The 141,107-nt window shown below is 42.1% G+C and overlaps 9 protein-coding genes and 1 non-coding gene across 14 annotated transcripts in view; 5 read left to right on the top strand and 5 right to left on the bottom strand.

The window, feature by feature from the left end:
* Positions 1 to 45,939, top strand: part of slc12a5a (solute carrier family 12 member 5a) — a 183,170-nt gene extending 137,231 nt beyond the window's left edge. Inside the window, exons 2-26 of the mRNA XM_036530844.1 lie at positions 1,314 to 1,408; positions 3,285 to 3,416; positions 15,747 to 15,893; positions 23,906 to 23,960; positions 27,000 to 27,130; positions 29,592 to 29,839; positions 30,368 to 30,579; positions 30,937 to 31,104; positions 32,142 to 32,240; positions 32,652 to 32,709; positions 32,984 to 33,158; positions 33,965 to 34,083; positions 34,405 to 34,503; positions 35,888 to 36,007; positions 36,384 to 36,488; positions 36,955 to 37,123; positions 37,271 to 37,466; positions 37,675 to 37,844; positions 39,562 to 39,693; positions 40,795 to 40,902; positions 41,312 to 41,437; positions 42,245 to 42,432; positions 44,317 to 44,331; positions 44,826 to 44,959; positions 45,812 to 45,939. Of these exons, the coding sequence (XP_036386737.1) occupies positions 1,314 to 1,408; positions 3,285 to 3,416; positions 15,747 to 15,893; positions 23,906 to 23,960; positions 27,000 to 27,130; positions 29,592 to 29,839; positions 30,368 to 30,579; positions 30,937 to 31,104; positions 32,142 to 32,240; positions 32,652 to 32,709; positions 32,984 to 33,158; positions 33,965 to 34,083; positions 34,405 to 34,503; positions 35,888 to 36,007; positions 36,384 to 36,488; positions 36,955 to 37,123; positions 37,271 to 37,466; positions 37,675 to 37,844; positions 39,562 to 39,693; positions 40,795 to 40,902; positions 41,312 to 41,437; positions 42,245 to 42,432; positions 44,317 to 44,331; positions 44,826 to 44,959; positions 45,812 to 45,903 (3,293 nt within the window). The 3' untranslated portion in view covers positions 45,904 to 45,939. The remainder of the gene's footprint in view (positions 1 to 1,313; positions 1,409 to 3,284; positions 3,417 to 15,746; positions 15,894 to 23,905; positions 23,961 to 26,999; positions 27,131 to 29,591; positions 29,840 to 30,367; positions 30,580 to 30,936; positions 31,105 to 32,141; positions 32,241 to 32,651; positions 32,710 to 32,983; positions 33,159 to 33,964; positions 34,084 to 34,404; positions 34,504 to 35,887; positions 36,008 to 36,383; positions 36,489 to 36,954; positions 37,124 to 37,270; positions 37,467 to 37,674; positions 37,845 to 39,561; positions 39,694 to 40,794; positions 40,903 to 41,311; positions 41,438 to 42,244; positions 42,433 to 44,316; positions 44,332 to 44,825; positions 44,960 to 45,811) is intronic.
* A 7,619-nt stretch (positions 45,940 to 53,558) lies between these two features.
* ncoa5 (nuclear receptor coactivator 5) lies at positions 53,559 to 66,560 on the bottom strand. The gene is made up of 11 exons (XM_036530350.1): positions 65,617 to 66,560; positions 64,060 to 64,167; positions 61,170 to 61,233; positions 59,425 to 59,655; positions 59,052 to 59,161; positions 58,835 to 58,964; positions 57,801 to 58,000; positions 57,179 to 57,383; positions 56,970 to 57,061; positions 56,195 to 56,294; positions 53,559 to 55,951 (listed from the first exon to the last, which is right to left on the bottom strand). Exons 1-11 carry the CDS (start codon positions 65,777 to 65,779, stop codon positions 55,450 to 55,452), a joined length of 1,905 nt encoding a protein of 634 aa, XP_036386243.1. The 5' UTR covers positions 65,780 to 66,560; the 3' UTR covers positions 53,559 to 55,449.
* A 1,850-nt stretch (positions 66,561 to 68,410) lies between these two features.
* Positions 68,411 to 78,900, top strand: ctsa (cathepsin A). Its single transcript, XM_036531227.1, has 15 exons — positions 68,411 to 68,486; positions 69,217 to 69,377; positions 70,837 to 70,948; positions 71,542 to 71,592; positions 72,880 to 72,966; positions 73,271 to 73,426; positions 73,960 to 74,051; positions 74,288 to 74,372; positions 74,678 to 74,769; positions 75,437 to 75,515; positions 75,999 to 76,147; positions 76,655 to 76,730; positions 76,932 to 77,021; positions 77,329 to 77,430; positions 78,212 to 78,900. The coding sequence occupies exons 2-15, from the start codon at positions 69,217 to 69,219 to the stop codon at positions 78,293 to 78,295; spliced, it is 1,416 nt and encodes a 471-aa protein (XP_036387120.1). The 5' UTR covers positions 68,411 to 68,486; the 3' UTR covers positions 78,296 to 78,900.
* Positions 78,901 to 80,582: 1,682 nt separating this feature from the next.
* LOC118779440 (phospholipid transfer protein) lies at positions 80,583 to 91,557 on the bottom strand. 5 transcript variants are annotated; one of them, XM_036531560.1, is made up of 16 exons: positions 91,428 to 91,557; positions 87,351 to 87,474; positions 87,036 to 87,135; positions 86,640 to 86,768; positions 85,982 to 86,137; positions 85,227 to 85,290; positions 84,975 to 85,038; positions 84,586 to 84,677; positions 83,861 to 84,037; positions 82,450 to 82,509; positions 82,140 to 82,304; positions 81,804 to 81,871; positions 81,661 to 81,703; positions 81,489 to 81,552; positions 80,979 to 81,055; positions 80,583 to 80,803 (listed from the first exon to the last, which is right to left on the bottom strand). In XM_036531560.1, the coding sequence occupies exons 2-16, from the start codon at positions 87,457 to 87,459 to the stop codon at positions 80,702 to 80,704; spliced, it is 1,470 nt and encodes a 489-aa protein (XP_036387453.1). In that variant the 5' UTR covers positions 87,460 to 87,474; positions 91,428 to 91,557; the 3' UTR covers positions 80,583 to 80,701. The 5 variants fall into 5 exon arrangements, with proteins under 5 accessions (XP_036387453.1, XP_036387454.1, XP_036387452.1 ...); XM_036531561.1 differs by lacking the exon at positions 91,428 to 91,557 and adding an exon at positions 91,261 to 91,332; XM_036531559.1 differs by lacking the exon at positions 91,428 to 91,557 and adding an exon at positions 88,751 to 88,878.
* Positions 91,558 to 99,424: 7,867 nt separating this feature from the next.
* Positions 99,425 to 111,559, top strand: pcif1 (phosphorylated CTD interacting factor 1). The gene is made up of 16 exons (XM_036531311.1): positions 99,425 to 100,111; positions 101,508 to 101,646; positions 102,316 to 102,440; positions 102,754 to 102,885; positions 104,130 to 104,275; positions 104,779 to 104,933; positions 106,169 to 106,316; positions 106,943 to 107,026; positions 107,267 to 107,366; positions 107,510 to 107,672; positions 108,738 to 108,910; positions 109,524 to 109,610; positions 109,759 to 109,943; positions 110,255 to 110,348; positions 110,773 to 110,948; positions 111,229 to 111,559. The coding sequence occupies exons 2-16, from the start codon at positions 101,523 to 101,525 to the stop codon at positions 111,518 to 111,520; spliced, it is 2,184 nt and encodes a 727-aa protein (XP_036387204.1). The 5' UTR covers positions 99,425 to 100,111; positions 101,508 to 101,522; the 3' UTR covers positions 111,521 to 111,559.
* Positions 111,560 to 115,426: 3,867 nt separating this feature from the next.
* On the bottom strand, positions 115,427 to 115,499 carry trnat-ugu. Its single transcript has one exon. It is a non-coding gene; the product is annotated as a tRNA-Thr (tRNA).
* An 817-nt stretch (positions 115,500 to 116,316) lies between these two features.
* Positions 116,317 to 124,845, top strand: LOC118779435 (deoxynucleotidyltransferase terminal-interacting protein 1). Its single transcript, XM_036531553.1, has 13 exons — positions 116,317 to 116,728; positions 117,954 to 118,024; positions 118,187 to 118,283; positions 118,592 to 118,690; positions 120,114 to 120,176; positions 120,369 to 120,422; positions 120,531 to 120,592; positions 120,961 to 121,006; positions 121,195 to 121,253; positions 122,096 to 122,156; positions 123,302 to 123,373; positions 123,487 to 123,542; positions 123,727 to 124,845. Exons 1-13 carry the CDS (start codon positions 116,657 to 116,659, stop codon positions 123,833 to 123,835), a joined length of 921 nt encoding a protein of 306 aa, XP_036387446.1. The 5' UTR covers positions 116,317 to 116,656; the 3' UTR covers positions 123,836 to 124,845.
* A 1,320-nt stretch (positions 124,846 to 126,165) lies between these two features.
* Positions 126,166 to 130,798, top strand: ube2c (ubiquitin-conjugating enzyme E2C). Its single transcript, XM_036531961.1, has 7 exons — positions 126,166 to 126,222; positions 126,669 to 126,780; positions 128,252 to 128,279; positions 128,376 to 128,462; positions 129,826 to 130,030; positions 130,128 to 130,187; positions 130,724 to 130,798. Exons 2-7 carry the CDS (start codon positions 126,680 to 126,682, stop codon positions 130,759 to 130,761), a joined length of 519 nt encoding a protein of 172 aa, XP_036387854.1. The 5' UTR covers positions 126,166 to 126,222; positions 126,669 to 126,679; the 3' UTR covers positions 130,762 to 130,798.
* A 271-nt stretch (positions 130,799 to 131,069) lies between these two features.
* Positions 131,070 to 132,009, bottom strand: zgc:109913 (regulator of G-protein signaling 9-binding protein). The gene is made up of 2 exons (XM_036530348.1): positions 131,808 to 132,009; positions 131,070 to 131,602 (listed from the first exon to the last, which is right to left on the bottom strand). Exons 1-2 carry the CDS (start codon positions 132,007 to 132,009, stop codon positions 131,070 to 131,072), a joined length of 735 nt encoding a protein of 244 aa, XP_036386241.1.
* Positions 132,010 to 137,238: 5,229 nt separating this feature from the next.
* On the bottom strand, positions 137,239 to 139,632 carry LOC118779706 (E3 ubiquitin-protein ligase RNF182). Its single transcript, XM_036531909.1, has one exon. The coding sequence runs from the start codon at positions 138,802 to 138,804 to the stop codon at positions 138,046 to 138,048; it is 759 nt and encodes a 252-aa protein (XP_036387802.1). The 5' UTR covers positions 138,805 to 139,632; the 3' UTR covers positions 137,239 to 138,045.
* Between the last annotated feature and the right edge of the window lie 1,475 nt (positions 139,633 to 141,107).

Genomic DNA, 141,107 nt, shown 5'->3' with positions numbered 1-141,107 from the left:
ACCTCGAGCGCGTGCGTGAGTGTACGATATGAGTCAGACCTTTTTCCCTCTTGTGCAAGGCACGAGGACAGCTGCCCTGTACTCTGGCCGAAAATATCCGAATTAATGTGTGGTAACGGTCAGGAATCTGGGTTTGTAACCTGCGGCGCTGCCAATAAACCCTCAAGCAAGGCACCTGAGTCCGGTAAATATTCAGCTGGATTAAAAAGGATATGTATTTTTTGGAGGGGTGTGACCCGAGCTGAAACACTGCAGAGCCTCTTAAAATTCTCCTGCAGGCAGAGAAGGGTTTTCTCCCCATGGGGGGGGGGTGTTGGGGGGTGCAGGCGGGGCAGCTGGGAGCACGCAGCCATCAGAGTACACTGCTGCCCCAGACCTGCTAAAAATAGACCCGCACCAGTCCAAGACACAACCCCGGGAGCAGATAGAGGAATCAGGTGCCTCGGGCCTGGCTGGAGGCTGAGAGCTCTCAGAGATCGCTGCCCGCACCACGCTATTTCACAGTTTGCAACTGAAGTGGGGGGGTGGGGTGGTGGTGAGAGACCTGAGAGCAGCCCGCTTTGCTGTGTTAAACTGCATGGGAAAGCAGGACTCTGACCCAAATTAGGTGGCCTGTATAAAGAGAACTGTGCACGGAGTGAAGCCTTTCGAAACTGTGTCATGTGAAATGCGTAAAAAGTCTAGGCGCTGTAAAAATGTGGGTTCAGCCGAAACAGATGAGCAGCAGCATTTTGCAGTTGCCTGTGATTATGAAATAGAACAGTTTTTTGTATTTGTGTGTTTTTGTGTTAGAGGACTGCAGTCAAACGTTAGTGTGGTGTCAGCGTGACCAAGGGCTTTGCAGTGAGAGATACAGCACTGAGGAGAATGAAAAGGGGAGAGGTGTCTCTGTTACAGATTCCTACTATACACAGTTCGCTGTGCTGTGAACACTCTTGTAAAATAGCGACAGTGGTAAGCTACAGTATATAAGAAGTGACTGAGCTGACCCGTTGCAATGCAGTCTATTTCGGTCACAGCTCAAGGGAACCGCCTGCATGTTAACAACTGTCCCTTCCGTGTTTGCACCCTTAAATTAGGACGCATGAATAACTACCATAGAAAACTACGCATAAGAAAGGGAAAAGCTTAAACCTGAAGAAAAATCTTTAAGCTGATGGTGGCAGGAATTTGAGCTAAGGGGTGAACTTTGTATGTTTTGACCTCGTTTTAACAGCAAAAAAAAAACTACCTGAATCTGTTTTACTGGCTAACAGGATGTCCAGGGCTTTCTCAGCAGCTGTGTGGGTGACACTGTTGTGTGTTTCCTGCAGGTGATGGTAACCCCAAGGAGAGTAGTCCTTTCATCAACAGCAGTGATGTTGAGAAAAGCCAGCAGTACGACGGCAAGAATATGGCCCTCTTCGAGGTAACCAGCAAGCACACACCAACACACACAGACAGATACTGACATACACACACATGCACTCGCACGCGCACGCACACGCACACACACGCACACACACACACTCAAGCACACACGCACACATTAGGGGCAAAAAAACACACACTCAAGCACACACACACACACACGCACACACACGCAAACACACACACTCACTCATTCCCTCACACACCCTCCCTCCCCCTCTCTTTCTCTATAACACACACTCACACGCAAGTAATTGAATAAAAGACCTGACACAGATTAATGAGGGTAATTACAGCTTGAAGTACAGGTAGATGGCAAGGACTCTGACAGGAGGACAGGCCCATGAGTAAGCATATTTTCGGCAGTGTGGACTGATGTGGAACGTTCTCCCCCTTACAAGAAAATGCATTTTAAATGCTAAAATGTTTACCAGATTAATGTCACTTCACCATACCACTTGTACCTTTATTTACACCAAGGGAAAAACCTGCCCTTTTAAAGATCACTGATAAATCAGCTCTTTTCATATTGTCTCGAAGCCTCTTATTTCCACCTTTTTCCTTGCAGGTTAAACCTGCATGTCTGGAATTTATTGCTGTAATTTCATGATACATTAAATTCCTAATACTGTGCTTTAATAAAGTGACATTGTGGACAGCTTATAAAGTCCTGTAGACGGGATCCAACATCTCTACCGTATGAAAAAATCTTTCATCATACTTTCATCACACTTTCAAAAGCTGCGTTACCCATCTCTGCAAATAAACATTAAAGCTTTTGTTTGTAAACAAGCAATTCTTTGATGTAACAACTCGTATTCATGAAATATTAATGTGCCAGTGTTAATATTCAAAAATGAAAGAATAACAAAGTTAAAAAAAACAAAAATTAATTGCAGCATACTTTGACCGGAAAAAGAAAGACTTTTTCTATACCGATATATAATTTTGTGAATCATTACAGTAAGAACATAAATTAGATAAGTATAATTATTAGGACTACTTGATTGCATTAGAGTCAAAGTCAAGTCTATGTTTGGTATTCACTTATTAATTTACAAATTATCCTACTATAGCAGAGCTTAAATTAGCAGCTTGTGTGAGTCCTGCGTAAAGCCGATAGGGTAGGGTAGCCGGTAGCAGAGAGGGTTTCAGCATTATCGTCACTCCCTGAGACCTCACTAGCTAGCATTGTTGCTGAAGGAGTTTAGGGCGTTTAGCTCAGCTCTTAGAGTTGTGTGACAAGAACATGGGTTCAGAGCTCACCTGCAGAGTTGCAGGTGAACTCTCTTCCATAGACGTTAAACTACCGGTTTAGAAGATGTGCTGTCATGCGGTTTTTTTATTTACACGTAGTGCGTCACAGCTTGGGTTACTTTTCACTATGATAATGATTTAAATGACTGGGTGAATTATAACTTGACCCATTCAGAAGCATGTAAAAATATATCAGTACATTTGTTTAGCTTCTTCTTGCAGTTGCTATATCAATGTAACAAATGTCTCAAATATGTTATTATAGCAAAGTTGAAAACTTTCTCTTTGGACCATAAATACATAAAGAATCACAAAAATGGCCAGTTGCTCCCTGTGCAATTATTATGACAGGAGTAGGCATTTCTATTTGAATTGATATTTTTTGCTTCCTGCAAAAAGTCCATTCATTTTTTTAAAGCAAACCCACAGGGAAAGTTTATAGTTGGATGAACTTTGCAAGCAAATGGCCCCTACAAGGACATTTATAAATTCTTTGTACATGCAACAAACCATTGACATTTCATGGGGTTTATTTTCGTATCCCAGTTGGGTGTTTTAACAGTAATAGAATGTGTGCATGCTCTAATGTCCGTTCCATGTGCCTCTGCGTTCCACAGGAGGAAATGGACACCAGCCCCATGGTCTCCTCCTTGCTCAGCAGCCTGGCCAACTACTCCAACCTCCCGCAGGGCAGCAAGGAGCACGAGGAGGCCGAGAACAACGAGGAGGCACGCAAGAAGCCCGTCAAGGTAACCCCGCATTGCCGCCGCCACCTAGGCCTGAACAGCAAAGCACGGCCTGGCCCTTAAGTACCCTTAAATACCTCTCCTTCTCTTTAATGTGGGGCAGCAGTGTAGCACACTGGCAAGGAGCAGGGCTCAGAACTGAAAGGGTGCCGGTTCGATGCCCCACCAGGGGAGCTGCTGCTGTACCCTTGGGCAGGGTACCCAGAAAATATCCAGCCTCAGTAAATATCCAGCTGTATAAATGGCAAAACATAAAAATTGTAGCCTACATAAGTCGCTCTGGACAAGAGTGTCTGCTAAATGACAATAATGTAATGTAAAGTCTGTGGTTGTCATTTAAGCTCTTCTACTAACAGTAGCATACCCCCTGCACCTCTTCATCCCCTCCTTCCTCTCAGAGCCATTCCGTTTGCACTCAGCAACGTAATGAGTGGACATTAATAAATAATGACAGAAAGTGCCATGACTTAAAATTAAGTAAGTAAATCACCTGCTCAGCTAACATCATAGCAGTAGTAATTGTTGTCAGTCTGCTAAAGCTTGCTGTTGGCATACACAGGCATAAGTTATGGGAGGACCTGCTGGCTGATTTGAAGGGCTGTAAGGTCTATGGTTAGCAGTTGACAGCCCCTTGGTTTTTCCATGACTGCTGACGTGCATGACGCCTGGATGCTGTCACTCACTGGGGCCCTCCCTATCAGTCCTGACGTTGTCCCTGGCTAGCTACACACTTCATGCTAATTTCATTCTATTTATCTGAAGCATTCTGCATTTCCTCATTCTGTTTTTTTTTCCTCCCATTCTTCCTCGTCCTTTTTTTTTTGATCTGCATTAATCTTTTTTTTTTTTTGTCCACACTTTGTTTTCATTTTGTTAACACGACACCCCACCCCACCCCCGCCAACAACAACGCACACCAACCTCTGATCTCCCTGTTACATTTCCACCTTCAGATTCTCGCTGATGTTCTAATTAGCAACAGAAAAGAAAACGAGTCAAAGGAAAAAAAAATTAAAAGATGTAATTCAAAACCACCCTTAATCCCAGCGATGATACAGCCACACACAACCTCGCAGGATCCTCCATTCTGCTGCAGAAATGGAGAAAAACACGGGCAGAATACGGGATTTGTTTTTTCAACAAGAGCGCGCCGCCGAGGATAATCTTCTTCATCTGTCCCTGGCTCCGCGCTTAATTAGCTCCCTATGCAAAGCAGCTGCTCTCCAATCAGCCGCCTTTTCAAAGACAATCTCCACATCAGAACGAGAGGCGTTTCATTAGGAATAGATCACATTTTATCATTCAGGTCCAAAGGCTTCTTTTCTGTTTCGGCTTACTTGGGTTGAACTCCTCGCTGCCCGTAGAAGTGCTTACAACTTGTCTGTGAAAGCGAAATGTGTTTTGTTTTGTGTCTTTTTTTAGAGGAGAATAATATTGTAACCCAAGGACAAGTTGCAGATTTTGAAAGAACATCTCCATGAATAGTCCTTTCATTTTCTACAGTGTTCATGTGTACAGTGATTGCATAAAACGCTCTATCCTTCCATCGTGAGTTCCTTATTGTTCAGAGTGTTGTATGGGACTTGTTATTATGCTCTGCTTCTCATTGTAATTCCATTTTTCTGCATGTTCAATCTACATGACCAGAAGATTTCGTATTAATATTGATTTCTCATTAATGATACCGTGGGTGATCCGAACAAATCATTTACAGCTGGTATGGTATTCAAAATCAATACAATGAAAATAGCAAAAACCACAATATCAGTATGATATAATACATTTTTTAATAAAACAATAATTATACATGGAATACTTTTCCATACCTGACTATAAGAAAAAATGTAATTACAACTCCCATGCAATTGTATGCATGCATAAAATGGTCACCTATGTAAGTTGCTCTGGATAAGAGTGTCTGCAAAATGCCAATAAAGTAATTTATGTAATATATTTCACAATAGATGAGACTATGTCTTGTAATAAACATTCACATGTTTGTGAAGAAACACCATACCACGTTAGTTTTACTAAGGGTTTAGCTAGGGTTTAGATTTACATTGGGTTTGTCAGACCTGTTGGGATGAAGGTTGATCCCGTGGAAGTGGCGACGTTCGGTCTGTCCTTTCCACATCAGTGCGCCGCCAGATTACCCTGCCACGGCCCGGGCCTCCGCAGATACGGTTAACTCAAGAAGCCATTGACCAGCACCCCCTCTGCCCTTTCCCGTCCCTGCCGCTACACCGCTATTTAATAATTCATCAAACCTGAGCAGAAACACATTAGCGCTGTCAGCTTGTGTATGTGCACCGGTGCATGAAGATGAAGTTACAAGCCTCCCCCGCCCACCCCCTGCAAACCCCCCCCCCAAGCCCCCCCCGCTACATTTTTATTCTATTATAACTCAAGGTACTGCATCTGGGCCCTCTCACTCCCGCTCTCTCTCTCTCTCTCTCTCTCTCTCTCTCTCTCTCTCTCTCTCTCTTTCTGCTTCCGTCTCGGTCTGTCAGTCTTTTACTTCTGCGTCCCGATGGGAAGGGAAAAATATATCAAGACAGGTTACATGGATGAACATGAGTTTTTAACTGGTTTGAATTGAGTCATTGTCAAATTCAAGGTGAGGAAAAAAGCATTTGTGTTTTCTTCACATGACAGTATCAGTCAGGATTTGTAGTGCAGTAAAAAAAAAAAAAAAAAACTACAGGCTAACTAGACAGGTTAGGGGTGTCACACGATCAGGAATCGGTGGATGAATGTGCTTATCTACATGGGTTTTGCAAAAATCACTAGTTTCATTGCCAGTGGGATGCTGCGTTTGGACCGGTGTTCTAAAATCACATTGAAACAGTGAATTTTCTGCTTTGGTTGGCAGCACTGCAGCATCCTTTTTTCATTCTTTTTTATCACATTTTATTATCTCTAGAGCCTCTTCTGTTTGTAGCTTTTCCTGTTCCTATCTCTGTTGCTTATTGTCTGCCAACCATTTGTGATACAGCTCAGATGAATGAAAACACTGTCATGAGTATAATGCACTCTGAAAAACACATGTTTGCAACTGCATATTTTGTACGTGAGAGATAACTGTTATGGTTCATTCATATGACAGTGTTTTCATGGTATGCATATTTACTCTTACCCGCATAGGCATGATTATATCTCATAAATAACACTATTTATTATTCTCTTCCTCTCCAAGGTCTACCAAGCAAAGTCATGACCTTTATTTTTCATTCTTAGTTCACTAATATATGTGTAGTGATTAGCAGTGTAACTCTATCTTCCTGTCAAGAGGATTTGATTCCAATTTCAATGTTCTGAATGGATGGCAAAGAGCAGTTCTTTGTCTATTCATTTAAACACCATATGAGACCATATATGTTAGTAGTTCTATAATGTGATGTACTATGTCTACTAAATGACAAATTACAATGACAATATACAATATGGTATACATTATTGAATGTCTGAGTAAAAACCTCCAGGATCATACTCCTGGTGGGGTCTTCAGGCTCGAGAGGTGCATAGAGGTTGTAAAAAATCAACTGACAAAACAACAGGTTAGATCTTGTTATGATTATTTTATGATTTATGATTAAAGCCAGCATTTGTATGTTTACATCTGGGGGCAAGTCACATTAGGGTGATCTGAGCAGCTAGATATGGTAGCTAGGTAGCTAGATGTGAGAGCTCAAAAGTACCTAGAAATTATATTTTAAAAGAAAAGACCACTTAATTTGACTCTGCTTGTAAGCAAAATTATTTTAAAATAAAGTGTAGTGCAGGATATGAAATGCTTAACCTGCTTGCCCCGAGTGCACATCTCTGATTACATCTTAATTTGCCCATTGAATTTCTACCAGCTCATTAGATAAATTAGCCTTTTTTAACTTCTTAACTAATGCAGATTATCAATAGATGTGTTACTCTGAAAGCATGCTTATGATCATAAAATATGTATTTGCTTCCTTGCATTGAGCAAATGTGGTTGTTTTTCTCACTCTGTGACCTCTGTTAATTCCAACTGCAATGTTAACTCTCAGTAATAAATTTAAGCAATTTTACACAACTTATTTTACACAACATGGTGAGGTTGGTGGTCACTGAAAATAAAGAAAAAAATGTTTCAAGGGAATCAGTCAAATCCAGAGTTGGACTATGGTACCAGTTAAAAGTTTGGACACAACTTTTATTCTTTTCCTGTTTTCCATATTTTAGAATAACAGTAAAGACATGACAAGACTATGAAATAACACAAATGGAATTATGTTTTGATTTGTTAAACAAATCAAAACTATCTTATATTTTAGATTCTTCAAAGTACCCATAAAATATTTTTTAGAATTTTTTTTTCATTTCCTGAAATTCATACATCAGCATCAACGTCACTATTTATATTTGTCTTAGAAACAAATTTCAGGCATTTAAGGATAAGTCTTCAAAGATAGAAATGTCTTTGAAACGTTTTGACTGGCACTGTAGGTTAGTCAGCTGAAGTTAAAGGCAAAGCGCGTCTGTGAATGGGGCAGTCCTTTTGCCTGCGCATTGCGTAAGTGAGGTGAATAAGTCAGCGTTGTTCATTGAGCTCGTTTAGGAGGACAAGCAAACCGGAGCCACTGCATCTGCACCTCCAGCTGGCAAGGGGGGTGGGGGATGGGGGGGGTGGGCACGGATGGGGAGTTGGGGGGGGGGGAGGGGGGGGGAGCGAGAGCAGGGTGCGGGGAGGGAGAGGCCGGGTGGCACCGCCCGGTCCGGCAGCAGCTGGAGAGTCCTGTAGCGGGACGCCGGCACCTGAGCCGTGAGGCCCGCCTGTCACGGCGGTTCCCAGGGGGCCCCGCCCAGGCATCTGTCCCCGCCCCGTACACCTGGGGCTGGCCGCAGCCGCAGCAGCAGAGGCAGGCGTTCTCCTGTCTCCTCGGGGAGCAACGCTCATTTCCGCTGGTACACTCACAGCCAGCCGCGTCCCTGCTCTCACCCTCCGAGCTGCCCGGGACCGCAGAGATTAACAGCCCCACTGCGCTTCCCAGGTCCGAGGACAGCTGTGTCAGAGTGACCTCCTTCAGAGAATAGGCTGTGTGTTTGTAGTAACGTGATGCTGCATTTCGGATTTAGAGACACTGTTGGTGCCTATTAACTCTTAAATGTTACTTCAGCATTATGTATTACTCATTGTCCTCAAAATGGCAGACGTCTGTTTGGTAATATTATCACAATTATGCCATTTTTTAGTCAAATCTCCTTTATTTTCTCCTTATTATCAAAATATAAGAAAACCTCAGCACAGAAATGTGTAAAGTAATGAGTCAAATGCCAAACACTACAAATTAACAATGCAGTGTGTCAGAATAATGTTTATTAAGATTCAGGCATTAATTTTGAATGAGCTCAGCCATAAAATGTTCTACAGATGTTTCCCTAACATTGGGGATAATGACTCTTCCCAACAGACACCCGTTGCAGTTATTTTATTTAACTATGCTAAACGACCACGGAACGCCTGCATTAGGCTTACATGGAGGATCAATTGGATTGAACAGTTACTGACAGCGTACCGCATATTTTAACATTGCTTGTGCTCTGTAAAACAATGTGCCATTTATGGAAGAGAGGGGGGTTGGGTTTGCATCCTGTTTTCAAAATTGTGAAAACGGTCCAGAGTCATTCTGAGCTGAACTGCTGCGCCGAGACATGATTGAGATGCAAAATTGTCTAAATTGTCTAAATTGTTCAATTTATAATCTATTTTCCCCTGAAGCGCTGTCATTTCACATGCACCTGAGTGAATGTGCCTTTCCTCTGACTCAAATCTATTTCAGGTAGTATTTCAATGTCACATAGACAGCACACTGAGTATTTTAGCAGTGATGTATTCTATTTTGTCACAACCCTTTTTTTAAAACGCCAAACGAGAAATACTTTAAATGCATGTAAAAGTCAAAGGGAATCTGTGCCTGTCACCAAGAACAGCTATAATGTGTGCTTTGCCAAAACAGCTTCTATTTGCTTTAATTACCCTTTTAATAAGGGTTTATGATGTACTGACACTGAGTTCACTGGCCAGATGCAGATATGTCAGATTACTGGGATATGCGCTGCTGATCACTATGATGTCTCATTAATGGTATTAATGTAATTATAGTACACACTGTTTTGCCAGTGCTATTTATTTCAGATATGCGGCCTGATCCACAAGGGTGCAGCACATCAGGCCTGGGTTCATTTGTTTGGCAAGACCTGCAGTGCTGTTTCTGCTTTGACACAACTGTGCGTGTCAGTTTGGAGATAGATACCAAGCAGTACCAAGAACAGAACCCTCATGCTTACTGTCTATCACCAAGCCCTACACTCCTGTCTGTGTACTTCACTCCTCTACTTCTGATCACCTAGTCTTCCCTTCCTGGAAGGGTTGTTCATCTCTCCTCTCTACTCTCATTACATTACATTACATTGGCATTTAGCAGATGCTCTTATCCAGAACAACTTACATAGGTTACAGATTTTTCCATTTATACGATTGGGGGTACAGCAGCAGCGCCCCAGTGGGGAATCGAACCGGCAACCTTTCGGTTACAAGTCCTGCTCCTTAACCACTATGCTACACACTTCGCTACTCTGGCCTCGAAGTGGTGGAATGAGCTCTCCATAACAGTAGAGACAGTAGAGTCACTGTCCGTTTTGTAGTGCAGACTGAAAAATTGACTACAGACAGCCTACATATTGGTTTCCCAAACTTTTTTTCCCCATCCCTAAATTTGTAAAGTGTAAGAAAGCAAGGTGTTCAGGTAAAATTCCGGTGGCAGTATAAGCCTTTGCTACGGCAAAAAAAGTTGTTCGGTGGACAAAACTGTGAGGCAAGTGAAAGTTGTGGCGGTACAAGCTTGGTGGTTGAAAGTAAAACATTAAACCAAATAAAACCGAAAGGTTGCCGGTTTGATCCCCACTGGGACACTGCTGCTGTACCCCCAATCGTATAAATGGAAAAATCTGTAACCTATGTAAGTTGTTCTGGATAAGAGCATCTGCTAAATGCCAATGTAATGTAATGGTACTTAACCCACAGTTGCCTCAGTAAATATATCCAGCTGTATAAATGGATAACATTGTAAAGAACTGTAACCTATGTAAGTCGCTTTGGATAAAAGCGTCTGCCAAATGAATAAATGTAAATGTAAGTAAAAGCAAGGAGGCTGAGATTTTGCTAGGGCATTGCTACAGGCATCCAGAGCAAGTTGCCAGCATGCTTGTTCTGTGGGTCCCAACACACATGGACAAAGAGCCAGGAGAAGGCCCACACACAGCCGGGAAAAGGCCACCAGAGTTAAGCAGCCTGTCAGAAGATTGGTATCATTGTGGCAGAGCTCTTCACTGCCATGGATGACAAGGACCTGTAACGAGCATACAAACTGTATCCGGCTCTATGTGCCAACAGAAGGAAGTAAGCAAGCAAGAAAATGTACATAACGGCACCTCTGCACTGGTCTTAAAGCAGCTTGAGAGATCTAGGGTTCATAAATTGAAATTGAGCTTACAGAAGGGTCTTAAATAGTAGAATTGATAATGTACCTGTATGACTTTTGGCAGCAATAACAGAGCAGCTATATAAAGTATATAACCTTAAAAGGCATCCCTCTGGCAAAATTTGTACTGCAAGCAAGAGTTGCCTCTTTAAGGCCTGATCGCATCCTCCCTTATCTTATCTAATATCTCGTATGTCATTGTATTGGTGGGAGAGAAGTAGGCCACAGTAGAGGTAGATGGAGTTAAAACTGGCTCTCACACTCACTTGAATCATGTTTCCGCTCTGACAGTGTTTCTCCATTAGACGCCGAAGTGCTTGATACGGATGTCCACTGTCTAAAGCCAGACAGATAGCTCCACGCTATACTCCACGCTCTCCAAACCAGTCAATCACAGAGACACTAATGGAAATGCTATGTTTCAAAGTACGCTTGTTTAACAGAAAGAATAACACACAAAGTTCCAATAGCGTGAGATTTATGGAAGAGAAAAAAAAAATCACCATTTTATTCATGCGTTCCCAGCTTTTGTGTAGAGAAGCATATCAGCTTCAGTGTATTTTTTTGTTCTATTCTAGCAGGGATGCCCTCTACCCAGACACCCACCCAACTCCCCACCTTTTGCAGCTATAGGAAGCAAATTAATTTTGAGAGGCTGAGCGATCACAATCAGCAATCACGTTAATGCCCCTCAATAGTCTTTGTTGCTTTCACAGCACATTCCATTACCTGCTGCTATCAGCTGTTGCACTGTAGTCCTGGGCCACACTGTAATTTCCACAGGGACGGTGATTGATGTGTGCAGAGGACAAAAAAAAACAAAAAAAAAACAGCCTAGCCTACTTTTAATCAAGTAGAAAAATCACACTATGTAAAGATGACAAGCTGTGCCGGTATGCAATAAAACAGCAGGAGCGCAATGCAACGTGTTGCCCCAGTGAAAGAGTAGACTGGAGGGCATGAACAATGACATATCAGAAATGGCACACAGAGTAACAAATGTAGTTATGGCTGCACCTCTCGCTTATGAAGAAAACCTGAAATGCATGCACCGTAGTCTTAAAGTACACGCTGGGTATGTCAGTGTAGGAAACAAAAGCAGATTCCTTTGTATGTGAAGGTCATCCGCTCAGGCTCCAGCAACCTTATCACCTAACAGTAGCCACTGCAGCTTGAAGAGATAGCGGCCATGTCTGACTGGGCCGTACGTGTGACACATTATTGCTTTTCAGGAGCACAATGTCATGAAGGTAATAGCGAAAGCCAGAGTGGTTGCCTAATTATGTCGAAAGCTGGGACCTGTTCAGAGAAGGCGACAAATGTCTGACAGCGGTATCTTAATCACTGGTGCTGACAGACACTCTAGAGGTATAAAAAAAGAAAAGCTACCAGGAGCTGTGCTGGCTAGGCTGACATTGAAGCGACAGACACCCTTTCCCTCACACACTGAAGGACACACACACCGGACCCAATTAGCATAGCTCTCTACCTGACAACAGGAGAACTGCGTGAGCGTGGAGGGAGGTTTCAGGGGGGGCTTTGCTCGGCCTTCTAGTGTCACTGTCCAGCAGTTAGCCCGTGCACACTCGAGACATCAACCAAGCTATTTCATCAGAGACAAGCATAATAAATTTTATTCAGAGGGGCTGGCAGGGTTTTTAACCTTTTACCCTCAAGGGCTCTCTTTTTGACTGAGGCTGCCAGCTTCTCGGCTTTCCTTCAGCACCAGCCTGTTTGTTTAGAGCAGGCTTCCAGCTGATGTGTTCACAAAGTACAAGCGGAATGAGTTTGTTTAAAGAGTGAAATTGGTTTCAGGTGGATTATGACAGTTAGTGAGTAAATATGAACAAATCCACATACAGAAAAGGGATTAAATATCATCTGAAAAAAAACTTTATTGTTAAAGGAACCTACTCTCACAGTTTTACTGTGTACTGTGGTCTGAGTCTTTGTAATTTAAGAGAATTTTTATGTAGCTGTTGGTTCTCATGACATGGACACTGCAAGCTGATAATCTGTACAGAGAGCACAGCCCTTTCCCTATGCTGAAATTTTTTTCACATCATGCCTGCTCAGTTTTTCCCCACTGTCATTCCAGCCCATTAATCTGGAATTCATCTTTCGGGTTAATTAAATTAAAAATCATCTTTTTCAACCAGCATCTGGTGCCACTCGCCAGCTCTATCTTATTAATCTGCATATCCACTCTCGTTCTGAACGTCCTAATGGCAGGCTATTGTCAAGGTTAAGCGCAGTCAGGGGAAATTGCATTTATTCCCTTCCATTAAGCCTCGTCGGACCCCCCTCACATGCCGCTGAGTTATTTCCAAAGCAATTTTTCTTTTTTTTTTTTTCCCCCCTAGATTCAGTCTTCTTCAAGATCCCAGCCATAGCTTTGCAGCCAACTACAATTCATGGATATCGCCCTGATAAAAGCCACACTAATTGCAGTGCACTGATATGAAAGGAGGAAAAAAAGAAGATACTTTAACCTCATTTACGGAGCCGTGTGACAGGGCTCTGAAATTCCACATGAACGCTTCTGCAGGAATGAACTGTTGTGATCCGGGGCGCGTTTCCATGGCAATGCTTCGTCGCCGAGATAAAAGTGGCCGCTTAGCGTCAAGAGGATGACCAAGGAAATTATTCAATTGTCTGCTGCAAAAGGAGTCATTTTTGCCTGCTTATCCCTGATAGATTTAGACCCCCCCCCCCCCCCTTCCTCATGGACCTTTTCAGTCAACAAAGGCAGAACCTCTCTGATTCATCCATGTTGATAGCTGTTGGGCAGACTAGGACTGTGTTGGTGCACTCTAGACAATGGGTCACTGCAGAATACCTGCACAAGGACATGTCATCTTCCAAGACAGCCTTGGCGAGAGGATGGCCATGTTTCCATCTCGCACAAGGGCCATTATCTTCCCATCGTGCAACCGGGGATCCTCCTCATGGCCCACTCAGACAGCCTGTTTAGATGTGGGAAAATAAAAAACCCAGTCCTGAAAGCTTTGATGAAGGAGAACCCCCCCCCCCCCCCCCACTACCCATTCATCAAGCTGGCGTACAGCACTTCACCCACTGAGTATCAGTAATTACTGGAGATAGCAGCCAAGTCTGGCCCTGAAAGACTGGCATTACTCTGCTTTTGCAGAAGTGCAGGGCTTCTCTCCAATGCGTCCTTGCAAGTTCCCTGCTCCAAATCAACCTCTCAATGGTGTGATCAGTGTTAACGGCAGCTTCAAAACAAGACCCTAAAGAGCATTACATATGTGGACATATGTGATTTTATTGTATACACTAAGGAGATTGGACCATGTAAGTGTCATTACAGAGCACAGAATTCAAGCAATCCTTATATATTGCTTGAATATATTAGAATGCAAAAAGAGAAAGCATTGCTTAAGAACCAAAAAATGTTGTGACTTTTTCTACATATTTAAGTTGGAATGCAAAGTACAGAGCACTGAGGTGGATTTGAGAACGCCCCTTCATCGAGTTCTTGATCGCTCAAAGTGCAGAGATACCTGGTGCACGTACGTTTCTGTTCAGTTGCAGTACATATTTCTTTAGCCTCCCATCAAGGTTGTTGGGTCTGATTGGACATAGTTGTTTGAAGTATTATGTCTCGGACATGGCATTCCCCAGTGCCCTGTTTGCATCACTGAGGACAGTGCTAGGAGTCTATTAATTCAAAATAACTGCTTGCGTTTGTCAGGTCCCATCTGTAGAAATTACCCACAAGAGTCCCTCAGCAGCCTTGCTTAATAACCATTTGCACTTCTTATTAATATTCAGATGTTGCAGAGTGCCTTTCAAAGCTCTTTCCTCCTATATCGAGCTTCAGTGCACCACTGCTTTGACATTGCAAGTGTTTTGTGGCCTCTGTGCAAGTGGAAGCCTCGAAACTGCCAATTTTTTTATTGGAATTCAGACGTTAACTGGAGAGACTTGTCTAGATTTGAGAAAAGTGCTGGTACGTCAGTAGACATTCAATAGATGGAGAACTATTATGGAAATGGCCTCTGCGTTGTCACACTGTATCATATCAAACTGGTTGCTAACTTTTAACGTAGCAGAATAACTTTTTCACACGCTCATTCACTACCATTTTGCATCAACTGGTTTTTCGATGATCTTAGGTTTGGTAGAAAGTGCAGAAATCTACAGTAGAGTAGAAAAGAAGTGATGAGATAATGTGTTTGTGAAGAAGCTGTGGAGAGACACTGTGTTGGCATCTGGTATAAAGACCTCCTCCCATATGAATAAGAGCATAAATTATATTTTTTGCCGTGGAATGACAAAACGTCTTTATTAATAACACCGAAAGAACAGACAACAAAGAATCCTCAAAAAGGCTAGAAATGGAACATCACTATAAATTCTATTTTGCTGCATGAATTGTAAAAGGCTGGCCACATCTTGCGATAATTAGATAGCAGGACTGAAATCTTCCATCTGGCTGTCTGTATGTTGTTTTTCTGAAGCCAGTAATCCTTTCTGCCACCAGTGTGTATAAAAAGGAATGCTTCCTTATTAAAAATGCACCACATTATACAGAGAAGATCGATTTCACCCTTTTTTCCCTAATTAAGAAGCAGACAGAGAAACCAGGGATGTTTTATGTTTTCTGTTATGCAGCTGAAAACAATCTCAAGCATTCCATGTACTTCTTGATAAATCTCAAATAGGCAGAAAAGAGAACCTGTGCACATATACATGTCTAGGTTCCTCTGGGTGACGCATGCACAATTTTGTCAGCATTGTCCGGAACAGCTCATCCAAAAAAAGACTGACCACTTTGTATGTTCTCACTCCGCAGGCTCCACGAATGGGCACCCTGATGGGCGTCTACCTGCCCTGCCTGCAGAACATCTTCGGGGTGATCCTCTTCCTGCGAATGACCTGGGTGGTGGGCATCGGCGGGGTGATGGGCTCCTTCATCATCGTCTTCATGTGCTGTTCCACCGTGAGTACTACCTTCGCCCACCCCGCCCCGCCCAAGCTCACATGCAGTGCTCTGCGCTGTTCATGCGCTGGCAGTGATGTTGTGTTGCCACGACGTCGCTCCAACATGGATGGCACCTCGTGTGATTTGCTTGGTAGACTGTAGACTGACTTGGTAGACTGGATCGCCTACTGTCTATGCAGCCTTTATGGAATGATGTAATATCAAACCGACTGTGTCAGTAACACTGTAAAAAATATGTAAGAGAAATATGTAAGAGGGGAGATAGCACCTCAGACATCAATAAGCTATAAGCTAGCAATAAGCAATAAGCTAGCCTCGTGTGATGGCTTGGTAGATCTCACCACTGTATGTCTACACTGAGATGCAGCCGTTATGGGTTGTGGCATCAAACCAACTATGTCAGTAAAGCTGTAAAAATATGTAAGAGATCTGCTTTCAGCACACCCAGGGGCTATGGACAGAGTTATACGTCATACTCCGTTGGTTTTATATTTGTGTACACACTGAATTAGCCATGGTGATGTGCATCCTTCTATTCCCAGAGGAGGATCAGGATGATGCAATTTGTCGCTCCAGTGAGGAGTGAGTGATGTTTCTGTGTGTTACAGGAAAATTTGTGTATGAAAGTGTGTTATTTTTAATAGCAGAAAAATAGAGAGCATTACAGAATTAATTTATTGTTATGGTCTTTTTCATTCACTAAAACACATTTCTTTTTAAAAAACTTTCTTACCAAACACACACAAACATGGTTACCAAAATACAATATGATACAATATGATTCTTTAAATACATTTTCACATTAAAAAACTGAAATGCAAATGTATTCTCATTTGCAAGCAAAATAAATTTAAACTAAACTCTTTGCAATGTTGACATTGCAAATGAAATCTGTAAATAGCACAGTACTTTAAAATGACCATTAAGTAAGTGAAGATAAAATACAAAAAGTTAAATCTGTAAATAGCACAGTACATTCGAATGCTCATTAAATAAGTAACATTTCTGTTCTACCTGTGCGCTACCTGTATATCACTACCTGTACTGTTATGTCAGAATGAGTTTCCGTTTGGTCCTGCCAGCTGTGTCACTCATTATCTGTAATGTCTCCACTGACTTGACATGGATGAGAGTCACCCACTAATGGGAGATGGTGATTGTATACTTTGCATGTTTTTTTACTTGTAACCCCCATGCACAAAACAATTTCAAAATGTAGGAGATACACTGCAAAGGCTGAAATCAGCATAGAAGTGTCTTGGAGCTATAAACGAAATAAGTAAATGAAGAAATATGAAGTCTCATTTCAAGTTTTGCCACACCAAAATAATAACTAAAAGAAAGAAGGTGTGTGTGTGCACGCGTGTGTGTGTGCGCGGGCACGCGTTTTGCATGCAGGCTAACAAATAGATTTCTCTGCAGGAGAATGAAGGTGGTTCTATTAATAGCGCAGGTCCTGCTGCCTGTCTAAAGACAGCACTCCTGGCTTGTTGCTTCACTCTGTCTCTACCGCACTGGTATTTCTTCTGCTCTGGAATTGGCGATAGGCTCCAGAGAGCCGGATCAGGGACCGATGCTGGGTTTCGATAAAGGCAGGCTTTGATGCCAATTTCATATCGACAGCAGTGCCGAAAATGTGATGTCAAGAGGCTTCTCTACAGTATAATCCAGGTTAATGCCTGGTGACTTGTGGAGCCCCATCAAATTCATATGGAGCTGCAATCTGTCCCCTCACAATCTCGGCCATGATTACATACGGAGGGCTTTCGCACAATCAACACACGCGTGTATTTACCTCTGGAAAATAGTGGGGGGAAAAAAATGATCATTTTAAACATCTGAGTCATTCAGGGAGGTAGTTAGTTCTGTCTGAAAATCTGCTGCTCTATTTGACGGTAATGGCTTATCTTCTGCGTGTTATTGTGTTACAAAAAAAAGGAAGAGCGACAAGGCGACAATGAAAGGTCTGCCATTTCCCCGTGGTCAGTCCTGGCAACCCTACTGCCCCGCGCCCCCACCCATCGAGTCTCTGCCAGCCTGTCTCCCACGCCACACGGCTCAAACCTGACCCTGGGGGCACCTAGCTCTGCGATCGGCCTGGCAGTGCCCCCTCCGTCCCCCCCCCCCCCCCCCCCCCCGTCCCCCCCCAGGGCTCCTTACATAACTCAGCTCAGCCTGAGAGGGCCAGCAGTAGACTGATAAGAGGGATAAAAATAAACTGTCTCTGGAAAAGAAAGAGCAGGGCTATACTAGAGGAGCTGGCAGATATTTGGGGTTGGTAGTATGCATGAGAAAGGGGTTTTTTACTTCGGTGCTTTTTTTTGCTGTAAGCGAGGTCGCCATGGAGAAGCTTAAGGCCGCCGCTTTCGGTAAAGACCGGAGCAATCTCTGCAGTGCCTCTGTCTGCTCCCTCAGATGAATGTGTTACAGCAACTGAAGGAAAAAAAGCATTATGCAGTTACATATCATTAAAGTATTACCAGCTAGGCACTACTAGGAGTGATGGTCACGTGAATTTGTTATCGCTAATAACATAGTGAAACATCGGGATTTGTTTTTGGAACTGTTGTAGAACGCCGACATGTTATCCTTACCGAAACGGTTCAGTTTGGCAGGCCGACGGGAAGTCATATGGCATCCCCATATTTATTCCACCCAAGTTCTGACTCACAACACAGCATTTTCTTTCCTGGCCTTCCTTTCCCATTGAAATACTGTCAGCAGCTGAATACGGAGAGGACAAGCGAGTCAGGCCTGAAGCTGTTTTTTTTTTTTCCCCTTTCCTGCGTGGGGATTATTAGGGAGTCTGAGCGTGTGGCGAGGTGCGATGCTAGGGAGCCCCACTGCCAAGATCAAGGCCCTAACAAAAAACGGCCAGCTCCCGGGAGACACGGTGGAGTAGGTAAACAGATCGCGTAGCGTCTGCTCGATTTATGCAGTCTGTACCATTTTTTTGTCAGCCTTTCTCTCACTCTCTCTCTCTCTGGACTGTTACTCTGCCCCCCAGTTGAAACACAATTTGGCATTCCTGCTACGGCGCCGACTCCACTCGAGAGTCTTTTCATAAAGCAGGCGAGTGGAAGGCCGGCGGAAAACAAAAAGCCATCCGAACAGTACCCTGCAATTACGTAATAGAATCCTCACCACCACCCCCCCGTCCTGAGAAGAGCCGGGTTTGGAAAGGCAGAGTTTCACGCACCCGCCTCACCGCATTAATTATTCATTCTAATCACCCTGTTTGATTAGACGGTGACAAAATATGTGCCGCTCCATTAAAAATGTATAGCTTATTGATGTCTGGGTCTTTTCAAAATAAAAGCCAGTAAATTGCAACCCGTACAACAAGCTCAGATCAATAATCAGACGGACGCGCTTGTTGATCTCAGTTTACCTGTTTCACAGTCAGATTTTGGGTTTAAGTCCCCTGCTTTGTGTGAAACCCCAAGTCCTCCCAGTCCTTTGTTGAGGCATGAAGAAGCATTTGCCCATACAGATGCTTCAACAGTAACAATAAAATCCCTCCTAAATGATTTACCGTGTGACTAAAGGCGGGATGCATTTTGTGGATTGTGTGCTTGTCTTCCCCCATGTCTCTCAGACAGGAAATGCCAGGACAGGGGAGGGATTAAATTATGAATGTGACACAAGCCACACAGGCACGAAAGATAAACAGACAGAACACCTCTGGTGGGGAATCCTCTGTCCTTCGGGACTATAGGAGACATGCCAGACCTGTCCATCGTTCACTGTGAAGAGAATCTGTCGTTAAACTGCTACACGTTGCTCACTGTGAAGTAACATGACAGAAAGTGACAGATACAGAGAGGAAGAGGGACAGAGAGCGGCAGAGAGGGAAAGTAAAGAGCTATAAGAGGGGAAGACATGGAGTACTGGAGATGCACAAAGAGGGAGCAGCGAATGATGAGCTTCATGGAAAAAATAGACAACTGTAATAAATTAGAGCAAAAAAAAAAAAAAAAAAACAGGATGTCGTGAGATGGAGAGAAGGAAATAAAAGAAAAGAAATTTTTCAAGCGGGAGAAGGACATGCTCCAGACTATGATGTCACATCACCTTCAAGGCTTTCTTTTTCACAATGCAGACCTGTTTCAAGGAGAAACAATTGTTAGAGCTTTACAGTGCATAACACAGTCTATGTCTCTTATGTCCTATGTGTAAATATACATTCATACTGTATGAGACCAAGTGTGCACCCAGGAGGGCTCAGAATGGACAAATTGTCTCAGAGCATCTACTTTCATAATTAAAAGACCCTGAAATTTGTGTTTTATTTATATATAACTTCATATTTCATGATGACTAGTCCCGCAGCAATAGGCCTACACCAAGATAAACTGATTAACTTACGCTTTAGTTCAGGCTAAGTTTCTGACACAGGAAGCTCTTATATATTTAGGGAATATAGAGCTTTCAGACGCTAATCCCTTGAGCTCTACAGTTATACTTTTTTGACTGTGTAGCCAAGTACTAATCTGTATAGAGGACCACATCTGCCAGATATTTAAATGAAATAGATATGTAAGTCAATTAATGTATTGAAAAATGTCAAATCAAAGAAATTGGCTCAAATCAGGTGTTGTGTGGAATAATCATTTTACTTTGTAATCAATTCAGAGCATTTGCAGCAGAGGCCAGAGGGAAAATTTTGCATAGAGGGGAAGCTGTTTTAAAGTATAGCTAACTGAACCCTCTTATACACGATGCACACTGTTATGCATATAGAAGTAATGCTCCAAACCTTAAAGCCTTTCGATTTATATCTTTCTTTTCTTTTCTTTAGACCCTCACAAATAAATTTCATGGTATGCAGTGTTCAGTGAGTAGGTAAGCAGATAGCTAGTTAATGAACATTGCAATCTAGCTAGTTATTTGTTTAGCTTGTTAGCAGATCTTTAGGTAATTGTTTGACAGATTCACTCATTATTGGCATGCCCTATTTATAACAGTTCTTCCCAGGCTAGGATTTGATCTAAATTTACCAAAGTAATTATTTATTTACTTATTTATTTTGCAGACACCAAGTTAGATGTGCAAAGCAGTACATTTGCTACTGTGCAGGATACAATTAGTAATTAAGCAAGTATAGCTTATAGCATATAACTGTAAATGATATCTTCTTTGACCTCAATAAATAATTACTGTAATCCATGCAAGTCCAGGAAGAATGTTACATCTGTTAAAAAAGCAGTTGATTAGTTGTTCTGAAAGAAGATTATTTTTAAAGGTTGTTCACAGTATGTGTGTCTTGTTTAATGAATCACTGATAACAAGTCATAGGCAAGTAACACTGTGGATGTTGTGTGCATGCTCAGGCTATCTCTGCTTTTTCTCTCATTTAAAGGACTTAACCCTCACAACCCTTCTCATAGGTAGAAACTTTCCCGAGAGCATGAGTCCATAACGCAGTCAGTCATGCCAAATCATCCTCAAAACCAAAAAAATAAAAATAAAATCAAAACATTGCTTAGCTCTGAAGGGGAGGAAACGCATAATGTTTCGCATATTTACCATACAAAAGGTCCCTCATTTTTAAGCATATTTCAACATTGGTTCCCAAGAAAAATAGCTAACAAACTGACTTCTTATGCATCTAATGCAACTTCTAAACATTATATTTTAACTAGCTACATTCAAGCTATGCATTAGGGTACATCAGAGTTGTGTGATGGCCTCAAGAGAATTAGATGCAAAAAGTAACTAGCTCTTATTTACCTTTTAAACCAAATATTATACACAACAACACTATGCTTTGGTGATATCTTATATGTTTGCTGCTAGCCAGTGAAGTACTCCCAGACATAGGTCATCACAATATTTGGCTTTTCTGATTAATGGCTTTTAGGACTCAAGAGGGCTGAGGGCAATCTTGTTTCTCTCTTGCTTTTTCCTTAAATGCAAGCATTTAGTCCAGCTGCACATTATACTCCACAAATAACAGTATTAAAAATTTCCCATTAAAATTGCACGGAAACACCCATTTTGAAGTAATTTTTCATGGTGTAACATCATTCAAGATGCAGCAATTAGTTTGATAGGATTCCAAAAGTGCAAATGGAGTTTAAAGGAATTTTTAAGGAGGCATTTCATGTCATGTCATAACAGGCATGAAATAAAATGTGCTCTCTAGTTTTTTTTTTTTTAAAAAACTCATTTCAAAAAGTGTTTATATTCAATCATCCAAGGTTTGATTTTTTTTGTGGTCTCAGATTTTTTAAAAAATCATAATTCTGTTTATCTGCCCTGAGACTTGACGATAAGCCTTGGAGAACCAGATCAAAGGGTGATAGCGATCTCTGATACAGATCAACAGCAGTTCTGTACTGACGGTAGGGCTGAGAATGTGAAGGCGCTGAAAGAGCCATCCGCGGTATAATCCGGGTTAATGCCTTTTGATTTGTGGAGACCCAATGGCTTCATGTGGAGCTGCAGTCTGTCAGCCATGCAATCTCAGACATGATGGAAATGCAGTATATGCCAAATGCATAGTTTGCATGGAACTTTCTGTTATTTATTTATTTTTTCCATCTGTGTGTCATTATGTTTTTTTGCACCTGTTTTTATTTTTCCGCAATTTCGTGTTTTTAAATCTATATTAACTTTTATGCGCTTTTTATGCGTTCAGTTCATTTCCTTACTTTTTTAGTTTTCTACATTTTTTTCTTTCCATCAGTTACTTTAGGTTTTCTTATGGTGACTATATTATGAAAATAACAGCGTATGTTAAACAGACTTAGATATACTAGATAATAGATAATACTCTTAAATGTGAATATATGCTATGCATTAATCTTGCGCTGTTGCAATCGGATTGCCAATCAGAAACACATTAAAATGGTAAATTATGAAATTTTGTGAATAGTTCACTGAAATTTTTTTAAAATCCTTCTTAGGGGCAGCATGCTTGTGTAGTGGTGTCTCCACATTGTTGCATCGGCCTTGGCACACTGAATCAGCACCTCCTTGAATTTAAGCCTCCTAAAATCAGATAGAAACACTAAAACAATTACCGTCTTATCTCTCCTCTTCAGAAAGCTGGGCTTACTTCATTATAACCTGATTAGTAAGTAATTCAGCACCAGCACTGTGACAGTGGAGTGTGGAGAGCTGTGTCCGGAGGTAACATTACCCAGATTACTGACACACCAGGTTTTTTTTTTTCTTCAGAAAGAGCCATTTTGGTTGTGGGGAAAGGTGGAAGAGATCTCCCCCATCTGAGTGTGCCCAGATCCTATCCCCCTCAGCTTCTCTCTCTGTTTTGGTGTTCCCTTTCCGTCTGTTGCTCTGTGCCTTCTCTCCCTCCAGTGGTGTCCTCTCCCTCCCTCCTCTGTCACCCTGTCCGACTGTTGCACCCCCCGCAGCCACCCCATTCCTTTTACCTGCTAGGCTTTGAGGAGCTTTACTCGCATTGATGACTTTCGGCAGGGCACTGCATGGTGTCACCGTTCACCTCAGAGTCAGGGAGTAAGCCTGTCACGCATGGCCGAAGGTCTGCCTTAAAGTTCAGCTCCGAGGCACAGCTTTTACCTGCAGCCATGAATGTTTTTATGCCTATGTATTTATAGATATAAGAGTTTTTAATTTATACCTTTCTAAACCTCAACACAGTAATAGATCAGCAATGTATGGATATCCCTGTTCAAAAAAGAGATGAGAAAACATTTTCCAGTGTCATTATGGGAATATGTGAATTTGTTTTTACATTTTACCCAAATTCCAAAATAAAAGAGCAACACACTGCTTACAAAAGAAATTTTACTGTGGTATTAACCATCAATTATCTATCATATCTATTAATTATCCCTAAAATGATACACATCCCACCACATGTTTTCATGAACGGACATACGTTTCATATATAAGTCACAGAAAAGTGATTCAGCCACGTGAAGAATAACGGCTGACTTTGCCTGCACAGGTGCCATGGTGATTAGCGAACCTTGTTACTTCAAAAGCACTGATTCCTCTCCCCTCTCTTTCTCCCCTCTCAGACCATGCTGACTGCAATTTCCATGAGTGCCATCGCCACCAATGGAGTTGTGCCAGGTGAGTGGGCATGCTCTGAGTGTGGATAAGGCGTGTTCTGCATGTGGGGGAAGTGGGTACTGAGGAGCTGGCATCCTACGTCTGCAGGGGTTTTTATTATTACATCATGTGTTTGCTGAACAGACACTTTTTTTTCTCATGAATTACACTTTGACAGTCACGTCCAACATTTTCCAAGGCAATTCAGGTTTAGAACCCTCGCCACCAACACCAGTCTCCTCTCTTTCAGCCTGTGATCCTCAGGTGACATCTTGTTACTTTACACTATTGTCATTTAGCAGACGGTCTTATCCAGAGACACTTATATAAGTTACATTTTTTATCCATTTGTTACATCTGTTATTCATTTATACAGCTGGATATTTACTAGACAATTCTAGGTTAAGTACCTTACTGAAGGGTGCAGTGGCAGTGCCCCAGCGGGGAATCGAACCTGCAACTATTCAGTTATGAGCCCTTCTCCTTACCACCATGCTACACTGCTGCCCCCATTAACATAACATCATTGTCATTTAGCAGCCACTCTTATCCAACTTAGTGTTTCTGTCCATTTACACAGTTGGATGTCTCCTAGCCTTTAACCACCCTGCACCACCATAGCTGCCCGTTTCTTTGTTCTGGAACATGGTGCATAGTCCCCGCTCAGGAATCAGGTCCTCGGCAGAAGCCCTAGTGATGTAATCCCTGTGACCTCCAGGCTCTAACCCACAAACCTCTCTCAGACCGGCCAGCAGCAGCAGCAGCGGCAGCTCTTCCTTAAGCCTCACTTTCCCCCTTCATCCAGTGTCACTTAATCCACAGTGACTCTCATCCCTATCTGCCTCAGCCACTTTAAATCCCTCGACCTTTCACGCGGCGCTGCCCTTAGTTGCTGTAATGAGCTTTGTCACCTCGCCACTTCGCAAAGAACGATTTATCAATCGCTCGCACCGCTGTGGCTCGGTGTGAGTTAAGAGTGTTACCATATCCCCTTGTCATCAGGTTTCCAATTATGAGGCGTTGCCATGATTTCCCTTGACTTTCGTACAGGTGTTATATGTATTATTGGCATTTAGCAGACGTTCTTATCCAGAGCGACTTACATAGGTTACAGTTTTATTCATTTATACAGCTGGATATTAACTGAGGAAATTGTGGGTTAAGTTCTTTGCCCAAGAGTACAGCAGCGGTGCCCCAGTGGGGACTCGAAGCAGCAACCTTGCAGTTACTAGCCCTGCTCCTTACCACTATGCTACACTGCCGGTCCACACGTTAATTCCCCTTTCAGGGAAAATGCATTCAGAGACCAGACTTGTTCACCATGGAAGACTGTAAAATCAGCCACACTTACATGAAGCTATAACCAAATGCATTCATCATTGTTGCAGCTTGGCTTCGATCCTTCTTTCAATTTTTCAGCAAATTCACCTGACAGGTGTCAAATATGTTTAGAGTTCATTGACAGAAAAAATACACCTTTTTATGCTCGCTGGTAAAAGGCATTTTGAAAAAACAGTTGATAGCAAGATACATTTATAAGCTCCTAATACTTCAGAAAAGTGTCAATATTTTCTTTTCTGATATTAGCGCGATGGCTGGAAAACGTTCCTTTCAGGAACACAATGCTCCCATTGTTCTCTCCATCACCACCCCCTTGACAAAGCGGTTAAGGAGTTTTCCGCAACATAAAATGAGGGTAACAAAGCAGAAGGCCTCCCTTATATTCATAATTACCGGCTTGCAAACACTGACGATATAATTACTGCGCGTTATTAGAATCCAAATGACTTGTTTAGCCTTAAGAGCTTCTGATAGGGTTTTCTCTGTGAAGTGTGCACCATCACCACAAGTCACCGCTGCCACCGCTGCCACCCCATCCCGGGCTGCCACCGTCACACATCTCCAGTATTGAATCTTTGGAGGTCACAGTTTACCTATTAACGGAGTAATCCTCCGGCGCTAAATTGATTGTGGAGCACAATTAGGAGAGCCCGTTTGCTAATGAGCCTGCCTGAGTGGTTAATTAACAGCGAGATGAGAGCTGATAAGTAGATATTCTTGGCTTTCTCGAAGGGGTTAAAGGGAAACGCTGTTAGGAACTGGTAACAAATGTGCGTGAAGCTAGACAGATTGACTGGCTGGAAGGGGGGGGGGGGGGGGGGATCAGAGTGGCGCTTGTAATTGCATCACGGCATTGAAGACTTTGTGATGGATATATCGCAATTTTACACATTGTACTGTGCCAAGAACTCCTAGTATTGTGTAGCTTCATGAAGATAATTGCCCTCAGTAGTGTCATTCTTCCGTAATGAGACAGGAAAGAGCATGTACTGTATGACAGATTCATGATTTATCAACGTGTGTCATCAAAGCAGGAGAAAAAAAAAACATTTGAACAGTCTTAGAAGCTGGAAAAACCAAGTAACAGAACTGGCAACCTAAGACCTCCCTCTAATCTAATCGCCATGTCTTGAAAGGGTTGTTTTTTTGTTGCTTGCATAGCATTATGAGTTCAGTGCTTGCTCAGATGTATGAAAACGTGTCTAATGTAAGATGGAATGCTTTCATCTCGTCATCGGCACTTGCATTAGATTTACATTTTGCCATTTAGCAGGCGCTCTTATCAGGAAACTGCCATCCACACACAAACAAGAGCCAATGCCAAACACACATGGCCGAGACCACAAATGCGCACCTGGCTCAACACGCCAGTGTAGCGCAACATATCCAACAGGAGTGTACCACACAAACGCAATACCAACACACACCCAGGCACCCACCCCCCCTCAGTGGCCCCCCTCCATGGACTCACGTAGATAGACCCCCTTCTCTTTGTACAACCAAGTCTTCATACGGGGCAGTGAAATAATGCTGCCACTTCCACTGTACCGTAGTTAAAGTAAAGCACAAAGCGCACTGCACTGTGATGGTATTTTGCTATGTAAATGAAGGGAAATATTGAGTATTCCTGTTTTGATGAAGTAAGTGGTATATAGACAGACGTGTCAGTCGGGCAGGCTGGCTTGTGCAATCTAACTGTGTCCCAACCGTGATTGGCAGCTGGGGGCTCCTACTACATGATCTCACGTTCCCTCGGGCCTGAATTTGGGGGTGCTGTCGGCATCTGCTTCTACCTGGGGACCACTTTCGCCGGAGCCATGTATATCCTGGGGTGCATCGAGATCCTGCTGGTAAGGAGCTGCGGACACACTTTCCCTTCCCCTCTCTTTCCCTCTCTTTCTCTTTCCCTCTCGTTCCCTCTCTTTCTCTCTCTTTCTCTTTCCCTCTCTTCTCCTCTCTTTCCTGTCCCCTCCCTTTCCCTCTTTCTCTCTCTTTCTCTCTTTCCTGTCCCCTCTCTTTCTCTCTCTTTCCCTCTCTTTCTCTCTCTTTCCTGTCCCCTCTCTTTCTCTCTCTTTCCCTCTCTTTTTCTCTCTTTCGCTCTTTCCTTTCCCTCTCTTTCTCTCTTTTTCTCTTCCCCTCTCTTTCCCCTCTCCTTCCCTTCCCCTCCCTTCTCTTCCTTTCCCTCTCCTTCCATTGCCTTCTATTTCCCTCTCTTTCCTTCACTTTTCATCCTCCCTTCTCATTTGCCCATCCTCAAGTCTCTCATCTCTACATCTTCTGCTCCTTCTCTATCATTTTTCCCAGCCCCTTCCATCTTTTTCAGCCTTGTTTTCCTCTTTCTCTTTCTCTTTCATTTTTTTGCTGCATGAGGAAGAGTAATTATGCAAATGGGGCATTAGAAAAAGAGCCAGAGACACGGAGGGGCCCGGCCGCGTTTGGCTGGGTAATGAGATGAAACCAGCTATCGGTGTCACCGGGCTTCTATATTATGAAAAATGTTATTGAATAAAATAACTGTGTTTTTAGAAAGGGCACTTTGTAACCAGGTTACAACAATCATTGCAGCCGGTATTGAAGGTCCTTCAGCTCTGCTCGATCTGGCTTCAAATAATCATTTCCAACCACGTACAGCAGGTGTAAAAACATGACCCTCAATCCAAGATTGATTTTAATTAGTTTAACACTTGTTCTTCAAATAATATTTCAAATGCCTTTATCAAACCCCTGTGTGGAATTTCTGCAGAAACACAGGGGAGTGTTTCAAAAGCCTGTTCGATTAATCTTGAAAAGACCACGTTTAACTGTGCTGAAAAAATTCGGTTTTATCTTGTTAATTTCTCTATTATAACACGGCCATTACGGTATTGACCGGGTTGAAAATGGCTGTGTGAAATGGCCCTCATATTGACTCGGCCCTCATGGATCAGATATTGTGGATTGCTCTTCCCCACGGTTCCTGGTGGTACAGCACAGCAGGGAGTTTGTTTTCCGTTGAAACATGTCCCGAAAACAATTTGCAGAATTTACTTAAACTGAAACTGAATTTACATTTTTTTTCCAACATTGTGAAAGGTTCACATTTTGAAATAAGTCTTTTTATCTGTTGATATTTTGTAGATCTGATTTCCGTAATCATGATTGATTTGTTTATTGTTTGAATTATTTAATTAAAATAAATAAAATACAGCATAACCACAAGGTGGATATGCTGCATCTAAAAACAAATCCAGGACAATAACTTTTATTTCCATTGTGACCCTCACGTCGGCAGGCAGAACAGGTTTACACATGTACACATGAAAGGAATTGCAAATATATACAGAGGAAAAACAAAATCATTCATCTATTCACATTAGCAAATTGTGCTATCATAAATAAAGTTAACAGACCCTGACACTTGTCAGCCTATGAAAGAGCTGTAACTGCTTTGACTGGGATTTGGGTTATAAGTCACCCTTTGTTTTATTCACTACCCAACCAAATACATTGTGGCACAGCAGAATACACACAAATAATTCTCTTTATTTAGATATGATCTGATATAAAACACCTTATACCAGTGGGGAAAGGCAAAGGAGCAATGCGGTGTGTTTTAATAGCATGTTATGCTTCTGTCTTTAGTCCCATTGATGACACCTATGAAATGTACAGTGGTCAGGATCCACTGGATGGTGGGGGTGGGTGGGGGTCACTGCGACTTTACTGGCAGAATTCTAATTAAAAGGGATGTTTATTGCTTGACTGTAGAAGATGGATAAGAAAGGTTTATGGTCTCAGTTTTAGCGGAATTATTTTCAGATGTAGTAGTATTGTGTGCTAGTAAAAAAAGGAGTAGTCTTATTAATTCCAGGCCTGCATGGATTAATTAATCAAGATAAAAAGTGAATCTTTTAAGGGCAGCCATTGTGACCTTGTTGTCCTCCATGGAGTGTTCCAACATAGCTGTCTGTGACAGAATCTTTTGTCTCCCTGTGACAAGGAGCAGGGTGAATCCAAGAGCAGGGATGACTCAGGACACAAGAGGTTTGGTTCAAAGAAAATAAAGTTACCTTTACTGGATACTCAAGAGAAACAAAACCGGCTTGGTACAAGAGTTCACACACCCTAGGCATGGCAGTCAAAGACTGAGCAAATATGTATAAAAAGGGCAGGGCTTAAACAACAGAAAACACGTGAAACAAATAAGTAATGAACACAGGTGAAAGATATTATCTAAATGAGACAGAACACAGGAAGTTATTAAGCCCTCTAGTGGCCATCCCGGGAAGCAGCAGCCATAACACTCCCGCTCTCTCTCTCCCTCGTACGCAGATCTACATTGTTCCCCAGGCGGCCATCTTTAAGCTGGAGGGTCTGGAGGGGCCGGAGGCGGAGGCGGCGCTGCTCAACAACATGCGCGTGTACGGCACCTGCGTGCTCACGCTCATGGCCATCGTGGTGTTCGTCGGCGTCAAGTACGTCAACAAGCTGGCCCTCCTCTTCCTCGCCTGCGTCATATGCTCCATCCTGGCCGTCTACGCCGGCGTCATCAAGACCTCCTTCGACCCCCCCGACTTCCCGTGAGTACGCCTTCCCCTGACTCCAACCGAGGAAATTTATCCATAGATTATTTACTCATAGCTGACTCGGTGTGGAAAACCTGGCCGACACTTCTCACAAAAACAAGCAGAAAGAGCAACCATTCAAAAAAAGCCAGTAACTTATTTTAAAATCCAACAGACAGCCAGACAAAAGAAACCAGCCTGTGCAAAGAGTCGACAGAAACAAAATGAGCCTCTCACCCTCCAGCCGCACACCTGTATTTAATGGGCCTCCGATTAGGCAGGTGTGGCTCGGGCTGGTCACTCAGACAAAGACAATTACCACTTGACTAACAAACAGTTTGGAATGGAATTGATCGGTGAGTTCAGCTAACGATTTTGGAGATAAAAGGCAGTGAGCCTTAGACATTAATCAAGTGACAATTTATTATACACTTTTGGGGAAAGGTGAAGGTTCTCCTTGACACTTGGGCTCTGTCCTGGGCGGCGACCCGGAACCCGGCCTTTGGCGCTGACTCTCGGTCTCCACCGCTGTTGCTCTCTCAGGGTCTGCATACTCGGGAACCGCACCCTGGTCTGGAAGGGTTTTGACGTGTGCGCCAAGGTGATCGAGAAGGACAATGGCACCGTCACCACCAAGCTGTGGAGGCTGTTCTGCGACTCTGAGTTCCTCAACGCCACCTGTGACGAGTACTTCGTCAACAACAATGTGACGGCGATCCAGGGCATTCCGGGCATTACCAGTGGTATCCTGGCAGGTGAGAGTCCATACACCAACATCTGCCCTCCCAAAAGGTATGTGCATGTGTGTAGATGTTATTCGCAGTGATTTCAGGTGCTTATGTATCCTGTGTGTAAGCTGAAGTAAATTTGCCCTCAGTGCTATCAGCAACAACTCAAGCTAACCCGGTTTCAGGGAGTGATGTCACCACTAAAACCACTGTGCTACCTGCTACACTTCTGGCCTTACGCAGGACTCACACAAGCTACTAATTTCAGCTCCGCTGTACTTACAAGCCATTATTTTAGCATTGCTCATGATGAGAACGCCCAGCTATGTCAGAATGCGTGTGCTTGCATCTCATGTCACCCTGTTCCCCCCCCCCTTCTCTTAGAGAACATTTTTGGCAATTACATGGAGAAGGGGATGATCGTTGAGAAACGGGGGGCCCCGTCAGTGATGGACCCCGACGCTCCTGTCACCAACAGCAACCGATACGTCCTCGCCGACATCACCAGCTTCTTCACGCTGCTGGTCGGCATCTACTTCCCCTCTGTCACAGGTCAGCGGAGTCCATTTTAAAAGCAGGCAAAGTCGGTGACGCCAGCGGCACACACACGCATGTACATGCACATGCACACACACACACACAAACACACACACACACACACGCATGCACACGCACACAAACATACACACACACATATACACACATGCATGCAGACTCACACACACACACACACACAAACATACACACACACACACATACACACACACACACACGCACACACATACACACACATGCATGCAGACACACACACACACACACAAACACAGAGACTCGCGCACACTCACACACACACACACACAAACACGGAGACTCGCGCACACTCACACACACACTCACACACACAAGCAGGGATAGGAAATCTATCTGCAGCATCATTTTGGCTTCCCTCCATAGTTTATCCAAATAATGGTCTTTTTCTCAACACAGACAACAATGCAGTAATTTCACTTTAATGGCATTCTCTGTGATGATGTGGTTATGGAGGGGGATTCATGAGGGATTCATCCTCCCCCTCTAAGATTGAAATTGACTAAGATTGTAATACATGCATATGCATGAGCTTTACTTTCAGAAGCAGGCATCCAAAAACTGTATGTTGCCATGTAATAAATCAGAATTTTCTGCCCAGAGCCAGTTACTTGAATTAATAATATTTCACTCATAAAATGGATAACTTTGTTATGAGTGCTAAATATTTCTCTTCCTTCTTCCTTCTCTCAAAACTCTTTTCCTTACACACGTTAAGCAACCTTATTTATAGCCCTTCACCCCCCCCCCCCCACACACACACACGCACAAACAAACACACACACACACTAAATATGAATTCAGATCAATATTTGGAGCTAAATCTTGTAATGGCAACTTAGTCTTTATGAGAACTCTTTGGCATGCCAGTGGATGTTTCCTTGGTTGCTTATTTCATTAAGTTAATGCAAGCACTCGTATCGTATGTGTATATGTGTGCGTGTGTGTGTATGTGTGTTCGTGTGTGTTCATGTGTGTATATGTGTGTGTGTTTGCTACAGGTATCATGGCTGGCTCCAACCGCTCTGGAGATCTGCGGGATGCTCAGAAGTCCATCCCTATCGGCACCATCATGGCCATCACCACCACCTCACTAGTCTGTATCCTTTACCTCCTCCCTGCACCGGCAGTCTGGAGGATGCTGTCCTCAGTACGCTCCCTCTGGATCACTCCCATCATCCTGTGCTCTCAGTGCTCCTCAATCAAGGTCAACAGCGATAGCACAGCTAATTACCCAGCATGCAGGGTGGCGGTGTGGCATAGTGGCAAAGGAGCAGGGCTCATAACTGAAAGGTTGCAGGTTTGATTCCCTGCTGGGGCACTGTTGCTGTACCCTTGGGCAAGGTACTTAACCTAGAAATGCCTCAGCAAATATCCAGTTGTATAACGGGTAACATGTAACCTATACGTTGTAACCTATATTAATTGCTCTGGATAAGAGTGTCTACTAAATGACAATAATGTAATTTAACGCTGTAACAGTTACTGTTTACCTTAACTGTGCCTCCTAGACATGTCTAGTGTGATTATGTTTGGCGCCTGCATTGAGGGGGTGGTGCTGAGGGACAAGTAAGTTCTGCACAATCCACATCACATTACAGGTTTACTTTCTGAATGTCTCTGCCATGTGTTTGTCTTTACGTGGCACGGATAGTTACAAATGATGACTATGTTCTAATGTGTGTCCAATCAAAGTTGAGATTTCTGAGTCAGTCTGTACCTATGACTCCTCTGTAGTGCATGAGTCTTCATAAATCAATAATCCCTGAATGGCTTTTGAGAGAATCTCTTGTACTGAATATCTTCGGTGAGATTTCAGAGAACATGTTGCTTGTTTCTTCAGGTTTGGTGAAGCAGTCAATGGCAATCTGGTTATTGGCACGCTGGCCTGGCCCTCCCCTTGGGTGATTGTGATTGGCTCCTTCTTCTCCACCTGCGGGGCGGGGCTGCAGAGTTTGACGGGAGCACCGCGCCTCCTACAGGCCATCTCCCGCGATGGCATCGTGCCCTTCCTCAGGGTGAGTGCGCCTGTCACTCATCCCTTCTGCTGACAGGGCAAAGGAAGAGAGCTGTAAAACCTGCAGGGGCCCTTTGGACGTGATGGATCACCCTGACTGTTACCCATCGCACTTAATCACACACACTTAAATACATCCACACAAATACACACATCCACACAAATACGCATACACACACACGCACGCACACACAGACTCACACAGACACACACACAAACATACACACACACATACGCACACACGCACACACACACAGACTCACACAGACACACACACACACACACACACACACACACACACCCACAAATATGCACACACACATGCGCACACATACACAGACACACACACACACTTACACAGACTCACACAGACACACACACCCACAAATATGCACACACACACACACACACACACACACACACTCTCAGACTAACATAGACATACAGTCAGACACACAAACACACACATACGCACACGCATGTGCACACACACGCACACACACTCACACACACACACACACACACACACACACACACACAATACACGTAAACACACACACACAGGCACACCCACCCTCTTCTGTCTCTGCTCTGTGTGTAAATCAGGTATAATAGTTTAAGCTGCTTGTCCCCTGAGTGTTGTGATGGTGATTTATGACCCAGTATTGAGGGCCCAAAGTGACCGGAGAGGAGGAGGAGTAGAAGGGGAGGATCGGGGGGGGGGACAGGGGGGGGGGGGACGCACTGCAGCAGAGGGTTTTGCGCAGAGTGCTCTTCCCCCCTCTGTAATCTCCGCCCTGTCTGTAGGTGTTTGGCCATGGCAAGGCCAACGGAGAGCCCACCTGGGCTCTGCTCCTCACCGCCTGCATCTGCGAGAGCGGGATCCTCATCGCCTCCCTGGACGCCGTCGCTCCCATCCTCTCCATGTGAGTGCCTGGCATTACATTTCATTACAATACGTTACGTTACATTACAGTACGTTACGTTACGTTACGTTACGTTACGTTACGTTACGTTACGTTACATGTCATTCAGCAGAGCGACTAACACAGGTTACAACTTTTCATGTAATCCAATTTATACATCGGTTTCAGACATGGCCTGTGCATGGTTTCTGCTTTCTGTCCTCAGGTTCTCTCATATAGTTCAGTGCTTCTGATCTAAGTGTACGATGTTATCTGTCGCTCTGTATAAGAGCCTCTGCTAAGTGACTGAATGTAAATGTATGTTATCCTCTGTGTCCCCAGGTTCTTTCTGATGTGCTACATGTTTGTTAATCTCGCCTGTGCCTTGCAAACCCTGCTGCGCACCCCCAACTGGAGGCCGCGCTTCAAGTTCTACCATTGGTGAGTCCGGCAGCCAATCACAGCGCCTTGGAACATCACTGATGACATGTGGGATTTCAGTCATTGGGATCATTCTTAAATAGTCAACACATGCTTACAGTCCTGTCCTTATAAAAGAGCTAATCACGTAATTATGTTATTTATGTAACAAACATAATGACATACTTTTTGATAGATTTGTAAAATTACCTTCAAAAGAAATGATGTTTTGGTTACTTGACAACTATACATTTTTCACAGTGGGAGACAGTAGTAGGTATCTCCCATCCTGACACATATATTGTGTATGTATATTTCTGTATTATTAACAAACAAATTAACAAATGCATGTTGCTGTGTTATTAAAAAACAGCAAGTTATTCTTGAAACAAGAGCATTGCTATCATGTAAAGTTGGTGAGAAACTTTTTCTTATGACTTAAAAATTATACTCTCTGATTCCAATCGTGTCTGTACAGAAATACGAAATTGAAAATAAACTACCAAATACGGACAGAATAATATTAAATAAAACAGCAACTGTTACCAGAAACATCAAACAGCAATAACTTAGCATTCAATTTTAAATCCCAGGGAGGACCCATTACTAGTTTGTCAGATGTTTTGCCAATATTCTGTTATTATATACAGTGCAGTTTATTGTCATACTGTAGGGTACAACTATTATGCATTTTCAGCAGATAATGGATACAGAATCTGCTTATTCTGTGTAAAGGCAGTGTAAAGTCATCTTCAGGAAGCACTAATTACATTAATAATGCATCTGTGAAAGTATGTTTCGCTCATGCCAGCAAATGTAAGACCTACATTACAACAGTACAGCTCTCCCTCTTCGCCAAGAGCAGGAACGGTGTAATTAAGATATCGCTATGGAAGTGGAGAGAATCTGAATAAAAAAGAGCTGAACGGGAAGTGTTTGTATCAACTGCGATTGCTTTGCTGGCCATTTCACCCCTCTAGTGCCCCCTAGTGGTGGGGTGTCATTGCTGAAGGAGCTGCCGTGTCAGTCAGTCAACCAGTCAGTGAGCCAGTGAGCGAGGGGCACAGCTGTTTGTAAAGGTGCCTCCTTTGGGTGCCAAGCAACGACATGAAGAGGCCTGACAGCTGGTAATCAGTCATAGTGATAATTGATACTGATGTGTTACAGTACATTACATCAGTCATTTGCATTTGGGAGACACCCTTATCCATAGTGGTGTGTGTATCTTACAGTTGACATAGCATCCGCACATGTGGATATTTTATTGGAGCTGTTCAAGTTAATTACCCTAATCCCACCCAGCAGGGCTTTGCCCTTGAGGACGGGACAGGGGAGGGAAGACTACGAGAAAGACAAAAGAAGACTGATTTGTGAATGTGTCATGTGTGTTCCTGTCACCCCGCAGGGCCCTGTCTTTCCTGGGCATGAGTTTGTGTCTCTCTCTCATGTTTATCTGCTCATGGTACTACGCCATCGTCGCCATGGTGATCGCTGGCTGCATCTACAAGTACATCGAGTTCCGTGGGTGAGTGAACTCTGACCTCTGAGCCAGAAAGTTTGGTAAGCAGAGCTTATAAGCGGAGACCTGTCATAAATCGAGACCTCTAATTTACTGAGACACCACCATGTTGGCGTTGAAATCAGGCAGCAGTATATGTAGGTTAGGTTTCACAGTACTGAAAATGAAAGCTTGTGAGAAATGGAGCAGGACCTGGTAACTGAATTACTGAAAATTACAGAAAATCAGTCTGAATGTAGATGACTTGGCCTTCACACCCTGAAATGTTTGCTCTTTATCAGTGTAATTCCTCCCCTTCACCCTGCAAATAGCATTTAATTAAGGTTCTGTTGGCAGAAGATGTTTGCCTTTCTAGTGAGGTTGGGGTTTGACTGTGTGGCAGGGCGGAGAAGGAGTGGGGAGACGGGATCCGAGGCGTGTCACTCAGCGCAGCGCGATTCGCCCTCATGAGGCTGGAGGAGGGGCCCCCACACACCAAGAACTGGAGGTCAGGCCAGTGTTCACGAACCTTACTGCAAAAGGCATCAATCACTCTCACACGCATGCACGCATTCATTCAACACACAGCTGATTAAGTAATGGGAAACATGCATTTAAAGACATTTTGATGAAAAGAATCATGCTAAAATGCTTGAAATTGGTTTCTTAGACAAATATAAATAGTGAAATTGATGCTGAATATGGGTTCTTTGAAGAATCTAAAATATAAGAGTTTTGATTTGTTTAACACTTTTTTGGTCACTGCATAATTCTTTTTGTGTTATTTCATAGTTTTGATGTCTTTACTACTATTATAAAATGTGGAAAACAGCAAAGATAAAGAAAAACCTTTCTATGAGTAGGTGTGTCCAAACTTTTGATAGGCCTGGTACTGTACATCTCTGTGTCACCAGGGCTTGTATTATTTGCTAGTCGGGGCTAAGCATCCCACGTTTGCCTGCTCTCTCTCCCAGGCCTCAGCTGCTGGTGCTGGTCAGTGTAGATGCGGAGCAGAATGTGGAACAGCCCCGCCTGCTGTCCTTAACCAACCAGCTGAAGGCGGGCAAGGGCCTGACCATTGTGGGCACTGCCCTGGAGGGCACCTTCCTGGACAATCACCCGCAGTCCCAGCGTGCAGAGCAGGTCAGAAACCGTCCACATTACGTGCTAACAACAAAATATAATCTGTTAGCTTCTTAGGTTACATTCAATTTCTGCAGTGCCTGTTAGGTTTATTAATTCCCCTTTCCTCTTTCCTCTTTTTGCTTCTGTTTTCTGTCTGTCTGTCAGTCCCTACGGAAGCTAATGGAGACGGAGAAGGTGAAGGGCTTCTGCCAGGTGGTCATCTCCTCCAACCTGCGGGACGCCACGTCTCACCTGCTCCAGGCCGGAGGGCTCGGGGGCCTGCAGCACAACACGGTGCTGGTGAGTTGGCCGCGCAACTGGAAGCAGCCGGAGGAGCACCAAACCTGGAGGAACTTCATCGGTGAGTGAGGAGGGTGGCGTTCGAGGGAGGGGGGTTTACGATCAGGGCCAACAGAGTGAGCAATTCGCAAGGTTTTGTGCTGGATGTCACTGGAGGTCACTCTGGATAAGAGCATCTGCTAAATTAATGTAATGTTACATTACTGGTAATGTCCTGTAATGTATTTTTGGGCGTCACGGGTATTCACCGACCCGCCTCCAACCCGCAGAGCTCGTGAGGGAGACCACCGCGGCCCACCTGGCCCTCCTGGTGCCCAAGAACATCTCGGCCTTCCCATCCAACGGAGAGCGCTTCACCGAGGGACACATTGATGTCTGGTGGATCGTCCACGACGGAGGCATGCTGATGCTGTTGCCCTTCCTGCTGCGCCAGCACAAGGTACCGAGCCACGCCCACGAGCGATGTGGCCACGCCCAGTTGTTGTTGTGCATTTAATGATACGACAGCACATTGATTCAGCACCAATGGGCGGCAGTGTAGCGTAATGGTTAAGGAGCAGGGCTCATAAGCAAAAGGTTGCTGGTTCAATTGCCTGCTGGGGCACTGCCCCCCTTGCTGTACCCTTGGGCAAGGTACTTAACCCACAACTGGCTCAACATTGAAAAACTGTAACTGATGTAAGTCACTCTGGATAAGAGTGTCTGCTGAATCCCAATAATGTAAAAATGTAATGTTCCTATGCTATTCCCATATCACGTGAACATGATGAGGAACGAGAGTATCTCAACAGATCAAAGAAATGCATAAAACAGGGTGAAACCCTTTCAGCTGTTCACGTAGCCACAGTCAGCGGTAGATGTAGAGAGTATCATCAGCAACATGCAAAGACTGTTGCATTATTATATTATCTTTGCTGAAGATGGCTCACCACATGCGAATCTGAGAGTAATCAGTGGGACTGATGGCCTGGAGGGCACTCGCACGAGCCCACGAGCGATGCAGCTCCACCCAGCGTTGAGTCTGGCTGTGCCGGAGCCCATAATTACAGGAGGCATTATTTAAACTGCACTGCAGAACTGTGCAGAGGTAAGGAGGGGGTTTACGCTGTAGATCCCCAGATATTTGGAGCAGAATTTGTTTTTTGGTGTTAGTGTGTATCCTCCTGTTTTTTTTCCTAAAAGTGTTTCAGTCACTGGTCTAGCCGTGTAAGGAGTATCGCTTTGGCAGTGATGCGTGGTGTAATCTGGGCAATGACAGGGTAAAAGGAAGGCAAGCTAACTACCTAGCTACCAAGCTAATGTACTGTCAAAGATGTTAGCTTTCACATTAGCTTGTGATTACTGCTAAAGAGTTAACACTTGTTGATGAATGTTCCCATATTTAACAAAAGGTGAAATACTCATAGGCTTTGTTATAGCGTGGTAAAAGGAGATGCAATTTTTTTAGCAAGTCGATTTTAGCTAGCCCCCACAAGATGAATGCTAATTAATGCCAATGAGCAGAGAGATTTGAGGATGAGCGCAACAAACTGAGCAAAGGCAGAAAAATATGAGTGCATGTTCTGAGTAAAAACAAAATGTTTGAGCAAAAGCAGAGAAGATCTGAGCAAGACATACATTAGAACACTTGTGACTGGATTATATAAGCTTAAATGCTTACGCTGACTTGACTTTTAGTACCGAAGTAGTACCATACACTCTCTGGTTCCAGAGACAAGTGACACAGTAGCCTAGGAAGTCAGTTGCCATGTGTAAAGGGTTTAAGATTAGTTTCTCTCTGACCAAATTTTATTTAATATTATATATTAATATTGTTTAATATTAATATATAATAAATTAGTGAATACTGTAAGTCTGGGGGATGTATTACCAAACTATATCATATAACCATCCTGCTGAAATTAAATAGATTTTTAACTGCCATTTTTATATGCTCCTTTTACTATTGTACTATTAACACCAGATTTCAAATTTGCTTTATGAAAAGCATGCAGATATTTCTGGATGTATATTATACACGGCCATGCAGGTGCTGGGATAGGGACTGTGGTTAGGGAAGGCTGGGCATTATCCATATGCAGCGGGAAGACACGCTGAGAGCTGCAGGCTCGGATGACTGCTCAGGTTACGAATGACAGGCGTCCGCTTATTGACAGGTGTGGAGGAAGTGCAAGATGCGCATCTTCACTGTGGCCCAGATGGATGACAACAGCATTCAGATGAAAAAGGACCTGACAACCTTCCTCTATCACCTGCGCATCGACGCCGAAGTGGAGGTGGTGGAGATGGTGAGGCACTGTTATCATCCTGCTTTCCGTCTCTCTCTGAGATTATGAAACGTACATACATTGTGAAACGTAGTCCCCACAAAACCTCCACTGTGACATGACAGCACAACGAGCTTTATGATGAGGAACAAGAGTATCTTAACAGATCAAAAATATAAATAAAACAGTGTGAAACCCTTTCAACTGTTCATGTAACCACAGCTATGCACAGGTCAGCAGTAGATGTAGAAAGTATCATCAGTAACGTGCAAAGGCTGTTACATTATTATATTATCTTCACTGAAGAGGGCGCACCACCCGCAGCCTAAAGAGGCATAATAATCAATCAGAGGAAAATCTGAGAGTAATCAGTGGGGCTGATGGGCTGGAGGGCACTCACACTGTCCCGAAACTTACCAGAAGACACTCGTCAGCGGGCTCCAGAGGACCGAGTGAGGGTGTAGCACACAGATGAGGCCTACTTCAGAGCTCATCCTGTTAGCTTGATTGTTCACCCCACTGCGATTCTCCGGTGGTAATTGTAATTTGTATTTGTGGCCTGATTGTGTCTGCATGTAGCAGCGTAAAGGGATCTGAGTCAGGGCGAATAAAGAGCCTTCAGCAAATAGCTCTTATTAGGACACCCATTGAACCTGTTTCTCTAGTCTGTGTATTTGGTGGCGTATAAATGTAAATAATACGCATGTTTCATTCTGATATTTTGCACTAAATTGAACATTGGTAAATGGAGCCCTTGTAAAAAAGGATTGTTATCAGTTACACATACATATATTAGTCATCGGTTTTAGGTTTCAGAATTTCAAACTAAAGAACTACTTTATTGAGTGGCATATGTATTTCCATTATAAATGAAAGAACTAATCTTAAAATTATCTTTTGCATGAAGTATACATTGTTTTATTTTCATTCAGTTCAGTATATATGAACGGCATTAAAAATACCTCAAGTAATTTTAATGTCCTTTTAAGAGTTGTATGCCATTTGGTTATGTTCCACCGTTTTTACACATGTGAGCCATCTTCCCAGTCACAGCCTCGGAGTCCTGGCATACATTACTGCTTTATCTGTTGATGTCTAAACAAATGTCATCTTTCTCCCCAGCATGACAGTGACATCTCAGCCTACACCTATGAGAAGACCCTAGTGATGGAGCAGCGGTCACAGATCCTAAAACAGATTAATCTCAGCAAGAACGAACGTGAGCGAGAGGTAAGACAGGCATTATGCAGACATTAGCAGTGACCGTCATAGTGCCAGTCTACAAATTATCAGCGACCAGTTCAGGTGATGGGTGGCAGTGTAGCATAGTGGTAAGGAGCAGGGTTTGCAACAAAAACGTTGCTGGTTCGATTCCCTGCTGGGGCACTGCTGTTTTACCCTTGGGCAAGGTACTTTATCCAGAACTGCCTCACTAAATATCCAGCTGTATAAATGGGTAACATGTAAAACTGTAACCTATGTAAGTCACTCTGCTAAATGACAATAATTTAATGTAATGTAACGAATCCCAGACGTCACAAAAGGAAAGTGCATTTCTTCACCGCTCTGCTGTTATCGTTAACATCCAGGGTGCCGGTGAGATTGAAATGTGAACTCTTCCCACACTCCTTCCTCTCAGATCCAATGCATCACTGACGTGTCCCGCGGTTCGATCCGCCGCAAAAACCCGGCTGCCGTGGGCACTCAGCTGAGCGTGACTGAGGAGCAGCCCGGGGGCAGTGAGGAGGAGAAGCCTGAGGAGGAGGTACTGCCTGACCCCGTCGCTCCCTCTCCATCTGTTTCTCCCACTCTCTCTCTCTCTCACTTCCTCCCTCTCCCTGCCCCCTGCCTGTTATTACTCTTCTCTGTGATTTTTCACCTGCCTCTCCCTCTTCCTAAGGGTAGCAAGGAGTCTGTGTAGGTCTCCTTACTACCCACGGGGCCCAGTTCTCCCTGCGTCTGTGTGCCAAGGTTCCAAGTTGTTCCTTGTGGTTATTCTAAGGTAATGGGTAGGGTTGTGGTGAACAATTCAGTCCTTCAGTGCATCTAATCAGCAAGCTGCAAGCTACTGTGTGTTACTGTAGCTATGTGTGATTGGTCTTATGTGAGTGTCTATCTGAGCTCACCTAGCAGTGTAGTGTTAGCTAGGCATGCAGTTCATTGTTAATCAACAAATGTGACAAAGCGAGGTGTTAGCTAGCTACAGCTGTGTATTCACTATAAAAAATGTCATTGTATTCATTGTATTCATTGTATCTGCTTCAAAAATAAAAATGCATCAGTGCATAATTTTTTTCAGATGAAGGTCATTGTTTCAATGCATCAATATTTAAAATATGATGGGAGTCTCAATCCTTTTAAACTTGTAAGACCTTTTATTTCAGCGTGGTATCATAGATGCCAGCGTTGCCAACTGTCTCCCGATGGAGAGCAGGACCAGATGTTAGCAGCCTAGCAGGGTCTGCTCTCTCTAACACAGAGACCCACCTAACAGCTTTTTCTGTCTCCCCCTTTGCCCTTTGCTCCACTGTGCCCCTGCTCTCAGTCTGTGAATGTCTCCAACCCCCAACAGGTGCAGCTGATACATGACAAGAATGCCACCCCCACCACCCCCGCCAGCCCCCAGTCCCCCGCAGAGGGCGCTGAGACCCCCGGAGAGAAAGTGCAGATGACCTGGTCCGACAAATTCGACGGGGACAAGGGGAAGCCCCCAGGCGCCACCTCGCCGGAGGGCATCAAGGACATCTTCAACATGAAGCCGTGAGTCCCGTCTGTGTTATGCCTGGGTGCATGATCAAACCGCTCTGCCTCTGTGTCATTCTGACATCCGCAAGACATGTGAGAAAATGTCGACTTTGTGAACGTGTGTACACATATGGGTCTTCTGCCTGAGCGGTCATGTAGGAGTTAAAGACGCCCTGTGGCCATTTCACTGGAGCACTGGAGCAGCATTTCTTTCGCCACAGTAATTGCGCTAATGGGATGTATACGCTTGCTTTACTACACGTGCTACAGAGAGCTGTATGCAAGGTTTTATTTCACCTTAGCAATTGACAGTATTATGCTAAAACAATCAAGCAGACACTCATGCAGTGAATTTTAAAAAGTTTATTCATTTTGATAAATTTCTGTTCCACAGGAGTTGAAAATAGTGCTAAAGGTTTGTGAGCAACGAACTGAGATTTGTAATCAGCATAAAATTTTGATTTGCATAGAGACGTCTTTACTTTGTGAAGCTCATGCTCACTCTTGTTAAAGTTCCTCGCTGCTTGCTATGACTCTCGAGTCCCTCAGATTGTCTGTCTCGTGATTGGCAGAGTACACCCTGTTGAATATAACCAATCAAAGCACTGTCACCTTTCAGCAACACATTTCAGATTGTGATGCAGTGGAGCTGGCAGAGTGAAAATGATCACAAAGCTGGAGCTTGCTGTTAACACCCCCCCCAAATGAGACTGTTTGCTGGCTTAGCCCATGATCTGGTATACTGGTGGCAATACAGCACTGCTCCTAATTCAGCAGGGTATATCAGTTCCTTTCTGTGGTTTTCTTTCTTAGTTTTCACCAGGCTGGTTAGATCACCTTAACAACAGTGCCAATCACCTTTTGGACTAATGAGGTGAAGTGTAATGCTTATCGATCAGCCAGTCACTCAAGCTTTGTCCTGGTCAGTTATGACTGATCAATGAAACATATTGATGCTGAGAACAAGTAATTACCACTCAAAATTCAGCCACGCCAGTTTCTCATTAATGGGATTTTGTGTAAAAAAGCATACAAATATTTAACCATGTGAACATGTGCTTTAGCTGAAGTCAGAAACATCATATGTAAAATTTCTCATCCAGCTTTGTACTAAATGAGTTATAGCATGAATTATTTCTTACATTTCAAGAGACTTAGGTAGTCTTTGAAAATGGAAGGCTTACATTTCATATAATGAGTTCACTCCTCCTAATTTGAGCAATTATTAATAGTGCTTTTATGAGTGGTAAATTACTTCCAAACTGGGACTTATTTTTAATAACTAGTTCTGAGCCGTGCTTTCAAATTTTGATTGTTACTACACTTCTGATGGGAGACTTAATATCTATGTACTGGGATATAGTTGTACTTAAATTCCTTTTTTTCAGTATGTGCTGACATATTTTGGCATTATTTTCACATTGTTTTCACAGTCGGAACAGTGGAGCTTCATATATGGAAATATATGTCCATATATATCATCTCTCTGCAGTTCCTTGGCCTCAGATTTCTTTCATTTACAGCCCTCAGCTCTCGCTTTGAAAAAAGAAAGAAAAGTCAATTCAAATAAACCAGTGCTTGCCACTAGATGAGTCTTTGCATTGTGTAGTCTCTCTGGAATAACAAAGGCATATATGTCTATCACCTAGGTACACTGCATGGTGTCTGGCATGATGTCATTGTACGTCAAAGTGACCCCTGTCATAGCAAACAGTCATTTTGAGCAATTCCCCAAGTCCCACGGGGAGTCATTATGCTGTCTATCACCTTCTCAGTATTCAGTCCTTGAATATGGCCCTGCTTATTATCTATCCTTTTATCATTCAGCGCTGATATAATAACGTATGTAAGTCTGGATATAAAGATCCATCTTGTGTTTCTCTCCTTGTCATGCTGCAGGGAATGGGAGAACCTGTGAGTATTGTGTCTTCTAGGGTGAAGCCCTCTGTTCTCTGACAGAATGTACCCACTCTGGGTTTAAGCTATGTAGAAAGAAGGCCAGCGTCTGAAGCAGTGGCTTAGTTTTAGACCATGCTTTGCCCCATGTTTCAACCTGATGTATTCTATAGCAGAAAGCCAGCAATCGATTGAGGAGAGATGTAGGCCACTGTTCAGTCTAATCAAAATCGTCTCTGCCCTTCATTTTGAGACAGCAATTATAGCAAATTGTTACTTTTCCAACTGCGGTTGCTTAGAATATCAAAGAAACTGTAAGATTTCAGACTACACAGCATGCGAAAATGATTTAATGACAAAGTTCACTGTAGGAAGAGTGAGAGGCCTCAGGGGTCTATAACCATTAGACTCAGCTTTACTGCTTCCATATGCTTTATATTTATCATGTAGATTGTATAATCTAATGATCGATTATGTAACCATGCCTCTTTTTTTTCTTTCTGCTCCATCAGGAACCAGTCCAACGTGAGGCGTATGCACACTGCCCTGAGACTGAATGGCGTCATTGTCAATAAATCCCAGGAGGCCAAGCTGGTTCTCCTAAACATGCCTGGGCCACCCAAGAACAGGGCAGGTGATGAGAACTGTATCCTTCTCCCGCTGTGAGCAATGTAGGGTAACCGTGTTTGGGTGTGTGTGTGCGTGCAGGCTGCTTCTGTAGCATACGCAGCTGCGGGGGGTCTGTCTGGGCTGTGCCGGGGTGCTTTATGTGGCATCTCAATCTCTCGCACCCAGAGGCGCATTTAAAGATGTAACTCGGCCCCTCTCTGTCAAATTCCAACATTAATAACACCAATAATTCGCTGAGCCTCATTGCACATGCAGCATCCTCTCGCAGGTAAATTACATTCTGAGGTCGTAATTGTACACCGCGTGTTAGAATGGGGAATCAGCAGTGCCAGTTCAAAAGAATTATGCCCTTCATTATATTGAAGCTGTTACTTCAGAGCCCGAGTTAGAGTCCATATGACAATAAAGAGGGCTCCACAAACTACGCTGACTCTGCCACCATGAAACCTGCAGGTGTTTAAGGTATTTAATCCTGGTAAAATAAAGGTTAAAAAAATGACTGCATTGCATCCAGTTAGGTATGGCACAGCTGTAAAATGATACACTCCTAAAGTTATGATGAAGTGGCTTCTTTTAGTATTTTCTTCTCACTTTTTCACCTTCTACACCCAGTTTTGGATTCAGCAGTTGTACTATAATAATAATACACTTGGCTCACCTCTCTGAAAAACATACATGCATGCTTGTGAGCACAACATCTGTGGAATCCTTGGAGCTTATTCTTCAATATTGCTCATTGTTTTCGTGCATTATTATCTTATAATAATCTTAACCTAATAACCTGCTTTTTTGAATTCACCACAGGTGTGGGCTTATCAGTCTGAGCCATGTATGCACTGCACTCTCCTTAACCTTGAATCTCTCACAGACATGGAGTTCCTTGAGGTCCTGACCGAAGGTCTCAACCGCGTCCTCCTCGTGCGTGGTGGAGGGCGTGAGGTCATCACCATCTACTCCTGAGGGGCCCATCCGTCACCCCCATTCCGACCCCTCACCCCCCCCCCATTCCCGCCTCTCCACAGACTGACCCTCCCCTCCACCGTTACCCAGATGACACCCCCTCACACCAAGCAATAGCCACATCCCACCACCCCTTTCTTCAAATCGCTTTATACTGCATACTCAGAGACACCTCCCATTCTTCACAGATGTCTAAGCCAGCATCATATTATTCGTATTGTTTTTTTTTTTCTTTCCCCAAGATGCCCAGATGTCATTCTCTCTACAATGCCAAAAGCACTCTAACAGCTCCAGTACTTAGGCCTGTCCCTCACTCCAAACGAGAGGCGTACGTGGATGATTGATAAGGCTCATTTTGCCTGTGTGCTTGCTTACTGGTTATTTCTCGCAGCTGTGGACATATCGTGAATGCCACTCAAAACATCTGCACCATCCCATAACAGTGGCTCTCTCTCTGCTGGGGGCCTCTGGCTTCTCTCTGTGGCTCCTCCTGCTCTGTGTCTGTCCATTCACCTGGCAGTTCAGCGCTTCTGGTGGGGGTGGGGTCAGTGGGAATGGAGGAGGGGATGGGGACTCAGCTTGTTTAGAGAATATTTATTTTTTTTGTATTTGTTTACACTGTGGCCGGGTTTTGAAAGTGACGCCCCACACGAAGAAGACGGCGATGCCGGAGGGGGTTGTGGGATTGGAATGGGTTTTGCAAAAGGAGGATGGCAAAGGGAAGAGTCGGTTGCAACTGCGCCATCGTCCTGCGGACTGTCAGCCGAGGAGACGGGGGGACTCAAAAACGTTTTTGTGACGTGCAGCTGCTCGGCAACAAAGACTGAGCTTCTCCCACGAACCCCCGGACAACGTGCTCAAAGAGGTTTATGGCTGTCCCACGGAGGGTAACAACAGGACAGAGATCTCTGGGGGCGAGGATCCTTCCTCGCTGTCAGCAGACATCCTGTCACTAGCTTATGTGTCACGTTCAGTCCTGTAAGGGAAAGGTTTGAAGGGAGCACTGTGTGGACCAGCTAGAACGTTTCCATGCAAATGTAGTGCTTAGCACAAGTTTACAGACACACACTTGACTTGACCATGAATGCTCCCAAACCGGAGTTGCTTCGTGAATTTTTTTGTTGTTTTATTCCTTTTAAAAATTCCACAGGCTTTGTGTGGTATACCCCCCCACCCCCAATCCACCTAACCCATGCGTGCATACACACACAAACACACGCACACACATATCAACCATATAAAGCGGCTGTGAGACCTGGCAGCAACAGTTGTGAGCAGTGCCAAAAAGAGAGAGAGAGAGAGAGAGAGACTGATTTTGTCTTAGAGGGATGTGTTGTTTTATTTTCCTGGAGCCACCCTGACAAGAAAAACAGAGAGAGAGAGAGTGAGCGAAAGAGTGAGCGTGAGAGAGGGAGAGCCATGGTATCCTTGTGTGACATTGTTGTGAGACACACCCTCCATTGCCCCTAGTGTGGACTGCTGTAAATAGTGTACAAACTCAGATGCATTGTTAAATATCAGTGTAGTATTTTTTGTGACTAACTAACAGCTTCTAGCGAAACAGACGCCTCTCCACAATGCAGGGGTCATCTCATCATGCTTCAAGGTGGCTTTTGTTCTTCTCAACATCATAATCCTTACAAGGATCCATGACAAATCCCTGAATGGTCATGCACTGTGTAACAAGTGATTGATATGTTTTACAAATTGGATCACTAGACATGCATCATTCCAGGAAACCATCTGTGATTCTTTTTTTTTTTCCAAAAGATAGCGATAAATAAATAAAGATAAATGACATTGTTGCCAATGTGTGTAGACAACAATATAAAGGTCAATACAAAATGCTAATCGGAATTACCTTTAATTACAAAAGGATAAAGAAAAACTAAAGATATACTGTGTAACTGGATTAAGACAATTTAATTGATACATTGAGAGAAAAAAACATCCTATTATTGTTTTATTACATTATAGCCTTTTGCCAAATCAAGACAATATGTCTCTAGTGCCATATTAAAAGAAAATATATATTTGATATAAAAGAATACATTCACTTAAGAGATTTTTAAGTTGTAAGTACGATCATCTGCTACAATTAATACCAGTGTATTGTGGCAAAGGTACTGTATAAAAAGGGTCCTATCAGAATACAATCCTGAACTGTATAAGAATTTGAAGAATGTGAATTGACGGTATAGTAATGTTCTGCAACACTCTTAAACCTCAATGCACTGTGATGAGTACAATACAGGATGTAAGAATATATTTTCTTTCTGAACATGGCACAGATGGCACAGACTCTATTAATAAGCAAAATTATTTTTATAACCATATTCCCCTTCCTAAATATACTGAAGAAATGTGCATTTAAAAAGGGTTGTGCAATGGCTTGAATTTGGGCTCATACATTATTAAGTGTGTTATTTATTTTTATATTCAGATATTTTATATACATAGATTTCATATATGGGATGAATTTAACATCAGTAAGATCTAGCCAATGACTATGATTATGATTATAATGATTATAATTTAATCTATGTACTGACAGAAACTGTTATTTGGTCACTTGTAGAAATAGGAAACAGTATTATTATAACTACATATATATTTCAATACATTTTTTGTGTTGGAGAAGAAAACAAATGCATATGTTTATAGAGTTAAAAAATAAGGGTATTTTATGTTTATTTGTGTAAATCTGTAAGAGATGTTGCTAAAAAGATTGAAATTTAAAATCTGAGTTGTGAATGCTGCTAGTATATACAGATTATTAATTTGTACTGTATTTAAAAGAAAAGTTTTGCAAAATATTTACTTTAGAAAAGGGTATACTCTCAGAGAAATACATATCAGAGCAGGTTTACTTAACAGTAATGTGAAACCTGCGATTGTTTTCGGGAGGAGATACGGATGCCTCAAAAGACGGACTAGGCAACTCAGTCAAGTAATCCTGTCCAGGAAGTATCTGAAGGTAATCTGATTTGGAGGGAATATTTGGGTTGATTACTTTGTCAAGTTGATTTAGAAACGGCACATCTGAAGTGTCCTGTTGGGCGGCCCTTGTAGGTGTACTCTTTGCGCTTTGGAATGTCTGATTTATACCACATTTCTGTTCTTATCATTGGTCCATCAAACTATGAAGGCCTCAGAGGCCTCCGAACATCTTCATTTGATTTTAACCATTTGTGTTCATATAACGTGTATGCTCTTCTGCCTTGGTCATGTTTTTGTTGCTGTTGTTATTCATTTGCTCATCATGAGCCACCCTTAAGGAGGGTAGGATACACAGGTAACATTTTTCATAACGTCCATTTATATAGATAGAAAAAAACTGAAGCAATTCAGGTTAAGTACCTAGCACAAGGGTACAGCATCAGTGTTCAAGGTGGGAGTTGAACCCGTAACTCCTTGGCTACGATCTATGTTCCCTTACCTGTGTGCCACACTGCCACCAAGTGGAAGAGGTAGTGCCAGTCACTACCGCATCCTTCATGGCACCCTTAAAGAAAACATAGGTACTGATGATTTCATGGTATTCGCTTTCTCTGGTCATAAGGTATGCACTGGTTGTAAGAACAGTGAGGCCATGATCTGAATGGTTGTTTTGCTGTCTGATATGCTCTCTCTCCCGCTTGTGAAAACAGCAGATGACAGTGTGATTTTCAGGGGATAAACTTTTGGAGACGCACATTGACAGGATTTTTTTTTTTGACCAATAAGCTGTTGGCACGGAGTTGTATTTTCATACATTTGAAACAAAAAACTACCTGAAATGAAGTAGCTGTAATGGCTAAACTGCCTATGATCATGGCTAGGCTCCCTGTTGGTTGGTCATTCAAAAAAAAAAAAAAATTAGAAAAAGTGAGTTTGGTTGACTTTGTAATGTGTTATTTTTTATAATTCCTGTTTGCATGGTATTTGTGGCAGTGGTTGTTTCAATGGTTTCTTTGCTGTGATGAGTCCCCTGTATGAGATAGCTGCATGGGGAAGGAGATATCAGGTCTCCACTTCATAACAGATGCTGTGCTGGTGCACTGGGGATTCTGGGAAGGCCAGCCCCCCCAAGTTCGGATGTAGGAAATTGAGTCTGTTGCTTAGTTGTGATATTAGACAGTTATATTTTAATGTTAATGAATCCATGTGAATTAATGTAGTGGATGAATGAAGGAGTCGAGATATGAGAGATATCCCCAATCTGGATTTGTGTATTATACAGCGGCAGTACAAACATTATAACCTATGACTTATATTTTTTCGCTCCGCACTGCTTAATGACTGGGGGTATACACATAGAAAATTACTCTTTTAAAGGTAAAAGTGCAATATTCTTTTTTCTTTTTTTTTTGCTTAGGGAAGGGAAAAGGTTTCTGTTGTTTATATGTTCTCCATTGTATGAGATTTATTTTGATTTTCAGAAGAAAAAAAAAAGGATCAAAAAAGTGACACACATTTCAGAATGTTCCTACCCAGGTCTGAAAGATCTGTAAATCTTTTTTTTTTTTTTTTTTAGAAAATCATATATCTTGTGTGGTGGCTGTGAGACATACCGAAAAAGCACTTTATATAGGGCTCTAACACTCTTTGTATGTAAAGAACAAATCATATGTTATCATGTTGGAACAAACGAGATGTCTCATTTGCATCTTCAATGCACAGCTATTGTCATAGTTGAACAATGGGCTCCCCTAGTGGAGCCAGGGTGTATTGCAGCTCTGTGGTACACAACAGTAACATGCTGAACACATTTGACTCTGAGCCAACAGTGTGGACAGATCAAATCTTTCCATTACTGTGCAATTTGGTATAGTGACTTTGTATTAACTGTAAATGTTATTATTGCTATCCCTGCAATTCAACGGTACTTACTTTTGGGCATGTAATGGCAGCATTTTTTATTTGCCATATTTCTTGGCACACTTTAAAGTAATAGTACTTGTTACTGAATTCTAGTATCTCTCAGTTAGCTCTGTAGCATTAGCTGTATGGTGACACTCCACCCACTCCCACCCCCCCCCCCCTCCCAACTCCCCCCCACCCATCCTGATTCTCTAGCACTGTGCTTACATGTGATTGCGGTATAATTCTGAGTATTGATCAAAGACTATATATAAACAAGCGCTTCCAGTTCTGACCTGGCCTCTGCTGGAACTGCACAGGTCAGTAAGGGCACACACTCCCTCCCATTTCTCCCCTTTCTTACACAGGGGAGACTCATGGTTTCCCTCCAGAACAGTTTTTATGAGACCCATCTCTGAGTCTTTCAGGGAAAGGGGGGGGGGGGGTGGTCACAGAGTTGTAGCAGAAAAGCCCCCAGTTCCTCTGTGTCCTTAATATTCTTCTTTATTTCTTTGCTATTACTGATTACTGATATTACTTTTTTTATCAGCATCCTTTTTCTTTTCGGGCTGTAATGGGGCAAAAAACAGATTTGTCCTCGTTCTCTAACTGGATGCAAAAAAAGGGCTCTGAAATTTGTCTGCTTAGTTCGAAAGGTCCCTGCTAGGTCCACCCCGTGATTACTAAGGGCCGTCCACGTCTCTCTTTGTGTTGGTCCAGAGGGACTCAAACAAGGGCAGGAGAGGCCTCCGATGCAGTTCTGGCAGAGCACGAGTCAGATTTGTTGTGTAACTCAATGCATGCACATGGTCCTGACAAAGTAGAAGTAGTTTATTCTATAATGGTGTCTCTTTGGCATCTGGTATTTGTCATTCAAGTTGTATTATTCTTCTGTTTGTTCGTTTGGGTTTTTAATTTACTTTGGATGAGCAGCAATGAATGGTTTCAGTGTTTGGCAATTTTTTTTTTAATTTTCAATGGTCAATCGGTGAGAACTTAGTATCAATAAACTTATCAGTTACAGGCATATTCCTTTATGATCTTTATTGTTAAATATTACAACAAAAAGGTGTTTCAGTGTTTGTTATTATGCAATGGGTTGCATTGGACATTAGATGCAGATCACCAAAGTCATTTTAGTTGTGTTTAAAAGTGGTGTGTTTAAATTATTAATATTCTAATGGATAAAAAACCCTCTGAAATTTGAGGTTTGACTCAAGTAGGAAATGCTTGGGGTTTTTGGTAAGGAGGCAGATGGGAGAGGGACATCATCCACACTGCTCAATGGAAATCCCAGCTCCAAACAGGCCTTCATGCTTCCAGCAGTCTTGGCTCAACACTCACACACAATAAATAGACAAAAAAGGCAGCTATTCATCCTAGCCCTCTCAAGAACACACTGCACTTCAGCTGGGATCCCACAAGCAAATCCCTTTCGAGTGTTTTAATGCGTTACACAGGGAAAGTTGTGAAGCTCGGGGAAGTTCTCTCCTCAGTCCGTGTCTTTGGGTGTTATTTAGAACTGCCAGTCATGGTAAGAAATGTTTATGCAAACACGGGCGATTCAAGAAGTCTGCTTTGTCCTGGCTGCTACGTGGAGCGGGAAGACTGAGCAAATATCTTAGCAAGGAGCAAAATCACTTCACATCTTACTAGCAGTCTGCGTGACTGAAGGATCAGCTTTACAAAACAGATCAGCAGACACAGACTAAATTTAGACGCTGCACCTCCAGCTACTTCATCCTAAATTTTTAGCTCCCCACAGAAAAGAACTAATCGTGGAAATGATGAAGAATACAAATGTGTTGACTTTTATTCATTTCACGTAACTGTTTTTAACTTGTATTTCACTTTTTTTTTCCTGCTGTAATGTGGTTTTAAAAAAAAAAAAAGGCCGTGTGTAGAGCGGTCCTGTGAACAGTATTAGTACTCCAGTATGAATTCAAGTGCTGCTTTCACCGAGGGCGGTGTACACTTGTTCAGCTTTCCAGCATGTCTCCACTGTCCCTCAGACCACAACCCCACCCATGGCCACGAGTGTGACGTCACCTGCCTGATCCTGCACCTAGACCCCCACCATTCCCTCCCCCTCCCCCCTCAGACCTTCACCCGTTTATATGTGAGTGCACGTGTTCGTTGGAACAACCTTTGTTTTTTAATGTATATCTGAATAGAGAGTTAAGTTTAAGATTAGCTGTTTAACTACAGGGTGTCTCATACGTCCCTTTACCTCCTGGGTGTTTTGCGAGCTGAAACTGAGGCTCTTTTGTGGATTCATTTTGAAGTCTGCCCACTGATACAACTGGAGGTATGTGTGCCAAATGACTAATCCCATACTACAAAAAGCAAACTATTGAGCCTAGCACCACATCAATCTGTGCAGAGGATAATGGCATTCACACTGCTGTTTAAGATTAGAAAAAAGAATTTTTTTTAAAAAAAGACTGTTTCATTGTTGGCAGCGGGGCCTTGTTCACTCATAGGAATGAAAGGGATTTATTTGACAACCTGTACTTTAATCCCAACAGACTATTATCCAAAGAATCCTCTCCCTTAAAAAAAAAAAAAACGTGAAACAGAGCACCCCTCAAAGAGAGCAAGCAATACTCAATCTGCCTGAGGTGCAGTCTTTGGGTTTTACCTTTAATCCACTGCAGATGTGTAACACATTTTGTATGAATGTTTCAACAGGGATGGATGTAGATCTAGGGAGATATATCTCAATCACAAATGTGTAGATGTTTTACATTCTAAAATTTTGTGTTCTCTTTCCCAAGGTATAGGTGTTCTGTAGTGTGTTTCTCAGTTACGTGTGCGCGTGTATGTATGTGTGCACCTGTTAATGCTCGAGGGGACAGGGCCAAGGGGACATCTGTAAATAAATCAAATACAATAAAAGTTAGTGCTTAGCTGTTTATTTTTTGTGTCAGTGTAAGTTGAATATTTTCGAGATATAGAAATATGTATTCTCTATTGTGTTCGATGATATATTACAAAGAAAAAAAAAGCTGTAGTTTTATCTTACATTTCAAATGCTTATATATCTATGGCTTCTGGCGTTCCCGTACCATTTTATAGATTTGTCAGCACAAAATGCAATAAACTAAAATCATTTTATTACAGCTGTGCTTGTGAGTGTTTTCTTTCAGTTGAACTACACTACTGGTAACCTACTCCTTCCTATTCAGAATGCTTTATGTCCCAGCACGCATACACAAAACGTAGCAGTTAGAGAACTGTATAAACATAATGTCATATTAAAACACTGTTGGTCAAATTAGGTTTCAACAAATTGCAGTCCTTTATTCAAGACAATTTTGCAGTTTAACTCGAACTACGTATTCTCTCCGGACAGTCTGCAGACACAAAAACGTAGCTAGGGTATCTGGTGACCCAATTTCCTGGTACATCGATATCCTGTCCTATAAAATCAAATGCGTGCATCTCCTCTACTACCCTTTCAAAAGGGCAACATTTAGGTTGTTCTGCAAAACAGGTTTAAACTACAAGGTATTTTCTATAAAAAAAATTTAAAACAAAAAGTTCAATAAAAAACAAGGTATTTTGTCCTGGGGAATGTTCTGACTCTTTCAATGACATGCAGCCATCTTTTCTGCTGTGGCTCTGTGGCTGGGAACTTGTGTGAAATGTGATTTACGGGCATCTCCCTCAGTGGTTATCCAGTAGGTTACTTAAGAGTTAGGACACAGTTTTGTAGCTGTTAAATTTGTAGGCATTCTTAAGTCCATAAATGCCCTATCTATGAGTCTGCTGTGAAATCCGAGGGGGTCGTAAAAATCCACATCCTAGATCTGACCATACATGCCAACCATTCCAAGTTATGAAAAAAAAAAAAGTTGTTCCACAATCCTATTTCTTTGCAGACTTCCATGTGTTTTTCTGCAACAATCATATATTCAACTTGATGCAATATTTACAATCTGGTGCAATCAATATTTTGCATGCTCAACGGTCCAAATAAAAGACTGAAACCCACAGAGGCACGAGTCACACAAAATGGAAAAAACTACAGAACTCTGTAGATGTTTTGGTATCAAACAACGGCTCTATGCAAAATGGCCTACATAACTTAGTCAGTTTCAGACCACTGACTTTTATACAAGTCCTGATCTTTATTTGATATTGATGCATTTTCCAAAATGATCTGATAGGAAAGTTTTACCAAAATGTAATATTAAGCACACAAATTGAATTCCTGTGATAATATTTAGCTTATACCAAAAGGACAAAACACGGAACTGGAAAGAGGTTTATTTCAGTGACATTGAACTCTGCTAGTATTTACAATTGTCCGGATGACAGTATAAAACAATTTTACATTGCTACCAAAGCTTAATCCTAACAGTCAGACCAGATCTGGTCAGATCACGGCTCAGCCGGTGGCGGCCTCAGAGAAACTGGTACATCAGTCACTGCTTTCTTCTCACATGCTGTGCAGGCGTTTCTTCAACCACATTAACTAACAAGCAAAAACAACTGCCTCTGGTTTCAACAAATGTTTTCAAACGTTAACAACACAAAGGATCTGCACTCAACATGCTGGGGAAAAAAACCACGCAATGTCTTTAAAAAGCATTTACAAATACAGCCAAAAAATAGTTCGGCTTACGTGTGCATTTCAAGGGAGGAGGGGTGGAACATACATTTAAAAAGGGTTTGAAGACCTTCAGTGGGAGTGGGTGATCAGTAGTGGCGGGGGTAGTGTGCCATGGGGGGCGGCTGGCCCATCCCCTGCCCCGGCCGGGGGGCGGGAGAGCTCCCGGGGTTCACCAGGTGATTGATGGAGGGTCCGCTCTGAATGAGGGTGTCTAGAGCTTTCTGGACACTGGGGTTGTCGAAGTTGATGCCGGTCCCGGTGGCTGCCGGCCGCTGCGGTCCTTGTGGGGGTACCATGGACGGGGGGCGCAGGGCCGGCCGCGCGCTCATCATGCCGGGACCCTGGGCGGAGGCCGGGGGCATTTTGGGGATGGCAGAAGGGGCGAGGGCGGGGGCGGGGGGCATGCCCGCCGTCTGGCTGCCCATGGGGGAGCTGTAGCCGCCCTGGGCTGGGGGGGGCACGCCAGAGCTGGTGGGAGGAGCCCCCGCCCCGCTGTTGAACAGGCTGAGGATCTTGGCCTGGAGCTCCTGCTGGTGGTTGGAGGGCGGCACAGGGTTGGACGCTGGTGGAGGGGGCAGGTGGGTGGCCAGGGTGGTGTGGGCCGCGTGGGTGGTGTGGGTGACGTGGGTGACGTGGGCAGAGTGGGTGGAGTGGGCGGAGTGGGTCGGGTGGCCCGTGTGGGTCGGGTGGGGTGTGTGAGCGGGGTGAGTGGGGTGAGTAGGATGAGTGGGATGAGTAGGGTGAGTAGGGTGAGTAGGGTGAGTAGGGTGAGTAGGGTGAGTAGGGTGAGTAGGGTGAGCTGCATGAGCAGGGTGAGCTGCATGAGCAGGGTGAGTGGGATGGGCGGCGTGGGTGGCGAGGGACGCAGTGGGCAGGGTCTGGGCTGGGGGCGGGGCCTCGAGACCCGCTGCAGAAGGAGGAGGGTGAGATCCTGTCCAATCAGAGAAAGAGAAAAGGAGAGCATGAGAGAGGGTCAGTCTGTTGCCGTCTCCAACAGACACAATCCTACTTTCATGAAAAGCTTTCCTTCCAAGCCTAGCCTACACTCTCCTTTGCAGCGACAAAAGATCTTTGCAGTCCTTTAGAAATCTTTCAAACAAAAATGACAATGGGGGACAATGTATTCCATATTCCAAAAGTCATTCTGAATGAGGCAGTGAGTAGAAATGAACAGCTGCCACCGTAATGAGCACACATACAGCTTTAAGTGAGGCAAGCACAGCCTAATGCTCACCCCCCCTTCATCTTTTATATGTTTTATATACATTTCATTCCATTATCATCATTTAGCAGACAATCCTATCCAGCTCAACTTATGTGGGTTACAATTTTATCCATTCATAGAGGTGTATAGTTACTGAGGCAACTGTGAGTTGGGCAGCAGCATCCAAGCAGGGAATCGAACCAGCAACCTCTCGGTTATGAGCCCTGCTCCTTAGAACTACACCACATTGCTGCCTTTGTGTGTCTAAGTAATAACCAATAATTAGTGCTGCTCTTTAGCATATATAACTAAATGTACAATTACCCTACATCATGCTGGAAATAGCATTACACGTACAATAGTCAGGTGACCACCACTCAGCTCATTAGCATATGAGCATACCTGCATGGGGATCGCCACTGGCCCTGATCATTCTCTCCCGTTTGTCCCTCAGGTAGTCAATGAGCCCGTCCAGCTCCTCCAGGGTCAGGTACCTGAAGGCGAACCAGGTGCCGTTAACGTCAAACACACCACAAACCCGGCATCTTTAAGTTTACTGCTTCCAGAGGCAGCGCGGGCGGGACCCCGGGGGTGGGGGTGTGTGATCTGACCTGCCCTCGGCCAGCAGGGTGATGGCGGGCTGGAGGGAGATGGGGTGGCCCTCCCGCTCGTGCTCCCTCATCAGCACGTCGTCCGCCATCTTGGCGGCCTTCCTGGCGATCTCCTCGCGCTCCTTGTCGCGGTGCTCGGCCTTGAACAGGTCGTAGTTGTGGGCCACCAGCACCATGGCATCCTGCATGGGCATGTTGCGGTGCTCTGAAACGGCAGTGCGCAGAACCAGCAGGTCAACTTACTGAGGTTCATTAAGACTCGAACCTTCAGCTGCGGAAAGGGCTGCCATCTTCAGCACGCAGGCGGCAAATGACCTTAAACGCCAATTAAATACAACAGACTACAAATATGGAGATTAATGGGTCAGGCTCGCTTTATGGATGCCTTAGGAATCCCAATTTTAGACTCATGGCTGAAGTGAGGTTTTCGGGTTGGCATGGGCATGACATTTCAGAAAAGATCAAAAATCAGAATCACCAAATTTCATAAACTCAAGCTAGACAACAAAAGCAGCAAATTAGTTCACTGTTCATATTACTGAGAGGAGGCAGACATCCCCTATGCTCGCATGGAAGTGAAGCCTGTTTTGACCACATGAGAATGGGTGAAACGGTGTCCTACCCTGGGGCGTCCCGAACAGGATGTTGACGGTGCAGGAGCGGTGCACCTGGTGCTGCTGGGTAATGATGATGGCGAAGGGGGTGCGCGCGCGGCCCACGTCCTCCAGCGCCTGTGTCAGCGACACCTCCGTGTTGAGGAAGATCAGGTCCACCACCATGCCCAGGTCACGCACCTTCCTGCCCACCGTCTCCGCGTACTCCCTGCGCGCGCGGGAAATGGAGGGAATCCGTTCACGCACGGCACATGCCGAGTGCTTTCATTAACCAGAGAAAACCTTAAAATGCGAACACCATCAACAGTGCATTTCTGTATTCACAGATACACTCCATTTAAGAGCTGGTAATGGTCTTAAAACAAGAAAACAAGTAATCAATTGAAAGCTGAATTAAACCTAATTAAGATCACATGGAATAAAAACCAGGATACAGTAGCTTCTTTTGCCACTGCAAGAACAGGGATTTTGGATAATGACCCACCAGAAACTTAAGCATGAAATCGCCAGTGATTCTCCATTGTCTTTCAGAAATGAGTACTTCTGTTCCTGGCATCAAGGTCTCCCCACATACCACTCAGAATCTGTACATTAACCTTTAGCTGCAATTTTTTTGCCTTGTTTCCCTTTTGGTAATGTCAGCTAGCATGCACAATGTCTCAAAGCTTTAATAACTAGCTGAAAAAAGGTAGACCGTTTCCCGATTCTGTTCAAAAACAGCAACAGCGTAGCGTAGCACAGTCTCAAGTCTTACTGCAGCTGTCCTCTGTTGAGTGACCCTAAGGATGAGGCTAAGCTGAACCCTTAAAGTCTGTTAGCCGTAACAACTAGTTTCTGCAAATTCCACTTCTGAAAAGGGGCTGGTAATTCTCTGTGCAATCACAATCACTCACCATACTTTAAACTGGCTAATAATCTGCATCCGACAATTCCATGCACTATCGTCCACAACGTTACCGAGCCCCACTGTAACCGGGGGCCTAGAAACAATGCAGGCTAATCCATAGCCACCGCCGTGCGGCTAACGCGCGCAAAGACTCACTTTTGCTGCTTGTTCACCACTATGACGGAGCAGTCGACCGGGCGCTCCGAGTCGTAGCGTCTCTGGAGCTCCTCGTAGTACTGTCTGTACAGCTCGTTGCGCCGGCGCTCCTCCACCCTCGGGCGGTCATCTGGAAACCGAACGCAGGCCTCTCAGCACTCAGCGCAACCAAAAAAGAAATGAACGACAAAGTCGTCCGGTCTGTCTCTCCACTTACCTTCAGGTTCCCTTCTGCCGTTCCAGGGATCCCTGTAACGATCCATGTACGGATCCTCTTTCTTTCGGTAATAGTCATCCATGCGGTAATACCGATCATAACCCTCATCTCTATAGCAGATAGCAGAAAAAGGAAAAATGTCAGTACTGATGGTGGATGTACACTATTAAACACCACCCCAAATTTATATCCATGCAGGCATTTTCGCTTTCAGTAATTGTCATTCCGTGCAGTAATATCTACCTTCATCTCTACAGCACATAGTAGGGAAAAAAGGAAATAAAAGTCTACATCGACTAACGGTGCTGATAATTAAACACCACCCCAACGTTAATGAAGCACAGAGGACGTCGCTGTTCTGTTGGTCCCTCACCTGAAGCCCTGGTCGCGGGGGTCTCCCCTCGGGTCCTTGTCTCTTCCCTCTCGGTACCTGTCGAAGTTGGGGTCTCGCGGGTCATGGTCGCGCGGGTGGCCGGGCCTGGGCTCGCGGCCCGGCTCCCGCATGTCGCGGGTGTCCCTGTGGTCGCGGGAGTCCCTGGCGTGCATGGGCGAGCGAGAGCGGGTGCGGGGCTCTCTGCCGTCCCCATATCCGCCGTACGGGTTCCTGGAGAGACACAAGGCACCATCAGCCAGGAGGACAGAGAGTGGATGTAACTGGGATGACAAACACTAAACTCTTTTTTTGTGCTTTCTTGACAGGATTTCGACAATTTCTTTTGTTCACAAATTATGCGGTCAGTGCGCTGGTCAGATGATGACGGTCAGTGAAATACGCGCATGTTGGTACGCAAACAGACCGAAGCAAGTCAAAGATTGGGCCTACGAAAACACAGAACATAAAAATCCACGCAAAATGAGGATGCGATTTTCACAAATTCCTTCTTGACATGAACGCATGGAAATAAATATGAATGATTATAAATCCGTTGTCAGGTTTCTGGTAGCGCCCCTTCAGTGGAACACACAGAACCACTGTAGCCACCACCGTGAGTCGAGTCTTCTCAAAACTACAAGTCCCATAGGGAAGCAGAGTGCACATTCTCTCCGCTTCAAACTGCGTATGCCTTGTGACTTTCTTCGGAAACTCCAGTGATTCCGCTAGCATATTTTAACAATGTTTGAACCGCACTGCGATAACTCCCCAACCCCCAACGCAATACTGAAACGCTTTTATACTTTACAAATCAAAGCGGGTAGCATCTTTAAACCACACAAGTCAGTAAACATTTTAATTGCGCGTGTAAAGAAATGAAGAAAAATGATCGCATTTTGGAAATGGTCACAAACCCCCTTATCCAGAGCAAGGAATTTTAACCTCCTCCTGAGAAGTACTGAGGGAAAAAAATCTCAAAGTACAGTTTTGATTATTGGTGTGTTAAACCTTAAGCTACATTTTTTTGAGGTAAGAATCAGAAAATTGTGATGTAAGCTTTGACGTACATATAATTGCAGCAATAACTGCAGAATCTGTGGCACAGATTTACCTTTTCCAAGTGGATTTTAAAAGCCTTCATGTCATATATGCAAACAAACCGCCAGTTTCCCACGCAAACATTTTTGGTGCACGCAATGAAGAAATAAATTTGAATAAGGAAATGAACAAAAAAAAAAACACATTCATTTCCACACACAAAATACATTTTCACATTTTTATTTATTGCCTATCAAGAGTCTCAACATTTATAGAGGATCGTAGGACGCAATAAGCATCACACGTTATGCGTGATGCAGTAAAACATTATTTGAAGTGTAAGTGAAAGACCATTTCAAATGAAATGGTAGAGGGAAATCATTCCAGGCTCAAGGTATTCATAGCGAAGAGTAAGGAGAGAAGAAAATGTAGGTGTAAAATACCTCTCAGAGACAAGGATACCAAAGAAATAAAATCAATGTGAATATTTTGACTTTTATTGCAGCAAGTGGTTTTTTTTGAAAGATGAGAGTACGAAACCGAACAACCAAAAAGTCGCGTCCTTTTTGTGCCGCCGACCACCTAACACGACGTCCTCGATTTTGTGAACCCGGACGAAAACCAAAAGCGTCAGGGAGTCAAAAGGTTTTACCGGGAGTTGAAAGGTCACTTCTTCACAGCCAGTCAGCGCATCAGCGTTACATTACCTTCGTGGGGGGCTCTGCCTGGACTGAGCCTTATTCTGTCGCCGCTCCGCTGCCATATTTACATCTGAAAACAAACCAATCCAAACGTTCAACATATCAATTAATCAAAAAAAAAAAAAAAAGCTTTTAAAAAGGCGAAAATTTTCTGGAGGCATGGATTTTAACATCGCGCATGATTTAACGATCCTAAGAATGAACTCAAATAAGGAGCTCAAGAAAAATTGCTTCCCAAAAGAGATAAATGTCACATGAAATGAACAAGAATAAATTTGTGCGGATTTACCAACACATATAACTGTAGTTCAGTTCAAAGATAAAGATTTCTTCATTTAAATGGATAGCCGTTAAACATGGAAACCAGTTTTTTGCAAGTTGGCTTTTTCAAAGTCCTTCCTCTGACAAGAAAATGGATTTAAAATTTTCAATGAGGAGAAATGAAGCAGTTCAAGGCCTGCTGACACCGATGACATCAATTTGCAACACTGCCTAGGCGTAGCGAAATAACCCGCTGAGACGTGTCAACCTGCCATCTGGACAATCTCTCCAAATTAGCAGTTGTCTAACCATCTCCTCTGCTGAGACACAGGTTTGTCAAATCACTCCATTTACAAGCCCCTGCAACTTCTACTTCCAGCTAATATTTACAGAAAATATTTGTATATTGGAGATCACAAATGAGCGATTTTCCCCCAGGGTCAGGGTGTGTTCTCACAATGTGACCAAAATAAATACACAGTAAATGAGGTAAAGGAGCCCCAGAATAATGCAAATGCTAAGAAAAAGCCTCTGGTTTCAGTAGTGGTGAAAAATTCATCCGAAAATGCAGCAGCAGAGTTTTTATAATTATTATTACTGTCGAGCATCTTCATTCTGTGAGACTGCTAGGTGATTAAACAACTAAAATGCTGTGAATTAATGCTGTTACTGTTCTTACATATAACTTCCTGTTTATTGTGTTGCACTTGCATCTATCCTTCACAACCTGGTGCGCAATTAGGAATGTCGTCTGCCAAATAATGCACGCCTTATCACTAGACTCCTAAAGGAAAGAAGGATTTTGAGCTGCATCCACAGCAAATGAACAAGCGGTTTGATTAGACAGAGTTGTGATAATCATTCTCTTTGCATTCCAGGACTCTGGAATATGCACATCAAGAGCTCCAATTCACATAACACTAAACAGCATTTTATGCTAGTTTCTGCACCCATTTTAATGGACATATGGGCCATGAGCCATCTTGTAAGTAAAGCCCCTTAACTGATACTGCAAACAAAAACTCAAGCAATGAGGGTCAAACGCAACCTTTGTAGAATCACTGAAACATTTACCTTCTTCACTGCCAGTGGCTATTAAGAGGAACTTTTGGGAAACTGAATTAAAGGAGGAAATGGTAAGGAATATTTCTGCTGAACAACACCATTTGATATGAAATTTCATGCACCTAATGGTTTCATTTTATATCTTTCAGGGGTACTGTGGGGGTAATCATCCCGTAACATCACTGCCCATCAGTAAGGTCCTCTAGCCGGTATAAAATGCCAAATGACATCAGTTCATAACTAGTCTGGATTTACAATTTTATACTGCCACTTAAACGGTGTTAATTATGACAAAATGAAGCTAAGAGCCTAAAACTTTCATGTCATATTTCTCAAAAAGAACTCAGAAATGGGAACATATGAAAGCATAAGCAAATGCGAGCAGATCTGCAGCACAGCAGAAGCACCATGACTCCAATCCAAGCTGAATCTTTAAGGGTCTCTTCACTATAGGCAACCCAGAGAAATTTGCAAAAGGGAAAAGAGCTGATATTTATTTTTTTTTTTACAGAATCACACATGAAGGTTGATGAGGTTTGACACCCTCTTATACTTCTTGAAAACAAAAACTTTGCAAAGGCATGCAAACACAAAGGCAGTGTGACATCAGCACACACGACAGGCATGGAGTACATTAACGGACATAAAAGAATGTACCGTCCTGACTCTGTAATCAACCACAAAGACGAGGTGCTGCTCCATGCCCTTGCTGGGGGTCTGTGCTTACAGATGTGGCAATTTGTCTAAGGAGATGAGCCCATTGTCAGAAACATAAATCTGGCAGAGCTACATGCTTGTGGCAGCAAAGGACAGGCTTCTGTTTAAATCTTGCCAGTAAGATAAATGGTGAATATCAAGCAGCAAATGGGATTGACTGGACAATGGGCCCTAAACCCTTGTCACCCAGGCAATTTGGAGGAACTCTCAACACAGCTTGTGCATGGATACTTTCTGACTACACCACATGCATATCATATCCATCTACAAATCTATATCAATAAACCTTCAGTTGTCAGGATAGCACCCCAGCCTTGCCACCACCTCTGCACTTAAAAGCCCAGGAGCACAACCATCCAGCTCAGAATGCATTACTGAAATAAAGGTTCAACTAATAACCTGACACTTAAGGTTTGCATACTTTGTTTACAGACATTCACAAACCAGTTAATTACTTATATAATTTTATCCTAAAAATGAATGATCATGCCATTACTGACAGTAATTATCTCAAGGGCATGACAATGCTGTCTGAGGTCTGAATGGAACTGCACTCCTGAAAACCTGAAATCAGTGGCCTGCTATGAAAGAAAATGAGAAACTGCACAGCTGAATGCTGTCAGGGTAACCACTGGGAGTATTACTATTAGGCAGTACTACACAGGATGACCACGCTCACAGTACCCTCTGAGTACCGAGCTGAACTTAGGCCTTTAGGGACACCCGCCATTGCAGGCTCCAATGTGCAATGGCTGATGACAGGTTCAGGTGTGCAATATTCACCACAGGTTTCTGCTTCTCGGTGGCGAGCGCCGTTCACCGGGCAGTCAGCCCTACGCCAGTGGAGTCTTACCTAGTTTATAACCTCTATAAAAGCGGCCATTTTGTCCCGCCTTTGCAGCCTCCGCCTCCTCAGCTCGCTCAAACTGCACAAATCCATACCCGCGGAACATGGACAGGGCTGGAAAAAGGAACATTTGGTTTTTGTTGTTCATCTGCAAGACATCCGCGTCTGAAATAGTTCAAGTATTTCTACACCAGATTACATTCTTTTCAGTGCAATTTAGGGCCTCTGAACTTGTATTAACCCTTTGAGCCCCTGCGGTATCCGGCCTGGTTTCTATCCTGTTTACCATTTTTCCTACTGGTCCTGGTAACAGAAACCAGACACTAGCGCTCAAATGGTGTATCTTACTTTTTACAAGAAATGTGTCAAATATCCCCAGGGTAAACTATTACTACAATGCCTACTCAATGGCCATTTTTTAATCCTTCTTTCATTTTTAAATGCTTAAATGAACCTCTGAGATAATATATTCACTCTGTTCAGGGAAAAACTTGATAGACTGTCAATAAGTCAGGGGGTTTTAATGCAAAATTTCTATTAAATAGAGGTAAGCCTCTTCTACACTAAGACTGTCAATGAAAATATTTCAGCATATTCTGAATTTGCAACTGAATGATTTATGCATTGCCTCTCCTTAACATGGTTTAAGTAGGGATTACCCAAACAGGGATTACTGAAGTGACACTGTTAGTATTGTATTGCTCAGATGACTACATTAAAATGACAGATGACAACTGAATTAGATTCTGTATTTTTTTCATGCTTTTGAAGGAATTACATATTGAAGCATTCACAATTCAGTTAAACGTTCAAAGCTGAGAACACACACAGCTTTTGAAAATGGTCACAACTGGGTAAGAAAAAGCTGAGAATAAATTCTAAGAGGAAAATGTGGAAGCTGCAGTATGGTGCTTTTGGGGGAAAAAAAAGATTACAGGAGGTGCTCACATCTTGGACACCACAGCCCTAATTGAATTCAGCCACAATGAGTTTTGTCAAAACCTTGCATCTCTGTAAAAGTTCATTTTTCAGTGATCAGAAATGAATCTGGCAGTTGCAGAAGCAAATTTAAGAATCAGAAGATATTCAAAACTTTCAGCAGTTTGTTACTAAAGGTCGGACACAAAGGACCTCAGACTTACAATGGATCTGGGCTGACATCGAAAATGCAACTGGGAAAGTTGGGGGCATTCACTGCTACGCTTTAAGCTTGCTGGCCCCCAGTTAGTTAAAAAGAACAATCACTCAAAGCAGACAAAGCACATGGACAATATGTAACTGTAGGGCCCAAAGGGTTAACTGACCAACTGAAAACAAGTTGTCTTAAGGATTATGCAACAGACCAAAGTTAAAAATGGGGAGGAAGGGATGAGTTTATACACTTCGTTCAATGATCTGGGGGCATTCGCATGCCACCAGGAAAAGTACAGCTGCACACATCACATGTAGTGGTGAGGAGTATTCAACTACAACTTTGAACACCCAAAAACCACAATGAAATTAAAACATTCAAATGGATTTTTTTATTGTACTCAAGTAAACTTGCGTGTGTCGACTACTAACCATGTATCTTCCCATATGAACTGAACAGATCCTCCATGTCCTTCCTGTCCATGAGGGTTGTCGGTAAATTGCCCACAAAAATCCTCCTCTCCAGGTCGCGGGGGTCATTGCTGTTGGTGGTGTGGTGAGAGGGACTCCCGCTTCGGCTTCTTCTGCGAGACATGCTGCCACTATATTTGGCTCGAGCTTAGTGCTTGGCGGTGCTTGCACTTGGCTATATCAAATTAGTGCTTATTTTTTTTGTCTGTGTTTGTGTGTATGTGTGTATGATCCCAGGTCCTAAAAATGTCGTTGCGTCAACAGAAAGGAAGAAAAGAGAAATCCCATACATAAAATGTCTCAACAGGGGGGAAAAAAATCACAAAACAGTTAAACAGAACATTCTTTTAAGGGATGTGGGAAAAAAATGAGACACGTGTGTTTGGTTTTACTGGTTTCTGAAATCGTTTCCAAGTAAATTCATAACGTTCGTGGATAGGATTTCTTACAGATTTATTTCAATAGTATAAAATTCCCATACATAGGTACAAACCAGAAAAGACTTGATTCTGGGAGTTTAACACCTTTGCTCCAGGTGGAAATACCTGAAGCGGGAAGTAACAAATATTACGTTTTCTATACAGATGATCCTATCTACAGCTAACTGCATAGCGTACAATTTGTACATTTTATCCATTTATACTGTTGAACCGGACACCTCCAGGTTACGAACCCTGCTCCTTACCATCGCGGCAAATCCCTACCCACCAAAGTAGTTGAATTGTATCTGCACAGCAGACGCTCTTATTCAGAGAGAATTACACATGTTACAATTTTACATGTTTTTAGACAGCTGGATATTTACAGAGACGTCGGTAAAAGCACATACACCGCCATTTCAAAACGTTTTTTTAACCATGCGAACCGAGACCATAAGGCTACCGCGCGCACTTGGACCGCTCCACGATGATTTCTCGCACGCCTTAACCTGGAAATAACGCATTTCAGCAAATGCCTTAATCGCTCGTACAGCAAGACAAGTATCTTCCCTGACCTCCAGCGCAACTGAATGGTGGGAAATGTAGGGGTAGAGCATCGTCTCCTCAGCGATTCTTCGTCCCGTCTGATCGCATAATGCCCTGGTGAATGTGGGCAAGCGCAGTGGACTTATGAGCGTATGAAAACTTCCACACCCGACCGTTCGCTGCAGTGGGGCTCATTCGTCCGAGCACTTGCCTCCAAAAACTGTTGATGGTATCCAGTACGTTTCAAGAATGTCATGCGCCCCCGCCTGACCCCGCACACCAACTTAATTCGTCATCCGCTTCGTGGTTCAGATTTTTATTAACCAGTCAAAGGAAAAGTCGCGTAACGCAGATTTCCTGGCCGTTCATCGGTCATCCTCCAAACCATACTCTGTTGTGGGAGACGATCGCACCTGTTCGGATGAAATGCGTCAAGGCAGCAACTACCAAGCAAGATGCTTATAGCTTGTTGTACAGCTAGCAAATGGGCTAGCTAGCAATGTCGTAAGAGAAGATAAAGAAAGGACGAAGCAATATCCAGCGAAGACCTAACGAGCAAATTGGCAAGCTGGCTAACTAGATGTTTTCTGAGTTCGTTGTGGCGCCCATCTAGTTAGCAAGCTGCCGTTTCAAAACGTGTTATCTTTTCGACCCCGTGGTTATGACCGACTCGCACAGCAACTATGGCTCACTTAGCTGCAAGTTGAGCGGTTTGTGATCAGCTAGTCAGCCTAAGTTTCTCGATATCGCGTCCCGTTTTCGTCCGTGTTGACGCGTTACAACGATCGGATACAGTTTGAATTTTATCTTGAACAAAAGACCGCCGTTTACATCTGCAAATAAATAGAGCACCAGCAAACAGCTTGATGTCTAACGATAAGCTGATTGCCGTGGGCCGTGATTACGTTTCGCCCCCCGCCATTTTGTTAAACAAGGAAAGGATGCCACACCACACAAGTTTAAATCAAGATCAACACATGAACTAGCGAGTTTAAACAACTACATCATCGATAGACCGTATAACCGCACACCGTGAATGAGCAACTCCACATCTCAGCGTGGCATCCGACAGACGTGGTTGTGAAGACGCACTCAAGTTGAAAACCAGTGCATGTTTGCAAAGCTGAACTCGCTCGCCGCCATGATCATGGCCAGCTAGCCAGCTAGCTGCTACAAAATGTCGTCGCAAGAACCCCAGGCAACTTAGTATTAATTGCACATTATGGTCATCACCGGCACATATATCAGTAAAGTTTACCGTAACGTTAATGCACAATCGACTATATGGCAGACTAACAAACGTTACAATGTTTGGACAGTCTACTTCTCTACTAGGTAGTCTAGCCGGCGATATAGAGAATTCCCTTTGCTTGCTAGGTAGCTAGCTAGCTAGCGACAATGGTTACCAGCTTAGCTAGATACCTAAAGAACAAGAGGATAGCTAGACTAGCTGTTTGCAATGAATACAGATTTTTTCCTACCTTAACCATGAGTCTTTTTATTGGTGATCAGAGAATTTTCAACTTCACACCTCAGCAACCAGTAGCAAGGTATCGTCCCGCCTGGCTGCCGGCGTCAACCTCCTGAATGGCGACAAAAGAATATTTTTCCTTGATGTTTTTTTGGCCCAGCGCTACTTCACGCGTTTCAGACCCATCACCGCCACCTGCCGTCTGGGAGTGTAAATTACGACCGCGGCACAGTCTGGCGAGAGAGCAGCGTTCGGCTCTTGTCCGCCCTTCCCGTCTATCACGTGACGTTATGATCACGGGATAGAAAAGAAGGAACCCCTGTTTGTCATATGACCCGTTCCTCGCTTCAGTTCTCTTATCGTCTGTGGAGTGGTTGGACGGATAGTGAAGGAAGGTGAGGCTTGAATTGTCTTGTCAGTGAGCTAGCTTTTAGCAAGGCTGCAAATAGCACTATTCCCTTTTTTATGAATGTATATATAGAAGACCTGATTACCTGACTAGCTATCCCTAGATGGGTTGCTTATTCACAATCTTATCTATTTTATGTTAGTTACTAAAACCAACTAGCTAACGTTAGCTAAGCTGCCTTGAAGCCACTTCTCTAGTTCCTGGTTAGCAAGTTGTCATACCGTGTTTTATTTATTCATGTCATATTACCTTATAACATTATCTAATGCGCTTTAAACGCAGTTATGTATATGAAATGTACAAAATTCAATCATCACCCAGGCCTATAACTTCCCATACCTATTTAAAAAGTTTTGAGCTCACTAGTTTGCTTGTTATGAAATTTAACATGGAAGCCCACCAAACTGGCTGATTTGTTCAGCATGGGTAGCTAAGTTGTTCATTAATGTGCAGTACTGGTATTAACTGAATCAGCAAACTGTACAATTAGCGTTCTGAATATTTGCTAGTTAGATGCATCACAGGAGAACTTAATGTTCGCACAATTTGTTCCTACAATAAATTGGTGCGGGGACATCTGGTTCTTTGAAGGTCGGTACGTCTTTCTGTTCAGCGTTTCCCAAAAGGGAATGTTGCATTATGCTACACAATTATCTGCGCTTCCGGTCACGTTTTGCGTGTGCATGTGTTCTAAGTAGTTGAACTGTATGTTACAGATGTTCCGCTGGGCGCTTTACGTGATGTTGGGAACGATGGGGGTCATGGGAGCTCCAGATGCCGATGAGATAAAATTCCTCCCAGGCCTTCAGAAACAGCCCAGCTTCAAACAGTATTCTGGCTACCTTAGTGTTGCCGAGAACAAACACCTCCATTACTGGTTAGTGTCATCCAGAAAAAAAATCTTTATTAAGAAAAGCATGTTTTTAAGTTTTTAATTGTACACTATATGGCCAAGTGTATGTGGACACCTGACTATCACGCCTATGAGCTTATTGGACATCCCATTCCAAAACCATGGGCTTTCCACAAGATTTTGGAGTGTGTCTGTGGGAATTTGTGTCCATTCAGCCAAAACAGCATTTGTGAGGTCAGGCACTGATGTTGGACAAGAAGGCCTGGCTCACAATCAATGTTCTAATTCATCCAAAAGGTGTTCAGTGGGGTTTAGGTCAGGGCTCTGTGCAGGCCACTGGAGTTCCTCCACACCAAACTCGTCAAACCATGTTTTATGGATGTTGCTTTGTGCACTGGGGCACAGTCATGCTGGAACAGGAAAGGGCCTTCCCCTAACTGTTGCCACAAAGTTGGAAGCATACAATTGTCTAAAATGTCTTTGTATGCTGTAGCATGAATGTTACCCTTCATTGGAAGTAAGGGGCCTAGCCCAGACCCTGAAAAGCAGCCCCAGACCATCATCCCTCCTCCACCAAACTTTACAGTAGGCACTGTGCATTCTGGTAGGTAGCGCTCTCCTGGCATCCGCCAAACCCAGATTCATCCATCAGACTGCCAGATAGTGAAGCGTGATTCATTACTTCAGAGAACGCATTTCTACTGCTCCAGAGTCCAGTGGCGGCGTGCTTTGCATCACTTCAGCCATCGCTTGGCATTGTGCATAGTGATGTTAGGCTTGTGTGCAGCTGCTCGGCCATGGAAACCCATTTCATGAAGCTCCCGACGCAGGGTGTCCACATACTTGGCCATATAGTGTTTGTCTGGTCCTTGAACATTATGGCTTTATCCTCAGTCACATGGTTGGTTATCTACTTTAGGAAGTGGAACTGCTGGCTCAGATAAAATAAACTTCTACTTCTTACAGATTTTTTTTTTTTTTAGTTTGCAGTATTCATGCTATCTTTGGATCTTGTTTTTGAAGATTTTTAAAGGTGCAAAAGAAGGCAACAAAAGAAAGTGTTTACTATTAAAGATTTTATTTCCACACTTGTAATGAATTGCATGCACTTTATGATAATTAAGAATGCATTGAGAAGTAATTGATGTTCATGTCAATCCTCGTAACTGCAGGTAATCAAAACCCATTCCTATAATTACTGCAGTTTCAGAGAGCTGAAAGTGCTGCTACATACTTTTAAGTTGATCACTTCTTTACACTTGGCACAGTGCGCTGTCTAATACTGAGTTGTTTGAGCCAATCAAGTCTTTATCCTCCATAGCAAAACTCTGCCATTGGTTGAAAGCAGTGAGTTACTAATATGTCACTAAGTTACTAATGATAACACATAATGGGTTCACTCTTTTTGGAATTCATGACATTTCACTTTCCCTTTACTGCCTCACACCTGACATCCTTCCCTCTTGTGATTAACATGTGACAGGTTTGTGGAGTCCCAAAAAGACCCAGCCAGCAGCCCGGTGGTTCTGTGGCTAAATGGAGGCCCTGGATGTAGCTCACTGGATGGGTTGCTCACAGAACATGGGCCTTTCCTGGTGAGAGCAACCAGATAAGACTACGGTGGATTTTATAACATTCATTTCAAGTCGCTCTGGATAAGAGCGTCTGCTAAATTAATATAATGCAATGGATTTTAGGGACTCTGTTAATGGATAGTTTCCTTCACTGCTGTTCCTCCCTCTGAGGACAGTATGGTAATGAACTCAACGTACATCTCCTCTGAGGGGGAAATGTATTACTAGGTTTTTTCCAAACAATCTCCATCTGATGCTTCCTTTATTTTCTAAAGGTGTGTGAGATAATATGGGCTCATATATTGGTCTCATATTGATATTGATATACTTTAAGTGGCAGAACTTTTGATGAAAATGCATATGTATTTAATGATTTGTTCCTGCGAGTGACTTGTATGTCATGCTAAAAGCATTTGTTAGCAAAGCCAAAACTATGTGACAAGCCGGTTTTTGCAAAGATGCTTGTACAGGCTCATGATTTGCAGGTACATCTGATTAACTTGGCCTTTTAGTATGCTGAAAGCATTGTTTTTACAGCTTTAATAAGGCACGAACAGGACAGAAAATGGAGTGAATGCATGGATTTGATTGCTGTTTTTTTGTTCTTTTTGTAGATTCAGGATGATGGGGTCTCACTTGAGTACAACCCTTATTCCTGGAATAAGGTACACATTCTCTCCTAGTGATTACACTTGTGTGTTTTTGTACCCATCAAATCTGCCATAACATCTGTATTTTATGCTGGAAATGTCATGCCTGCAGTAAGTCTAACCATAGATCCGCTTTGATCAGGGGAAAGGTAAAGTGTTACGTAAGTGTGGATTCCGCTTTCCATGTTTACGGCTGGCAGCTTCAGCTCCTCCAGCTGGTGGTATGAGCAGCTTGTTTTCCCTCTTCCCAGCACGTACTCAGCTGTGTAAGAATGTTTTGTGAACAGAAGTGACTTATCTTCAGCAGCACATGCCAAATCAAAAGAAACAAAACAAAAAAGTGTACGTGACGTGTGACGTATCTGCGACACAATCCTAACAATCCTCTCATTGCACTTGACTGAAAGTATACAGCCTACTTTAGTTAAATTGCAGCAGCGTGTAGAAGTAGTGTAGAACACTTGTTGTGAAATGATGGGTTTACACCAATGGTAGGGATGGAGTGGACTAGGACAGGGAGAAGGATAGCTTAGTGAGTTGAAATCTGAGTGTGTGAGAGATGAAATTTTGTATTTAGTTCCTTACCATACAAGTGCAATACACCTCAAAATGGTAAAGATATCTCGTACAATTTATCTCTTGTTATCTCTACCAGCTAGCTTGTACCTTGTCTGGCCAACCATTGAAAGCATCATACATGAAAGGTCATGCAGCACTTCTAATATTGTTGACTCCTTATGGTTTTTTGCTTGTGTTGTACTCTACCTCACTTGTAAGTCTCTCAAAGTGACTGCCAAATTAATACATGTAAATGTAATATAAGTGTAAAGATCTAGCCCAGTGATAAGTTAACACAGAAAAAATAAAACTTTCAAAAAAACTGAATCCTTCAAATATTAAAGGAGACAATATAACACTATATTTGACTGTTTTCCAGGTCAAAAATCACAGACATATTTTATAAACTAGAAAAGTGATTGTGTCTTTGAACCACACCACATATGTATATCATACTAACATCGTCACAAGTAATGGAACATTTGCGTATCCTCTCGACATTTTTTGAAAGTTGTTATTTTTGTGTATACACTTACGTCATTGCCAGTTTGCAATTTCATGTGGCTGACATATTGGTAATAGTGTCTAGATAAACATAAAATGGCGTACACACTGTTGTTATTAGCTTTGCAGAATCCTCATGAGGTGTTCTGCACGAGCACCTGAAGAAAGGTAAAAGTTGCACTTAGTTGCAGTCCTCAGGACTTCAAGAGAAGCTGAAGTAATTCGGTCTTGTCCTGACAGATTGCCAGTGTCCTGTACCTGGAGTCACCAGCAGGAGTTGGATTTTCTTACTCTGATGACAAACAGTATGCCACCAATGACACAGAGGTGAGTTGTCCGGGTGCTGGGGTAAGCCTGGAGGTCGCTTTATTACCAGTAATGGAATCAGCCCTATGCTGTGGACTTAAGTCTTCATGTTTTACTTTCCACAAGCGCACATTTTTATTTTTTGTAGCCTTTTGATAGTCTTTTTCTGCTCTGACAATTCTGCTGTAGGTATCCACATGTGAGATAAATTGATTCAGTAATTTTTTTTTTTTAATTTTATTGTTCCCCCTGATATTTCCCACGAACTGTTCCTTATTATTATGGACCCTGCCTGGATACACTGTGTGTGTGGCTGCTCTTCCAGGTGTCTATGAACAACTACCTGGCCTTGAAGAGGTTCTTCCAGCTTTTCCCAGAGTACAGCAAGAATGAATTCTTTATCACAGGCGAGAGTTACGGAGGCATTTATGTTCCCACTCTGGCAGAGAGGGTGATGGAAGACAGCAGCATAAACCTACAGGTAAGAGGTCACCTGGCTAACCACTGCACCACTGCAGTACTGTTGCTCTGGAATCGTACAGCCAGGTACGCAGATAGCATGAGCTCTCTGGTTTCTTTTATATCAACTTGAGCTTATGAACCAAGTCTAGACGGAGGCTATAAAAGCTCCACAGTTTCAAACACTCAAATTAGGTCAAGCCTGTATTCTTTTTGACCTGAATCTCTGAAAAGAACCTCTATGAAACCAGGTTTGAGGCACCTTAAGGATGCAATGCAAACCTTGGGTGCTCAATAGTCCATGGCAAGATTTAATGCTCTTCTCAATGCTGTAAGACACCACTGGAGGCCCAAATGTTAAAACTTAATAGTACAGCATGCTTTTATTAATAATGCTTACCACAGCAACTAACCACTGTTTCCTGCTATAGAATCCGTAAATTTCTCTATTCTCTGACAAAACTGGTGATAGCAATCATTTTCTCTGAGTTTTATGTTTTTTGGAACAACCTTTGGTGGCATTGTACAACAGTCACCAGTTTCTCTGCTCTACAGGGTATTGCTGTAGGAAACGGGATGTCCAGCTATGAGATGAATGACAATTCATTGGTCTACTTTGCTTACTACCATGGGCTCCTGGGAACAAGGTGTGGACAATCATGTTTTAATGACTCAAGAAAGCTTTAAAAATGTAACCCCTCAGACCAGACTGCAAACATCTCATTTAACATTTAATAATTAAGTGCTGTTGGGTTTCTCTAGACTTAGACGTACTTTTTAGTCTGACTCCTTTCATACACTGTTCTGATGTTGACAAATCCAGTCTACAGTTCTTGAGAGGATGACTTTTTGAAATTCAGCACCATCATTGTTTCCCTTGTAGTTTATGGACGGACTTACAGACATACTGCTGCAAGGATGGCAAATGTGACTTCTACAACAATCACAGTCTGAATTGTACCAAGAATGTAAGCATGTGCATCCGTGTGTTAATTGTACATGGTGTCTGTCTGTTGTTTAAAGGTAGGGCATTCAGTGTTCACGCTTTAACGTATGCAATTAATTTCAAATGTACAAGGCATTGTTTTATTAATGAAATTAATGCAAATTAATTACTTTTACCATTCCATAGTTGGTTTAAAACACTCAGAAAAGACAAAAAATTATGTCATTCTAACTAGAGGTTGACTGATATGGTCTCCACCCCAAATAACTCATTGATGTTACAGTTCAAAACAAGTTTTTATAATGCTGTTTGTGTCTTTGTTTCCAGTTGGCAGAGGTGCAGTATATTGTTTACCAGTCTGGGCTCAACATGTACAACCTGTATGCTCCCTGTGCTGGAGGGGTTCCTCAGAGAGTCAGGTGAGATACAGGAACGCATGGCACAGGAAAGAGAGGCTGGGCAGGACAGGAGTAGAGTAGTTGCAAAGAGTTCTTATATTTTGGTTGTGCTGATGTAAAATTCGTGTTCAGTTTCAGTCAGGGTGAGATTTATTGCATATTATGTTCCATGTTCATATTGTGAAACCCTACCTGAGATGTGGCTCTGATTGATGTACTGTAACTTGAGAACTGAGTCTCCTCTTGTTGGTGATGAGTTTGGGCAGCTCTTTGCTGTAGTTCAGTGGTGGAAAGTTAACAAAATGTCTTAATAAAACTGTAATCTTTTTAGTTACTTTCTGAGTATACAATATGCGTTTGTTTATATGGAGAATTTCAACACTCTCAACACAGGCTTCCTCCTCTTCCTGATGGAAGTGACTGTGTATGTTAGTATTTGTTGCATAACACATGTGCGTATTACATGATTTGTAATATGCACTACATAAATTATACAGTATTTTAACAAGATCCCTAATACTGTCGAGACTTCAATTAATGAAGCACATTATGTGATTTCAGTAGTTGTAATGTTAAATGCAAGTGGTGTTGGGCTACTTGCCACAATGTAACATACTGACTTCTGTTATGTTGAATGTTTTCTGTGGAGTTACCTGCAAATTACTGCTAATCTCCGTTCTGTGTCTAGATTTGAGAACGGCCACCTAGTGATTCACGATCTGGGGAACAACTTCATCCAGCACCCCTGGACTTCCATGTGGAATGAGGTAAATGCAAGACTGACCTGAGGGAATGGGCTTGTCAAATATAAACTTTCACTCTGTCCAAGCTCAACACAAAACAATGATGGAAGCAGATGAGTAATCAACAGAGCTGCATTTGCCATATTGATCATTTAAATTGGTTTGTTTGGCTTTATATGCATGCTTCGTGTATATAAAGTCAAACAAGTGTAGCATAAGGGTAAAGAGCAAGGCTCGCAACTGAAAGGTTGCTGGTTCGATTCCCCATAGGGGCACTGCTGCCATGTTCTTGGGCAGGCGACTTAACCCCAAAATTGCCTCAGTAAATATTCAGCTGTATAAACGCAAAACATGTAAAAATTGTAACTCATGTAAGTCACTCTGGATAAGTGCATCTGCTAAATGACATGAATGTAATGTAATGCTTTTGATATCGTGAACCTGTGTGTTCAGACCCTCCAGCCGACGTTAATGTGTCTGTTTGCTGATTGGTGGCTCGATCCATAGAAACTTCGAGGAATAGCTGTCTTGCATAAGTCTGTGAGGCTCGACCCTCCCTGCACCAACTCCACCCCGTCCAGAATGTACCTAAACAACGCCTACGTCAGGTCAGCCCTGCACATCCCGACCTCTGTCCCTGAATGGGACATCTGCAGGTAAGGGCATGAGGAGCTCTCACTGTAGCAGGGGGAAACCAGTCAGGCTTTGTATGCACATCCATATTTTGGTTCAAATATGATATCAAATAGCTGTATGTGCTATGATTCTGCACTGCAGAATTGGCTTGTTTCCTGTCTTAATTCATCTGTAGTGATGGCGTTTTTACTCCCAGAAAATGGTTATCATTAGCGTTGTATAAGATTGCAGGTGGCACATTGTCTCATTTCAATACTGAAAAAGAGAAAGTCTAACATTACAGAAGATGATATTCTAAGACAACAGGTCAACCTAGCATTGGTCAATGATGTTACAGTACTGTGAAGCTTAAGGATGAAAGTAGTTATGTGTAGAAGATGTGTAGAAGGCATCCACTGGCTGGCTGTCTGTAACACTAACCTCTTCTGTTCAGTAATCTCCCATTTGATCTTTAAATTATGAATTCATGTGATTAGATGGGTTTTTCCTCAGCCAAGAGCTTATTCCCTCTGTCACCCCTCTTGCAGTGCGGAGGTGAACTTCAACTACGTGCGCCTGTATATGGATGTGAAAAAGCAGTACCTGAAGCTGCTGGGGGCGCTGGTGAGTTGAAGTGCCTTTGAGAGGATGTGACCTCTCAATGAGACTTTTTTTTTTTTGACTGTTCCTCTCTGAGAGCTAAGTGAATAATTGTGTGTTCAGAGATGAGACTCAACGTTTGAGACTGAATTGCTCTTTGAGAGTAAGTCGCTGCTGATACGGGGCAGCCTTAATGTTTCCCACCCTGGTCTTCCCGGGCTGCAGAAGTACCGTGTGCTGGTGTACAATGGGGACGTGGACATGGCCTGCAACTTCCTTGGGGATGAGTGGTTTGTGGAGTCTCTTCAGCAAGAAGTTAGTATCAAACTGCTAGATGCTTATTATTTATTATTAGTCATTATTGTCATTATTCTTTTTATTTCTGTAACCCCCTGTCAGTTTCTCTCTCTGTCTCTCTCCCTCTCTCTCATGTGTGTGTATATACATATATGTATATATATATTTTGTTTACTTCTATCTCCTCTCCACATTGAGAACAATATGCCTCTATAAGGTTCAGTTACAGTTAAGTGTAGAATTCTTATTGGCCAGCAGTCCTTCCTCTGTGGCCACATGTCCTTTTGTTGGTTTAACATGCTCACTGGTTACCTGTGTGACTCAGGTGCAGGTGAAGCGCAGGCCCTGGCTCTACAACAATGGAGAGAGTCAGCAGGTGGGCGGTTTCGTCAAGGACTTCTCCAACCTGGCCTTCCTCACTGTCAAGGTAAGACCGAGCGGGATAGTTGACCAAAATGTAGGGGATAGGGTCCTGTGGTAAAATGTGTGCTACAGAGTGGAACTTGGTGTAAACCCAGCATATATCCTACAAACACCATGTCTGTGAGCACCTGCATTGAACCTTACATTATAGCAGGGTTGAGTGGCATGCACTTTGTTCTCTGTTCATGATTATTGGGAGAAGATGGAGGACTGTTTTTCCTCTAACCAATGAAATGGCCCACATACACATGGAGCAGATATGTGAGCATCATGGGGTGTATATCTGTAGCAAGACGTGTGTAGATAATAAACCAGAGGTCTTAGAGTATGAAGTATGAATGTGGGAGACTTTTCTCCTTTGCACAGATTGAAAGTGCTACTTGACCAGGCAAAACCTTGGTACAGTAGTTGTTATTTTAGATGGGATTTTGTCATGGCGGTTGCAGGGTAACTACCGAAGGTCTCTATTAGGACAGCTGAGAAAGTTAAGTTCTTTTTTTCTGAAGATGGAAAAAAACGAACAATTAACATGCTGTAAAGTATGTCATTAATTAGCAGCTGGCTTTGTTGTTATAATTAGCAGATAAATCATACTCAAAATTGTGTAATGAAATTATTGAAATAGATTGACCTGTCATGAGAATATCCTGATTAATAGTGCCTGATAAATAATATTGATACATAACAGTACCATCTCAGACAAATGAAATGATGACGTAGACCAGAGGTGTTGGTATTTGAGCGCTAGCGTTTGTGTCACCGTGTATTTATTTGTGATTCAACAGGGTTCAGGTCACATGGTTCCTACAGACAAGCCCGTCGCTGCTTACACAATGTTCAGCCGCTTCCTGACAAAACAGCCCTATTGAGACGGGGCAGTAAAGGTGACCCCCTTAAAGGAGACGGGTATAATCGGGCAGACCTCCACTCTACCCTTTCTGACTCTTACCAATTGCCACGTCGCCTACTTTTTTCTGTCTTCTTGTCTCGGCCACTGGGTCAGTCCACAGAACGGTCAGAAGGGGTATGCAGAATATGATTTGCACAGGCTCACTGTGATCGACTTTGGGCTGTATTATTAACAGAAATGCACATCTTTCCTTCTTTCCTTCCATCCACCGTTGGATAATTTACATCCATTTTTTTTTTTCTGTATATGTGATTTAGGCTGCTTTTGTGCTTTTGGGATCTGCTGTAACAAAGAGGTACTGCTGTAGAGCGTCTGAAGTCTGTGGTAAAGATGTACTGAATCGATGCATCTGTTTGTATTTTTTGCCTTGCTGAAAAATCAAAATCATTGTATTTTGTTTGTGTGCAAGTCATGGCCTTGATCCAAATAGTAGAACTTGAAATGTATATCAAGTGAAATGTCACTGTGATATGATGATGAATCAATTTTGTCTTTTTTTTATCGTTTAGATTCAAAGATTGCCTGAAAGTTGTGTGAATGGAACTGAAGGGAAAAAAGTTTTTTGTTCAGGTTTTTTTTCCCCATTATTCAAAATCACCAGCTTGCCTTTTTTTTATAAGTATCTGATTGTATCAGTAACTCTGAAGGTAAAGTTTCACTGTTAGTTACTCAAACTGAACTAAGAGAACTGCAAGTTTCTTTTTATCCTTTTATTGCTGTTTACAAGATTTATTTTCTTCAATGAAAACTGGATCATGAAGTCATACCATAATTTCAAGATGGCAAACCAAGTGTGCAATCCAATATGCACTGTGTCCAAAAGGGAATATGAGTCAGTAGGAGTCTTTTCCACTTGTGTTCAGATTGTATGGTAATGATTTTTTACATGAATAAATTTCTCTTCAAATGTTTTTTTTTAAGAGGCGAGTTTTCATTAAAAGAGGCATTTTCATCCAAAGAGCACATCAACCAGGTTTAAGTGTCCTGTTTAATGATAGTGTTAATGACACAAAAAGCCACAATTGATTTAATTTCACAATTTTTATGAAGACTTAAGTAAACAAAACTGTATGACGTTGAGGTTAATTTTCCAATACATTCGAGACTAGTGAGCAGATTATTGCTCCCCTTAAATACACATTAAACAAAGTATATAAGACGGTATGTAAAAATATTGCCAACACATTAAAAACAAGAAACTGTTCCCATTGAAAGATGATAAACAAATTGCTATTTTCTGACCTAATACATTAGCTTGTTGTTCCAGGTTATATAAAATATGATTATTTTTTTCTATTGAATTTGTTTTTGGCAAAATATTTAATGTATTCAAATGATTCCATTCGCATGATATCTTAAAGTGTTTAATTGTTGAATTTTCTATTTTAATGATATTGAAAATTGTTTGAATTAGAAAAGATATTTTACTAAAATAATAAAATTCACAATAATGTGCTCTGAAAGACCGTGATTAACGAGTAATGTCCTAAAGAAATACTGAGCCTGAATACTGGAATCATTTCAGATCTGGTTCAGTGTAGATCTGTCACTAGTTCCTCAACTTGTGAAAAGTTGATAGCTGAATTATGTTTACCACATGTTTTAGATTAAGTACAAAATAAATATGCAGCAACTGTTCTGTTTCAACCATAGGTAGTTGATAATTGACCCATTTTCTAGCACTTCTCATCGAAGATTGAATGTGTGTCCATATTGCATACTATGGACTGTCTTACATTGAGTGGATATGAACTTCAGAGGATATCCAGACAGCAAGAAATTGGATCATACTTTGTAGGCATTTCATATAATATGCAACTTATTGGTCCTCATCAGCACTGATTTTTTACAGTTTTAAGCTGAGCAGCCAGAATCTCAGGTCAGGCTCTGCAAAAAGTGGTGTTTTTTTTTAAGTTTGAAGTTAGGATAATTTTGTAATGTGTTAGTGCGGGGGAAAATCTAATTCAGTGTTCCGTAAGATTGTCATAGATGCATGCCTTTGAAAATGGAGTTTGAAAGCCATTTTTCAAAAGAAGAAGGCTACCAAAGTTAACCTATCTCATGGAAATGTCTTAGACTTCCTCCATCTCATTCAGTGACCAATGTGAACATACAAGCAGTACAGCAGTATGTGTTTTGTTTGCATGCCTGTTTTTAATCCAGGGGAGGTGTTGAACAAACATGCAAACCTATACATTTTGTTGAAAATACAGAAGTGTACAGTAGGTGTGTGTTTATACTGTGTGTGTAAGCATGTGTGTGTGTGTGTGTGTGTGTGTGTATGCGTGCATGTGCGTGTGTGTGTTTTGGGAGGTCCGGGTGGAAACATTTCTGTCAGTCTCTGCCAGATTCTTCATTCTCCAGCTCACACCACAGTGCTGTTGTTCTCCAGTGCATGCTGATTCCTCTCAATCACCTCCCTCAGACCCTTAGTAAAATGCAGGTTGGCCCCGATGATGATGAAGCCCTGGGAAGGGAAGGTGAGAGGTAAGGGAGGCTTTAACCCAACGCTGAGAGACACTGTAGAGAATTCCCAACATCTACCAGATTCCCAAAATCAGCTGTTCTCAATCCTGCAGAGTAATTCACTCCAGCAGAGTAAGACCATGACAATTCGGAAGGACAGTGCACTTGTGACTCACGTTGTGATATTCCACCACTTCCTCAATAAAGTCCATCCCCTCGGGCAGTGGGATTTGAACACCTTTCTTGGTTCGACCTAAAATGTAAGTGCGTACATAACGTTTATATGGGGACCTGGGCTGGAACACAAACTGAATTTAGCAAATATGGACAGTGATAACATTCAAGTCGACGAATGGATACATAATGTACATAGACTTAACCTAACCTAGATCCAGTGCAACAGGCACCTGGAATTACACCATATACTTGCTTGGCTTGCATAACCTATACTTTAAGTATTAAGCTGTAAATGGATACAGCTTAATGTCTACTGGTTCAGCTATTTTTGGTAGTTCAAATGAAGGAGCAACAGCAATGGCCCTTCTGGCATTCAGATCTGCAACCTGCCAAATACAAGTCTACACTCCTCTATACTAACCTATACTCACTCAAACAGGCATTAGCACAAAACATGATTGCGAAGTAACAGTTCTCCATGACATTTCACCAGCAGGGTGGATACGCACTGTTAATAATTGGCACCACAGACAGCTGCAACATGGTTTTCAAGGGTCCTTGTAGAGGAATAAGCTAAGAAATAGAGCAGAGGTTCAGATGTCATGACAGATTATAGTTTGCCAACAGTAATTTTTTTTGTTTGTTTGTTTGTTTTTAAAAAAAAATGCTGTATTGTCCTACCGCCAGTGATTCCAGTGCAGACTGATTGGAGTAGATTTTAAACCTGTCAAGAAAAATATCATTAATTTATTCAGTAAATATAAAAAAATGTTATTGTTCATACTTCTGCTTGATATCAAAGCAGTTTCTGCATGTTGGTGCACCTTCTCAAGTCCATATGAACAGCCAGCCTCTTTCCCTTCATGGACACCTTAGCATTCAGTTTGGATTCCTGAAGGGAAAGATCGAAACATTACATTACATTACATTACATCATATAGCAGACACTCCTACCCAGAGCAACTTCCAAATAAGTGCATCACTATGCTGAGTGGCTAACTGAATCTAATGAGTGAGCACGTTTACTGCAATTTATTTTTTAAAAATGCCAAATACTTTGGTAGACTTGTGTGTTCACAGAGTTCTGCATCAGGTAGGCATTTATCTTTTGTATGGTCACAGAGAGAAAGAGGTAGGGAGAGAGAGGTCTTTGCCCTCACCATAGTCATGCTGCTGAGCTGGACGGGTGGCTGTCCGACAGGCAGCAACATCACTGTCACCACTGCATTGACAAACACGCTGGCTCCGGACGTCTTGATGACACAACGAGGAGATGACGTCACCTCCAGCTCTAAGGAAATTGGGGCTTCCACCACAGCAGGGTTCTGCAGTAAAGCGATGGAGAAAGGACTCTCTCTCAAACACATGGCAATCCAGACCTTGTGATCACAGCTTTCCATAGTCACGTCTGCATCATCAGTAGATTCAACAGGTTTGCATGCATTCGATTCCACAGAAGCTGCTTCTCACCAGCATCATGATTGTGCCAAAATATGTCGTCCTTAGGAGCATCTCCAGATCTTTTGGCATCTGAAAAATACATGATATTTAAGTCATGATTCCACATTGAGATGAGAAATATCAGAAATCACAAGAACTTGCGTTGAGTCTTATAACTGTCTGTAAATGGTTTGTAATTATTACACTGCAGTTAACAAACTCGCAAACTTGTCAGTTGTTGAGCGAATACTGTCACAAGAAGTACAAGAAAGTTAAAAAAGTAATATGGCTGTTGCTGACATGCTTTTTACTGATGTAGATGCATTTTAGAAAGATTGCCTATACTGGGAAGACATTTACCAGCATTACACCAGTTCTATGAGAGATCTGAAGGCATAATTTTAAAGAAAAGTGAAACTGTATTTTGCAGAACAATGCTGCAAAGAACAACCAGCTTTTGAGTGTGCTGATGATGAGTCATCAGAAAATAAAAGTGTTCCGACTGAATTTTGTGCAAATTTCCTGGAACTGTCTGTGAATGTGCATGCACGAGGAGTCATGTCAGTGTGCAGAATGAAACACTGACTCTGAATCACATCTGTGCATGTGTACATAGGCAGGGCTTTCAAACACTCAAATGAAAAAGCACCCAGAGTTAGTGGATGAGTAACACAGGGAACAAGTTTGACTGGACATGCCAGGCATTTGTAAACCAGCTTTGGGAGGGTAGTGAACTGACTTCTGACACTAATGTGCATGATGCCTCTCCTTACACACCTTCCCTGGGGTTCATTTTCAAATACTTTATCTTTCCTGACAACTGATAATGAATTTTCAGCTCTAAATAGATATGTACAGTACCAGTCAAAAGTTTGGACACACCTACTTATAGATGTTTTTTCTTTATTTTTATTGTTTTCTACATTTTAGAGTACCAGTGAAGACATCAAAACTACACATGGAATTATGCAGTCACCAAAAAGTGTTAAAAAATCAAAACTATCTTATATTTTAGAGTTTTCAAAGTAGCCAAAAGATATTTTTTAATGAAAATTTTTGGACAGAAACTCATACATAGGCATTAACTTCACTACTTATATTTGTGTAACAAACCAATTTCAAGCATTTAAGCACAAGTCTTTAGATCAAAATGTCTAAATGTCTAAACCTGAATGTGTGTTTCCCATGATCTTAATCAGGTGTGTCCAAACTTTCAACTGGTACTGTATCTTAATTAACAATTGAAAGGGAACGTGCACCCCTCAGCGCCCTTTCAAAAACTGCATGCTTTGTTTGCAATCTCAGCTTGCAGCATAATATGAAGTCCAGACCAGCACTACTGGTGGAAGGATAAACAAACACAACCTTACTCATTAACTGCCTAGAAACAAAGAAACAGACAAACGAAAGGAATCTTTGGAATTTGACCTGACGCACTCACCCGCTCATGAGCGATCTGCATTTTGAACACCCCAGCTTTGTAGTAGGCGTACATGCCGCTGTCGAAGAAATACTCGGACAGGGCGAGATAGACCATGCGGTCGTACTCTCTGACCACCGGGTAGACCGCGTAGTTCACCATGGTGTCGTTCTCGTTGTTGAGGTCATAGAACATGCCCTGTATAATGCAGAGGGAGAAAGAGAGGGAGAGGGAGAGACAGGTGGGTCATTGCTCTGGAAGGGAACATCCATTACGTGACGTTATTGCCATTTAGCAAACGCTCTTATCCAGATCGACTTAAGATTTTATCCATTTATAAGGCTGGATATTTAGTGACACAATTGTGGGTTAAGTACCTTGCCCAAAGGTACAACAGCAGTATCCCTGCGGGGAACTGAACCAGCAGCCTTTCGTTTGTGAGGGCTGCTCCTTACCACTGAGTCAGACTGCTGACATCCATACAGTGTTTTGGATTAAAAAAATGTCCTTTGGAGATACTGACTCTGTCTCTGGCCTGAGGCCTTCATGAATGAGGTGAACAGCTTCAACAAAGAGTGGCAGCATCGTGTGGAGGTAAGGGAAGTGTGCTTGTAAGCAATTACAAAGCCCGGGTGTAAACTTGCCATTACCCCCTTGAGTAAGCTAATTAAGGTTTTACTCCGGGAAATATGTACCTTTATTAATGTATAATAATTTCACAACCAGTGATGTAATAAGTCACTCACCCTGAAGTCCATATCCAGACTGCTGGCGGTCACCACAGGATCACTCAGAAGAGAATAGTCAATCCCAACATACTTGTCTACCTTCGAGCGCACTGGAAAGAAATTCAAACTCATACACATATGTACATATATAGGGTACCAATTTGTTCAATATTAAGTGACAGTCTGTTGTAGCTAATACTATCAATATAGCACATCTGAAAACCACTTCAACCTCCAGTGGTCTGTGTCTAGCAATGGAATCACAGACTGTTCACAGTTGTACATTCATATTCTGCTATTATTGTTAATCTGCCCCCAGATCTTTTTCAAAGAGGTACGTTAATATAAAGAGAATACACCGTGGATGAGTGGACAGTGTGTGTGATGGAGGCATCACTAGCTCCTACCTGGGATTGTATCCAGCAATGAGTTAATCAGAATCAAACCAGCATGGTTCAGAGCTGGGCAAATCTGCGATACAAAGACAAAGAGGACTTTATACTAGCATGTATTTAACTTGTGTGAATGCCTTGTATGTGCTTACAAAACAATGAAAGGCACATCATTGTCAAATGTGTACATAACATTTATCCAACCACTTTCTGTCTTGGCTGAAGAAGCGATTGTATATTTACACACGCAGAGAGTCTTAGCAGTACCTGCTGGTTTAAAATGAAGCGCATTCCTGTTGTCAGGAAAGTAGCCAAGAAATCATACACCCTCCTGTACAGATACAAAGCAAAGCAGTCAGCACACAAGCCTAAACTGACAGTTTCTACCAACAGTTACTGTGCAAGAGAGCAGGGACCTCCAGCCATGATCCTGGAGAACCAGCATCCAGATTGATCACCACATCATCTTAAATCATCTGTTTCTGCAGGAATGTGGCCACCTGTTAATCATTAATAATTAAATCAGTCACTTGTGTGAGATAGTGTGACCATGATTGGTGTGTCTCGTTCTTAACCTAAGTAAGGAATTTAACCCAGAATTGCTTCAGTAAATATTTAACTGTATAAATGGATGGCATGTGAGTATTGTAATCCATGCAAGTCGCTCTGGATAGGGCGTCTGCTAAATTACAATAATATAATATACTGTATAATATGGCGTACATATTAACATGTGCCCCCCCCCCCCCCCATCCTCCAGAAACAAGTGATTTAGAGTGGTATGGAAGGAAACCTGGAACTGGATCTCGAAGACCAGAGAGACTACTGCTGTGGACACACAGTTTAGGATTACAAAGTAATGAGAAAAAGTCTTTCACAGAGTATCAGTAATGATACTTAAATTACCCATTAATCTCAGGGGGGATGACAAAACAGAAAGAAAGTGAAAAGAAAGAAGGAGATGAGAGTGGAAACATGGGAAAAAAAAGGACAGAAGCAGAGCTGAAGAGCAGAGTAATTACCCGAGAGTCCCAGAAAACTTGGCTCGCATTTTCGCGACCGCTGCGTCGCAGGAGACATTGGAGATCTTGAGACGTCCGTAGTCGTCTCTTGTCAGGTGCAGAGCCGTGTGAATGTTCACCCCCTCCGCGGAGGCGTTGATGTACCCCACATCATAGCTGAAAGACAGAACAGTCACGTTAAAGAGACATTCCCGACAGCCAGCCAATCTGTCAACAAAAAGCTCCTAAATCCTCTCCTTTTACAGCTCGAATACTTTCCATGAATAAACTGAAGCGCATTTTACTAATACAAGGTATTATAAGGATTTCATATGTGCTGAGTGACCTGTGGCATCCCATGCAAGTCAATGAGTGTAAGACCGAAGGTCTTTGGTCCTTGGGTTTTAACAGTCCCTTTTTATATTAATGTCAAAAGCACTGTTATCTATGTGTTACCTTCAGGCTTAAGTCTCTGTGTAATATAACTGTAGTGTTCTAACGTGGAGCGACAGTTTTAAGGTAGACTTATCTCTCTTTATCCTTACACAGTGTTTTCTTTGATTTCAGTGGCCACAGAACTCACAGTTGTCAACATCAAAGAGCGTACTGTGGTTAGTTTGAATACAGACCAAAATGAGGAACATATGACCCTCCAACGTGACAGCAGGCAAAGACTCACAAGAACCAGTAGAGGATTTTACGCTTGAAACTGAGAGCGATGGAGGAGTTCTGCACTTCAAAGAGCAGGCCGAAATCAGGGTGGAAGCGCAGGTCTGCGTCGGTGAGGTTCAATTCCTTGATCTGCACCCTATCCATGGGGGGTCAGGCGGGGGGGGGGGGGGGGGGTGAGGGGGGAACAAACAAGGGACATAGGCAGCATATGAGAGGAAGAAATGTGGTGGCAAATGGAGCCAACAGCAAAAGCAACCTTTGCACGACGTCAGCAGCACATTATCAGGCATATTTCTGTCCGGAGGCAAACATACAAATGGGACCAGAGTTTAGGTGGTCTCTGGAGCACGTGGTGTGTGTGCATCTCTCCTGCGGCCATATGTGATGCCGTGTGGGGGCTTACTCTTTGATGGTGTACTGGAAGCGACCCTCACTGCCCTGCAGGTCGGGCATGGTGATGTTCCCCAGCTCCTCCTCCACAAACCTCTGCGTCTCATATTTCACTGGAAGGGAGGGAAGGGATGGGGGGGGGGGGTGCAGGGGAAAGGAGAGGATGTAGAGAGTGAGTGGGAGAGGGGGTTCAAGTGGTGGTGACACAACAGTCCAAGAGGACATTGGAGTAAAGAGCGAAGAAGGGGGAGGCAGGGAAACACTGTAACCCAGATGAAATATCAGTATAATCCTGATTTATGATCAAATGTAATCTGTGGTGTCTTACACATTTCAAGACCCCTGGAGGTAATCCGGATCTTGCAGCCGGGGGGCTCAGCATTCATCATGGTTATGAAGTGTAGCAGGAAAATGATGACCACTCTGCAGGGGGCCATGGTGTCTCACAGAACCTGAATGTCACAGACAGAAAGAACAGATAATAGCAAGACACAGTAATCACAGGCCATGATATGTGTTTCAATCAGTAAATGTGTTGGGAGCTAAGAGCTAAGAGAATGTGCTTTTTGAGAAGGTTAATATGCAAAGGACCAATTTGAATGAAAACAACAGATTTGGAAATGAAATCAAAGCTTAATGAAAAGCTCCATCACAATTGTTTGACTAGAATTTACGGTGTATTTCATTTTTGAATTTTATCTGAAAAGTAAATGATGAAAAACTGTAACTGTACTTGATGTGTCTTGGGATAGTGTATATTATTATTATTATTATTATTATTATTATTATTATTATTGATATTCTTATTATCATTATTATTATTAATATTATTATTGTTATTATTATTGCTGTTGTTGTTGTGGTTGTTGCTCTTATTCTTATTCTTGTGAAAAAATGAATAGCTTTCATATCATCATTCAATATTTTTAATAGCATCAGCCAAATTCAATCATTTCTCCTTTCAAGTTTTCTTAACGTATTAACTTAATTGCAGGCAGCAGAAATAGCATTTTTAGTACCTTCCTCTCAGATGCTCATTAAGCAGCTCCTTACAACTCCAGGACAGCCACCTGCTTTGATCAGAGCCTCAGTGTAGAACGCACAAGTGCATCCCTCTCACCCTCACTGGCGTTCAGCGTGAGCACACAGGCTGCGTGCTTTCAGCACCGTGCTGTCACAAGCACACACGGTGATGGTGCACACTTCCCATCAATCCCGTCACACTAATGCACACAAGTGCTGCCATACATCGTACGGCTCTGTGACAAAACACCTCCAAGTCCGGTCATAACCTTGGCACATTTAAACTAGCTAAAGCAAACAACAGCATTTAATCACCTTTTAAATCGCTGTCTTTTTTTTCTCATTTATCTGGCTATGCTGGGCATGCATTCACCCCGCTGCTTACATGCAGACAGCAGCAACGAACTCATCCGCCGATACGTCCCCTGCGCTTGAACATGCTGCCCCCTCCTGCTTCCCTCCTCCTTCCCTGCCACATCCCTCTCTCCCCGTCACATGTAGAATGACAGAGTGGCTTCTCTCTCCTGACTGGATCCTGCACCAAAAACGGCTCTGCTGCACCAGCAGAGAGGGTACGGCGCAGCCATTCCACCCCCGCGTGATGCAGCCCAAAGACGTCACGCGCTACGAGCAAAAATAAACAGAAAACAGCCCTTCTTGCAATTTCCACGAACCCTGGCATGTGAGACATGTACAGACGCTAACCTGCTTCTCAGTGTGTCGGCACGTCAGGGAGCAGTTGGTGTGCTGTCACAGCCACAGAGTGATCTGAGCTTCTGTGTAGTTCTTTGTCTCCAGCAACAGCGGTGGCAGCAGTGATCACTATAGTAACTTATTGGAATGGGAAGGAAGGACTAAGGGAGAGAGGGATGTTTGATGACCCACAAGCTTTAGTGTTGAGTTCTCACCCCCCCCCCCCCCCCCCTCTGCCGCCCCCAAATAACACCACCACCTCATTTCCTGGGGCTCCCCAGACAATGAAAAACAACCCCCAGGAATCCAAATTTGCATAATCCCTCCAAATTAGGGAAAAAGTACCCTTTACCACACATCTTCTGGACCCTCACTCCCCCGCCTCACCACACACACTCACACACACACACATGCACAGACAAACACACACTCACCTCACACATCCACTCCCACAACCTGCATTGCCAACATAGTTCTTGTCTCACCTCTTGCTTCTTATCAGTCAGTTAACCCCCCCACCCCAAAAAAAAACCCTCTACATGGCTGCATCCAAATCACAGGGGCAGCAGCGGGGGGTATAACTGCAGGGATGTGGGGGGCTCGCTCCGCTCTGCTCAGACAGCCAAACTCAATGACTCCAACATGCGGAAAAACAAAGAGCACCTCAGAGGGCACGGGCAGGTCAGTGCCCCACTGGCCCTGAGGGTCAACAACATCCGCTCAGCCTTGATGATTGACATGACTGAAGGGACAATTTGTTCAATTGCATCACTGCTTTCTGGGAATCACTGTGTGCCAGGGGTCAAGGAATGCAAGCTCCCACAAGGGCCCGCAGCTCTGAGAACGTGTTCACAGAAGCTATAAACCCATCCTCAGTTCAGAGCTTTCGGTAAGCACTGTGTCTTCTACAAGTTCCTCACAATTAACGTGTGATCAACACCACTGGTTTAGAATTCTGCATTTGTACTGTAATTTCTATGTCTGTATGACGTAACCCAGTGACGAATGTTATCCTATTTCATATGTGTAATGTCTGAACTTTTTTTGTTTTGTTTTTGTAACTGTCTGTTACAAACTGAGTAGTGGAGGTCTTTCATTGTGATTAGAGTGGCAAAATGGTGACCCAGTAACATCAATGACGCAAAGACTGCGGAGGACACAGTCCATAAAACAAAACATCTGCAAAGTTGCTGGCAACATTCTGATAACAACCCTTTCCTGTTTGTACTGAGTTACAATCTTCATGGATTCACCTAAGAAAAACATGTGTAAATGGAAATGAATAATACAAATACTGCTGGGGGTATTGGCAAATATTCCCTCTGCTTGTTTGTATCTGCAGTCTTTGTTTGTGTGTGTGTGTGTGTGTGTGTGTGTGTGGGTGGGTGGATTTAAAAGTCTTGTGCAATGAAGAATTCGGTGAGAGCTCATCAGTTCAAGAACACAACAATGCACCAGTATCCAGGTCACTGCCCTATAGAAACTCCCAGAGAAAAAAAAGGAGAACTTCAAAAACAGTGGGATTACTTTTGTTCAAAATCACTCCTGCAGTGGTTTTGGGAGTTATTTTTGCTTGTGTTAACACCTCTGTCTGTTATTATTAATCTAATTAAAAAAAATTTTTTCTGTCTTCATATGAATTATTCCACATTGTTATGAATAAATATAATCACACCAATGTGAGGTCATATGTCAAAATTTTAATTTATGTGTTCATCTAATGAAGCGACTGACAAACACACTTCATGGTACAATATCCATATACATAAATTTTAAAAAGAAAACACATTATTTCATGGTAAAAGACAGGGACACCTAGCTTAGTCTTGCAGTTATATCCCCCTCCTTCAAAATAATACTGTATGTTACAATATCGTATATGCACACATGCACAAAATGACCCATGAAATCTTGACTGCATGCAATACTGTTCATTCACCAACAGGTGACGCTACTCTGCTGGACCGTGATTTAGTGACTACTATTTTGTGAAGGTTGGGATATTGAAGGTAGTTTCTTTCAGTAAGTGAGATTCAGAGATCTCACTGAAACATCACAAAACTCTAAAGAGCTTCTGTTAATTTCCTTTAAAATGTCACTAATAATAATAATACTAACAATAAAATGTCATTTTTCCCACAATCAACAATCATTTGAGGCAAAATTACAAATAAAGGTATAAGTGTGTGAGAGGACAGACCACAAGCTTTTCCTCTTTTTCTCTCTCTGTTCTTGTTTGCTGAATCTAATTATCTCACTTTTATTTCATCACAGATAAATGAAGAAACGCAATAATGTCTAATGAAAAGAAAGCTCAAAACAGTGGGGCTTTCATTCCCACACCAGATCCTGTTTCCTTAGCATGCAATGAGTCTTTCACGTAAGATTTAGTTTCAACCTTCATTGAACCTTTTAGTCCCCTGGCTTCCATCAATAGTGCTAACTAAAATAAGTCAAAAAAAAAAGAAAACAACAACATTTTGAACAGTAGTCAAGTGTTTCTGGATGCTATGCCCACTCACCTCTGTCTGTGCCATTGCTGAAGTGGCACTATAACGCCATTGTCTTAACAGGTCCCATCAAGTCTGAAATGCTTTCTGACCTTTGGGCAGAATTTCCTCAACATCCCAGTTATGTTTTTTTCCCCACTCTTTCCCAATAAGGTTACACAATAAACTGAAATACTTACAGTGTATGATCCACAGGCAATACACTTGGTGATGTTTTTTTTTTAAAAAAAGAAAAAAAAAAAAAAGCTGTCTGTGTTCCCAGGATTCTGGTGTTTGGTTTAGTCAAACTTTTTGACTGTTAGTCTGTGAGGTCGCTAACTCTCTCTTTCCCTCTCTCTCTCTCTCTCTCTCTCTCTCTCTCTCTCTCTCTCTCCCTCCCTCTCTCTCTCTCTCTCTCTTTTCCCTCCCTTTTGCTTTCTCTGACTCCCCTGTGATACGGTATTTATAGAGGCAGGTTGGAGAAGAAAGGGGTGTAACCCTCTCTGCAGGAGTCATATGACCATGTGGTCGTACTAATGACAGTAATTTATTTTGCACACATACTTTGCAGGCACCTTTTTCAGTTGCTTAGCTTGCACACACAGGCACACACACCTACAATATGGAATGAAATGGAAGAACAGGGTATGGTGCATCAAAGGCAAAAGTATAAAAACATTAAATAAGACAAGTTTTTTATTTCATAATTTCAGCAGTACTATCATTTTTTGTAGTTAAAAAATAATAATTAGTTTCCATTCATCTGCTTAAATGATCAAATAATCACATTTACATCTCTTTTACAACAACTTTTACAATTGTCACTCCAATACTTGAGGACAAAGCAGCTTATACAAAATCAAAAAATTTGAATGCAATTATCCAACAAATGAGGCTAATTAAAGGGGCCAAGTAACAGCAATATAGAGAAGAAAGTCTTGTTAACGTGTGAGAAAATATGTGAAGAAAATGCAAGGCTTATGTTTCACCAATAGGTAACTAAATTGTTTAACATTCAACACTTAATTTTGTGTCTAACCACAAGACCTTCAAAGGGGCACTTAGCAGGAGGTAATGATCGTCCTTAATGGTTGTACCATGGTGACCACTGTTCAATCACACTACTGGGTGTAAGAGACGGCTAACTGAGAAAACGTTGTAAAATCTAGCCTTGACACAAGAGTCGCTAGTCAACGCTCAAAAAACACACTTCTGCATTTCCCTGAAGTCATGAAATTTCCTAGGAAATTGTGAATATGGTGGCAAAATGGAATTTTGCCATGGCTTTGGTGGAAAACCTTAGAAGTCACACTTTTTTTACAGATATTCAGTGCTGCTCTGTAATTTGTATGCAAGAGGTACTCTCTCATTTTGAAATAAATACCTTTTGGAAATTCACTTGAAGTGCAGCCACAAGTTGATGATACGTTTGCAGTGTGGCGTGATGCTACAGAAGGCTGCGTTTGCTTTTTTTCTTTTCTTTTGGTATGATGATTCACCACTAATTCAAACTGCTTAGAATGTGCACCCTTTTGAAAAAGAGCTGTTGCTCAACAGAAAGCTGACCTTACATGGCATCATGTCATAGCTTCTTCAGCGTTATGGAACAGATTTCACGCTTGCATTACATCCACTTTGATACTGAAAGTATTTTTTGCCCTGTCACACACATACACACCCGAGAAGATATCTGAAATGTAGTGGAACGTTCTTTGCCAGTCACAGACCACAAGGAGGTTTACACTGCTGTTATCCGGTACACTTTGCTTTGATTACAACCCCTAATAGAAGCAGTTCTATAAGAATCGTCTGCCACACTGATGTTTCTGGCTGCTTCTGTGTGCTCATGAAGCCAGTCCTTTGAAGCAGGAAGACAGTTAATTGCCATGTTGGAACAGTTTCTCAGAAAGGAGGGAAGGGCTTAAATGTGAATGGGGCCAATAGTAAAGCCATAGCAGACCCACCAGACCACTCTGTAGCATTATTCTCCCGTCATTTCATTCAGAGGGATCATAATCCCTTTAATCTCCATCCCAGGTGTTCAGTGATGTGCTGCTAAAAAATACTTTTACCACACTTCTTATCCTCTGGTTCTGAATGTTTTGAGGGATCAGCAGTTCCAATGGAAAACATACAAATGGATGATTTTATGGTGGAATCAAAATGCAGACTAGAGCATAGTATAGCATAAAATAACATAGCATAGCATAGCATAACATGAAATAATATAGCAGTATAGCATAGCATAGCATAGCATAATTTAGTATAGTACAGTATAGCATAACAAAGCCAAACATGTGTTGTGTTTTTTCCCAATTGCAATTAAACATAAATGTATTAGTTGTATTTAATCTAAAACCCACAAAAATCTAGTTCTGTGATTCTAAAGACCAGTTTATGATCCTTTGCTTATCCAATGTAAGAAATTTGTCATATTTAATTTATATTCATATTTGTCATGTTTGTCATTTAAGAATATTTCAACAGAAGCTTGTTCTAATTAAAAGCTTTTTGTTACATGTACAGAAAACACTGTACGCAGGTGATAGTATAGAAAAAGTGTAAATATTTATTTAATCATTAAACATTCTTTTTATCATTTAAATTTAAAGTTCATCTTCCACCAAACATTTATGTAGAAATACTAGTATTAATAAATGTCATTTTATATTGTGTTATATGTCCACAACATGACTCACTTGCAGCTATATAAGCATTGGTGGTTTTTCTGGTGCTCTCATTTACATGTAAAATATCGGTCTTTAGTTATAATATGGGAAATTTTTTCTCTTGCAGTGACAATAAAGTGAAATCTGTAATCTGATTCCAGTTGATCGTTAATACATTTATTTAAGATACATACAACAGTATACAACAGTATTCATTTCACATTTGTGATACCAGAAAATTACTAGGTGAAATGAGATGAAATGAAAGTTAGGCTTATATAACTATTTGTGGTGATAGTAGCTAAGGCTATATAATTAGGGAAATATAATCAGTATCATGAGGTGGTGGCATGTCTGATAAGATTGAAATTGGATTTTGCTCCTCCATCTTTCACAAGCCTCTCCTTGATATTGTAGCTCTGCTGGTTTGAGTGAATGTCCCATAGACCGTTTGAGACTTTCCATAAAAAGGCCTGTTTACACTGTTAATAGTATTTTCATAACAACCCATTCCTGTTAATATAATACTGCAGTCTTCCTGAATTCACCAGAATAAATGTGTACATATCCAGTATAAACACTATTGTGGTAAAGTATTAACTTCCTTTCCCTATTATCTATTTATATATGGAAACTGTCATGTCACTTAGGTTGTGTACGCAGTTTTTTTTTTTAGTTTTATTTTTGTGACCCAATTAAACTCCAGTAAGATTCAGATTTCAAGCTAGAAAAAATGAAACTGAGTTTTAACAAAGCGAGACTGCTGCTTTGCCTGGAATTATTTCTGAATTTTCGGCAATAGAACAATTAATCAAAATTTATATTACTATGAAACCAGGTATTTGGCTCTGAAGTTTTAATTCTAACTATAGCTACAGAAGAGATCTAAGAGGAATGGCCCATGCCTAACCCAAATCCCAACCATCTGGCAGCATGCAGGCAAGAAATATCCCAAGGGTATGACACACCCTAGCTCCTAGTCTGCTGAGACACATAGCCAATCAGTGCTGAGCGTACAAGCCATTTATGTTTGGTTTACTCCAGTTGTTGCCAATGGTATGATGCAATGCCACAGCCAATTATTTTTTTGTACAGTGGCCTATTTATTTTTGTGTAGGCCAATGAGCAGTGTCCTTTCCATCTCCTGCCTCTTAAAAGGAACCATGATAGGTGTGTATAACATATATAGGGCAGTTTATCCGTTAAGTCACCATCTTGTACCTTATATCTTGTAGACCCTGAAAAACAAGTTGTGAGTAGAGTTTTTGGACAGGCTGAATCCCAACCGCAATCCTCACAAGCTGAATAAAATCAATGGAAAATGTACTCTAATATTATACATTCCCAAACATTGTATTTAAAAATAGGAAGAACCCATAAATATATGTCATTGACAGCAACAAGACATATCCTACACTTTTTCTTTTGAATTTGAATTATGTACATAATCATTGATGTCTTTCATTCTTTATGGCCCTGATGGCAATGGCATATGCACATCTGTTCATTCAACCAAATATTTGGAGCTAAACTGCTTAAGACACATTTGTCCTCTGAAAATATGAGCTGACATTTAAAATATAGCCACAATATAAACAAAATATATCAACTAATTTACATTGAAGTCAAGTTTAATGCAAGACCTTGAAATTAATATATGGAAAAAGTAACTGAAAATGAACCACAGAGCAGTTCTTCAATTCAACATCCCAAGCAAATGCACAGCGACGACAGACCAGTTCTCAATCCTACAGGCTTGGGTACGCCCATCCAAACATTTCCCTTGGGGCTTGTCTTCTTATAGAACAGTTCCAATTGCCATTTAAGAAAATCAGTATGTAGTGTGTTGGATTACAGCATGTCAGAGATCAGTAAGAACATGTGGGACACTGATTCAAAAGTGTATGAACACGAGAATTGTGTTCATTCATTTTTAAAAAATGACCTTACCTTCTGTGCAAATCCTGTCCTAAACTGTTTGTTAAAAGCACTGTCAATTTACATATTTCCTGGATTCAATTACACATAAAGTTTTGACTGTTAATAACGATTTGTTCATATTATGTGACATAGCTACCTCCCTTGGCAGTTAATATACTCGGTATCAAAGAGAATCCATTTATTTACATTGTTCAAATTTAAAGTTCTTTTCAACAGAATTCATAAAAATAAAACAAGAAGTTGGAAAGATTCATTCATTGCATAGATCTAATGCAGAAATATATAAGTAGTGATACACACAAGAATAAAATGCTGTGATTTTTTGGATGATTCATAAAACATGTCTGCATGGCTAACTACTATAAATAACAGCTCAGGTCAGACTATTTAGAAAGTGTATGTGCAGACGATCATTGTTGTGGAATGTAGTATAATGACAGAATGTTTATTTCACCTACTTCAGTTAGTAAAGTAACAATGAATAACATGTACAGTATGTAGCTTTGCCTTTTATTAATATTTATCCCTTAATGTAGTGGTCACAATTACAACCAAAATTACAATAGGAACGTTATGATTAATTAATAAGAGTAGGAATTGAATTGTGGCAAATTTCTGGTTAATAACCTCTCCAGTTAAATAATCAAATACCTGTCCCTTAACAACACAGGTAATTTGGAAAATTGTGCAGTACTACAAAGGGGCACCCCCACCAATGAACTGCACGGGGACATCACTGGCCGCAGTTCCAGCAGAAAGAAAGGCAAACTGCAGCGATGTTGGAAGCACCCCTTTTCTCTTTTTTAAATGCACAGTCAGTCACTTGCCAGCACATTACATTTGAGAAGAGTAGTACAATACATTACACGTTTCAACCAAAGAGAGTGCTGTGATAAAGGAAAAAATATACCTGTTACAGCGCCCCCCTGAGGTGGAATTCTACAGCCAGTAGTGCAGCTCCTCCACAGATGTACGGATTTGTGTGTTCTCTGAAACTCAGCTAGCATTTAACCAGTGCATTTTCAATGATCAAGCTGTAGTAACATTAGATTTAACTGTACCATGTTCAAAGAATGCCCCTCCTCCTGGAAACATAGGCCAATAAAATGCAGACAAAACCCAGCTCAATTTTGAAAAAATCACACCAAGTCCTTCTGTTGACAGTTCAAATGTTTATTTAACATTGACAGCATTTAAAACACTGTAGAACATTGAAATGTCTCAATACAGCAGATTTTAGCAGACCACCATTACAAATACTACAATGTTCTTTTCAATGTTATTTCAGTCACAACTGAGACAGACAACATTTATTAATCATATTATTACAGGTAACTATTCCCAAGCAAAGGACAGGCATGTGAAAGTTTTATTTACACCTGATTACTGTAATTATCTTAATGTTCTGTACTTTGAGCACTCTTGTTTTATCAAAATGAAGCACATATTACTAACATATAAATAATGTTCCAGTACTTTGATTTTGTTTTAACGTCTTCTGCTTTTTTGCATTGTGGCCGAGTGCTCTTAGTCACAGCAACAATTGGCTGCAGTTGGTGAAAACCATAATCAGATCATCTATGAAAACCATATTTTGCACAGACTGTCAAACCCTACTGTATTAATTTTGGAACACCATGATTTTGGTATGTTTTTAAGGCCCCCGGGGATATACAGGTCTTTGTTATGCACTGTATTTGGACATGTTGGGTTAATTCTCCTTACAGTGTGTAGCCCATCCAAGTAATATGCAGACCTACATTACATTACATTATTTAGCAGACACTCTTACCCAGAGCAACTTACATAGGTTACAGTTCTTTACAATGTTATCCATTTACACAGCTGGATATTTACTGAGGCAATCGTGTGTTAAGTACCTTGCCCAAGGGTACAGCAGCAGTGTCCCAGTGGGGATCAAACCTGCAACCTTTCGGTTATGAATGCTGCTCCTTAACCACTATGCTACACTGCTGCCCAAAATCTAAAAACCAACACTGTTGCTGCACAAATGAGGTACTCATGAAGAAATGACCAGACTGGAGAGGAGGTTACCAGAGATGTTTACAACTGCCCACCTGGATATGGACAAGTCTCCTGGATGCATGCACATGCACCTCTTCCTGATGACATTTCCACTTCATCCTGCAGTAAGTGCTGGAAAACCAGAGACTGTGGAGAGAAAACCCAAATGTGAGTTGTTAAGATATGGGTCAACAGAAATACTGGTCTTGCTTACATAATAAAAGCTTGGTTGAGGCTTTCTGTTTAAGTTTCATGTATTGTTTCAGTTTCAGTTTCTCTTCCCAAACCTGCTTATTAATTCACTTAGTTGGTAAAACACTAGTGTGGAGGTTATTTTTCTTCTAATCTTAACATCTAATGACCTCTACTGAGCCAGAGAGATTGTACAGCATGTATCAAACATTATTTCAGCACCAGCAAGTAAGTACCAGTTAAATGTGCATGTATTGCATTGTAGCTACCTAGCAGCATACATTTAGCCTTTATACAGTTGACTGCTGGTGCACATATGTTTTTAAAAACTTGTCAATCATGTCCAAAACTATCCAGTACCAGTGAGGTGTGGTTGTGTTACTTCTTCAAAGTACCCCAGTTCAGCCATTTGTATCTACACTCAGTTTTTAACCTTGATTAATAAGGGGAGGGCACAGGCCACTTAATCATGAATTATAATTGTCCCATCTTAGATGTTTGAGACCCAAGAATTATTTAGCTGAAAGTTCACAGCCTCACTGGCCTGGGAGAGAAATTCTGTAACCCCAGTTCTACCCCCTTTGTTTGCACTTTTACAGAGGAAGTAGGACAGACAGTCAACTATTAGGCTAAATAAATATCCAGAGCCTTTAAACACTCATCTGTGCCACAGGTCTTCTGGTAAAGGAAACTTTTTTTGTTGGCCTTGAATGCTGTCCTTTATTCTTCACATTAAAGGTCCACTGACTTAAACAGCAATAACTAGCAAGATAGGATTGCCAGTCCAGTTGTTTTCTGACCCATACAGTACTATGTTAAAAACGTGTCTAGGGACCAATTAAAAACTCAGATTACCTTGTTTTAATAGACGTCTGTTGTGTCATACATATCATGTTACTTGCAGTCAATAGTGTACTACAGACAGCAGGATATGACTACTGAATCTGATGGATATTAAAGCCCTTTAGTTTCATATTTATAGCTGACATCATTTTATATATTATCATATGACTAAACACTAAAACAAGAGCACAGGAAATAATCGCAGGTGTAGGACACCATTGCTGTAAGATCAGTTAATTTACGTCAGATACCCACCTACTTACTTTAACTTAGCCACTTCACTCAAAGAAATCTTTCTGTGTACTCCTTCACATTCATTCATAAACCATTATATGAAATCCCATTACATTCAGCCATCATACAACCGTCTTCCCATCTCTCTGCAAACACAGCAGCTTAGAGATTCAGATTCAGAGGGAAACGACACTTACATTTTAATATGTATGGGACATGTTATGTCAATAATAACATCAGTAATACCAAACCCTTCCCTTTATCGCTTTGGTAATAATTCAACATCTCCGCTACATAGAAAAAAACAGAAAGGAAACACTTGAGCAGGTTGCATCACTTTATTGATATAAAAACACCAAAGGGTAGAGCAGAATAGGAAAATTTCCTTCTTGTTATTCTGTACTCAATGGGAACGTTCTCTTCAGTCTATCCCATGCCCCAGCATCCGCGTTTTTGTACGTATCCGTTAACTAGCAATAGCGTAATGGTACTGTACGGTCACCCAGATTCTGATTCACATGTATGGTACAACGTCAGTAATGTTTACTTTTGAGCTGCCCAGCAACGAACTGCGATGACTGTGGACAGCTATCCAAGCTACCTCATTAGGCTAGTTAAGATAACAAATCACAGTCCACAGAGCATCTTACTGCATATCTCAGCAGTTTCATCTAACTAGACGACACAGTATCTATAGCATGTACATCGCTGTATTCTATGTATAAACTAAACAATTTGCCAGGTATTTAGTGATCTAATTCATGTGAACTAACCTTCAAAATATCGTGATTGCCACACTAAATATGGCTACTATTCATTGGCGGTTTGTGTCCAGTACGACGAATAAACTGACGCATGCGCATTACCTAGGCCCGGGTCCGCGATACAAGATGGCGGAGACGGTGGGGAGGGAGAGGCGGAGGCGGGTCTGGACTGAATAGAGTAAAGCCTGTACCGGATTCCCAACAAACCTCTCCAAGGTAAGGGAACGACCCATAAAACCGGGACAACAAAGGCAAGGACGCGTGGCGGAATGAACGGGGCGTCGGAATATCCGCTCAAAACGTGCACGCCTGGGCAATGCACACAATAAACAAACAATATGTTGTGCAAGGGGCGCAGCGGCTCTGGCCGGAGCGCGCGCGCCATTTTGTTTACAGCTTCACCCCAACCGAAGCGCGCGCCTAAAACCGTGCGAGCTGTCGAAGGGAAGGGGGTCAGCCATAACCTCACCGGCCGCCTTTCTCTATTTTGAGCGCACAAACGGCTGGTCGCGTCGATTCTCCTCCTTTACGCGGGTCGATAGCGTCGATTCGGACGATATCCTACCGTATTTAGGCTCTTTTTCCACGGCTCCCCCCAGTCTGGGTTCGGGCGATGCTCGCCGTTGCCTTTTGTTATGTAGCGAGCGCAGCCGCCCGGCAGGTTTCCCCTCCTCCTTCGTGTTTGTTTTCGGGCGGCTCGATCTCTGGGGTGGGCGGCGTAGCAGGCGCATGCGTGTCCCTCCGTCGTTCACTTATGCTAGTAGCCTGAACGAGCCAAGGCAGAATGCATTCCTTTGCGATGTTGATAAATATTTCTTAAGTGTACGTTGAAAGCAGTTGAGTTATAAACACATGCACACAACACGACTTACCCCTTCAAGTGCGTATACATAAAAACGGTCAATTTAGCAACCCTTTGTCCCCATCAATACGATGTTTTTAAATCATCAGTAGGTAACTAGCCAGTTAGCTATCTTGCTAAAAATTGCTTGATTCTGCAATGCAGCGTGAACGAAAACATACTGCCCATCAAGTCGGAAAAGAAATGAAACAGCAACAAACTGTAGCTGTCTGGTTGTTTAGTTACAATAATAATTTTTGATCTGTCACTGTGTGCCAGTTATGCAAGTTGATAAAAATTAACGTGGAATTGTAGTTAGCTGGCTTGCTAACAACAAAGCGGTTCTGGGAACACTTGATAGCTAGCGAGCGGGCTATGATTTCAACCGCTAGCTTGGAAGCTAGCTGACCATGCAGTGACTCTAGTTAAATGGGTTCGCAGAGAAAAAGTTATTGCTTGCTAGATAAAGCTGCATCTGTCCTGCCTGCATGAGATGTCAGTTTGCTAATGTGAAATACTGTTATATCAGTGCTGCCGTATCTGAGAGATGTTTTGAAGAGTAGATCATTGGTGCTCTGCTGAGGAACCCTAATTGATTGAATTGGACAAAACCTTAATCATGTGCTAATATATACGTTTTTATGACGCAGAAAGAACATACATAGTGTAATAAATAATATTGTCAAAATTGTCAAAATTTAATCTGCTGTGACTCAGACTTCACTCAGTGGTCTAACATGCAGCTTTTTTCCCCCTTTTTTTCTTTTTCAGGACAGATGAGGAGAGATGACAAGTGAAAACCATGGAACAGTGAAGGGGGACACCACTCTGGTGATGTCACCCTCTGGGTCCTCCTCTCAGGGGCAGCCCCTCTTGCCCTCAACCAGCAAACCCATCCAGGAGCTGCCAGGTGAGGGTGCTCACCTGTGGGGTACACACAAAGCAATGCTACCTGGCCTGGCTGACTGATGGGATGGCCTAAGTCCAGTGTTTACCTCTTATGCACTAGTCCATGTAGAATGTCGGGCATTTCTGTGATATGAATGAAGACATATTTGAAAGGTAAAACTGTGAGGGGTAAAAATACATTTTCCAACAACAGGATTGTGATCAGTTGGACTAACTGTGTTTTTAATTCTGTGGTTTATGATTTCACGCTGTTGCAGATTTATAAGTGTATTCCAAACATTGACTTGTTAGATTTTAGTGAGGGTTAACTGAAAAGAATAAAACGGAATGATTTGATTTCCCACCAGCTATTTGTTGTCTTTCAACTGGGGTCTTGTGAAATCTGTAAAACAAGGAGATGGGCTGGCTGGACCAAGAGATTGAGAAAGTAAAGTGGTCAGGGCATGAACTAGCAGACTGGAGCACCAGTGAGACAGTGGTAGGGAAGCTGGGATTGTAACCAGGAAGTTGCAGGTTTTTAGTAACTGCCTTTGTAGCCTGTTACAAGGTACTTGATATAGACGTATCAGCTGTATTTTGATAATATAGCAACGTGAACAGTCCAAATTGCCTTGTGTGAAGTGGTTTTTGTGGAAATAATTAATGTGAGAAGGAAATGTGTTTTCTGCAGATGAGCTGATCCAGGCTGGGTGGTCCAAATGTTGGAGCAAGAGGGAGAATCGGCCCTACTACTTCAACCGCTTCACCAACCAGTCGCTGTGGGAGATGCCAGTGCTGGGGCAGCATGATGTCATTGTGAGTGCAAACATGGCACAGATAACAAGCTGTTAGCATGACGGCACTATGCTTTTACGCTGAGCTTCTGCCCCACAGCTCAGTTGACCTTTAACAGCCGTGTTAAATAAAGGTTGAGGGTTTGCACTTTTTAGGATGATTAATTCATTTGCAGAACTTCCATTCCATTTTTTAGAGAAATTACATTACCATCATTTAGCAGATGCTCTTATCCAGAGCAGCCTGGAGACCTACATCCAGGGCAGTATTTCAGACCTGTTTGTTGAATGCAGCTCCAAGTGTGCTGATGTGCTGCTGATTCTTGCCTTTGCAGTCTGACCCCCTGGGTTTAAATGCTGCCCCAGCTACGGCAGAGGGGGCAGGTGATCCTAGCCTGGGAAATGGGCAAAGCAAAAGGCGTCTATCGGAGGAGGCTACCCAGGGAAATAGCTTCAAGAGGCCCAAGGTAAGAGATCCTTGAGCTGTATAGACTTCATTGAAACTGTAATCAAAACTGAAAGTGGACTTTTTAGACCATTGAAAAATGTGGCTGTCAGCATAGGTCCATTAGTCACACTTGGTCTTATTGCCAGATGGGTTTTTTTGCTGATAGATTTTCCTTGGTTGATGCTGGTGTTGTTTTACATTAATAAGAACTGGCTTTTCTTGTGCCATGAAGTGTCAAGAAAGTATGAGGCATGTTTTAATATTTATATACCTAGCAAAGTATTAATAAAAGGAGACATATGTTACTATACAGCGCATCAGAAGAAACATATTAATTCCCTTTTGGGTTGTCTGTATTCAGACAGTACAAGATTTGAATATTGTTGCTCAAGTTGCAAGTTGCTCAGAGCCAACAATGTGGTCACTCTCTTGCTTAAGCTCTGTTCCACCTAGAATTCCACCTTCCACCTAGGGAGGAATGTGAGTAGTCACAGCAGGTGTAATGAGTTACCTGATTGAATGGCAAACCTGGTGAAAAGCAGGACAGAAAAACACTTAAAGGTTCATCTTGTAGAGCCTGTTCACTGATCTCTGAGACCTAGGTTACGCATGCCATCTCATCTCGTCCCACAAGTATTCAGTGGGGTTATGTCTGACAGGTAGGGGTAAATCTCGCATTCTCCTTTTAAAAGAAAGCCACTTTCTTGAGCAGCTCTGTTGTTGAAGATGTGTGTTGTCCAGCTGAAATGTCATGTTAGGATGAGCCCACAACAAGAGCAGGAGGAGAGGTCCCCAGTCTTTGATGTGGCCCTGAGTTGAAAGTTGGCCATCAGTTACTAGAGTTGACTATCTGAAGTAACTAGACAGTCCCGCATAGACCGTCATACCTTGTCTGTTCTTCCAACCAATTCATTAGATACAGCAACTGGCGTAGTTTTTTGTGTGTGCCAAATTTGCGGACGTCAGTGAGGATGGTCTGGTCAAAACCTTGATTCATTTCTACATAGGGTTCTGGTCCTTCGCTGCTGTGGCTGCTTGATGTTTTCCTGACACAAATTACGCTCTTGCATGGAGGAAAATGGCGAGAACTTGATTTTTCAAAATTAAAGCATGCTTAAATAGTAGCACTTCTTTTGATGCTCAAGTAATCAGTCAAAATAATTCACAATAAATCAGTCAAGTAAGTGAGCCAGTGTCACAGAATTTCCACAAAAATGCCCCCGCTCACCTCTGTGCCTCCTGTATGCCTTCTGATCCTGATAGGTGGAGATGACACCCGTGACTCCCACCACGCCCACAGTCCCCATCTCCCCGAGTACGCCGGGGGCCAAGCTGTGGAGCTCCACTACAGAGGACAAGCACTCTCAGCCGATCTTGCCGACTCCTGCGCCGGCGTACCGCCCGACCGCGTGAGTACAGCTGCACCGCAGCGGGTGGTGGGTAACACTCCGGCCCCTTTGGAATGGCTGAGAGTGCCCACTGCACCGTTGATCTGTGGATTGGTTTTTGAATTCAGGGGCGGCAGTGTAATTTAGCGGTACAGGGCTTGTAACCAAAAGGTTGCTGGTTTGATTCCCTGCTAGGGAACTGCTCCTGTATACTGTTCCTGGCAAGGTGCTTAACCCACGATTGCCTCAGTAAATATGCAGCTGCATAAATGGATATCATGTACAAATCGTAATCTATGTAAGTTGCTCTCGATAAGAGTGTCTGCTAAATGACAATAGTGTTATGTAGTGAGTTATGTTGATTTCCGAATTGTGCTGGTAAGAAGTGGGCAGCATTGTTTCACTGAAAGCAGTCTTCCCTCTTCATCCTGTGTGTCCTCACCCAGACCATGTTGGGTGTGCTTGCTGTGGGACCGTGGGCTGGGCTGATGGAAATCTCTGTGGTTGCTTTTCTTTTTTTGCAGGGTGTACTGGGATCTGGACGTGCCGACGAACGCGGTAATTAGAGAGAGAGCTCCGGCTGACCACTTGCCACCCCACCCTGAGATAGAGCTGCAGCGGGCGCAGCTCACAGCCAAGCTACGGCAGCACTACCATGAGCTGTGTTACCAGCGGGAGGGTAGGTACCCCGACACCCTGTGGACAACACTCCAGGCTTGTTTCAGGTTAGGAGAACCTTAGAACGGGGCAGCAGTGCAGCGTAGTACGGTACAGAACTTGTAACCAGTAAGGTTACCGCTTCAATTCCCCCCTGGGGCACTGCTGCTGTACCCTTGGGCAAGGTACTTAACCCAGAATTGCTTCAGTAGATATCCAGCTGTATAAATTGATAAAATTGTAACCTATGTAAGTCACTCTGGATAAGAGTGTCTGCTAAATGGCAGTAATGTGATGTAATGTAGACTGCGTGGTCTCAAGGGTGTTTAAAAAAATCATCACACACTTACAGTTATAAGCAGGCAAATTACTTATGGTGGCACATAGCTAATTGTGCTTCAGTATGCTAATTATACATAAATGTATGTAAATATTGTTAAAATTTAATCGTGCATATGGGTGTTCTGGTGTTCTGTTGGTTGGTGACACTGAAAACAATGCTATTAAATGCTATAGCTTTTGTAAAATAATGTATAACATTTGTGTGACCCAGTAATAGCCTAACTTATTTACCAGCCATCCAGTATACAGAATTAGGTTAATGTATCATTTAGTGGTTAAGGGCAAGTAGGTATGAAAGTTAAAAGTGGAAATTTCATAAGCTCTCAAGCTGGCCTAATCCCACATGCCTCTTTCATTAATGTGAGTGAGCAAAGCAAGCAAACTGGAGCCTGCCAGTGAAATGTCATCCTAACGTACTGTTACTCTGGACATTACTTAGAGTTGAAGGATTGTTTGTAGCATGACCAGGCCTGTGGCTACAAGCCTTGGTTGGACTGCGTGTGCATAGTGCACTTTTCACATTGTGAAGAACCTGTAGCCTTAACTACAGCACCCCCCCCTTCCCTGTCCTGTGGTGATATCCCTTAAGATCTGTTCAAATTTCTGAAGGTTCCACAGGTGTTTCCTATTTTTGGTTCATCCGTGTCTAGCTGTTCCCTTTTCTAAGGCCTTTGTGACACGGTCAGATAAATAAAATGATTGAATGAGGACATTGGCCCTGTAAAGTTGCTTGCTTGCAGTGTAGATATGCTCATGTGCTACAGTGGGTTTCAGAAATAGCTGTCATTTGCTATATTGACGTATGGTGATGTTTGTATTGAGTGTAGTGGGGGGGGTGCTAGAAGGTATGACGTGCTGGTGTTTGTGTGTTAAGATGCTGAAGTTGTAAAATGCCTGTGTCCCTGCTTTTCCCAGGAATCGACCCCCCACGCGAGTCCTTCAACCGCTGGCTACTGGAGCGTAAGGTGGTGGACAAGGGGACTGACCCCTTGCTGCCCAGTGACTGTGACCCTGTCATTTCTCCCTCCATGTTCCGTGAAGTGATGAATGACATCCCTATCAGGTCAGTGCCAACTTCCTCACCTCTCCAAACTCTGCCTCCATGAGTTAATTGCTAAAGTACCCTCTATATTGTTTAGGTGTTTGATTCCCCCCCCCCCCATCAGGTCTTATGTACAGTCGTATTTTAATTACTCAAGTTCCTGTAGAACAGTGATGCCAAGAACATTCCAAAAACCATTGGGAGTGCGTTATATATGGATTGTAAGATTAATATTTCATTAAAAAGGCACTGCCTCCACAGCTTGAACAGCTCTGCCTTTCATCTCCCTCTCTCACTGTGTTCTTTTTTGTCCTAAACTGTGAATAATACTCTCTGCAACATTTTTTCATTAAATTCACTTACCAGAAAACGTAATGTAGCATATTGAATAAAATGAAGTAACATTTGCTTTTGTTGTTCCTTTAATTTTGCCATTCCTAGTTTAAGGACAAAGGTCATTGCAGTTATAGTTTTCCCCATCAGAGGGAAGTAGTTTTGCCTTGGAGAAAGAAAAGTGTTTGAGCACCCCCCTAAATAAATTACTGATACCTTTAATCTCTTATAGGCCTGCTACAAATAGTAATATGTTTCTGTTTATTTTAATTCATTTAATCTCTCTCCTCTTTGGCTTTTTGTTTTTCTTTCAGGTTGTCCCGTATAAAATACAAGGAGGAGGCCCGGAAGCTCTTGTTTAAATATGCAGAGGCTGCGAAAAAAATGATTGACTCAAGGTAACGCTTTGGCTGTAGTGGAATTTTATCATTTTGTTTTTGAAACTCCTAATCAAGGGGAACAAATGAGTCCTTTTCGTGTAACATTCATTTTATCAGCATTTAAAACACTGAGTTAGTGCATGTTTCCATAAGTTGCATTTTTTGATGTTTAAAAAAATCAAAGCATGTGATGCGACTTCTAGATGACATTTTGCACATGGAACAATGGGATTGACCACTGCATTGAATTCTGTGCAGGAACGCTTCACCAGACAGTAGGAAGGTTGTGAAGTGGAATGTCGAAGACACCATCAACTGGCTGAGGAAAGACCACTCTGCCAGCAAAGAGGACTACATGGTACACGCAGAGCCCCCAAGTCTCTGCTGTGCACACAGCCATTAGCCATTTGTATCTCATACACACTTAAGAGTATTAGATACTCAACAGTTTCTCTCTTCGTGTGCTTCTCCCTCCGTCCTCCTTACCCTCCTCCCACTCAGGATCGTCTGGAGCACTTGCGCAAACAGTGCGGTCCCCATGTAGCGGCGGTGGCCAAGGACTCTGTAGAGGGGATCTGCACCAAGATCTACCACATCTCCGCTGAGTATGTGCGCCGCATCCGGCAGGCCCACCTGAACCTTCTCAAAGAGTGCAACATCACTGGTGAGTCACCGGAACCCCTTTTCCGTTGAAGAGCTGGAACCAGGCTGACTTGGTTAGTTCAGGTTCCAAGCGGCAGCCCGCCACCTTGGGTGTGCTGACCCGACCTGCGTCAGCTTAGCCTGTTAGCGCATCTTGTGGTGGCTCACTGATAATGGAGCTGTGCAAGTATGCTGCTTCCTTTGGTGTTAGAGCTAAAACTGCATGAAAGAAATGTAGTAGGAACCCTTGAAGACTGGCAGTGGAAAACATAAGTGATTAGATTATCACACAGTAGCAGCTCAATCACCAAAGTGAATTTTGAATGTCCCGCACCTCAGTGCTGACAACTTTGAAGGCCAGAATGTTTTACGAGGTTAAGGGCCAGGCTTCTGTATAGGTTTCAGTGTTCTTAGGTTATTGTGGAAACTTTTGAAAGTATGAACTGATAATTAAGCTCTTCGCTATGTCCCCATGAATCTTGTAATACTGACTTCATGGAAAGGCCTGTAGAATTCACTGAAAGAAGAATTATTTTGTCACGTGTATGCATTGTCGCACCCAAACTGTAATAAAACAATGGTCTGTAGACTGATTTTTGTCTTGCTGTTCTATATTTATTTTAATTTTGAAACCACACTCAGTGTGTTACAAATGTAAAGATAGTTATATGGTGGTTCCTGCCATATTAATGTCCAAGGAATACATGACTCACTCTCTTGTTCACCTAAAATGTTTGTGAAATTCTTAATTCCTAGCCCATGGTCAGGAATGTAGACCCCACTTATATGTTTTCTATGGGAAAACAGCATTCAGGTCCCTACAGTCTGGTTTATGAAGGGCTGGCCAAGAATGCATTGTATCATAAGAGTGGAGATTGCTTGTGTGCTTCATATCACAACTCTGTCGAAGCATTGCATATAATCATTTTTTAGTCTCATTGAAAAAGACTTACTCCTTTAATATTTGGCTCTGGTGCTTGTTATGGTTCTGCTCAGTAGGTATTAGAAATGTCCTTGTCAGGTGTAAGGGATAGGTTTCTAAGATTTAATCCACGTGGCGCTTTTCCACATGGCTTCCCTACCGTAGATGGGGCAGAGGCTCCGGAGGTGCAGGACAGGCTGGTGTACTGCTATCCAGTCCGGCTGGCCCTCCCCTCGCCCCCCCAGCCCCGAGTCGAACTGCACTTCGAGAACGATATCGCCTGCCTGCGCTTCAAAGGCGAAATGGTCAAGGTCAACCGCAACTACTTCAACAAGCTGGTGAGGAGCTTTATCTGTCTGGGAGACTGTATGATACAGATTATCTGGAAATAATTATAAAGTCATACAGACTTTATTTAGATAATGTGTGTCATTGATACTGGCTCTGTTCATAAGTACGAGGATGTTATAGAGGATCGCTTGCTGTCTGTAATGCAGAAATTGAGTTATAAAAGTGGTACCTCATCCGTTACCTCAACAGTGTAAATGTGTGTCGGCTTTGAAGAAAATCTAAGTGGGTCATGCTCGAAGGGGTCTGATGACATTCAGAATTATCTTTATGAATATTTTTACTGATGATGTGTTCGTACATTGCACTAGAGCATGCAAGACCGCATGAAATACAACTAATATTGAGTATTTTAAATGATGTTAAATCATTCACACAGTAACAGATGCATATTATCTTGTATTTGTGGATAATGTTGCTTTGTATTGGTTGAATGAGAATTTAGCCACATTGTGGGGAAAATATTGCACAAGATGCCTGTTTCTCAGTGAGCCAGTGCTCTTCTTTTATAGAGTCTCGAAATACTACGATTATCTAGTGATTCTTCATGATAAAATGCCGCCTCACTGCATCATGCTTAATGCTCTTCTTCCTGTCCCTCAGGAGCTACTCTACCGGTACAGCTGCATCGATGATTCGAGATTTGAGAAGTTCCTGTCGCGAGTGTGGTGTCTTATCAAGAGATACCAGGTAAAGTGTGGAGCTGCTCAGCCAGAGATATATCCTGGACCTCCACCCCCTCTGCCCCCCCCCCCAGCCCTGACTTCCATGGCTGTACAGCACACGTTCCCTCCTCCCTCCTCACTGCCCTCTCCCCTGGGCGTCTCTGTCCCCCCAGGTGATGTTTGGCTCCGGTCTGAATGAGGGCACTGGGCTGCAGGGGGCCCTTCCCGTGCCTGTGTTCGAGGCGCTGAACAAGCAGTTCGGCGTGACTTTCGAGTGTTTCGCCTCCCCGCTCAACTGCTACTTCAAACAGTTCTGCTCCGCTTTCCCCGACATCGACGGCTTCTTCGGATCCCGGGGGTGAGTGGACCCAAAGCTCCGCCACATCTCTCTCTCTCTCTGCTGCCTGTGTGTGCCATTAAACCCCCTCCCAAAAAATGCATGTCTAGGACCGGACAGATTTGGTTTGCTTTACTCGCGTACTTGGAGTATTCCCAGATGATTGTTTATCCTGTCTGCACTATTAAGAATTAATAAGAACTACCAATTAAAAATTGGAACAGCAAGATATTGCAAACACGTTCTTGTTATCACTGTAGCTGCTGTTGGAAGTGGCAGAGTGGAGAAGTATAGCCCTATGTGTCACACCTCATTGCTCTGTGCCTTCCCAGGCCTTTCCTGAACTTCTGCCCGGCCAGTGGCTCCTTTGAGGCCAACCCACCCTTCTGTGAGGAGCTCATGGATGCCATGGTGACACATTTTGAGGTGGGGAAAGGACAGTGCAGTGCTCTCAATAAGCGTTTAAAAGCTCTTGTTGGCATCTGATTTAAGCATGAGTTCATAATGTCTTGTACTGTTTAATTAACGTAATTAACACTCAGTCTGGAATTGGAGTTACAGAACTTTCCTTGCTGGCAGGCTGGGACATTGTGTTTGTATTCTTGAGTTATTGCATATTATCTAAGTAATTATGGGTAAAATGTATGCATTGTTCTGCAAGTCACCCTGCAATAAAGTGCCTGGCAAGCAAGTAAGTAATGATATACATTTACATTTACATTTATTCATTTGGCATTCATAGTGGTGTGTCTTCTGAAGGTGTTAGAGTTTCTGGTACGATCACTGAATTCTTCTTGGGAATGTAAATGTGTTTTTAGTTTCTGCTTAAACTCCACTCCGTATCCCGTAGGAGCTCTTGGAGCGCTCGAAAGAGCCCTTGTCCTTCATCATTTTTGTTCCTGAGTGGCGTGACCCCCCCACCCCTGCTTTGACCCGCATGGAGGCCAGCGCCTTTCGCCGCCACCAGCTGACAGTGCCAGCGTTTGAGCACGAGTACCGCAGTGGCTCTCAGCACATCTGCAAGAGGTAAAGCCAGTGTTGCTGCAGTTGCTTCACAGTGTCCCTTTCTGTGATTTTCTTTTGTATCCTTGCCTGTACCCCTGCCTTTTTGTATTTTTATCCAACTTTGAGTGATGTCAACCATTAGTGGCATTTAGCAAATGCTTTTATCCAGAGGGACTTATATAGGTTACAGTTTTTCACGTTACCCATTCATACAGCTGGATATTTACTGAGGCAGTTGTGGGTTAAGTACTAGGGGTACCACAGTAGTTCATTGTGTAAGCGAGTGCTCTCTCTGTCCCAGAGAGGAGATGTACTACAAGGCAGTCCACGGAACGGCGGTGATCTTCCTCCAGAACGATGCGGGCTTCGCCAAGTGGGAGCCCACCCCTGAGCGCATCCAGGAGCTGCAGGCTGCCTACCGGGTTTCGGGACGATCCCTGTCCTCGCCAGGACCCTCCTCAACCTCCTCCGCTAACACAGGAGGAGACAAAGATTCCAAAACTGGACAGGAGGGGGCGAGCTTGGACACTCCAGGAAACCAGGACAATTCCAGTCCTAAGGAAAAGAACGCCCCAGACTCGGCAAACATATAAACAGGGTGAGGGGTGGAGGGAGTATCGGGGGGGTGTGGATTATCGAGGGGGGGTTGGGATGGGGCCCGGTCAGGTTGGCACTGTGGGGTGTTTCGTTTAGATGCCCTGTCTCTTGTTTACTCTCTCTGCCTGGACTTTTATTTAATATTAGTTGAACCACGTTTATTATTCTTGTTGTTTTTATTATTGTAGTAGTAGTAGTTTGTAGGAGTAGTTTGTTGTTGTTGTTATTGTTGTTACTATAATTTTTTTAATTTTTATTATTGTTGCTGTTGATGATGTCATGAATAATCTGGTAATTCTGGTTGTCGTTTATTGGCCTTTTAACTTAGTGCTATGCTATTTGGCAGTGCTATCTGGCAGTCAGATTTTAAAAAGAAAAAAAAGGAAAAAACACATTTGGGAGAGAATTAGGTGCTCAGCCGTGGGTGGGAGGGCATTGTTTTTGTCTGACTGTGTTTTGTTCTAATCTCCTTTAAATCCCCTAATCTCTCTGAAAGAGGGAGGGAGGTGTAATGATCAGGCAGCTATGTTTGTTAACCCGTAGAGTCATCCCCCCCCCCCTCTTCATTTCTGAGCGGAGAAACGGAGTACGTGCGCATAGCGGCTGTGTTACTGACTCAGTTCGTTTCCACGACATCATAAACCTGTGCCATGCTGTGGTGCGAGCCACTTTCAGTTTACATACAGTTCCGGTTTAGACAGGAAGCAAGAGCAGGAGAGGACAAGGGGGGGTCTGGTTGATGGAAGTCATTCTGTGTTAGGGAATGGGCAGGTTCTGTTTTTCCTTTTTATGCAGATACATGCATTAATGTATTACAGTTGCAATATGAAATACACTAACTGCAGCAGTGGCTCCTCCTATTACAAAATCTTAAATGCCTTTCCCTTGGCTTGATGCAGACATTAGTTTTTATGTTTTTTTTTCCCCCCATGATTTTTATGTGTAAGAAAAAGCAACACTTAAACAAATTGTAAACTAGCTCAGCAATATTATGTTATGAATGAGAAGCAATTCAGAAAGGCCTTCTGCTTCACTGGTTTGCAAGGATCTGCTGTGCCTTCTCATTTCCCAAGTTGCTGTTGGTCACAAGTGTGTTGTAGTGGGTCCTATTCTGTGTGTAATATCATAGCACAGCTGTGATTTTAATACACCGTACGTCAATCTGCATGAGAAAGCACAGCACAACCTTATCATTTTTTATTATTTGTTTGAGAATTTATTTTTTTAAAAACCCTTTCCAGAAATAATCAGATTGTAAAAATGACAACCACCACTTGTCTATGGCCTATAATCTGTCCACAGTGGGTACTGTGCCCCTCTTTCACTAAGGTTCCTCGTGTCATGAGGTGCATCGAATCTGAAAACAGCTTGGAGCTAAAACCGAAAAAAAAAAACACTGGTATCCTGGTAATGAGTAACTTGAAAAATAAATAGTCAGACGTTATGTCTAACAGAACCTCGACACATTGCATTACATTGCAGAATGTGGGCTGTTATAACTGACATTTGAATCAATTGAGATGGACAGAATCTTTGCTTATAGTTCCAGATTTTCACAGATAAATTGCTCCGAATGGCATACAAAACCACAGTGAATGAATGGGGTATGCGTTTTTGCTTTTTGCAATCATTTGATTAGTATAATATTTATGTACATGTTTACACTAGTATGAGATTAGAGTATATCACTGGGCAGCAGTATGAATGTAATTTTTTTAAAAAAGCAAAACATGATAGTGCAGCTCCATTCGATATGCAGTATTGAAGCTGTGGAAAAATGAATAAAGAAGCTAAGATTTTTAACTGTACTTAAACAATTCAGTCATCTTGTAAAAAATTGCTTCCTCATAGTGGTAAGTGATACAATGCACCAACTGGTTGGAGTCAACACATGATATTGTAGAGGTTAGTTTTTGAATGTGGTTCTTTGTAGCCAAAATACTCGTCCATGTAAAATGTAAAACCATGCAGTCAGTAATACTGTATTCTGTCACCTTCCTTTGTCTCATTTGTACATACTAGCAGTTAATTTTCTTTTGTAAAATGACATATACTGCAAGACGAAAGCTTTGGGAAAGGCTAATTTTTTTTGTTAATGCTGTTGTTTTATCACGATGTCTGTTTGACTCTGATGAACTTGATAACACGGATGTGGCATTGTTTTCTCTCTGTTCTTGGGCGAAACTCAGCCCTGCATTATTCTCTAATAGAGCATCGAGCATCACATGGATATTCTAATCCCAGTGTGTTTCTGTCACCAGCAAAGACCTGTAGATAATGTACAGAAATTGGTATGAATTGTGATCTTTTCTCTCTCTGCTACACAGTTGTATTAAGCTGTTTAGAAGATGAATTGTATGTTGTCTCCATGTTTTGGTTTCCAAAATTCAGACCTGTTTTAATTTAACAAAACTTTTTTTTTTAAACGAATAATTCATAGAAAATGTTTATTATGAATTATACAATTTATGAAATAGAAAATGTTTTAAACTAAACCAAAGTGTTATTAAAAAGAAGAAAAATCTATCTTGTATGTAAAAGTAGACTTGTTTATGAATGCAACAGTAATACACAGGTGTAACCAGCCAAATTACCCCTGGAATTTATTTTTATAATTCTTGTTTTGTTCTGGTGAAAGAATGGCTTTTCTGTTTGGAATTTACTTTGCATGATCAGATATTTTTCACTCACAAAAATTATAATATAACTATACAGAAGTACCTTCATATAAATTAGTTCATAGGCTGTAGTAATGAGTCAACTTTATTCTGTGTATCATCTTCATTTTTATATGTGTGATAATATGTATATATAAAGGTTTTCAAAGTTGTGACATTCTTTTATTCATCCCTATCTGTTTCTCCTTTAGGTATTGTATTGTAGATAGTCTGTAATTGCCATAAATGTTTTTTCTTAATGTGCAACTAATGGGCATAGATATGGTGAGAGAAAATGCTGTATGTGCTAATGGAATCCATTCTTCATTCTTCCAGAGAGTAGACTATCAGTGTTGTGGCACTCTCAGTATAGACCAGTATAAACATGCGCTGGATCACATTTACTCCAAGTGAAATGTGTTAACCCATGTACCCTTATTTGCATTAGTAATAAACTAGCTTACAATAATTGTTATAATTTAGTTTTATTTTTTTCTTTTGGTAAATGCTGTCTCATTTTCACGTTCATGTGTTTTGAAAGGTCAGCCATCTGACATTTAGAACATCTAATCACATGAACTCAGCATATTTTTTTTTTTTTTTTTAGAAAAAGATTATCACGCATTGATGACTAGTTGGTATTACTTTATAACCTTTGTGCAGTAATGCAGAATACTCTCAGTAAGAACTGGAATTGAAAAAGCGCAGTTGAAATGTTGGTGGTGCACTTTTGTACAGACCAGAAATGGAGGCGTACACTAACCCATGAACATGTCTACATTGGGAGGGGAAAAAAAGTTAATTCTAGTCTCAATTTTAGTAGCTTTCTCTTTTCTTGTAGTTTAATTAATTGTAGCTACTGACTCCAACTGACCCTTTTAATGGCCCAAATAACTTAGTTTAAAAAGTTTTTAGCAAATAGTACAAGTGTTGAACACTCTTTGTGTATTCTACAATAAGTTTTACAAAATTGCTGTCACCTCATTTAAAGTCTTTATTCTGGACAGGATAAGCATGTGCTGTTGCCAACAGCTGGTTAATTTCGTGTATTTTTCCTAGATGAAAATGTCTCATATATGTAGATATCCATGCCATACCACAGTGCAAACATGGCTAATGTATATTAAGGAGTGGATCCATCTCATTGCAATAAATTAATAACATTACAATAATCTGGGTGGTGCAAAGACCAACTATATAGCATTCATAATAAGGGTAGGCTTACTAGAAAAGGAAAAAAAATTCAGGCCCCAGCGAGATTTGAACTCGCGACCCCTGGTTTACAAGACCAGTGCTCTAACCCCTGAGCTATGGAGCCCTATCTGTTGAAATGACCATAGACCAGTGTTTTAGAGCTACCACTCTTAATACGTTAGCTATTTCTTACGAAATTCTATGTTTTAACAATTGTTAAAAAAAACGTATTTAATGGAAATGTTATTTCACTAGCTAGCTACTGAAATAAAAAAAAAATTATACACATAATAATGAGAACATTATGAGGCAGCAATGGTTCCCATTTAGCTAAGCAGAGAACAATAAATTTAATTCATTAAATGATTTTATAATGGCGATTCGTGAATGGATGGACAACTTTCTTTTTCAGATATAAAATTACACATTGCTTTGTCGGCGTTAGCTAGCTGGCTAAAACTCATGAATCGGGGATAACGAAAGTACAATAGTCTACCTAGACCCAATCTGTTGTTAGCTAGGAATAAACATTGCCCTTGCTTACTGGCTAACGGTAGCCAATTCTACTAAAACAGCACTACAGATACCTTAGTATCGATGGCTTTTCCTTAGCCATAAATTTGTAAACTTCCGTCAGGATTTAGCATCTTATTTGCTGATTTGTCATGCTAACGTTAGCAAGCTAACTAGAGTTAGTTACAGTATAGTTAGTTAGACATAGTTTATCAGCTACATAAGTTTAAATATCTATCATAACAAACTAATCTAGCTGACTTGTCGAAATCACACTTAATATAATGTAGTATTATATATATATAGATCATATATTAGATACGTAACTCGTACATGTTAACAGTGCTGGCGACAATGTGAGAAACAGCGCCGTGCGTTTGGCTGGATGAATTTTACGGAAGTAGCCAACGTTGGAGGGTTGGTCTTTGCAAGTGTGTGAATCATCGCTTTTTGCATAAAGCGGGTGTCCAGTGCAGCTGTAATATAAGTTAGCTCATCAAAGATCTGTATACTGGAAGGAAAAATTATAACAATATAAATATAATAATAATCAAATGACGCACTAGGGCCTGTGGATTGTTTTAGATATCTTTGCTCGTCCTCGTAGCTAGCTACTAGGTTTCTGCTGTTTCATATACCAGTCGATCTGAGGAAAACATCTGCGGGATATCGTGCAATTTTCTTTAAGCGGACGTTTTTATAATACCGATCTATCATCATCCTCCATCATCATAAAGTTTGTGAACAGTTAGGTTAAGTTCATCATTAATGGGTGCTCATCGGAGCGAAGGGCGCAGGGACTGGCTTCAGCAAGATGTTGGAGAACAGCAAGTATCTGTGGTAAGCAATATTCGAATGACTTAACTTCGACATTTTTCGGCCAGTTTGAGATTTGTTCTAGCGAGCTACCTAGCTCAACCGACACTGTTAGCTATCTTAACTATTGCCTACTGGCTGCTTTATTTACTAGTGTAGGTAACGTCAGCTTATACCAATATTGATTATCATAGTCCTGCTAACTAACGTATCTAGCCTAGCTGGCCTAATTTATTGAAGCCTGGGAGGCTTGCTAGCTAGATAGCTAACTTTGTTGGTGCTGTGAATGAATTTCTGCTTGTTAGTCTAGTTAGCAAGTCAGATACAGAAGACATGCATGTTTAAAACTTGCTAACGTTAACCAGCTATCCGTATAACTAACGACAAAGAAGTTGAACGTTGGTAGATATTGCTGCAAGCTAGCTAACATACTTTAAATTTGCTCCAAATCCAGAAAGCTAGCCAGCTGATTGTTAAGATGGCTACCTACAAAATAAAATTATTGTAGGATTGCCACCTAAAAGCCAACAAGTCGCTAAAACTTAAGTCAACGAATCTGCTTCTCACAAAACCTGTTAGGGTAACGTAACAGTAAGTAGACTACTGGCTGTCTAACTCGTAAATAAGATTATGGTGTGAATGTTATTTGCAATTTTCAGTTCATCAGGTTTGCAGAAAATGATTCATTTTCACTGCTTACGCATAGTGGCATTCGAAACACATCAAAAAGAGTTTTCGTACAGTCCTGCCATTGATAACTTTTCATGTTTACCACATTTGATTTGTATACGTATTTGTGAACACCCCTCTAGATTGTGTCATTGAAACTGAGTCACACAGACTATTTTAGCTAGATATTCATCATTGCATATTTAAGGCTATGTTACCTAAAAACGAGAAAAGAATTAATATTTGTAAACCAGCACCACCAAACCATTTAATTTCCAAACATTCAAATAGTTTTGCTTATTAAGGACTTGCCATGTTGAACTTATGGCATTAGTCCATTAGGGGAAGTCATTAGACCCATATGTGAGTACAAAATTAGTGTATTGCATGAGCTGGAACTACCTGTCATAGCAGTGTTGTTTAAAGAATACAGAAGACGCCTCCAGCATGTTTCCAACATATACTTCGTTTCCAGCATAACTCTGTTTTGATTTATTCTTGTCTGCAGGGTACTTAAATACACACATTCATGGTTTTGTTTGGTGGTCAGTAAGACTAACTGTGAACTGTGGAATTTCAGAATACATGGAATCTCATGATAAAACACAGACAGGTTCACCGCCGGGGTCGGCGCTCTCAGATGACTGTCAGGTAGGTTGAAAGCCACTCAGCTATCCTGTCCATTACTGTCTTGTCCAGAACTGAATACTGTAGTCTCTTCGTGTTAATTCAGTAATTTATCGTATCACTTCATTACATTGATGTGTATAGTAAGTTGGTTTTCTCATTTTTTCCGTTTCATATTCTGTCTAGCTACACTGACCCTGTGATTTCCATGGATCTTTTGCGCACTGTTCTGCAGCCCAGCTTCAATGAGGACATCCTTGCAGTGTTTAGGAAATACATGAAGGTAAGAATATCTCTGCAGGTTACCAGTTTTCTCTAAATGGCAGAGATTATGCAAACCTTAAATTCATCTTCAAAATACAGCCTAGTATTCTCTACACTTATAGTTTGAATTGGATCTGTAATTAGAGAGAAGTTGTGGCAACAGTTTTGCTGTGTAAGAGACAGAGTATTTTCTAATTCAGGACAATGCCTGATGTGGATAATAAGCTTTGCATTTAAGTACTGCTTTAGAAGAAGAAGAAAAAAAAATCCTCAATTCCCTGACAGTGGACCTCCTTAATTTGGTTCTTTTTGACTTTTCTGCTGCAGTTTTTTGAAAAGGCGGCCAGTAATGTGAAAGAGAATGTTGGTGAAGAGGTACAGACTGAGCAGCTGATCAGAGAGGCCTGTCGAAACTGCCTGGAACAGGTAAGAGGGCTCTGACTTTTCAGGCTTGCACAACAGTCTGTAATAACTATTGTGTGCTGAGGCACTGTCTTGTGAAAAACACTGTTAGTATGTCAGGGGTGCAACTCTTTTGTTTTGTGTAGTAATTCTGTGGGGGAAAAAAAACATTAGTACAATATGTCAAAAATATACAGGTAAAATGGTGTCTACAGTGCTTGAACTGTCAGTAACATAAATGTTTCTACATAGAAATTGCCAAAAAAAAGTACTCTTTAGTTACATGTGAATTGCTGTCAGCAATCTGTGGAGTAAATAAATAAATTATGCACTTTGACTTTGCCTTTCCTTTATTGCCTGTTGTTCCGCTCAGTTCTAATATGTCCTCTCATATGTGTGCTGTACTTCCATATGTGTGCAAACAGTGTCATTTCTCCATACAGTAATTTCTGTTGCTAGCATAGCTTCATTCACTCATTGGTCTGTGAGAGTAGCTCCCTCTATATTGACATTTTAATGCTTACAGACTGTGGTATATTATTTCAAACATTTGTGTGTACAGTTTTTTTTTTTTAATTTTTGCATATATTGTCATTGTGCCTGGGCAGGTTTTTGCTATTCTAGCTAGCTAGCTATATTACAGTGTGAGGGGGGGATATTGGATATGCCAGTGTGTACAGAGAAAATGTGTGGAATTACCTGTTTGTATAACATTGAAGGATAAACATTCAAAAGGAGTATGATTTTTTAAATTCAGCTAAATTGTACGTTTCCACTGCTCCAAGACAATGCATTGTATTCAGGTGTCTTGTGCACTGTTTCTTTGATGATATAAAGCAGGACTAGAATGTTATTCTATATTGTATCATCGTGTCTATTGTGCCTTATGTTCGGCCTGTGTTTTTGACCTTGTGGTTTAGTGTGGGGTGGGGTCTGTTAGGGGAATTGTATTTAAGATCGCTTGTTAGCTCAGTATGGGGGTGACTGTCACTAGTTATCACGCCGGATTCTACATTTGAGTCAGTGAGCGCTGCTTATTTTGCAGCAGTGGTATTTAGCCTGTAGGGTTAGCAGATAGCTTCGGTCTGCTGTTCCTCTGCACAACTCCTATGCTACATTTCCCTTTTGACACACTACTTATTTTTTTCTCCGCAAAGTATAAATTCTGACTAAAATGGAAACCTTTGCATTCTAAATTATAAAACACTCACATTTTTCAATTTGAGAATCTGAATTTACATTGTAAGTTCACAAAAGCAATCAGAAATTTCTCATTTTCAGGAGTCAGACTCATTTCACAATTTCTGTGTTATCAAAAGCAGTGCATTGTATGCCCTCAGTAAAGGCTCTGTTAAACTTCTTTAATTCTTGATTCTGAATGAATTTCAGTGCAAAACCATGTATTTCTATCAGGGGAAATTAACGTGTACCCTTCCTGCTTCTACAGGCAAAACAGCTCTTCTCTGATGGGGAGAAAGTGACCAGACCAGGTCCTGACCCCCCAGTCAAGGTGAGTTGTGAAAATCACACCAGAGGTGGATTCCTTGCACATCAATCCACTAACTTCGTACTCTCCATATCCGAAGTAAAAACCTGTGCTTGATACCATTGTAGTTTTTGTGAGCGAGTGTTGCTTGGCCCATATTTGCTAGGTATTGTGACTGTCTCCCGTAGTGACTGTGCCTCTTTGCCTTCTTCATAGCGTGTGCGTCATGATGATGATTCCAGCCAGAGGGGAAGTCCTGTACCAAAGAAAGTAAGGCAAACAGTCGTCCCTCCAGATTCCACTTTTGACTGATCCCGATGCAGGGGCAAAAGGAAAGTGAAAAGTTTCTTTGCAGTGACATTTTTTTGTTGTTCACAGCGGAAAGGTCGCCCCCCTGGGCCTGTCGTTGCTTATGATCGACCGGTTTCCTTTGGCACCCCGTGAGTATGAGAAAGCAGATGTTCACACACACACAGAGGTGCACCTTGGTTAGATAAACAATATGACTGTTCAGATCAGTGGGTAATACTTTCGTTTTCAATCATTTCTTCACAATTTTGTCACACCTTCAACTCACCAAAGACTTATTCCTAGTTAACTTGTCTGTTGCAGGCAACAACTTTGTTACAGTACCAAAACTATTTTGGACGCGTCTATCTGCCAGTAATGCTAGCACCATCAACTCCCTGAAATTCTGTGTTTCAGACTATTTTGCCAAATGTTTTGTAGGCTTTAGTAGAAGGAGAGTGCCCTTTTATTTAGCTGGTGAGGTATGAATACTGACCTTCTTGATTCCCCTCTCCTCAAGAGCAAAGCCCAAGACGTCTGAGCCTGTAAAGCGAGAGGGACCCAAGGTGAGGATTTTTTCCTCCCTCTCCTGAAAAATTTGAAGTAGCTGTGCATGTATGCAGTGTGACAGGATGTTGTGTCAGTAGCTGTCATGCTATGCTATGCACACACTCTTTTTCCGTTCACTGAAATTGAATAGTTGAGCATAATTTGACTGCATTTAATTTAGCGTACAAATCAATTTCCCCTCCAGTGGGAGCCCTCCAGGCTGAGTGAGAAGAGCACATTTGTCCTTGGATCGAGGGCAAACAAGTAAGTGTGGAGGAGGTGGAGGTAGCTTTCCTGACTCTTACCCTGTTTGCCAGAATACAGATACAGATAACCAAAAATGACCGCTGGGCTGGAGAACAACACTCTAGATAAGAATGCGTACTGATATACGCAAATTGCCATTTCCACCGATCTGCCTTAATGTTATACAAATCAGAGGTGTTACTATGGCAAAATGACCTGGGCCAGTCATGTTGGCCAGTCCAAAAAATGTGTACTGTTGCACCAAACTCAGGCAAGACAAAGAATTAGGTATCTTTATCCTTTGTAAAATTCCATAGCCAGAATATGTTTCTTTTATCTCCTTTATCTCTTTTATCTTGTTCTACAGACTGAACTCATGTTGAATGTGGCTCAAAAGCCTGGTTAATATGGTCCATTTCTGTATTCATCCTTCAGTAGAACCACCCAGTATGGTTGACAAAGACATGGTGCTGGGTTGTGTGGATAAAGCCTGGATTATAAATCTGGATTATGAATCTGGGTTGCAGTGTAGCATAGTGGTAAGGAGCAGGGCTCATAACCAAAAGGATGATGGTTTGGTTCCCTGCTGGGTTGCTGCTTGGGCAGAGCATCTGGAAATGACAGTAATGTAATGTAGTGGGTTATGGTGGCTGCATATTTGAGATTAGTAGTGTTGGTGGAAAATACTGTAAACCCTGATCTGATACTACTTTTTTGTTGGCTAGCAGCATGTGTGACAAGTTTACGTGGTGACAACTGCAGCATTCACGGCTCTTTGTTCATCATTGTGTGTGTATGTTCATTTGCCTTGTTCTGCGTATCATACATCCAGTCCTGTATCATGTCCTTTCTGCTTTCAGAGCTCTGGGGATGGGTGGCACCAGAGGAAGGATTTACATCAAACATGCTGACCTCTTCAAGGTGAGGCCTCTGTCACAGACAGAAAATATATCACAAAGTACAAGTTGTCTGATCATGAAATAGCTTTTTTGATGCTGTTTATTATTTATCTTTGCTGTTAGTAGCAGACATTGTCAGTGTTTCTAAAACAGTGTTCAGTGTTTGAAATACTGTGTAAGGAAGGTCTCTGAGTTGAGTTTGTTGGCTTCGATTGTGGTGATGTTGTTAGTCAATATTTAACAAACAGGTTTTCATGGAGTGAAGGGATTGTGTGTTTTGGGAAACATATTCACTGTAAGCTTGTTAAAGGGCTGCCAACCTTCCTGTTTCTGTCTTTATCATTGCCTGCAAGCCTAATCCTCGTGGCCATCCAGTACTTATAGGTAGCTGCAGGTAATGTATTTAATGTATTACACAAATATAAGGTGGTCCTGAGCATGAGGCAATTTTAAAGGTGTTTTTAATGACAAAAATGCAGTTGTCAAGTCAAGAGGGCTTTATTGTCAGCCCATCCATATATACGTATACTGTAGCATTGAAATAATGCTTCTCTGGGACCCATGGTGCTACATTTAGACAGTAACAAACAATAGACAGTTGAACAAACGAACAAACATCCATCTTGTTTGTAAACCAGTAGCTAGATTTACAAACCAATATGCCACCAATAATGATCGCATTTTGAAAAACCAAAAATTTCATTTTCCATATCAGTTGTAAAAAGGTAAGCATCACAAAGCCTGTCAAAACATCTCGCAGCATAATCATGCTGTTTTTGATGATGTCATCTTTTTTTAAGGACAATGACAGTTTTAGCAGAAGGTCAGTGATTTTTCCAGGATTTTTCCAGACAGAAATGGGAAGTTGAGCATTTTGGACAGACACCAATGATTCTGCAAGCTTTCCCAGGCTCTGATAAAGGCAGTAGACAGCTTACTCTTATGAAAAAAAGAGATGTAGTGAGGTTCCACGCTTAGAAAGCTCTGAGTCTGAATCACATTCAGATTCTCATATTCTCATATATTATCTCATACTTCTCACATATCGGTACATAAGGTACAGTATATTCTACTTTTGAATACATGTAGTAGTTGGTATTTGCTCGCTGTGGTCTCTTGCGGTCTGATGATCTCATGAGTGTGTGTGTGTGTGTGTGTGTGTTACAGTATGCTGCTGATGCACAAGACAAACACTGGCTGGCAGAAAGACAGCACATGAGGGCTACAGGTGGAAAGATGGTGAGGACCCAGGCCCTGCTTTCTCATTTCAACTAAAATACTCGTACCAACAAGGATTAAATCTGTGTGTGACAGTGATGACACACCATCATCTAAGTCGAAATATTTTCTAGGCCTACCTTCTCATTGAAGAAGATGTGCAGGATCTTGCACAGAGTGACGACTACAGGTAGTGCACTCTCAAAGTATTCTCAGTTACATTTTGACTGATTTTTGTAGATCCCCAACAGATTGTATGAATGTTATCTTTCTGTCAGCAATCTGATTAAGATTCATATTTTCTAATTCTGGCCAGTTAACAGATAAACTGGTCAGTGAGACTGTCCTAATACTGCTTTTCTTCCTTACATCAGAGACTGCCCTGACCTGAAACTTGATGAACTGAAGCCTTTTACGGTTCCTCTGTGGATGATCGAGAAGATGCAGAAAGCAATGGAGGCCCAGAGGTCCGAGAGAGATTAGGGCGAGAGAGACGCGAGGAGCAGAGAGTTTAGCCAGGATTTAACCGATGCATTAAGAGACTCGCAGTCAGAGCTGCCCCCTACTGCTGTCGCCAAACAACCAGGACACAGTCTTTCTTCAGGCATTGTGATGCTTTTTCCAGTGCCAAGACCTGAACACAGTGCCATTTGATACAACCACTGGTAATACAAGCTGTATGTACAGATTACTATACAAAATATACATGGCTTGCATAGAGGATCTTATGTTCTGTTTCTGGTAGACAGCTGTACTCACTCATGAGACCCATTTAAATATCTGTTTATGCAAGAAGAGGCAGCTCTAACACTGTAGTTTAGAGACAAGTCTGGTACATAAGCACTTGCATTTTTTTGTTCTCTTACGGTGGTTTCATTGCTCCATATTTCAAAACACAAATTTGAAATGTTTTACAAACTCCATATCATCTGAATAGTATCCAAAGCATATTTATAATGGGGAAAAATGTTTTCTTCTCATAGTTGTTCCCATCTCAGGTCATTACTGGCACCAGTGTGGACTAAATCTTCTGTTATGTGCAGGGGTCTTTTTGTTGTAGTTTAAGATGTAAATCTTTACAGGGCTTGTATGTTTGCAGATGTCTTTAAATCTTTTGTGTTCTTACTGGCAATTATCCCTACACACTTATTGAAGTTTTTCCTATAGTTTTGGTTTTTTTTTTTTTTTTGAATTTCAGTTAAAATCAAAGTATTTCATATGGGAACTGCAAAAGAAAATAGTACTGCATTGGAGCAAGAGGTTGAATGACTATTATGTGATGTCAGCTATTTTTTACATTGCTTTATTTGTATTCTCAAATGCCATTTTGGTGTCTTAAAAACAATAACCAGCTATTTCAGTTTTTTAGTTTTTATTGCTAACTTGAATATCAATTAGATCTTCATAGGGGATTTCTGTTGGAGCTGCATTTTAGAGCAGAAAATCAGATAGCTCTACTGCTAAATGCTGAACTGATGACACGTGAATTTAGATTGTGAGCAAGGTAGCAATGAATACCAGTAGTATTAACTCAACATTAAAGCTGTTTTTTGTTTATGTATTGAAAGTCCATATTTATTCAGTTTTGTTGGAGTTGGAATAGAGGGGATGGTTGGGATTTTCCTACAGAAATAACCACAGTGACCCTGAGGTCTGACTCCTTACAAACGTTTACTTTTATACCATCTAATATAATTTAAACAGAGACATATAATTTCAGATGCCCACACAATAAATAACTTGGATACATTTGCATATCACAGACACACCACCCATTTTTCACCAGAATGCTTACCCACACATCAACTGAATTTAGCCAGTTACATTGAGATTATTAGATGACTGATTAATGTTGGTATATGATTTCAGTGTGCACGGGCAAAATGTTTACCAGTATGCAAGGTGTTTCTGAGCACTATGGGTTCCTAGCATGTCACAGAATTGACCTAAAATTGTGTGTGTGTGTGTTTTTAACAGCACACCTTGAATGATCCATGTAAACTGAAGTAATTCTTTAAAGGTAGGGAAAAGAATTTAAACAAATGAGGGGTTGGGTCATTCCTAAAACCTTGTGTGGCATGTCAACTCAAATGATTTTGCAGTAGCTACATGTTATCTGTCAGTTACATTGTAAGTATATTCATAAAAAAAATATTGTATCATGACAGGCCGTTTTTTCTATGGGCAAAGCATTTGCCAGTTAATGAAAGAGAATTGCCAGAAGTAGAACCATCAAAATGAATGGTGATATTGTTATTCAGCAATTGACAGAGATGTAGGCATGTCTAGAGCAGAAAAACAGGCACTATCAGTGTAATGTATTGCAGAGAAGATATGGGGTTTGGTCTGCCTGCATTGACGTGTGTCAGTGCTGCCTACCAAAAACCTGTACCTGGTGAAAAAACGCGTTGATGGTTGCCGTTACAGGAAAAGTCACGCTATGTCCACTATTCAGGCAGGAAATCATCTGCCTACATCCTCAAGCAAAACCTTAAAATGTCCTTAATATGACGTGAGCTTGTTCTAATAGTTTCCAAAGCAATCTGCTCAGAGTAAAATGTAATCCTAACTCATTCCATAAATTTGACAGAAGCTGTTCTCACCCTGAAGCGCTGTGTTATGATGAGGTCATTTCCGTTACTCTCTTGACCAATCAAATTAAAGTTCGCGACGAGGCGCATCATTAGCGGATCGTTGCTAAGTCGTTACTTTGTTTTCAAATCGTCCGCTGCGATTGGTCAGTTCGCACACGTGGGCGGAGAAACCGTTTTGAGGAAAAGTTTAAACAGAGGGGCGGGATAAAAATTGAAATCAAGCAAGTGCATCCCAACCTATATCTGGTGTTGAACACTAGTGACGGAACTTACCTGGTAATTAAATCTTTAAACATTTCAATTAATGTATATGTTTTTTCTTCCTACCGAAAGCGTTCGCATTAAATTGTCTGAATATGCGCCTAGTTACGTTGCTTTGTACGTCAGCTAAATTGGTATGAATTTGCTAATTCGATCATGAGATAGCAATACTAGGTAACAAGCATGTTTTCAAATATTTCGAAATCTAACGTTATCTTTTCGGCTAGCTAGGTAACGATAGGTGTTGCGATGTGTAGCAGTAGCTGGACTGGGGGGTGGCCGTCAGGACCGGCGTTGATAGGGTCGTAGGATAAAAGACGGATAGGGAAATGTCTTAACGTTTCTCACGTTGTCTCCATTGTCTAATCAGATAGGTTAACCGCCCCGTCTTGCTCGTTTGCTAAAGCTGCAGCTAGCTAACAACATTTAAGCTAAGCGGGACCTAACTGTGTGTTTGGAAGGTATTCGAGCAATGGCCTCCCAGAATATGGATCCTGCGGCAGCCACATCTACCGCAGCTTTGAAAGGCAGCGACACCGGTGGGAGCGCGGCCAGAGGATCGGTTTCGAAAAGGTGAGGTAACTTACACTGGACGTGACCCAAATTTGAGTTTTAGTCCTTTCTTACGGATCTAATAGTCACCCTTATGACCTAGATAACCATCCGTTTTTAGTTGTCATATTTCTGAGCGATTTCACAGAATATCCTCGCCAACTTTAGCTAGCGGATAATTGAATTCAGTAATGTCAGAGGCAAATCCCAAATACGGACATTAGGGGATAACTGGCTATCTCAGGATTAACGTTGCTAAAATGTGTCTTCAATGGAGGATCTTGATTCTTGAAACAAACTTGCTCCTCTGTGATCGTTAGCCAACCAGCCCTTTAGCTAACGTAGCACCCCTTTCAGGCGTGCAAACGCAACGTACAAGGTGGTTAATACCGGGGACTGTTAACTTATGAATGTGTTAGTCTGATATATGACACGGGCTCATACAAAAATGTACCCTTTTAGGTGGCCGACACGGTTTTTGTGGTGCACAATTTATTATGACTGACACACTGCATCAGTAAATGCTGACTTCAAGCAGAAAAAAAACTGAAAATCAAAATGGCTGCTAGCAAGCAGGAAGTACTTCAGTGTCCAATAGCTGACTATTGTGATTTTAAATATAGGTCTTTTTTTGGACACAGAACCAGACGCTGAACTAATTTCTCTTAGAACCCAAATTTGTCAGAGATGACATCACGATCCAGTAAATCAGTATGGCTGCCATGAAAGTGCTGAAAAATTGAGCAGACATCTGACGTGATAAATATTTTTAATGCGTTTATGTAATCGTAGCTGAGCTCTGTGCAAAGCTAGAGGTGACAAACGATGGTAACTGTCCAATATGTAAATTGTTATACATTTAATGTTGGTAGCAAACATCCTGGGAGTGATGAAACGGCAATTTAATGCAAATGTTACTTTTTAAATTCAGAAGGAAGGTATGGGCACTGGTGAGAAATGTGTATTGTCTTTGAGCTGCCACCAAAAGTGGCATCCATAAACTAGTAACCAAACCTATAACTGCACCAAAGTAAAGTGGCTCGCACTGTTCGATTTATATGGGTCAGGTGTTAAGAAAGGGAATGGATAATCCAATAGTTTAAAGAAATTTACGTTTTCAAGACAGCCTCCACTGAAGTAATGAAATAAGATGACTGGATGTATTATTGAGGAAATGAGTCCAAGGTATTGGCCTGCAGTTTGATGTTGACTAACCTGTTTTGTTGCTTTTAACGGTCGTCAACATACGATTCAACACCTCAAGACATTACACAAAGCCATCTGTCATTCAACTCTGATTCTGGAACTCGCGTGAAACTTTAGCAGCAGTTGCACGCATGCTTGAGCACTTGAAGTACAGCAATATGACAGTTGATCACTACTTTACTGAACTAAACTAAGAGCTTAATGCTGTTGTGGGGTCCTGCAGACCTAGAAGAATCCATCAAAAGTGCCTGCTTTAGTAACCCCTTTCCTCTTTTTCCTTTTGTAGACTTCAGCAGGAGCTGATGACACTAATGGTAGGTTTTGACCACGATGCACATCTGAATTAAATTTTTTTTTTTTTTTTTCTCTCCATATGTATTGTTGGTGATTAATTTCTCTTTAATGTACAGATGTCTGGAGATAAGGGAATTTCAGCTTTTCCTGAGTCTGACAACCTGTTTAAGTGGATTGGGACAATAGATGGCGCACAGGGAACGGTAAGTTTCCTGCCAGCAGCTGGCCAAACTGGCTTGCTGTTAATTTTCACTGAGTATGCAGCCCACATCAGTCAGTCACTCAAACCTGTAGCCTGTTTTGATGATCCATTTGTCCAAAGTATTAGATTCTTGCTGGTCTGGCTGCTTCAAAGGGTACCTTGTACCTGCAATGAAATGCATGCCATTTGTTTCACAGCTGTTAGTCGTAAATAACGTCGCAGGTGATGTACTTTATTGCCCACCATCTCCAAAAGACTAGAGCCTGCTGCACCTCTAGGAAGTTCCCTTTGACATCTGTATACTGGATTAATCCCCGGTCACCAATCACACCAGGGACTTTACTGCCCCAATAAGTCTGCTCTGTGTTTTTTTTTTTTACCCTTTGCATTGCATTGTGCAAAGCTGGCTTTGAATTTTGAAAAGGGCTAGATATAAACTTTTATAGGGTTTTTTTTTGCCTCCTGATGTATTTCTTTTATATTTGTAGTATATATGAGGTTCGGTATGTCAAAAACAATGAATGCAGACTGTTAGCATGTGCTAGTTGGCTGGCTAGCTGTTTCCTAGCAAGATTCAATATCATTTGAGCATTCTAGCGAGCTACTAAACTTTATTTACCGCAGCCTTGATTCATTGATGCGAGTACACATTGACACTTTTTGCAATCCGCCTGTGCTGTTTACATTGCAGGCAGTAAAATCCATTTCGCTGCCAGCTTGCCCATAGCGCTTCTCCTCAAAATGGCGTGTGAGGATGTCCTGATCCAGAAAGGGAACTTTAACTTACTTTAACTCCATTGCTCCTTTTGAGTGCACATGCGTTTACCCTTCATGTTGGTGTGATGCCCCTTTCTTCTGATACCACAGGGTGCATGTGTATGGAATTTTCAAATTGATGAGTGGAAATTCAACCTCAGCTGCATCAAAAATGCAGTGCATTTACTATATGAATAAACATTTTTCACATTCAGTGAAAAACAGTGGTTACATTGGTTCGAGCAATTCCAGTGTGTTTGAATTGAAATTGACAACTGGCTTGATTTCAGGGCTTAAACTACTCAGAATTGCCTAGATACTTAACTCGGTATTGAAACTGCATTTGTCGTTGAATAAAAAAAGACAAAACATCGTATACCACGTGGTTTTCTTTTCCCTGCGTTGGATTTACATTGGCCACCTTTTGCTACAACATATTAAATGGGTAAAACTGTCAACAAGCTTGTAACCACAGTTGATACTTGCATGTGCTGCAAAAATACCAATGATCAGTGTCAAGCTTAGTTGTATTGTGCCAGTCAAGAGCTGAGTCAATATTCCCAATGCAGCTTGTTAACTAATTTATTTGGATTTTCATAACTCCTCAGGTTTATGAAGGTTTGAGGTACAAGCTCTCCTTAGAGTTTCCCAGTGGTTACCCCTACAAGGCACCCCGTGTAAAGTTCATTACCTCCTGCTTCCATCCCAACGTGGATGAGAATGGTTTCATTTGCCTGGACATCCTGAAGGAGAAATGGTCAGCCTTGTATGATGTGCGCTCTATACTGTTGTCCATCCAGAGTTTGCTAGGAGGTAAGGGTTTTTTTTTTTCCTGGTCTTTGAGGATGTGGGGAAGTTCTTGTGAAAAAATGGCAGGTTTTTCATACTGGGGTGATATTTTTGTCTGCAGAACCAAACAATGAGAGCCCTATGAATGCCACTGCTGCTGAGCTCTGGGAGAACCAGGAAGGTAAGTTTATGGTGTTATATCAACCAGCAGTTTAGAAAATACTGGTATTATGTGGTACTGTAGTGGCTTGACCACCAAACACATTTAATGGTGGACACTTTTCAGTCTGTAAAGACGAGCTCTATATTGGTTTGTCTTATGTCAAATGTTGGCTCTTAGGGCATAGCTTACCCATGGGTGGGTGAGCCCCCACAGCCACAGTTTAGCCTTCTGCCTTTTCCTGCCCTTGCCCAGATGTTTTGTGTAGGACAAACCCAGTCAGACACCTTGTGTGTAATATAAGCATGGTGTGTAGAGCGGGACACGTTAACATCATGACCTAATCGGGATTTGGGTGGTGATTGTCTATTGCTGTAGTTCTGGTTTTCCAAAGCAAACCTCAACCGTTTTGCATGCAAAGACAATTAAGTTTAACACCAACGGATTAAACTGAACAAAATGTCTAAACATGTACACCCTAACAGGTGCTTATTCAACACTAAATTTGTGTATAATGTCACCCTTAAAAGCTGTTCATGATTTTCTTTTACTTGCAGCCTACAAAGCCCATTTGCACGCAACATACAAGAAATAATCAGCGAGATCATCATGGACTTCCCTTGTTTTAAGTTCTAAGTGTCTTCCTTTCTGTTGACATAATTATGTAAATTTTTCATTGTGTGTTTGTGTCTGTACAGTATTGTTTATTTTGTATTAAACTTATGAGAATAAAGAAATTTCTGGAAAATGTGAATTGTTCAATGAAGGAACTTTGAGCTCGCGTTGGAATTTAAGATGACTTTATTCTTCTTACTTGCACCAATATTTGTAGTGTTACTTTTGGAGGAGTAAAATGATGCTCATTCTGAAGAAGTCTGCATGGAAACTGCAGCTGTCCTGTTTTCAGTTGAGCAAGCAGAGCACCCAGCCCGGCCGACAGCCTTTGTGGCAGCACCCGTGCACCCTCTCCTGCCCCGGAGGCACCACCTCTACCTCCAGCATCTCCTCCGCCATCTCTTCGTCGTCCTTCTCCTCCTCCTCGCAGCCCTCCACCCACGCCTCCTGAGTGGCCTCCACTGACCAGAACGGCACGTTCACCTTCTGCAGCATCTCATGCACCATGCACTCCAGCTGGGCGATGTGCGCCCTCAGGTCCGGGCTTTGCTCCTCCTCCGCCCTGATCCAGGGGGGCTGCACAGAGGCGGCGCGGGCCGCGACCCCCGACCCGCCCCCCGTGCAGCCTGCGTTCACCAGCGCCCGCCGGTCCCGGCGCTGGCTCAGTGGGAAGAAGCCTTGCAGGGCGACGACTTTGCGCAGGTCCTCTTGAAAGATCTCCAGCACCGACATGAAGAGCACCCACAGTCGCTCCGCTTCCTCCCTCTCGTCTTGGCTCAGGTCTCCCTCCAGCAGCAAGGTTATCAGCCTCTTCTGCAGCCCTAGTTCATGGAGGGATGAAATGCAGTCAGTCAGCAGTGATTTGTTCCCTTTCACTGGAACATGTTTTCTCCCCTCCAGCACTGCAGAAACCTAGAATACAATGCTGAACCACCACACTGCACCTAGTACTTTAACATAATAGAGTCAAGAAATGAGCGATTTAACCTGTGAACTGCTGTTGCAGTATGCTAGTGGCCATATTACCTTTGCATAAGCTGTGAGCGAGGACCCTGGTCTCCTCCAGCTCCTCTCGAAGGCGGCTGCAGTCAGAGCTGCTCCCTATGAAAGTGGCCAGCTGCTGATAACATGCAGTCACCTTGCTGAGGGCCGCCTGTGCTCTCTCGCATTCTGCCACCGGCCGTCTCCTGGCCTGGATCTCTCCCACTGATTTCCGCCAACGATTCATCACAAACCTGAATGAACGCAACATGACAGAGTTGCTCAAAAAGCAAGATGAAATTTCTTATACAGATGTGATCCCTAGTTACCCACTGAGTGTGTTTAATGATATAGAAAAAATAAAATCCCAAAGAAAACCTGATGGTAAATGATTTCTAGGGCTTTGATCAAACTTGAATCATCACAGTAGAAGGTAAATTAAACTTAACCTTAATGAGAATGAATTAAAACAATGCCAGCTCAGACCTGAATAGACAAGGATTTTATATCAATCACTTGTACAAATACAGTTTCATCCTTTAGACTGTTGACAGACTATCATTGTAAATGGAAATCGTTACCTTTGTTTACAAGATCCTGTGTGGTCTCATGTTTTCTGAAATCTAGTGTGGTTCTCTGAGGCTTCTGACTGAATCATCTCTTCTGTCTTCACAAAGATATAATCTGTTCTGATCGGCTGAATCACTGCAGGCCCAACCCTCTGCATTATCAACCTCCAAACAATCAAGCCCTGCCCTGTTTTCAGTGACCCTGTCTTGCGTGAGTGCTGGTCTTCTGGGAGCAGCAATGTTTCAATTACCCCAAGCACAACAGCTGATGCTCAGGACAGCCTACACTCAAGTGTAAGCAAGTCTGCATTCAGTGTGTGGGAGATTACGACTGGGAGCAACATTTTTGCACACGATCCTCCATTTCTTTAATGTGAGTGATAATTATAGGGTTTTGCTTTCTTAAGAAAAACTGATGTCAAAGTTTCAATCGTTGAAGGAACGGCTTCAGCAAATGATGCCATAATGTTGAGAAGTAGGTGGAAGCCTGCTGTATAATTCCCCTATGACGACTATAACTTGTTAAAGGCTCATAGAATATTGCTGGGGAGGACCGCTGATGCAACAGGCATGTTCCCAAGTGCCTCATCTCCTGAGCAACTGCACTAAAATTAGCCTATCCAGTTTGCAAAAACAATCACTATCCATTGCACAGAGTCACTGAATGCAGCCTGAAACTAGCCTCTGCAGGTTTTTGTCACACAGGTTTGGGTTTTTTTGCCCCTTTTCAGTGATAATTGATATTCATGCAAGCGTATATTTTGCACAGTAATACCATAGACACGGGTGTATGTTTGTTTTGAAAAGTGCTGGGGACAATGACGGGTTTGACGTGTTCACACCTTTTTAAAGTGGTGGGGACATGTCCCCAGTGTAAATGACGCTTATGACCATAGATGCAGTAGGTTAAAAAACTCCATCTCTGATTATGAATAGTTATTTTGTTCTGATTCTGGGTTGTTTAATGGACTTGAAATGAAATCAGTGAGTAAAGTTTTTTAAACGATAAATATGAAACAGGAATCATGGGGAGTGTATATTCCAGCTTTGTGGTTACAGACATGTTAATGGCTTCTGTCCTTCCTGAATATTAGAGTGGGTGTTTATGTCAGGAAATAATTTATATCAGGAAGTTCTCATGCATCGTCACCTCCCTCCTTGAAGCAAAGGCAATTGTTTGTCAATTTCAATGTAACTTTGAACTAACTTTCAGGGGTTCAGTCATTTTTCAAACACTCATGTATCAAATAACCACATACCCTCCTACGCTAACCACTAACGTGATGGGGAAAAAAATTCATCTTTGCACAATGCTGCTCCAGTGGAATAAAAAATCAAAATCAACTAGCATCAATGCAGATTCTGAAAGAAATTAGGGAACAATAATTTCATTACCAGATTATCTTATTTTTTGTTTTTATTTTGAGATATGATTGATACTATTTCAGGCAGTGTCATTGATTCCACCACCTTTTTGAGCATCGAACACATTGGACACCACAGTCCTATTATCCCCCACTAAGATATGACAATGGCTGAGAATGAGGTTCTAGCTCAGGTTGGACACGCTTAGCAAGTTCCTTGAAGGACATAAGCAGGCCAGTATCTATAAATCAAAGCAAGCCTGAAATTATATTACTGTGAACCAGGAGCAAGCACCCTATGTGAAGAACATTATTCTTTCTTAAGGCAGGGGGCTTAAATCTAATAAAACAAGGCAGCCCTGAAACTAGAGTTGGGGCTGATCCACTGTGTTAGGCATCTTTGAGTGGTAGGGAATTTATTGATCTTTGTTTAACTGATAAACAGCTATTACAAGACCTGAAATGGGACTATACAGTTAGCCCAGGGGTCAGGTCCACCAAATTATTGTGAAGAAAAACCCTTGAGTAATGCAAGCCACTATACACAGGGTCTTACAGAAGCTTTATAGTCATCAATTGCCCCTTAATATATGTTGCCTTGACAACGTGACTTGGTAAAGTTTAATGATGTGTGTGTTTTAGCCATATATGAGGAAAAAACGTTGCTCCCAGTCATTGCATACCTCATCGTTTTTATTTTCAGATTTTTCACGTCTAAAATTGATCAAATCAGTTTGCTTTATAAATAATTGATCTCCTTGTTACAGATTTGGAGAATAGTATCTTCTAGATGACAAAATGTAGAATGTACACAAACAAACCTGAGACATCTTGTTAAGAGGGAATGGCAGGAAATAACCGTAGAATGGGAAAATAAACAGGACTCCTTTTCACCACTTCAGGTTGTTTTCGCTTTGTCTGCCCAGTAATAGATCCTACAAGGCAAACAACTCAATAGCCATGAGCTCCAAAGTGGTACTGTGTATCGTTTGAGAATGTATTTGTCAGCTGTGTTTCATCAGCCTTTGTTGCTTTGCGCCAAAGTGCCAAGTCGACATTGAGCCCCCTGCAGGGAAAGAGTATACCACATCACAATAAGTAATGAACTTTCATGAATGGGAAAGGTGTGCGGGATTGTTTTCATGCCAGTTTGATCAGGCCCATTGCATCAGTAATGTGTTATCCTTAATTGACACGAGTCCACAGCACTAGTCTAGTCCTAGTTTGGTAACCATGGATGCATACATGCAGTATGATTTGAATGTGTAAAAAGACAAAAGTGTTTGAGTGTAAGAATTGGTGGTGGGGGAAGGGGGGGGGGGGGGTCATTCTGTTCTAGTCCTTTGTGTCCTGTTGAAATTCCATTAATTATACCATGTGACACACTTGGTGTCTCTGATGGGGTGTGTAGGGTGTATTGTTTTTACTTTAAACACTTTAGCTTGAAGATTCACAATGGTAATTCACTTGCACTTTAAGTGGGTACATCTTGGAACTGAGTGGGCTAATTGCTGTGGTCACCGTGACAACAGAGAGAAATAGAGAAGCCCTTAATGGATTCTGGGCTGCTACAGGCCGTTCCATAAACCCATTCTCTTAAGTATATTTACTGTAAATTAAATTTTAAAAAGTAATACTGCAGAACTAATTATACATGTCCAAGTTAATATCCAGCTTGTGTTTGTTCATGTTTATATGTTTGAAACCTTAACTGATAAAGGCCAAAGTCTCTGTTGTTATTTAATGTGTAAACAGAACATTAATTTCCTTTGAGGTGTACGATGGTCACACAGCTCACTAAAACTATATTTTCCAGTGAAATTGAACTTACGGATTACCATGTATGCAATATTGCACATTATATATGAGATCAACTGCTCAAGGAAATGGCAGAAATGCCAGGTTGATGTTTTTATTTTCAACTCACATGTGCATCATCATCCATTATGTAATTCATCCTGAGTAGTCACCCGCTGTGTGTGACGTTAGACAAAAAGCAACAGGATGTTGAAATATTCTGAAAATCTTTTCTCATCCTGTTTTAAGAACTAGACTTGCACATTCAGGCTCCTCGTGAGATAATCTCAGCGCCATTGGATAAATGCAGCCGCTTTAATGTGAAACCAGAAGAAGATCTTTCATGTACATCTGATAATGACAAAGCTTTGAATCACACTGTGTGAACAAAAAGGCCCACAAACCCTGAGCAGCAAGGAGTACGTCATAAACCATAAATCAGTCACCTCTGTTAACCTCTGTAAAACATTGCTAAGCAGGCAGAGTACAAATAGAACAGGACTGTATGTGGCACTGTCTTCTGGGGCCACTGCTCCATCCCCTGTCCTGCGTGTCTCAGTTTTACCTCAGTTTATATTATACAGCGCTTCAAGTGATTCAAATCAATTATAATCAATAATTAAAATGCTAATATCGCTCAAGGTAGCTCTCTGGAAACTGGCTCATTTGTTGTATTTGTTCTATGTATTAAGTATGAATCCTATGAGTGCTGTTATCCCTAACAAATGTATATGTGTTGATCGGCATGACCAACATGCATCATTAATTCCTTATATTATTTCTTATTTATGGGAATCAATTTTTCTTGTATATGACTGGGTAATTTGATATTAATAGTACATAGTACATGCTTCTCACATTTTGGAAACAGGGTAGAGTGTCATTGATATATTATTTACTGTATATGCTTATCTTTAAACACCTGATATGATCTCAAAGTGCATTGCAAAAAAATATTTTATTTGTTGGACCTCAAAGGCAACAGAGCAGAACAAAAAAATCCAGCTGTGTAAAACACGTGATGTAATTATTACATTATTATATTCCACATTTACAATGTCTGATGTGATAATGGCATGAGATGTTTGCTTTTGAAGCCATGGTAATGCTACATTTTGTATGTGAGGGCCTGTCCACTAACCATAAAGGACCCATAAATGAGGGACACACTAAACTCATTACAGCTGTATTCCTGGTAGTTTAAACGGCATTACTGATATGTATCACTGTGTAAATTAAGAACATGTTATATAATGTTCAGACATTCTCTCACTTAAAAATTTTATGTCAATTAAATAGCCCAGTTTCAGCCCAGTTTCATTATTTGAGTAATATGTATGACCATTTCATCATAGGCCTCTGAACCTCTCCAAAAATAAAAGAGACTTTGTGACTGCTGGTGGCTAGTTCTCAGAAAATTTGAATAGACAAAGAACGAACAGTTTGATTGCAGCAGCTTAGCATTTCAAATGAGTAATGTCCTTTTCTATTCAAATTTTTGCTGCTGAATTCATAATAAGGCTGACAGTGGAATATATACGCCAGGGCGTTCTGGTTTATAACCAGGATGTGGACCAGTTTTTTGTGTCTTCCTCATTCCTAGTGGCACAATGAGGTCATTTCTTCAAATGCAGCATATCTGGTGATTCAAGAGGCTATGAGTATTTGGATTCTGGATCTGTATCCGTGGTTACTACCAATGACAGAGGGTCAGAGAAAAAACAAACCCAGAATACACCATGGGTTTTGAATCTTTATTGAAATATCTAGTAACAGTTTTGGCGGTTCTAAGGTGTTTGTCCATTCCCATTTTGTAATGACAAAGACAGACTCACGACGCAAAGTTACTGCCGGGGTACAGACATGCCTTACAATGGCAACTTGGAACTTTGAAAAAATATATGAACACTCTATGTTGTATGTATCCGCACATATACATAGTGTAGGTTTTACAAAGTAAACCACTCACAGGTGAAGTGGACAGGAATTCTATCAACCCATTTAACACTGTATGCAATAGTAGAATGAGAGGATGTCAGTTTCCGTTGTTCGCTATATTAACACAGTTGAGTGATCATAGTTATAGGTGAAGCCCGTTTGGTGAAATGTATGACCACAAATTTCAGCAATCTGACATACCTTGAGTTTTTTTTTTTCTTGTGTGTCTGCCACTCAGACTTGACCTTCACTTTGAACCTGAGCCTCACTAAAGGAAATGGAGTACGCCCCTCTGTTTCAGTACGGACTTCCGAAAGATCGCTGCAGGAGTGCCAGTGGTCACTCACTGAGGGTCTGAGGAGGAATCTGAGGGTCTACAGCTGAGCACAACTTGTCCTGCTTTTTTTCTGTTCCAGCTCCTTGCCACTAGCCCAACGTGTAACTCAAAGTGTTAACAAGGAGGTGCTGGTACACTTGGAAGGACCCTGGAACAGGATCAGGCAATGGGGTGGGGCAGGGGGAAGTGTGTGGAGGTTTCAGTTATTTGGTTTGTCTGTGTTGGCCAAACCTCGTCTTGCCCATGGACAGACACGAGCGTTTTGGGGGGGCGGGCGATTATGTTGCGATGGACTCCATGATCTCGTGGCACAGGCACTGGCAGAAGCCGTAGAAGACACAGAGGACCAGGGTGGAGGGCACCAGGCTGACCAGAATCACGCCCAGGGTGAGCTGCTGGATCATCAGCAGGTAGATGCCCAGTGGCAGGGAGCTGAAGTAGATGAGGCAGAGGACCCCGATGAGGAAACGGGGGAAGGTGCGGGAGGTCCAGATTCGGCACTTCTGAACGGGCAGGTGGCAGGGCAGCGAGTCCAGGCTGGGCGGCCGGTAGAGCCGCACCATGTTGAGCATGCTCATGGTGTCGGAGGACTGGGACTCCCCGGGCATCTCCATGATGGTGATGACCAGGCAGTCCGACGAGCTGTGCGACTGATCCCCGCCGGCGCACCCCCCTCCGCTGAGGCTGTTGGGCGTCAGCACCACCTCGCCGGGGGTCACCGAGCCGCTCTTCCTGGCCCGGTCCTGGTAGGTGAGGATGGCGAGGATGTTGCTGTCGTCCTGCAGGAGCCAGATCTCCTCATCCGGCACGTGCGTCTCGTGGCGGCAGAAGGGGCAGCTGATGATGCTCGGGGAGGAGTCGCCCATCTCCACCATTTTCTTCAGGCATTTGGCACAGACACGATGCAGGCAGCTAAGCACCTTGGGCTTGCGCGTGCGGGCATCATAACGGTTGTAGCAAATCTTGCACTCCAGCTCTTCCATAGTGTAGACCAAGGGCTGGGAGCTCTCAGTCTCAGAGTCCAGCTTTTGACTCATACTGACAGAGGGTGGGTGCCCAAGAGCTGGGAACACAAATGCCAATGCACAAATATAAACAGCTCAAACTAACACGCCTGCCACTGGTCTCTCCTGTAGATCGTCTATGAGTCACACTTTCTAAAGTCCTTAAAGTGTGATGGTCTTCATGTAAAGTTCTCAATGTTCAGATTTCTGTCCTAAATTTGAACCGGGACAATATTTTTTCTTACTTTGAAGTTCAAAGAAAGCAAACCACAGTCTTGATAGTTGGCTCAAATGATGGCCTAAGCACCTTCGAACTTTACGTCACGTATTTACATCACTTGAGAAATTCCATGCACACAGACAACACATTTAACAAGTTTGCCCTGATTTGAGATTTGTTTCTACTTTTAAAAATGTCTTCATTGAAATACCCTGAAAGAATGATGGAGACTGCCGAAATCACAGTAGTAGTTAGTAAGCGTGTTCCTCGCCATATCGTTGCAGAACTAACTGGGGTATCTGGAGGGGAGGATAACGACTCCACCCACAAGCCAGAAGGCTCCCTACCCCAGTGCCTTCCAGCCTAAGCATGCAGGCTGTTTACTGCAGCCTACAACCAACGCACAGCTTCCAGTCACCATGCTTACTTTGACCTATAGTTCAGCCTCTTAAATGCACATATCTGGGCATCCTCTTCACTGACCGCTTACACTTCCTCCACAAAAGGTTGGCACCAAAAAAAAAGTTCATGCAGAATTTTTTTCACAGTCGATCTCAAATTTCGGTCAAACAAAAAACGAAACTAAAAAAAAAATGCATTCTGGTTAAGATGTCCACAATGGCTGGGAAATAATAATGATAAAAAAAACTGTTATATTGCTATAGATATTGAAATAAAATTATTCTGTCATCATATATTTTATTTTGGTGCCTTAAAAAATACATCAGGGAAAAAAAAAAACAGATTGAATCCAGATGTAGCCAGCAGTTGTCTGGATGAGTTGCAGTCTGCTGTTCCAGCTGAAGGGGGTAGGAGGAGCACAGCAGAGACCAGGAGGCAGACGCACTGGCACGACCTCTCTTCTGTGACGGGAACAAGAAGGACAAAATATTAAGATCAACAAATGCATTGCAAATTGACGACACTCTTTCACGTCTTCAGGACACTTTTTTTTTCACAAGGTCAGGCAGTAAAAACAAGATTTAAGAAAAAGCATAAGGTCCTCACTCCTATTCTGACCAAAAAAAAAAATAACGCAAATAAATCATCTGCGTAATGAATCTGTTTCTACCACTGGTACAACCTGCTGTTTCAGCCACTGGGCTGTCTCATCTCCAAATAAGTGTGTGTGAGGAAACTGAGATGTGTGTGTGCAGTGTCCTTTATAGAATGTGTGACATACAGTTGTGCATATGCACACACATACATGTTAGCATGTCTAACAGAAAAACTTCTCAACTGATGTCACTGAGGCAGAAACACCGCACTTCATTATCTCATTAGTACAGTTGCTGTCTTGCACTGAAAAAACATGATGAGCTAACCTTACATTGTATAATCACATAATGTCTAATACCTCAGAATAGCTACCTCTTAACCTTTCAAAGTTTGGCTTTAAAGTGCTCCCTGCTTTCTGAATGAAATGATAATACAAATAAGTTATCTGTACAGTGATGTTGCTTCCACCTTTTATAATCACCATCAATCCCATCCTAGACTGACTAACCTGACGTGCTTCATGGCACTGACCCATTTCATGCATCACGACTGAACTCAAGATCAGTTTCTGATCCAGGGTCCAGGTTCTGATCTCAGTCACTCAAAATGCACCACAGGGGCAAAGGCTCTGGTGTTCAGACAATTCCATTAGGGGTTGGGTTATAAAGTGCTTCCGAAATTAAAAGCTTATGTCTGTATATCATGACAGTGATGTATTTGAGGAATAAAAAATTCTGTCTACTTTATAAAATTGCAGGTTAAGGCAACCAAGGAAGGAGCCTGACGAGTGTGACCGTAGCGCCCGGCTTGTCACTCTAGTTAGCAACCCAACACATGTTTCACAGCAGACACCCTTCCTTTCCAATTCCACGTTATTTACGACCTCTCCACCTCTCACTCCCTCTTGTCAGGGATATTGATACCTACCCATAAGTCTTGTGGGAGGAGAAAGATGTGAGGGGGGCACAGAGACGAGCGGGGGCTTTCCACGGAGTGGGATATGAGCATGGGATTGATGACCCTGTCTATGAATGCTACAAAAACTCAGAGGCGGTTCTGTTAACCAGCGTCTTCTCTTGACCGTTGTCATCCACCGAAGGACGGCGGAGACTTTACC

The sequence above is a fragment of the Megalops cyprinoides genome, chromosome 6 (assembly GCF_013368585.1).
Source record: "Megalops cyprinoides isolate fMegCyp1 chromosome 6, fMegCyp1.pri, whole genome shotgun sequence".
Lineage (NCBI taxonomy): Eukaryota > Metazoa > Chordata > Actinopteri > Elopiformes > Megalopidae > Megalops > Megalops cyprinoides.
Note: the sequence above shows the minus strand (reverse complement) of the source record. Positions and strands in the feature narration are given on the sequence as shown.

What these genes read in the sequence shown, in the direction of transcription:
- ncoa5 (XM_036530350.1), bottom strand. Translation starts at nt 65,779, where the DNA reads ATGTCTCGCAGAAGAAGCCGAAGCGGGAGTCCCTCTCACCACACCACC. An exon ending in GTGGTGAACAAGCAGCAAAA is followed by an intron (nt 58,001 to 58,834) that starts GTGAGTCTTTGC and finishes CCGCGCGCGCAG; the next exon opens with GGAGTACGCGGAGACGGTGG. An exon ending in CACGCCGCCCATCCCACTCA is followed by an intron (nt 55,952 to 56,194) that starts CCCTGCTCATGC and finishes CCACACCACCCT; the next exon opens with GGCCACCCACCTGCCCCCTC.
- ctsa (XM_036531227.1), top strand. Translation starts at nt 69,217, where the DNA reads ATGTTCCGCTGGGCGCTTTACGTGATGTTGGGAACGATGGGGGTCATG. An exon ending in GGGGTTCCTCAGAGAGTCAG is followed by an intron (nt 74,770 to 75,436) that starts GTGAGATACAGG and finishes TTCTGTGTCTAG; the next exon opens with ATTTGAGAACGGCCACCTAG. An exon ending in TGAAGCTGCTGGGGGCGCTG is followed by an intron (nt 76,731 to 76,931) that starts GTGAGTTGAAGT and finishes CCCGGGCTGCAG; the next exon opens with AAGTACCGTGTGCTGGTGTA.
- LOC118779440 (XM_036531560.1), bottom strand. Translation starts at nt 87,459, where the DNA reads ATGGCCCCCTGCAGAGTGGTCATCATTTTCCTGCTACACTTCATAACC. An exon ending in AAAATCCTCTACTGGTTCTT is followed by an intron (nt 86,138 to 86,639) that starts GTGAGTCTTTGC and finishes TCTGTCTTTCAG; the next exon opens with CTATGATGTGGGGTACATCA. An exon ending in AAGTTTTCTGGGACTCTCGG is followed by an intron (nt 85,291 to 85,981) that starts GTAATTACTCTG and finishes GTATCTGTACAG; the next exon opens with GAGGGTGTATGATTTCTTGG.
- pcif1 (XM_036531311.1), top strand. Translation starts at nt 101,523, where the DNA reads ATGACAAGTGAAAACCATGGAACAGTGAAGGGGGACACCACTCTGGTG. An exon ending in GCAACTACTTCAACAAGCTG is followed by an intron (nt 108,911 to 109,523) that starts GTGAGGAGCTTT and finishes CCTGTCCCTCAG; the next exon opens with GAGCTACTCTACCGGTACAG. An exon ending in GTCTTATCAAGAGATACCAG is followed by an intron (nt 109,611 to 109,758) that starts GTAAAGTGTGGA and finishes CTGTCCCCCCAG; the next exon opens with GTGATGTTTGGCTCCGGTCT.
- LOC118779435 (XM_036531553.1), top strand. Translation starts at nt 116,657, where the DNA reads ATGGGTGCTCATCGGAGCGAAGGGCGCAGGGACTGGCTTCAGCAAGAT. An exon ending in GAGAACAGCAAGTATCTGTG is followed by an intron (nt 116,729 to 117,953) that starts GTAAGCAATATT and finishes GTGGAATTTCAG; the next exon opens with AATACATGGAATCTCATGAT. An exon ending in GAAGTCCTGTACCAAAGAAA is followed by an intron (nt 120,423 to 120,530) that starts GTAAGGCAAACA and finishes TGTTGTTCACAG; the next exon opens with CGGAAAGGTCGCCCCCCTGG.
- ube2c (XM_036531961.1), top strand. Translation starts at nt 126,680, where the DNA reads ATGGCCTCCCAGAATATGGATCCTGCGGCAGCCACATCTACCGCAGCT. An exon ending in AGGAGCTGATGACACTAATG is followed by an intron (nt 128,280 to 128,375) that starts GTAGGTTTTGAC and finishes TTTAATGTACAG; the next exon opens with ATGTCTGGAGATAAGGGAAT. An exon ending in GCTCTGGGAGAACCAGGAAG is followed by an intron (nt 130,188 to 130,723) that starts GTAAGTTTATGG and finishes TTTTACTTGCAG; the next exon opens with CCTACAAAGCCCATTTGCAC.
- zgc:109913 (XM_036530348.1), bottom strand. Translation starts at nt 132,009, where the DNA reads ATGAATCGTTGGCGGAAATCAGTGGGAGAGATCCAGGCCAGGAGACGG. An exon ending in CGCTCACAGCTTATGCAAAG is followed by an intron (nt 131,603 to 131,807) that starts GTAATATGGCCA and finishes TCCATGAACTAG; the next exon opens with GGCTGCAGAAGAGGCTGATA.
- LOC118779706 (XM_036531909.1), bottom strand. Translation starts at nt 138,804, where the DNA reads ATGAGTCAAAAGCTGGACTCTGAGACTGAGAGCTCCCAGCCCTTGGTC.